This window comes from Ovis aries, chromosome 9 (genome assembly GCF_016772045.2).
Source record: "Ovis aries strain OAR_USU_Benz2616 breed Rambouillet chromosome 9, ARS-UI_Ramb_v3.0, whole genome shotgun sequence".
NCBI lineage: Eukaryota > Metazoa > Chordata > Mammalia > Artiodactyla > Bovidae > Ovis > Ovis aries.
In genome coordinates, this window is record NC_056062.1 from 39,109,346 (window position 1) to 39,253,524 (window position 144,179).

Below are 144,179 nucleotides of genomic sequence, written 5' to 3' on the forward strand. Positions count from 1 at the left end.
TCTGCTGGGCAGGAGTGAGTAAGAGGATCGGTAGGTGAGAGCTGGCCATTCACTGGATGGCAGCCTTTGATGCGAGCGGAGCAGAAAGTTTGGCCGAAACTCAACACCTCTTAGAAGCAGAGATTAGTCAAGAGGAAGAAAGGAGAGCACATTGTGGAAGTTTTCAAGAAGGAGACAAAGATGCCTGTGTTTTGTATCGCTCAGCTGCCTCAAGAAAATGTCCATTTGTTTTCTTTACACTCCTTTTACATTTTAAGTGGAATCTGGTGAATGTGTCTTTTCAGTGTTCCCCGTTTCACCGTTTTCTCTACACCTCATGTTGCCATTTTAATGAAGCATCATTTTTCCAGAGGGTGTGGGAACAAAACTTATTTAATGACCTCTCAGAGCAAACACTGAAGTCTTCGAATATCTCCCTGAATTGAAACCCCCACCCCACACAATTCATTTCCTTTTTAAAATGCCCGTTTGCCAACCACTGCAAACAGATAAACAGGGCTCTCCTTTACTCTCAAGCCACCGGGTTCCTATCAGATCTCAGAGCCTGGGGGATCCCTGAGAAACCCCAGACCCCTGGTGCCCAGGGGTGCACTTGAAGGGCTCAGTGGCACAGCAGTGATCTCCTTGAAAGGATGACACCACGTGTTTTGCACTCCTCCAGCACACAGGTATAGGGGACTCAGCATAGACCTAGAGATCTTGGAGATTATCCAATCCAACTTTTCATTTTATAGATGAGGAAAAGAGGCAGGCGGGAGAGACACACAGAGGCCCACGGGGTGTCACAGGTGTGGGGAGAGCATGGAGGATAGCCAAGGTTGGCCTCCCAAGGTTTCCACACTCCCTGGCTTCAGCATCTCTTAGGGCAGAAGTGCAAAATGCTTGTTTCCAGGGCCCCTTCCCAAAGCTACTGAACTGGAACTTCTGGGGCTGAGGACTAAGAGTTTAGATTGCAACTACCCTACACCTCCACAGTGGTGATATACCCTGACTTTGGGGGAAGCACTTGCAGCGGTAGACAAAAACAAGCTTGGAGTCAGACAGATCTGGTCTGAATTCCATCTCTGCTACTTACTAGCTTCACGCCTTTGTGGAGCTAATGTTTCCGAGCTCTGTGTCCTCATCTGTAACTGGGGAGATGCTGTGAGGGCTGTGATGTATACAGACACACTCGGGCTCCAGAAACTGACACTGGAATTCACTCAGTCAGAGTCACTTGTCAGCTGGAGATGCTGTCTTCAAGCCCCAGAGCTCCTGTTCATGGATCATATGAGGCTTGGCACTCCATTTGTCTCTTTCGAGCTTCAATTTCCATAACTGTATATGGAGATGATAGTATAACCTCCTCCCTAGAATGTTGTAAAGATAAGAGGTAATAATATCATGTTGTAGCTGCATGAACTGGTCATGAAACAAAATAGCTGGGATTCAAGGAGGGAATTTGGTTCCACAGGAGATGGAAGAGCTAAAGAGCCAAATAGAATAAAGAGGTCATCCTGAGACTGGCTGCTGGCAGGTTAAAGGAAGGTAGGGGTTGTACAGGGCCCAGGAGTCAGGGTTATTAATCAGCAGGAGCTAGGGCTGCAGTGGGACAGGAGAACTAACACCACCGAGAAGAACTAGCTTGAGATGGAGACAGTCCACACAAGGAGGCGAGCGGAGAGAAGGCATCCTCCCCCTCCCCTCCGCCGCCTGGAGGAGGGGGAAGTCAGAAGACAGAGGGCCCTGGGAAGGGTGGTTTCTGGAGATAACAAAGCAGAGAACAAGGGTGACACTGGGTCTAAGCAGACCAGGCCTGGCGCACACACATGAAAACACTGACACTGTCTCAGACTGGAGGTGTTCCACTCACACGTGTCGTTGTGATTGTTGACCATGACAGCCCAATAAAAGGCTCTTGGCAAGAAAAGTACGTGTCTGTAAGAAGCCTGCCTTTCATTAGCCACATACAGGCATTGTTTCTCCAGGGCTGGTCACCATGTGGAGGGAAAGCCCTGAAATTAGCATCTTAGATGGGAATCTAATAAAAATAAATTGAAGCTCGACTGCTCCATGTATGGAGATGTAACTAACACACTTATTTCATAAGGTATCATAAGGATATAATGAGATCATAGGTAGGAAAGTACTTCATACACTCAAGTGAAAAGTGTGAAAATGTTAGTTGCTCAGTCATGTTGACTCCCTGCAACCCCATGGACTGTAGCCTGCCAGGCTCCGCTGTCCATGGGATTCTCTAGGCAAGAACACTGGAGTGGGTTCCTATTCCCTTCTCCAGGGGATTTTCCCAACCCAGGGATTAAACCTGAGTCTCCCACATTGCAGGCAGATTCTTTACCATCTGAGCCACCAGGGAAGCCCCTTATACACTCAAAGTCCTATACAAATATAGGATTTGTTTATATTCTCAAAAAAAGGGACATTTTCCAAAAAATGGATGTCAGATTCACCATGACCTACATTCAATCTAATTATTTTTTTCCAACTTATTTTGCAAGTTCATCATTTTCTTTTCAGGAATTCAGATAGAAACCTGATTGGAGCCAATACCATGAAATAGGTCAGTATCACTGGAGTGAGGTTCCAACCAAAAGCTCTCCTGAGAGCCACCAGCTAATGTGATGACACCCTGTTCTACAAGAGAATTCTGGAACTTTCCCGGTGAGCCAGTGGTTAAGACTCTGTGCTTCCAATGCAGGGGGCGTGGGTTCGATCCCTGGTGGAGTAACTAAGATCCCACATGCTGTGCAGTGAGGCCAAAAAAAAAGGGAGAGAGAGACAGAATTCTTATTCATCCTCACAAGCCTTGACCAACCATCCAGTTTTGCTATCTCCACTGATTAGGCTGATGGAATGGTGGATATATGATGATGTAATAAATATATACAAACTGGAATCAAGATTGCCGGGAGAAATATCCATAACCTCAGATATGCAGATGACACCACCCTTATGGCAGAAAGTGAAGAGGAAGTAAAAAGCCTCTTGATGAAAGTGAAAGAGGAGAGTGAAAAAGTTGGCTTAAAGCTCAACATTCAGAAAACGAAGATCATGGTATCTGGTCCCATCACTTCATGGGAAATAGATGGGGAAACAGTGTCAGACTTTATTTGGGGGGGGCTCCAAAATCACTGCAGATGGTGACTGCAGCCATGAAATTAAAAGATGCTTACTCCTTGGAAGAAAAGTTATGACCAACCTAGATAGTATATTCAAAAGCAGAGACATTACTTTGCCAACTAAGGTCCATCTAGTCAAGGCTATGGTTTTTCCAGTGGTCATGTATGGATGTGAGAGTTGGACTGTGAAGAAGGCTGAGTGCCAAAGAATTGATGCTTTTGAACTGTGGTGTTGGAGAAGACTCTTGAGAGTCCCTTGGACTGTAAGGAGATCCAACCAGTCCATTCTGAAGGAGATCAGCCCTGGGATTTCTTTGGAAGGAATGATGCTAAAGCTGAAGCTCCAGTACTTTGGACACTTCATGCGAAGAATTGACTCATTGGAAAAGACTCTGATGCTGGGAGAGATTGGGGGCAGGAGGAAAAGGGGACAACCCAGGATGAGATGGCTGGATGGCATCACAGACTCGATGGACGTAAGTCTGAATGAACTCCGGGAGATGATGATGGACAGGGAGGCCTGGCGTGCTGCGATTCATGGGGTCACAAAGAGTCGGACACGACTGAGCGACTGAACTGAACTGAATAAATATATATGTAATAAAAGCTATTATTTGACTAATCTCTGTGTACTTCATGTGCATTATCACCATTTACTTTATTACATAGTAATAATTCTCATTATTTGTTATTATTATTTCGACATCTCAGCTGGAAAATCATTGATACTCAGAGTGGTGAATTACCTTACTCATGGTCCCTCAACTTGGCACCCGCAAAACCAGGGTTTGATCTCAGGTTGGGCTGAGTTCTAAGCCAATTAATTGCTCACCTCTTCCTCCCCACACACTTGCCTTTGAGGTGCTGATCACTGAAGGAAGTGATTCTGTGTCATCACTTATAACAGAAAGAGCCTTGAACTCAGAACAAGAAGATCTGCATTCTAGATGACCTGGCTCTGGCCCCTGCTGTGTTCTTAACAACAAAATATTAGAATCAGGAGATGAACTTTACAGCTGCAACATCTGATAAGTTTTATAAATTCCTGATTAATTCACAGAGTTCTGATAACAAAAACGCTATTATTTTGGCAGGATGTCTGTGTGTGTGTGTGTGTGTGTGTGTGTGTCAGTTGCATCCCACTCTTTGGGACCCCATGGACTGTAGCCCATCAGGCTCCTCTGTCCACAGGATTCTCCAGGCAAGAACACTGGAGTGGGTTGCCATTTCCTCCTCCAGGGGATCTTCCCAACCCAGGGATCAAACCTGTATCTCCGGTATCTCCTGCATTGCAGGAGGATTCTTTACCTACCGCTGTGCCAGAGGGGAAGCTCAGCATGATGTTTGTGAAGAGTTAACTGCACTTGATATGTCTTTACAGTGAAAAACAATTCACTCCTGCTCTTTTGTTTCTCTATTTATTAGCCCAGGGCACTGTGCCGGGCATTGTAAAATATTGTGAAATGTACTATTCTTAACATACTTTTAAGAACATAGTTAACATACTTTTTTGAACTTTTTTCCCCAAAGTAACTCATTCTCTACTCGGGCACATTTCATTTTGTTGGCTTTAACAAAGACCATCCTGGGATGGGGCCAAACTGCCAGCGTGTCCTTGAGTATCATCCATCAGAGAGCAGCTGGCAGACCTTTTCTGGGGCCGGGGAGCCAGGCATGAGGCCAGGATTCAACCCAGCAAGAGAGCAGGCAGGCAGGGTGGCCCACCGGAGGGGAGCAGCTGGGGACAGGTGAGGGGACAGTCAGGAAATCCCGCTGAGATGGAGCCGCTAGAGGCCCACATAGCCCCACAGGTCAGTCTGGGCCACTCATGTTAGCTCGGGAGGGCTCACCTGGAACTTTTTTTTTTTTTTTTGGCCATGCTGCACAGCATGGAGGATCTTAGTTCCCCAACCAGGGATCAAATTCAAGCTCCCTGGGGTGGAAGCGCAGAGCCCTAACCCCTGAACCACCAGGGAATTCCCTCACGTGTGACTTTTGAGGGACGGAAACCAAGCCCAAAATGTGCACCGCTTGACATTTGCCAAGAAAGGTGAAGGCCAGTTGTCTGAAGGAGGAAAATTCCCAAGAGGGGCAGCAAGAAGATGCCAGGAATTGATGGACAAAGGGACCAAAACTCCTCATTTTCCCTGGACCACAGTGTATAAAGCCGGGTGGACAACACGGAGGGGCCCCCCTCCCAGAGTCCCCGAAGTGCCTTGCTGGCAAGTCTATGTTCCATGTAAGATCATTTGGTTAATCCAAGAGACTGTTGAAATGTGATCAGAAACACCCAAAATGCCAATCCAAGAGGACTCGAGAAGTATCACAGGAGGCCAACTTGGGGTGTGACTGTAATTAGGCAATCAGGAGAATTAGTCAATTATATTGAACCCTATCTGGAGAAATAGTGAGCTTGAAAGCGCAGCCGCCTTCACACACAGAATAAGGAAACGTAAAGATGCACTGGGGGATGGTACTCACACAAACGCTCATGAAGGGAGTGGATAGAGCAACCCACAGACCCCAGCACTACAGCTGGACTTGAAACCCAACGTCACTCCTCTGTCCAGGGGATTTCCCAGGCAAAAATTCAGGAGTGGGTTGCCATTTTCTTCTCCAGAGGATCGAATCTGCGTCTCCTGAGCGTCCTGCATTGGCAGGCAGATTCTTTACCACTGAGCTGCCAGGGAAGCCCACTTTCTAAAGCTACCCAGAGGGGAAGGTCAAGTGAAGAGGTGGAAAGATAAACTCACAAACTTAGAGTGAAGAGTATAATTTTCTATTTACACAAAGAAAGAGGGGGTGTTTTCCTATGTACGTGTGTCTGTTTTTCAGACAATGTTGTAAGACGATCCTGAATGGATACCTCAGGATAAAGGAAGAAGTCCCAGACAAGAAGGAAATCTGCCTGAGGATGGGACACAGGAGGAGAGGGATACAAACATACAACCCCAGGTGTGGACTGAGAGATAACAAACCTGGGCCAACAAGAACCAGAAGTTTAGCAGAAGGGCCTGCCTTTATCTGCAGCCCCAGAGGAGGATGACTCAGACCAGGACAGGACGGAAGCCTTTGCCGGACATTGTCCTGGGCTGTGCACTGAAGACAAACTCGGTCAAAGAGCTAGAGAACACAAGATTCCACAACAAAGTTCAGCTGTGTGAGCTTCCTTCTCCTATCCAGAGGTGGTCTCGATGCTCTTCACCATTGATCCTGCCTGTTAATAAGTACATGCATGTCTGGAAGTCCCTAGCCTTTGCCTCTTGGTCTATAAGTTGTGGATAACATTATTCACCATGGAGAAGCATCATGGGGATTTAACGTCATTGCAGATGTGAAGGACTTAACAGGGGATGTTTCTGACATGAGTCTTTAGGAAACACTTGTTCTTTCCCCAGACCTCCATATTTCTATTCTTTAATATAGATACACTATATTTTTCTCTACTTTTTATTTTGTTTTGGGCATAGCCAATTTACAAAATTGGAGTGTAGCCAACTGATGTTGAAGCTAAAATCTCCAGTACTTTGGCCCCCTGATGCGAAAAACTGACTCGTCGGAAAAGATCCTGATGCTAGGAAAGACTGAAGGCAGGAGAAGGGGACGACAGAGGATGAGATGGATGGCATCACCGACTCGATGGACATGAGTTTGAGCAAGCTCTGGGAGTTGGCGATGGACAGGGAAGCCTGGGGTCCTGCAGTCCATGGGGTCGCAAAGAGTCACGAACACTGAGGGACTGAACTGAACTGATAGCCAATTAACAATGTTGTGATAGTTTCAGGCGAACAGTGAAGGGATTCAGCCAAGCATATACATGCATCAATTCTCTTTCAAGGTCCACTCCCATCCACACCACCACTTGACATTGAGCAGAGTTCCCTGTGTTATCCAGTAGGTCCTTGCTGATTAGATACACTATATTTTTATGAAGAATTTTTGTGGTTAGGAAACTCTCCAGGTATCTAATCCACCAAAAGTGATGTGACAATAGGTTTTATTTAATATGTATATGTATGTACATAATATATAAATGTATATATATTTAATGGGATTTTATTGAGCTGTAATTCATAGAAAATATTATATTAGTTTCAAGTGTACACTACATAGTGATTAGATATTTGTATATACTGCTGAAGGATCACCACAGTAAGTCTAGTTAACATCTATCACCTCACATAGTTACAAATATTTTTTTCTTGTAATGAGAACTTTTAAGATCTTCCCTCTTAGCAACTTTTAAATATAAATATAGTATCATTTACTATTATCATCAAGTTGTACATTAATGTCCTGGACTTATTTATTTTATAACAGGAAGTTTGTACCTTTTGACCACCTTTTCCAGTTTCCCCCACTCCCTACCCCCTGCTTCTATCAACTCCTTATTTCCCTAGACTCCATATTTTTAAACTAACAAAAAGAACATGTCCCCATCTGACAGAAAAGGAACCTGATGCTGGAAAGTTACAAAGCTGGTAGATATTGGAGCCAAAATGCAAACACTAATTTTCTGACTATAAATCTCGCCTTCTTCCCACTAAACCATTAAAATCTTGCATTTCAATTCCATACTTTTAGACATTTAAAAGCAGAGTGCTACAGGAGTGTGTGAAGCATTCTGAATCACAGTTCACAGATAACATTTTGGATAAGTTTAATTGGAGTGATTTCTGAGTTCTCTCTTTAGCGGTAGGAAGGAAAAGAAGTACTTATGCATAAATGTGTACATGTGGTCCCCAAATATAGTGGATTTTGATTGTTTTACTGAGAAGCAAGGAATAAGTAAAAACAGTGATTCTTTAAGTTCACAGACGAACACTCAGTCCATATGTAATTAATCACAAGCATTTTCGTATCCAAATACTTCAATGTGAAATCATATCCATAAGTACAACTGTGAAATCCTTTAGGAAATTGAAACAGAGCACAGTTCAACTGTTGCAAGTGTGCCTTACTCTCTAGCCTTTTTTTTTTTTTTTTTGGCTGTACGAGCAGCCTACGAGAACTTAGTTCCCCAACCAGGGATAGAACCCATGTCCCCTGCCTTGAAAGGGGGAATCTTAACCACTAGACAGCCAGGGAAGTTTCTAGCTATATTTGTATACAATGTTAAACGATTTCTGAGAAGAGAGTTGACTTTTCAAATGTATTTTCGGAGTGATTTTTATTACAGATTTAAAGATATTCTCCCATTTTTTTCAACTACTGCACATACTTTTAGTCACAGACTGTCACAGTATGAATGACACTGTTAACCATCGTCCAAAAAAGGACACGCCTGACCTATTTTATAATGAAAGCCAAGAAGCACAGAACGTGGCTTTGTAACAGTGACTGTCCTACTATAAAGATTCCATGGATGGCTGCAAGAGTGGCTACCGTCATCATTTGCTAGCTAAGTGACCTCAAGTTTCTCAAGCTCCTTTTTTCTAACTGGGGTATAATTGCTTTACACTGTTGTATTAGTTTCTGCTGTACAACAATGTGAATCAGCTATCAGTTCAGTTCAGTTCAGTCGCTCAGTCGTGTCCGACTCTTTGCGACCTCATGAGTCACAGCACGCCAGGCCTCCCTGTCCATCACCAACTCCCGGAGTTCACTCGGACTCACATCCATCCAGTCGGTGATGTCATCCAGCCATCTCTTCCTCTGTTGTCCCCTTCTCCTCCTGCCCCCAGTCCCTCCCAGCATCAGAGTCTTTTCCAATGAGCCAACTGTTTGCATGAGGTGGCCAAAGTAGTGGAGTTTCAGCTTCAGCATCAGTCCTTCCATTGAATACCCAGGACTGATCTCCTTTAGAATGGACTGGTTGGATCTCCTTGTAGTCCAAGGGACCCTCAAGAGTCTTCTCCAACACCACAGTTCAAAAGCATCAACTCTTCGGCACTCAGCTTTCTTCACAGTCCAACTCTCACATCCATACATGACTACTGGAAAAACCATAGCCTTGACTAGATGGACCTTAGTTGGCAAAGTAATGTCTCTGCTTTTCAATATGCTATCTAGGTTGGTCATAACTTTTCTTCCAAGGAGTAAGCGTCTTTTAATTTCATGGTTGCAATCACCATCTGCAGTGATTTTGGAACCCCCCCCCAATAAAGTCTGACACTGTTTCCCCCCCTATTTGCCATGAAGTGATGGGACCAGATGCCATGATCTTTGTTTTCTGAATGTTAAGCTTTAAGCCAATTTTTTCTCTCTCCTCTTTCACTTTCATCAAGAGGCTTTTTAGTTCCTCTTCACTTTCTGCCATAAGGGTGGTGTCATCTGCATATCTGAGGTTATGGATATTTCTCCCGGCAATCTTGATTCCAGCTTGTGCTTCTTCCAGCCCAGCGTTTTTCATGATGTACTCTGCACAGAAGTTAAATAAGCAGGCTGACAATATACAGCCTTGACATACTCCTTTTCCTGTTTGGAACCAGTCTGTTGATCCATGTCCAGTTCTAACTGTTGCTTTCTGACCTGCATATAGGTTTCTCAAGAAGCAGGTCAAGTGGTCTGGTATTCCCATCTCTTTCAGAATTTTCTAGCTTATTGTGGTCCACACAAAGGCTTTGGCATAGTCAATAAAGCAGAAATAGATGTTTTTCTAGAACTCTTGCTTTTTCCATGATCCATCGGATGTTGGCAATTTGATCTCTGGTTCCTCTGCCTTTTCTAAAACCAGCTTGAACATTGGGAAGTTCACGGTTCCTGTACTGCTGAAGCCTTGCTTGGAGAATTTTGAGCATTACTTTACTAGTGTGTGAGATGAGTGCAATTGTGTGGTCGTTTGAGCATTCTTTGGCATTGCCTTTCTTTGGGATTGGCATGAAAACTGACCTTTTCCAGTCCTGTGGCCACTGCTGAGTTTTCCAAATTTGCTGGCATATTGAGTGCAGCACTTTCACAGCATCATCTTTCAGGATTTGAAATAGCTCAACTGGAATTCCATCACTTCCACTAGCTTTGTTCGCAGTGATGCTTTCTAAGGCCCACTTGACTTCACATTCAGGATGTCTGGCTCTAGGTGAGTGATCACACCATCGTGATTATCTTGGTGGTAAAGATCTTTTTTGTTTAGTTCTTCTGTGTATTCTTGCCACCTCTTCCTAATATCTTCTGCTTCTGTTAGGTCCATACCATTTCTGTCCTTTATTGAGCCCACTTTGCATGAAATGTTCCCTTGGTATCTCTAATTTTCTTGAAGAGATCTTTTCCATTCTGTTGATTTCCTCTATCTTTGCGTTGATCTCTGAGGAAGGCTTTCTTATCTCTCCTTGCTACTCTTTGGAACTCTGCATTCAGATGCTTATATCTTTCCTTTTCTCCTTTGCTTTTCGCTTCTCTTCTTTTCACAGCTATTTGTAAGGCCTCCCCAGACAGCCATTTTGCTTTTTTGCATTTCTTTTCCTTGGGGATGGTCTTGATCACTGCCTCCTGTACAATGTCATGAACCTCATTCCATAGTTCATCAGGCACTCTATCTATCAGATCTAGGCCCTTAAATCTATTTCTCACTTCCACTGAATAATCATAAGGGATGTGATTTAGGTCATACCTGAATGGTCTAGTGGTTTTCCCCACTTTCTTCAGTTTAAGTCTGAATTTGGCAATCAGGAGTTCATGATCTGAGCCACAGTCAGCTCGTGGTCTTGTTTTTGCTGACTGTATAGAGCTTCTCCATCTTTGGCTGCAAAGAATATAATCAGTCTGATTTCAGTGTTGACCATCTGGTGATGTCCATGTGTAGAGTCTTCTCTTGTGTTGTTGGAAGAGGGTGTTTGCTTTGACCAGTGTGTTCTCTTGGCAAAACTCTATTAGACTTTGCCCTGCTTCATTCCGTATTCCAAGGCCAAATTTGCCTGTTACTCCAGGTGTTTCTTGACTTCCTACTTTTGCATTCCAGTCCCCTATAATGAAAAGGACATCTTCTTTTGGTGTTAGTTCTAAAAGGTCTTGTAGGTCTTCATAGAACCTTTCAGCTTCAGCTTCTTCAGCGTTACTGGTTGGGGTATAGGCTTGGATTACCGTGTTATCGAATGGTTTGCCTTGGAAACGAACAGAGATCATTCTGTTGTTTTTGAGATTGCATCCAAGTACTGCATTTCGGACTCTTTTGTTGACCATGATGGCTACTCCATTTCTTCTAAGGGACTTCTGCCCACAGTAGTAGATATAATGGTCATCTGAGTTAAATTCACCCATTCCAGTCCATTTTGCTGATTCCTAGAATGTCAACCTTCACTCTTGCCATCTCCTGTTTGACCATTTCCAATTTTCCTTGATTCATGGACCTGGCATTCCAGGTTCCTATGCAATATTGCTCTTTACAGCATGGGACTTTGATTCTATCGCCAGTCACATCCACAACTGGGTGTTGTTTTTGCTTTGGCTCCATCCCTTCATTCTTTCTGGAGTTATTTCTCCACTGATCTCCAGTAGCATATTGGGCACCTACCGACCCGAGGAGTTCCTCTTTCAGTGTCCTATCATTTTACGTTTTCATACTGTTCATGGGGTTCTTAAGGCAAGAAAACGGAAGTGGTTTGCGATTCCTTTCTCCAGAGGACCACATTGTCAGACCTCTCCACCATGACCCACCTGTCTTGGATAGCCCCACAGGGCATGGCTTAGTTTCACTGAGTTAGACCAGGCTGTGGTCCGTGTGATCAGATTGGCTAGTTTTCTGTGATTATGGTTTTAGTGTGTCTGCCCTCTGATGCCCTCTCACAATACCTACCGTCTTACTTGGGTTTCTCTTACCTTGGACATGGGATATCTCTTCACGGCTGCTCTAGCAAAGCGCAGCCACTGTTCCTTACCTTGGACGAGGGGTATCTCCTCACTGCCGCCCCTTCTGATCTTGAACGTGGAGTAGCTCCTCCCGGCCCTCCTGCGCCGGAGGGATCAGCTATAAGTATACACATATCGCCTCCCTGTTGAGCCTCCCTCCCACCCCCTCAGTCCACCTCTCTATGTCATCACAGAGCACTGAGCTGAGCTCCATGTGCTATAGAGCAGCTTCTCACTAGCTAGCTATTTCACACATGGTAGTGTATATAGGTCAATGCTACTCTCTCAATTTATCCCATTTTAAATTTTTTAAATATTTTTTTATTTGACTGCATCTCGTCTTAGTTGAGGGGCACATCCTTAGTTGCCCCACGGCATGTGGGGTTCTACTTCCCTGATCAGGGATTGAACCCACATCCCCTGCATTGAAAGGAGGACTCTTAATCACTGGACCACCAGGGAAGTCCCCACTTAAACTCTTTAAGCCTTCATTTCCTTAACTGTAAAATGGGGATGGGCTTTCCTGGTGGCTCAATTGGTAAAGAATCTGCCTGCATTGAAGGAGACCTGGGTTCGATCCCTGGGTCAGGAAGGTCCCTTGAAGAAGGGAATGGCAACCCACTCCAGTGTTCTTGCCTGGAGAATCCCGTGGACAGAGGAGCCTGGAGGGCTACAGTCCATGGCGTTGCAAAGAGTTGGACATGACTGAAGTGGCTTAGCACAAATCTTTAGAAGAAGAAAGACGTTAAAGAGGGAAGGAGGGAGACAACCACCAAACCATGACACCCTTGTCTTTTTTAAAAATCAGACAAACCAGGCACTTGCCTGGTGGTTCAGTGGTTAAAAAATCTGCCTTCTAACACAGAGAATGTGGATTCAATACCTGGTCAGAGAACTAAGATCCTATGTGCCCATGTGCTATAACAAAGACCAAGTGCAGTCAAAGAAAAAATAATAATAATAATAATTTGAAAAAAAAAAAAAAGACAGCACAGTTAGGTTGACCACAGTAGGGAGGACCCACTACCCGAGTGCTGAGTACAGACTCGGCAAAAATGAAGACAAGGAAGTGTTTCCCCACTGTGTGTTTCCCTCCCCTCACCCCAAGCCTGAGGATGCCCCAAATCTCTTGGGTCATAGGGCTGGAGTGAGATCAGAGATCATGAGGAAAAGGGCAAGACTGGGGCCACAGACACACATGGAAACAATAGCAAGGCCACCATTCACACAGCCAAGAAAGGAGCCCAGAGTTACAGGACACAGAGAATGAATTCTGACTCCAGGGCTAAGTGTTCAGCCCAGAAGACCAGACAGTGAGTGTGAGCAGACTTTTGGGAGGAAGAAGAGAGAACATTATTTAAATATTATTATTTTAAGTCTTTATTGAGTTTGTTACAATGTCGCTTCTGTTGCTTATGTTCTGTTTGGTTTTTGTTTTTTTTTTTACCATGAGGCATGTGGGATCTCAGCTCCCAGACCAGGGATTGAAGCCTCACCCCTTGCATTGGAAGGCAAAGTCTTAGGCACTGGATCATCAAGGAAGTGTCTCTAAATCTTACTGTTGTCACTGTTGTTATTTTTCAGTCAGCAAGTCGTGTCCAACTCTCTGTGACCCCATGGACTGTAGCACGCCAGACTTCCCTGTCCCTCATTATCTTCTGGAGTTTGCTCAAACTCATGTCCATCGAGTCATTGATGCCATCCAACCACCTCATCCTCTTCAGCCTCTTCTCCTCCTGCCCTCAATCTTTTCCAGCATCAGGGTCTTTTCCAATAAGTCAGCTCTTCACATCAGGTGGCCAAAGTGTTGGAGCTTCAGCCTCAGGATCAGTCCTTCCAATGAATATTCAGGGTTTATTTCCTTTAGGATTGACTGGTTTGATCTTTTTGCTGTCCAAGGGACTCTCAAGAGTCTTCTCCAGCACACAGTTCAAAAACATCAATTCTTTGGTGCTCAACCTTCTTTATGGTTCAACTCTCACATCTGTACATGACTCCTGGAAAAAACTATAGCTTTGATTAGATAGGCCTTAAATCTTTTTAAACTGTATTTAATGGTGGATATTGTTATGTTGTTTAGAATATGCAACTGCTTTCACCAGAACCACGTGCATTCTGCTTTGGAAAAGCAGCCCATATGTGCTATGTGGCTAGTCTGTCCAGTTTCCAGGGCTGGGGAGTGGAGTGAATGAATAATCGCTGCTCTTTGTTCAACCCTTCATTCCTGAGACCTGGATAGACTCTTCTGAAGACAGCCTTTGAGGAGCAGGGGATTAGACCCAAGTCTCCCCTGGCAGACACAGGTGATGGAGCTCACAGACTAGGCTGGGGCAACATTCCAGGGCAGATTAAGAAGGAAACTCATCACTCCAGGTGAAAGCCAGGGGCAAGGGAGAGCGTGCCCTGCCCCCATGCTAGGAGACAGACACATAGGATTTCTTCCAGTGTTATTAGCAAATGGAGTCCCCAGAATTTAAAAGAATGATTTAAGGGAGTTGCATTGGAAACAGGAAAGAAAAACAAAACCCAAGAATACTCAGATCTAGGGAAGGACTGCTGCTGAAGCTGAAGCTCCAGTACTTTGGCCACCTGATGGGAAGAGCTGACTCACAGGAAAGGACCCTGTTGCTGGGAAAGATTGAGGGCAGGAAGAGAAGGGGATGACAGAGGATGAGATGGTTGGATGGCATCAGCAATTCAGTGGACATGAGTTGGTGCGAGCTCCGGGAAATGGTGAAGGACAGGGAAGCCTGGCGTGCTGCAGTCCATGGGGTCACAAAGAGTCTGACATGACTGAGGGACTGAACAAAAAAAAAGTGCAAGAGGCCCCACAATTTCTCAGTTTCTAAACCACTCCCAAAGCCCAAGTATTTGCACCGATAGAAAGTGGGCTGCTTTGAACACACACATCATGTGCGTCCACAGTAGGGTTGGAAAGACACTGGACACAGGCACCCAGCAGTCAGGACCTGCTGAGGACCTCCAGATCCACTGAGCAGAGAACTCACAGCACCACCACCAAGGAGGTGGCACTGATGTTCCTGAGACTCTGGGCTCCTGTTATTTAGAGATAGAAGGCACAGGCTCTGGACTCTTCACCAGTGAAGGCTCTTCTTTTTCTGTGTTCTAAGTGGGAGGTTTTTTACTGAGGCTATTCCAATCTTGGGGCTTCCCTCGAGGCATGGTAAAGAATCCGCCAGCCAATGCAGGAAGTGCGGGTTCGATGCCTGAGTCCAGAAGATCCCCTGGAGAAGGAAATGGCAACCCACTCCTGTATTCTTGTCTGGGAAATCCCATGATCAGAGAAGCCTGGCGGGCTATGGTCCACAGGGTCGCAAAGAATCAGATACGACTTAGCAACGAAACAAGAACAAAGTCCCATCTTCCCTCCTCAATTTTGTGCCAGATGTGTGCGCGCTTCAGCCAGGCTCCCTCCTGAATGGAAGAAACAAAACCGGACAATTTGACTGTGGCCATGCCCACACTTCCAATGTGGAGAATGAAAAGCAGCATAAACCAGTCGACAGAGAAAGGGATGAGCAAGAATGTAAACCAGCACGGGTCAGCATAGACTGACCCTCGATGGACTCCATTCTCTCGTACCTACCCAAGTCCTGGGTTGCAGCCCTGCCCTTTGATTTCCCTCACCTGAAAATAAAATCTCCCCTGTTGCTCAGGCTAGCTCTAATCAGTTTTTGTGATTTGCAAGCAAGAGTCCTAAGTAACAAAGATTCATTCCAGAATTTGAGGCGTTCCTTTTTTTGTAGAAACAAGCTCCATTTTGAGACTTTTAAGGCTACAGGAATGATTAGAAGGGCTTCCCTGGTAGCTCAGCGGTTAGGAAAAAAATCCATCTGCAGTGCAGGAGACCTGGGTTCGATCCCTGGAGAAGGAAACGGCAACCCACTCCAGAATTCTTGCTGGGAAAATTCCATGGACAGAGGAACCTGGTGGACTACAGTCCATGGGGTCACAAGGAGTCAGACACGACTGAAGCTGTCAGCATGATTAGAAACACAGACTCACTAGAAAGACAGGCGGAGCATGTTAGATCATTAAGTAGGTCATAGCCTCACTCTGACCATCTTTATCCCAACCTGTTTGTGTCATGGAATTACAAGTTCCTCACTTGGTCATACCTTAAAAGCTGGTCTCAGTTTTCACCATGACTACCCTCCTCAGTGCTGACATGAAGAAAGGGTGGGATTTGGGGGAAGTGGGGGTTGGTGACCAGGAAAAGACAGCGTGGGTCCCACAGAGTCATGAGCCTAGTTCCATTCTTCGTTGATGTCTTGAGCAAGTCTGCCTGCTTCAGAATTGGATTTGAAGAGCTCCACATCTCACAGGAAGAAGCAGTGAGGGAGAGTCATCCTTGAAAGCTGAAGATGTGATCTGTGAGGCAGCCTGGAACACAGGGACCCAAGGCAGTACCTAATGCCCCCAAAGACACGCCAGGCAGAGAGATGCTCTGATTGGAAGGTGTTTGTTTCATTTCTCTGAAGCAAAGGGAGACTTTGAATAGGTGAATTACACGAGGAAGAAGAGTACAATTGCACAGGGCTGAGGAGCAGCCCTACGCACCTCCCTACAGGAAGCATGCTCTCCCTGTATCCCAAGGAGCGTTCAGAGGCGAGTTCATTCATGTGTGTAAAGTGTCCTTCTTTTTTGCATCCTTAGAGCTCAGGGGCCAATTCAAAGGAGAAAAATGTAAGGAATTCCCCTGCCCTAGCTGATAAGGTCAGCATCTGTTTACTGCCTAACTTAGCAGAAAACCCTGCTTGATCTTTATCAAGTGATGAGATAAACATTTGTATAGAATGCATATGTTTCCTCTTTAAACAATTTAAATGTGGTACGTTAAGAACTAGTGAAGCTGACGTCCAGAGGGTCCCTTCACCCCAATAGTCTTGCTTTGGTTATCATGTATCTGGGAAATTGATGGAGTATAAATGTCGAAGTGTCAAGTAATAAACTTTCCTTAGTTCAAAGTAAGAATGAATTAAATAAATAGGAGTCAGAATTCATCGAGGGAATTAAAATTAGATCTGTTTTTAAACAGAATATTATAAAACTGAAATTTAAATATAAGTGTACCCGAACCTTCAAACTTATTACTACCTACCTACCTGATAAATACTGATTCAAGAAACTGCCGTGCTGAATCAAATTGATTCTCTTCAGGTCCTCCAGTGACGGTTTAATTATCTTGGCATAGCTTTGGCTTTTAAGTGCAAACACTCCACTCATTCTCCCCACACATGGTACAAAACGTGACTTACTAGAAAGCTACTTGCAAAGGAGGTCCGTAGAATAAAGATTTCTCAGACGTCTGTGATGACACTTTTGCTCCTGCTGTTAAAACATATTTTTTAGATTTAAAATGTATTCATAGAACCAAAACTTGTGAGTTTTCATCTTCAATGACTGGATTTCTGAGGGTGCCAAGTCTTTTTTCAAGTTGCTCATTTTAGTAAACCTCTTTGTCACCCCTGCGTTCTCCAAGCAATGACACCTGCCCATCTGTTCATCTGTCGTCTGTCTTCTTGGTAAGTCCCCTGCTATGTTGCCAAGGCAACACTACCTGCTACATCACTGCAAGGAATGGCTATCTCTTTGCTGGACTTCTGATATCAAATGTAACACTTGACTTTCAAAACCCTGGCTTTTCATCCTTAGGGTAAAGGTTTCTTCTGTGGGAGGTGAGGCAACAGGCATTCTCAGGGGTTACCTCAACTGTTCTCTTAATCAAGAGCTCCTTCCACAATCAGGAAGCCAAGACCCCTAAGCCCACAGCCTCTTGTCTTTCACCCTACCAGACTCCATCTTCCACAAAGCATCTAGAAGTGCTGGGGATAGGAAATCTCTGGCAGGGAGACTGACAGAAGCAGTTTTCAGTATTCAGCATGACTTAGAATAGACCCTGACTCTTTGGAAAAGATCCTGATGCTAGGAAAATTGGAGGCAGGAAGAGAAGGAGACAGAGGATGAGATGGTTGGATGGCATCACAGATTCAATAGACATGAGTTTAAGCAAGCTCCAGGAGTTGGTGATGGACAGGAGGCCTGGCGTGCTGCAGTCCATGGGGTCACAAAGACTCAGACACGACTGAGCGACTGAATAACGACAGAATAGACCGCAGGTTGCACAGTAACAATACAGCATCTGGGCTCAACCCTTCCTTGCTTCTGACTCAGTAGCTGGGAAGTGGAATCCAAGCCTCTTCCCAACCAGCTCCTGGGCAGATGTACAACAGAGTCTGAGGAAGAGTGACCTAGATTTCCTCATCCGGGGACCAAGTTAGACAGTGTTTTTGTACACAAGGGACCTGGGTTTCCTGCATCAGCTCTGCTGGAATACTGGATTGAAAATACAGATTCCTGGGCCCCATTTCCTGACTCAGAATCTGAGGTGGGATCCTGAGGTCTAAAGTTTAACAAGTATACGGAGGAGGTCATAACGACACTAGAGACCAAACAGACCAGGAACCAAATCTCAGCTCTGTCGCCTAAGCAGCCAAATGTGCACGCTGAGTGGCTCACTCATGTCCAAATCGTTGCAACCCCGTGGACTACAGCCTGCCAATCTCCTCTGTCCATGGGATATGCCAGGCAAGAATAATGGAGTGGGTTGTCATTTCATCCTCCAGGGGGTTATCTGGATCCAGGGACGGAGCCCTCATCTCCTCCACCACAGACAGATTCTTTACTATTAAGCCACCTGGGAAGCTAAGCTATCATAAATATAAAAAGCAGAGACATTACTTTGCCAACAAAAGTCCGTCTAGTCAAGGCTATGGTTTTTCCAGTGGTCATGTATGGATGTGAGAGTTGGACTGTGAAGAAAGCTGAGTGCCGAAGAGTTGATGCTTTTGAACTGTGGTGTTGGAGAAGACTCTTGAGAGTCCCTTGGACTGCAAGGACATCCAGCCAGTCCATCCTAAAGGAGATCAGTCCTGGGTGTTCACTGGAAGGACTGATGATGAAGCTGAAACTCCAATACTTTGGCCACCTCATGCGAAGAGTTGACTCATTGGAAAAGACTCTAATGCTGGGAGGGATTGGGGGCAGGAGGAGAAGGGGATGACAGAGGATGAAATGACTGGATGGCATCACGACTTGATGGACGTGAGTTTGAGTGAAGTCTGGGAGTTGGTGATGGACAGGGAGACCTGGCATGATGTGATTCATGGGGTCGCAAAGAGTCGGACACGACTGAGCGACTGAACTGAACTGAACTGAAACACATTTAAAGACAATTTCTCTGTGTCTGTGTCATCTGTAAAAATGAGAGTGATGCTTATTCACCTCTTGAAGGGATTGTGCTCGTTACATCACAGAATCCACGCATTCGGGGCTGTTTCTAACCCAGCCCTGGTGCTCTCAGTGAGCAGGGAGGGCCTATAGCGTTAAGCAAAGTACATCTAGCCTGGTCATCAATTCTGAGTAATGACGGATTCTTTACAGGACAGATAAACAGGGGATAACTTCTTCCAACCAAAAGTCCAACATGCTTTATTTTATTTTTTGATGTGGACCATTTTTTAAACCTTTATTGAATTTGTTACAATATTGTTTCTGCTTTGTGTTTCCATTTTTAGACCTCAAGGCATGAGGGATCTTAGTTCCCAGACCAGGGATTGAACCCACACCCCCTGCACTGGAAGGGAGATGATTGTTCTTAATCACTGGACCACCAGGAAAGTCCCTCAACACACTTTTGAGAGACAGAGCGAGAAAGCTCCAGAAGTGAAGATACAATTGCAATCATTTCAAAAATCAATCGATCCGTGAAATATTTCTGAATTTCATAAAAAATCTGACACTAGGGAATGCCTTGTATGTATGTAATTCCAGAAGGGAGACAGGTAATAGAACCGCTGCCTTGGAGAATGGTGCTTGGACACCTGGGCCATTCCCCGTGTGGGCTATTTCCTGAACTTAAGAGCGAGGACACTTCTCTCTACCAGACTCTTGTTTCCTGAGCTTGGTCAAGTTAAAACTCTTGCTCCAGCTGTCACTGAACTTCCAGGCTCCCAAGGCACTTCCACAGTGCCTTTCTAGTGATGCATCTGTAATCAGGAGTGAAGTTACTGCTTGTAAATTTGCAATGACCATCTCATAGTTCGGGGTGTGCCATTAAGGTGATGGGCTAGCATGTCTGAAGTTACTGTAGAAGCAAAGCACAACTGTCTGATTCCTCTGTTTGCAATTTCAGCATAGCAGTCAAGGCTGCTGTTCATTTCTAAATGGCCCTCTGAAAGTAAACAACTCACAGGGGGAAAAAAAAAATAGCTCCTCAGAAGTGGCAGGGGTGACCTTCAACACCTATAACCCTTCACACTGATCAGCCCCCCTCCACCTGAGGTGTGCAGAGAACACAAAGCCTGATGTTGAGAGTAACACTAGGAAGACAATTGAATAATTGGAAAATAAAACCTTTGGGGAAGGGCTAAAGGAAATAAGATATTTAGCCTGGAGAAGAGAAGGCTGAGCAATGACCTAATTAGAGGCTTCAAGTACATGAAGAATTAATCTACAGCAGATGGTGACCAGCTGTTTTCAATTCCCATTGAATACAGTACAACAGAAAATTGGCTTAGAGGGTAATATAAAGGATTTGGGATAGATAAAAGAAGGAATTTACTGGTTTTTGAGGGTCACAAAGGTTAAGAGGAGATAGGCCCTATTACTTAGGGAGATGACAGCCACTCTGTCCCCGAGGTTTCCTGGTTTGGATGGGTTTGTTGAAGTGCATTGAGGGGTAAAGAGAGCTTTGTTCTGCTGTGAAGGCCAGCCCCGCTCTGCGGCTGTTCATCACACCTGTGCCCTTGATTCATATAGCTTCTCATGGCTATATTTTTGTTTTCACTAAGTCATCACAATCACACCCAGTGATTTATCAAGTCCCAAGTGTGTGCTGAGCATGGTAAAAGAAAACTCCATAGATTCCACCTTTTACCCTTCAAAGCTTTGCCATTTGACAATTATAAGCATTGATTGGGTACCCCCAAGCGCCAGGCACTGTTTCAGGAATAGGGGCTATTCAGATGCATAAGACATGATTGTTCTCAACAACAGCAGAGTGTGTGTGTGTGTATAACTCTGTGTGTGTGTGTGTGCATAACTCTGTGTGTGTGTGTGTGTATGTGTGCATGCATACCCGTGCCAGTGCTGGGGAAGTAGCAAGAGAAGTATATTATAATCAGGAACTTTACACATATAACAAACAACAAGGTCCTACTGTGTAGCACAGGGAACTATATTCAATATCGTGCGATCAACCGTATGGAAAAGAATATGAAAAAGAATGTATGTATTTGTATAACTGCATCACTTTACTGTGAGCAGAACTCCAGTACTCTTGGCTTGAAAATCCCATGGACTGAGGAGCCTGGTAGGCTACAGTCCATGGGGTCGCAAAGAGTCGGACATGACTAAGCGACTTCACTTTCTTTCACTTTCATATAAAATAAAACAAACACACATACCTACCCCAATCCTCCAGAGACTGATATGCCTTTCAGTTCAGTTAAGTCACTCGGTCGTGTCCAACTCTTTGCGACCCCATAGACTGCAGCACGCCAGGCTTCCCTGTTCATCACCAGTTCCCGGAGATTGCCCAGACTCATGTCTATTGAGTTGGTGATACCATCCAACCATCTCATCCTCTGTCGTCCCCTTCTCCTCCTGCCTTCAATCTTTCCCAGCATCAGGGTTTTTTCTAATGAGTCAGTTCTTCGCATCAGGTGACCAAAGTATTGGAGTTTCAGCATCAGCATCAGTCCTTCCAATGAATATTCAGGACTGATTTCCTTTAGGATTGACTGGTTTGATCTCCTTGCAGTCCAAGGGACTCAATATTTTCCTGATACGATCCATCAAATCATAATCTTCACCTGCAAGTTGAGAACCCCCATTTATTACTGCAAAATATAATAAGAAACACATTATGAATACACTCACACACACACTCAGGTGGCTCAGTGGAAAGAACCCTCCTGCCAATGCAGGAGACCTAAGAGACGTGGGTTTGAACCCGAGTATCCTGCCTTGCACGTGGATTCTTTACCATTGAGCCACCAGGGAAGCCTAGGGCTCTGCCTGGAAGCAATTTTTACGGTGGTGTCCCGTGGGAATTTAGAGTCTGTCATGGATGGCAGCAGTGTGAAACCTGGCGTCCTAATTTCAAGAGGATAAAAATGAGCCACAAATCTCTGAAGCCTGGAGGTGTTGATTCCCAAGGCTGGGAAGTAATAGCTGGTCCTGGGGGGTGACGGGTATAGCCAGTGTTTTTGGATGAATCATCTGCGTCTGGATGGAGGCAGTGTTTAGACAGGGAACGATCTTTCTGTATAACTCACAGAGCTTACGATTTCAACAACAATCGGGCTCTGAAAAGAGTATAGGAGTGAGAGGGGTGAACCAGAAGGCAGTGTTGGAATAGCCACATTAAGGGGAAAATAGGAATGTCTTTCCTGGGACTTCCCTCATGGTCCAGTGACTAAGACTCAGCGCTCTCAATGCAGGGGCTCGGGTTCAATCCCTGGTCAGTAAACTAGATCCCACATGCCTCAACTAATTTCCCACAAGAAAGATGCAGTGCAGTCAAACAAATAAATAAGTAAATGCAAATAAATATTTTGACTGTAGCCTACCAGGCTCCTCTGTCCATGGGGTTCTTCAGGCAAGAATGCTGGACTGGGTTGTCATTTCCTCCTCCAAGGGATCTTCCTGACCCAGGGATTGAAACCATGTCTCCTGCGTCTCCTGCACTGCAGGCAGATTCTTTACCACTGAGCCAGAGGGGAAGCCCACAAATAAATATTAAGGAAAAAAAAGAATGTCTTCAACTTCCAGGCTTATTACCCATGAATCACAGCAGTCGGCAGTGAAAAATTATTAATCACAAAACAATGTTTAAGAGGAGCACTCAGTGGAAGACAGGGCTCAGAAGAAATGAACTTGTATGAGTAGTGAGTGAACAACATTATCACTGGAAATTTAACATATCTGAAGCAATGATTGGTCAGACCCATAAGTGGGGAAAACAGCTGATGAGCAAGTAAGATGTACAGTAAATAATTCTCAAGACTTTCAGAGTTCACGCATTAATCTCTCACTGATAAAGTGTTCGAGAATGGAGTGTACTTCAGAGGGTAAAAATGATTCAACAGATGACTCACAAGTCCATGAACCTGTGGCTTCACCAGTACTGAGAAAGTTTCTATCATAAGAGATCTTTGTTAGTTGATTGGTTAGTTGGTTGTTTGGGGGTTTTTTTGTTTGTTGGTTGGTTTTTGTTGGTGATGGTTTTGGTGTTTTTTGGTTGAATCTTGCGGCATGTGGAAACTTAGTTCCCCAACCCGGGATCAAACCCATGCCACCTACATAGGAAGGCAGAGTTTTATCCATTGAGTTGCTGGGGAGGTCCCACATTTGAGGGGTTTTTTAATCAGAAAAATCCAAACACCCATATCTTCCAGTTGTCATACGTTTTCTTATACATCATGTACATGTCTATGCATGTAACTGCTCAATCAATTCAAAGATGAAATTCAAAGAATATATTGATAGAATCCTCAATATAAATTTTTGAGCATATGCTATGGATTGGGATACTTTCAGAGAAGACTATAGTTAGGAGGAATTTGGAGTCAGATCTGGATTGTTTCTCAGCTCTGCCTCTTAACTCACTGTGTGGCTTCAGGTAGGTTCCTTAATCCATCTGAGCCTATTTATTCATCTATAAAGGGAGGTAACAAGTGACCTTATCACATAGGATTATCACAGATATTAAGTGAGTAATGTGTGCCACATGGTTAGTACCAAGCCTAGAAAACAGTATCTGTCCCCCAAACAGTAGCTGCTACCATTGTTGTGTTGTTGTTGTTGCTAGGTTAACAGCTAATTCTAAACCACCTTTCCCCGCCCCCTCCCAAAGAAAGGGGGACATTCCTACTCATGCTTCAAGTAAAAAGTGTCCTTTAACTTTTTAGGGGAATTGTGCCTGAATCAAGGAAAAGAAATCAAAACAATGATTAGTTGAGAATCCCAGTTCTCCTTTTCATTTGCTTTTCCTCCAGTGGTTGAGCAAAAGGAAGCTTGAACACAGGGTTCTTTTCAAACAATAGATCCACCCTAAACCCGGCATAGAATCAGAAAACCCAACTGCCACCCAGGGTCTCTAATTCATGATCAGTGATGGGCAGTTTGCGGTCATGTGCCCTGCATGGGAGACAAGGGGGAGCCCCTCCCCACAGCTATACCAGTTGCACGTTGTGTGATGCAGAGGCCCCCTCCATCCCTCTGAGGGCTGAGCACCCCCACCTGACTTCTGATTACCCCCAAGTCTCTCCTTTCATACCCTCCGGATTGATCGGAAGGAGATCTGTATTATTTCTGCACCATGAGTCACTCTTGGCCCCAATCCTTTTAGCGCTATAAACCTTATTGACATCACAGAACATGGATTATTGGTACATAAACCAGTACCGATAATAATTTTTAGAGCGGCTCATGACAGTCTCAGCAGGATCACATGCCAATTCTGTCATCGTTTTGCTGTTTTGACTACTTCCTTTCCAGCAAATCACAAAGCTACCTGGAGTGCATGAGAATTAATGACTTGTCCTAGGCAGTAAGTTCATTAGTGTTGAGCGAGGAGTAGACTCATGTAATTGAACTTCTAGAACAATGTTCTTTCTTTTTTTAACTATTCTCCAGTTTTATTGACAAAATTCTAAGATATTTTAAGTGTACATCGAGATTTGATGTATTTACATTGTGAAAAGATTTCTCCCACCTAATTAATGAACATATCGGTCACCTCATATACATACTTATATATATTTTTCTTTTTCTGGAGAGGAGTATGAACATTTAAGATCTACTCTGTAGCAAAGTTCAGTTATACAATATGGTATTATCAACCCTAGTCATGATGGTATATATTAGATCCTCAGACCTTATGTAGAATAATGTACTTTCCACTATGCTTAATTCATATATATTCAACAGGCACACACATAATCTGTACTTTATGTCTGACTCTGTACAGGGTGTCCAGGATATAAAAGTGAACAATTAATTCCCAATCTGATAGGAAATTATTTCTCATTTGTTTCCTGCAACCCATGTAAATCCCATGGACAGAGGAGCCTGGCAGGCTACAGTCCACGGGGTTGCAAAGAGTCAGACACAACTGAGCGACTAAACCACTACCACACCACAAATGTGAATAAATATGTGCAAAAAAGTATTTCAGGTGATATGATCAAAGTAAGACTAGAAATGTTTGATTTTACCTGAAAATATCAGAAAAGGTTTGACGGCAAAGATGATTCGTGAGTCTTGTGAGATGAGTGAAATGTATTTTGCATGAACAGAGAGCACATTCTAGGTAGATGAATCAGGTTAACCAGTATCACAAAAATGCCAAGAACAGCCTCGTGTGTTTTGGTAGCTGCAAACAGCTGGGCATAGCACAAGCCTGAGAGGGAAGGGAGGCATTACTCTAAAGGGGAGCAGGGCTAAACGAAGAGGGCAGATTTTACGTCATCCTGGGAATTGAGGCTTTATCCTGTGAGCTGTAGAAGCAATTAAAGGGTTTAACTGTGATCAGATTTGATTTTAAAAAATGGATCTGGCAAAACAGGGGAGATTGGACTGGGAGGGTAGGGGATGAGTAGGGAGTAGAGTTAATTAAAACTGCCCAGGTTCCAGAGGTTTGGGGGTTCGGACCACGGCAATGGCAGTGGGGTGGAAAGATGAGGAAGATAGAAAAGATACTAAGGAAGTAGAGAAGTAGGAGGAAGGGTTTCAGTAGGACTCCCAGGTTCTTCCTTTAAATGAACAGATACATGTTGGTGTCCTTCACTGAAATAATGTTACAGGGACTTCCCTGGTGGTCCAGTGGCTAAGACTCCATGCTCTCAATGCAGGGGGCCCGTGTTTGATCCTTGATCAGGTAACTAGATCTCACTTGCCACAACAAAGATGGAAGATTGCATGTGTTGCAACTAAGACCCTGTGTGGACAAATACATAAATAAATAAAAATAAATATTAAAAATAAAGTGAATTTGTCAACTGAAAAAATAAAAAGATGTTATAGGGGAAATAGTGAGATTAGTTGCTTAAGGAACAAGTAGCTGAATGTGAAACAGTTATAGAAACTTGGAATCAGGGGAGTTCTGGCCAAGAGAAATAGATCTGAAAGTAATCATCTCATAGACAACATTAGAGACAGGAGAATTGATGAGATCCTCCAGAAAGAGTATGCAGAGCAGTGTTTCTCAAATGTGACTCTCTCTCCCCATGTGTGAGAATCAACTGAGGAGACTGTGAAAATGCACAATTTCAGGCCATCCCAGACTCACTGAAGCCAAACTATGTGAAAGGGACTCACTGTATCTTTGGCATTATGAGAAAGATACCTTGCATGAGTCTAACACACCTGGAATTTGAGATCCCCTGCTGTTGGTTCACCCACTCCAGTGTTCTTGCCTGGGGAATCCCAGGGACGGGGGAGCCTGGTGGGCTGCCATCTATGGGGTCGCACAGAGTCGGACACGACTGAAGCGACTTAGCAGCAGCAGGAGCCGCAGCAGCTGTTGGTTCAGGCGATCCAGAGAAAGGGAAAATCCCCTGGAGAAGGAAATGGAAAGGGGAAGCAGAACCAGTAAGATGCGTGTGTGTGTGTATGTGTGTGTGCGTGCACGCACACGTGTGTGGGTAGATAGATAGATAATCTGCCACCTTCCCTGGTGGCTCAGATGGTAAAGAATCCACCTGCAATGCAGAAGACCTAGGTTTAATCACTGGGTTGGGAAGATCCCCTGGAGAAGGGCATGGCAACCCACTCCAGTATTCTTGCTTGGAAAATTCCATGGACAAAGGAGCCTGGTGGGCTGCAGTCCATGGGGTCATAAAGAGTCGGACATGGCTGAGTGGCTAACCACACATGCATAGACAATCAATAGATATATAGGTAAAACAGAAGTGGGGATGGGAACCGCCTGGTGGTCCAGTGGTTAGAACTCCAGGCTTTCATTGCCAAGGGCTCTGACTCAACCTTTTGTGGGCAAATAAAACCTCCACAAGCCACAGTGTATGCATGCTAAGTCACTTTAGTCGTGTCCAACTCTTTGCGACCCTGTGGACTGTAGCCTGCCAGGCTTCTCTGTCCTTGGGATTCTCCAGGCAGGAATACTGGAGTGGGTTGCCATGCCCTCCTCCAAGGGATCGTCCTGACCCAGGGACTGAACCTACGTCTCTTACATCTCCTGCATTGTCAGGCAGGTTCTTTAACACTCAGGCCACCTGGGAACCCCCAAGCCACCAGCTGAGGCCCCCACTCAGAAATAAAAACACACAAAAAAGCAAGGGATTCCAACACAGAGATTCTAGCCTGTTCTCATGGGCTTGGTTGTTTAGGAGAAAGTTATTAGAAAGAGATTCAGTTCAAGGACAGGGCTTTTTTGGTTTATTTGTTTTGTTTTTTATTTTAAAAGGAGCCTTTGCTGTCAGGAAAGAATGGGAATAAGATGCCCATGCAGTCAAGGGCTGACATGATGCTCCCCAGGAGATAGTCATGGAGTAGGACTGGGAGCAAGCCTCATTTCTGTTCAAAAGCCTCGATGACTCAGCTCTCTCTGAACAATGCTTTCCACGATGCCGTCCCAGATTTCTGTTGAGTTGTTTTGCTTGGTGCCCACCTGCATATGCTCTGTGCTCTAGCCAAGGGTTTCATCATCCCCAACCGCAGCCTGAACTCCTGTTCCATGCCTCACTTGTGTTCCTTCCACCTGGAATCCTCCCCCGATCCCTCTTGCTTCTCAGATGAGAAGCAGCGATTAATTCACTGCATAGGGCAACAATCCTGTATCTCTGTCACCCAGGTCACTGCTCGGTTGTCTGGACTCCTCCCTGCTTCATTCATCTTGACTTTCTCAGCTCTTCAAATGCTACACAGGATGGAACATGGTGCCTTACCGACGTCTGCCAGATTTCACTGAAGATGACCTTAGACGGAGGGTGCCCAATTGTGTCACGTAGCCACTAGATATCCAATGTTTACATTAAATAGAATCATTGGTTTAAAAGAATGGAACCAATAGAAAAGCAAAACCTCTCTATTTTTCTGCTACTTGCAGCCAAAATCATCCTGACACAATGCAATGATGTGACATGTATATGTAATACAATCATACCCACGCATGTATATGTAAATCAAGAATACTTAGACACTACATAACAGGAAAGCACAAGGATATAGAAAATTTGCCAAGAATCAAAATAACATTTATATTTTGGCTTATCAGTGTGATTTCACTTATTTTTATTTTTGCCTGTGCTGGGTCTTCACTGCTGTGCAGGCTTTTCTCTAGCTGTGGTGAGCCTCTCTGTAGCGGCGGTGCATGGGCTTCTCATTGAGGTGGCTTCTCTTGTTGCACAGCATGGGCTCCAGGGTGCGGGCTTCAGTAGTTGGGGAGTATGGGCTTAGTAGCTGCAGTTCCCGGGCTCACTGGTTTTGGCACACAGGCTTAGTTGCCCATCAGCATGTGGGATCTTCCCAGACCAGGGATCAAATCCATGTCTCCTGCACTGGCAGGCAGACTCTCTACCTCTGAGCCACCAGGGAAGCCCCCTTTATGTTTTGTCTTGAATGGTATTAGTAGGATTTCATCAGGCAGAGAAGTCAAGGAAGCATAATGCAAATAATCTAGGCTGTGCAAAAACGGTAATTAGATGAAGAAGATGGGCTGTTTGGGGATCAGTGAAAAGTTGAGTATCATTGAAGCATTGTCCAGAAGCAGGAGCAGTCCAGGATGGGAGGCTGAGAATGGGGCAAGACTGATCAACAGTAGAAGCTTGTAAATATAGTTTCAGAACTGACTCTGATAGGTTTCATGGACCATGATAAGGAATTTAGACTCTCATATAAGTAATGTGTAGGAGTCATAGATTATTTTACTGTTATAAAATATACATAACATGAAAGTGATCATTTTAACCAGCAGTCAGATTTTAAATCACATGCTCAAATCTGATAAAATAGTAAATGAATGTTAAGATAACTTTTGTTAAAACATAAATACTAATAAGGTATAATTTTAAGTCAAATAATAAAAATCCCACAAACAAATAGCTCAGATGTGTGGTAGACATGGAGATGTGCTGCCAAGCGCAGGAAAGACGAGCTGCCAGCTGCGGGGTGTGCAGATAGAGATAACACCACTTGTTGGCCACTTTGGGGCTGGTCTCAGCTGCAGAGAGAACCCTGCCTGAGGACAGATGTTTCCTGGGTGTATTAGAATTCTCTAGAGAAACAGAGTCAATAGGATATAGAGATAGAAAAAGATTGTTGTTCAGTTGCTAAGTTGTGTCTGACTCTTTTGGGACCCTCCTCTGTCCGTGGGGATTCTCCAGGGAAGAATACTAGAGTGGGTTGCCATTTCCTTCTTCAGGGGATCTTTCCAGACCAGGGATCAAACCCGCATCTCCTGCATTGGCAGGCAGATTCTTTACCACTGAGCCACCAGGAAAGCCCTGAAAAAGACTGAAATTACACAGCGAGAGACTGGCTTATTACAAGATATTGGCTCACATGATGAGAACCCCATGATCTGCCATCTGCAAGCAGGAAAAACAGTGGTGTCAATTCCAGTCCAAATCACAAGGCCTGGGAACCAGAGGAAGTGATGATCTAAGTCCCAGTCCAAGTACACAAGACCAACATCCCAGCTTCACCACCAGCAGAGACCTCAAATCCACCCCTCCCCCACACCTTTGCTCTATTTGGGTCCTCAGCTGAGGGGACGATGCCCACCCACATGGGGAAGGCAATCTGCCTTACTTACTCTACCAGTTCAAACGCTAATGTCATCCAGAAACACCCCCACAGACACATCCTGAAATAACATTTAGCCAAGTATGCGAGCTCCCCATGTCCCCATCAAGTTGACAAAATTAACTATTACATGGGGGCAACGTGCATCCTGTGCCTGCATAAGGCAGAGGTATCAGGTCCAGTCTTCCATCCAGAAGGATGACGCACAGTGGACACTACATGTCCCAGAGCTGCTACATGGTTCCTGATGCCTGCACTGCAGCTTCTCCATCTGCCCAACGCTGCTTCCACCCCCTTCTTTTTATAGGCACTGATCCCTAGCAAATATACCCCGAACTTGTTCTCCATGTCAGCCTTTGAAGACATGCGTCAGACCTTCCTGATGACCCAGTGGTGAAGAATCAGCCTGCCAATGCAGGGGACACAGGTCTGGTCCCTGGTCTGGGAAGATCCCACCTGCCTCAGGGCAACTAAGCCCGGAAGCTGCAACTACTGAGCCCACACACGTAAAGCCCATGCTCTGCAACAAGAGAAGCCATCGCAATGAGAAGCCCATGCACCACACCTAGAGAGTAGCCCCTCCTCACCACAACTGGGGAAGACCCAGCACACTGGGTCTTCATTGCTGCACATGGGCTGTCTTCTCTGTGTCTGCCTGAACTGTGACAGTGGGGCGCTGGTGAAAGGACTGGAATTTTGAAGACAGACAGACCTAGGGGCGAAACACAGCTCTGGTATTTATCAGCTATATGATGGTGGCATGTATTTCAATCTCAATTTGCTTTCTCATCTGTAAAACATGAATAAAATCTACATACCTTGCAGGGTTGTCCTACACATTAGGAAAAAATGTATGTGATATCCTGGAAAGAGAGGCCCTTGATAAATGCAGCTAATGTCTTTTGGTAAAAAACAGCATTGGGTGTCTGTCAAGGACATGTACAGATTCCTTTATTCAGAGGGGCTGCCTGGCAAGACAATCCTGAGCCAATCCCCTTGTAGAGTCTGACGCCCACAAACAATCCTGGTGCTTGCAAGCACTGGGATGCTCACAGGAATGGTGCATCAAAATTCAAGGATCACACGTTAAGGTCTCCAAATAAATTTTGAAATCCTCCCGTGGCTTGAGATGAGAGGGAACACAGAATACCTATGATTATCCTCGAAATAGTGTGGTGGTAGGTGATCAGCTAACAGTGGACAGGACCAGTCCCTTTTGTAAGACCTGCACTGTGGCACCTCCTGTTAGTTTCTCAGTCACTTGGACTTCTGCAGGGCTTCCCTGGTGGCTCAGCTATAAAGAATCTGCCTACAGTGCATGAAACACAGCAGACATGAGTTCGATCCCTGGATCTGGAAGATCCCCTGGAGGAGCAAATGGCAACCCACTCCAGTATGCTTGCCTGGAGAGTCCCACGGACAGAGGAGCCTGGTAGGCTAGGCCATAGAGTCAAAAAGAGTGGGACATGACGAAAGTGACTGAGCATCCATGCATGCATGGGCCTCAGCAAATCATTTCAACTGCATTTAAGGTTCTGTTCCACAATAACTGGCATATACATATACACATGATTGCAGACAATGATGAGTCCTACGAAGGAAAGTTTCACTGGATGTGGCAGACTTTGGCCCCCAGTGAACCAAACCTTGTGCAGTCTTCTTCCATGTTGACGTTGGTCTGGCCACATAATTAACTGTGACTGTTGGGACATTATATATATGGAACCAGCAGGGGTTTGATGAGTACTTGCTCAATGAGACTGGGCCTCTTTGAATGCACTTTCTTAGAATCCACTTGCCATTCTGGAAATGGATGGTCCCTATGGAGGATCACCAAGGGCCCTGATCAGCAACTCCAACTGAGCTCCCAGCTGGAGTCCAGTGTGATAGGCCGGCCTCGGGACCTTCCAGCTATCTCTGCACTACAGTCAAAGTGTCACAAAGCAGAAGAACCACCGGATCAACCCAAAGAATCATGGGAAATCATAGCCTGTGAGTATTTAATCCACTGAATGTAGTTGTGGTTTGTAATACATCAGTAGACAACAAAAAATGCGAGGCTATGAGAACAAAACCAGGAGCTCCTACCTAGTCTGGAAAATCGGAAGGACTTTCCAGAGGAATTGATCATTCACGTGGACTCTGAAAGAAAAATAAGAGTTCTCTTCCAGACAAGGAGGGCAGGATGCAGGGTGCACAAAGACCTCTGTTTGAAGGAAAGAAGATGCCTTCAAAACTAGAATGCTCAAGAGGGAGGGGATATATGTATACTTACAGCTGATTCATGTTGTTGTACAGCAGAAACCAGCGTAACATTGTAAAGCAATTATCCTCCAACTAAAAATAAAATGGAACTGAGCTCATTTTCCTATGCATCTTCACCTGATTATGAAACATATAGAGGGAATTCCTTGGTGTTCCAGTAGTTATACTCAGGACTTTCACTGCTGTGGCCTGGCTTCAACCCCTGCTTGGAGAACTAAGATCCCGCAAGCCACATAGCCTGGCCAAAAAATAATAATAATAAAATAATTTAAAATGAAGTATACAGAAAGTCAAACATACGTGTACATATGTATTTTATTTATTTTATACAGTACTAGCACATTTAAGAAGTGGTTGAAAGCCCAGAGCTAAAACTGATACGTGTCTTCTTGCTTATTACTACTGACTTGCTGTTATGAGCCATCTGTGACACTGAACACATTGTGCTGGGACCATCTGTAATGTTCCTAATCTAATGGTTTAAAGACGGCTGGTGCTGTCATTAGAAGATCTTAGCACCTCAAAAACATTTGCTGGAAACAGCAAGGTACTGATCCCTTTGGATCCTATCAGATCCTGGAAATGCAGGCATATAAGAGCAGGAAGAAAGGAAGCTGACACTCTACGGCATCCCTTCCAGGGACCAGGACGTTTGACAGACTTGCATACATTCCCTAATCAATCCTCTCAGAAATCTCAGAGGTGGGTTTTATTATTCCATTTTTACTTATTAAAGAAAATAAGGCTTTTAAACATTAACTAACTTGCTTAAGATCACACAGCACTAGAAAGGAAGAACCAGGATTTAAACCCCAGGCTCTCTGCTTCTGAAATCTATAATATCTGTAGCAGCTGTAGCCGGTTGTCTTCCCCAAACCCATTTACCATTCTTTCCACACTTTTGCTCAGATATCCATCTCACCCCCCGAAAGTGTTCTCCATCACCTCCGAGCAATTCTACAAGGTGCAGTGGATAATCAACTGGATGTTCTACAAATTTAATTCAATTCTGACTCTATCTTGACTGGAAAATTCCATGGACAGAAAAGCCTGGCAGGTTACAGCCCATGGGGTCACAAAGAGTCAGACAAGGCTGAGGGGTAACACTTACACTTCTGATCCTCTCTACTTGATGGACAGGCAAGCCTGGCATTTTGTAGTCTATGGGGTCGAAAAGAATTGGACATGACTGAGCGACTGAACTGAACTGAACTTGGAGAAACCATTACATCCCAAGGTTAACAGCTCAGTCCCACCAGATTCCCCAACTTGAATTACTGCCAATCTCAAGTCCAGGGGCCTCCTGCTGACCCACGAGTAATAAATGAGTTCCCAGAAAGCCAAGAGGTCCTTGGGTCTGATAATTTTTAGAATGACTCACAAAGTTCAGAGAAACATTTGCTTAACATTTACCTGGCTTTTATAAAAGGATACTACTTTAAAAAAAAAAAAGGATACTACTCAGGAACACCCAGATGAAAAAGGGGCACTCTCCCCATCCCCTACCCTCCCAGCATCTCCATGTGTTCACCAACCCAGAAGCTCATCAATGTCTCATTGTTCAAAAGATTGGGATTGACATATATATATACTACTACTACGATATATAAAAATCTTCCCTGGTGGCTCAGCTGGTAAAGAATCTGCCTGCAATGCAGGAGACCTGGGTTTGATCCTCGGGTTGGGAAGATCCCCTGGAGAAGAGAAAGGCTACCCACTCCAGTATTCTGGCCTGGAGAATTCCATGCACTGTATAGTCCATGGAGTCACAAAGAGTCAGACACAACTGAGCAACTGTCACTTCACTTCACTTCATGTATAAAATAGATGACTAATGAGAGTCTACTATATAGCACAGTGATCTCTACTCAATGCTCTGTGGTGGCCTAGCTTCCCAGGTGGCACATTGGTAAAGAATGTACCTGCCAATGCAGGAAATGCAAGAGATATGGGTTCAATCCCTGGGCTGGGAAGATCCCCTGGAGCAGGAAATGGCAACCCACTCCAGTATTCTTGCCTAGGAAATCCCATGGGGGAGCTACAGTCCATGGGTTGCAAAGACTGAGGACTGAGCACATGCTCACATACCTGTATGCATACAGCTGATTCACTTTGCTGCACGGCAGAAACTAATATAACTTTGTAAAGCAATTTCTATTCCAAAGAAAATTAAAAACAACAACAACAAAAATTTACATAGAGCTCAATCTGCAGCACCCTCTCCCTTTCCTAGAGGTTTGTGGGTGGGCCTGAAAGTTCCAACCATTTTAATCACTCAGTCTTTCTGGTGACCATCCCAATCCTGAGGCTATGCAGGGACACAGCTTTAAGTCATCGCATTAGCTTAAAATCCCAGGTGATCAAAAAAGAAGTTCTTTATGGATAACAATGGCTTCCCTGGTGGCTCTGACAGTAAAGAATCTGCCTGCAATGTGGGAGACCTGGGTTCAATCCTTGGGTTGGGAAGATCCCCTGGAGGAGGGCATGGCAACCCACTCCGGTATTCTTGCCTGGAGAATCCCCATGGACAAAGGAGCCTGGCAGTCTACAGTCCATGGGGTAGCAAAGAGTCGCATGGGGTGGCAAAGAGTGTGTGCGTGACTAAGCAAGCACACACACACACACACACGCACACACACACACACAAAACACACACACACACACACACACATGAATAACAAAGGACTCTCTGATCACTCGGGAAATTCCAAGGGTTTTAGGAGCTATGTGCCATGAATGGAGACAAACCAAAAGTATTTCTTATTATACCCCAGCTCTATAAGATGCCAGTGACGTTCAAGGGTGGTATCTACAGCAGTATTTCTTAGCACCAGGCACAATGCTATTTGGGGCTGGGCAACTCTTTGCAGAACTGTCTCAGGCATCTTGGGGTGTTCTGCACCCCTAACTTCCTCTTGTAGTTGTTCTAGCAACCTAAAATGCCCAACACACACTTGAATGCTAAAGCTCTGCTTGAGCAACTGGTCCAGAGGGAGCACGGTGCTTCCTGTGAATGACTGTTCAGGAACTCACCCAGTGGTTGGTAAGCCAATGGAATGGAATTTCTCTGCCACAGGACATGGTCCAGGAATAAGTATGCAGTTTGGGTCAATGAAGTGTAAACGGAGGTCTGCTAGGGAGTTCTCTGGAGAGAGTACATCTGGAAGAAATAGATTTTTTTTACCCTGGAAATTTTCTTGTAAAACTTTTTGCTCCTCTCTGGAGTTTTTCTGTTGAGCGAGGGCTATAAATCACCTGTATTCCTTACATCAATAATAAATCTCAAAATGTTGATTTTCTGTTGTTTACCACAGCAAGTAACCTACCTGATATAATATCTTTCTTAGGCTCTTAGGTCCTGCTGTCTCTCTGTAAAGAACATGCCCCTCGGATGAGGGGATCTTTATTTGTATTAACTCTAGTTGAAATTCAACATTTTATTCAGTTATGATTGTTGCCAACACTATGGTATATTAGCAGTATCTATGGCTTTGTCACTAACAGGAATATGGATATTGTCACCAACAGTACAATCAATACGAATATCTCGTATCATTTACACACATCCCAGCTGCTAAGTTATGGTCATTATTAGATCTCTTCTTAGATCTTGGTTTTTAATATATTTATAAAGAAGTGCACATATTACTCTAACAGGAATTTATTTGGGGAATATTTTAATACAATTCTAATGTAATTTTTTTCCTATAATCCTTATTTTTTATACCTTTTAAAGCATTATTCTGAGCAGTTATCCATGAACTTTACTTGAATACTAATGGGATCTACTGCTAAAAGAAAAATGAAAACACCAAAACACCATGTTTCCTAATTTTAAAAATCTTTCTGATTACTGCTTTTCAGTTCAGTTTCGATGCTCAAGTTACAGAGCCCACTGTACCATTTTTTTCTTAGCATCAGAACTACATATGACAGACATTACAACCATTGGGTTTTACAGCAAGCATTCACCTAAGAACTTAGGTGTAAGTTTGTGCCCTGAGAATTAATGTTAACAATTCAACATGTTAACAATGATGACAACCACGTAGTGATAACACACAGATAGCTTCACATGCCCAAGGTGCTGCACGGTCATCCTATGATTCTGATGCTATTTTTCCCATTCTACAGACTAAGGAACTCAAGTACAGATGGGATCTTTTTCCCATTCTACAGACTAAGGAACTCAAGTACAGATGGGATCGATGTCTTTGGTAGGTCAGATGGCAGGTAATTAATGAGTTGGGGGCTTAATATACTGCAAAATGAAGTTACAGGAGAGACTTAAAAATACAGGTTGAATCCTGGGGACAGAACTTGATGGTAATTTGATTGAATCAGCTAAGTCCTTCAGAAGGAGGATTAGTCAGTCTTAGAGACTCAAAAAATGAAAATCTTGGAGATAAAAATTGATATTCTCTATTGAAATATTATAGATTTCCTGGTGGCTCAGAAGGTAAAGAATCTACCTTTGGTGCAGGAGACCTGGGTTTGATCCCTCGGTTGGGAAGATCCCCTGCAGAAGGGAATGGCAACCCACTCCAGTATTCTCACCTGGAGAATTCCATGGACAGAGGAGCTTGGTGGGCTACAGTCCATGGGGTGGCAAAGAGTCAGACTCGACTGAGCAACTATACTTTCACTTTCACTGAAACGTTACTTAGGGGAGTTTTTGACTCATCCAAGTATTTGGTACTTGAGTAAGGCCATTAGGGTTGAAAAGAGTTGGACACAACTAAGAGACTGAGAGCCCAGGCATAAGGGCATTGGACCAGGTTTACAAATGCTTTTGGAGGCCAAATGGATACAGCTTTCAGATCAGAATGAGACATCAGGGTATAGTCGGGCTGAAGAAATGAGTGAGAGAATGAAAGGCACTAGGAGTCACAGATTCTTGTCCCCAGAAAGGCCATCCCAAACATAAGATGAATGTTTCATGTTCCCTCTGCTTAAAGTCATCAAATATTTCCATACATTTTACTCTTTGTCTAGGATAAGAAAAAATTAGTGGCATTAATTTTATGTATTCCCATCTCCGGGAGAGTGATTTCTCATTGCAATTGACATTCTACTTTTAAAAATCAGATTCATAAACTAGGTTAAAGTGAGCCATTTCTGAAAGATGGATTCACTCTTGATGTGCAGAGAAATCAGGTTTCTAAGCCTGATTTACTATATATACCATCCTGTGAGTTCTCTTGGGACAGTGAATATAACCCTTTTTCATGAACATAAAGCTTTCATCAATTCCTTGTGGAGGACAAATATGTTTTTCTTACGTGTTATATGCTAATGACTTCTAAATTTGTATGCGGAGGTCAGAACTCTCATTAGACCCACACAACCAGCTTCCCCTAGCACTGTCACTTACTAGCTATCATGATATGAGAAATTACTTAATCTCTTTAAGCCTCAGTCCCTTTTTCCATCAAAAAAATTTTTTTCTCTGTATATTTATTTTGTATTTTTTTAGCTATAGTATCAGAACTTGGAAATTTAGGTTAAAGAGTTTGTATGTATTAAAGCATTTTGATACTCATTTCACCATCTTTGTAAAACTCAATTTGCCCTTTCAAGTTTTACAAAAGAATTCTCACTTTCTCACATTTTTTTTCATTTCTGATTATTATTGTTTTTCTTTAAATAAGTATTTAAATAAAAAAATACTATCAGTGGGATTAATATATACATACTACTATGTGTAAAACAGATAACCAACAAGGAACTATACAGAACAGGGAACTATATTAATATTTGTAACAACTTGTAGGGAAAAAGAATCTGAAAAAGAACATATGCATGTATAACTGAACCACTTTGCAGCACACCAAGAAACAACACAACATTGAAAGTCAATTATACTCCAATTTAAAATAAAACTCTCAGGGTAAAATGCAAAAAATAAAAATACGTAAATTAAAGGCTTCCAGGTTTGTTAAGATTAGATGATTTGGGTGGTTTGTTACACATTTTCAATTGTATTAAATGTATGTGAAGTTTAACAATAATTGTCAGATACTTAATAGATACACAGAACATACATATAGTTAACATATAATAGAAGATCTGGTTCTCTTCCAACATCATCATCACCATCCTCGGCAAGAACTAGCTAACTTGGATCTGCCTGGGAGAAACCACCACCATCCACCACCGTGGTGAACTTCACAGTAAACCAGATCCGGGCCATTATGGACAAGAAAGCCAACATCAGGAACACGGGTGTCATCACCCACGTGGATCATGCCAAGTCTACTCTGATGGACTTCCTGATGTGCAAGGCGGGTATCATTGTCTCTGCCCGGTCTGGGGAGACCTGCTTCAGGAACACCCGGAAGGATGAGCAGGAGTGTTCCATCAGCAAGTCAATGGCCATCTCCCTTTTCTACAAGCCTTCAGAGAACAACTTGAATTTCATCAAGCAGAACAGGGATGGCTCTGGCTTCCTCATCAACCTCATCAACTCCCCTGGGCATGTGGACTTCTCCTCAGAGGTGACAGCTGCGCTCCGTGTCACCGACAGCACCTTGGTGATGGTAGACTGTGTCTCGGGCATGTGTGTGCAGACAGAGACGGTTCTGTGCCAGGCTGTCGCCGAGGGCATCAAGCTGGTGCTAATGATGAACAAGATGGACTGGGCCCTGCTCGAACTGCAGCAGGAGCCCAAGGAGCTCTACAAGCCCTTCCAGCACATTGTGGAGAACATCAACGTCATCATCTCCACCTATGGCAAGGGCGAGAGTGGCCCCATGGGCAATATCATAACCAACCCTGTCCTCAGTACTGTTGGCTTCGGGTCTGGCCTCCACAGTTGGGCCTTTACCCTGAAGTAGTTTGCAGAGTTGTATGTGGCCAAGTTTGTTGCCAAAGGTGAAGGCCAGCTGGGGCCTGCTGAGCGGGCCAAGAAGGTGGAGGACATAATGAAAAAGCTGTGGGGAGACTGGTACTTTGATCCACCCACCAGCAAGTTCAGCAAGTCAGCCAACAGCTCAATGATAAGAAGCTGCCGCCAATGTTCTGCCAGCTCATCCTGGACCCCATCTTCAAGGTGCCTGATGCAATCACGAACTTGAGGAGATAGCAAAACTAACTGGAAAACCTAGACATCAAGTTGGACAGCAAAGATAAGGATAATGAGGGCAAATCACTTCTGAAGGCTGTGATGCACTGCTGGCTGCCTGCTGGGGACACCCTGCTACAGATGATCACCATCCATCTGCCCTCCCCTGTGACGGTCCAGAAGTACCATTGTGAGGTCCTGTATGAGGGGCCCCCAGGCGATGAGGCAGCCATGGGCAATAAAAGCTGTGATTCCAAAGGCCCTCTCATGATGTACACTTCCAAAATGGTGCCAACCTCTGACAAAGGTCGGTTCTATGCCTTTGGCCAGGTCTTCTCAGAGGTAGTGTACACTGGCCTGATGGTCTGCATCATGGGGCCCAACTCCGGGGAGAAGGAGGACCTGTACCTGAAGCCAATCCAGAGGACAATCCTGATGATGGGCTGTTATGTGGAGCCCATCGAGGATGTGTCTTGTGGCAACATCATGGGCCTGGTGGGCATGGACCAGTTCCTGGTGGAGACCGACACCATCACCACCTTTGAGCATAGCCACAACACATGGGTGATAAAGTTCAGTGTGAGCCCTGTGGTCAGGGTCATTGTGGAGGCAAAGAACCCAGCCAGCCTGCCCAAGCTGGTGGAGGGCCTGAAGCAGCTGGCCAAGTCGGACCCCATGGTGCAGTGTACCAGCGAGGAGTCCAGGGAGCACATCATCATGGGAGTCTGGGGAATTGCACTTGGAGATATGCCTCAAGGACGTGGAGGACCATGTCTGCATCCCCATCAAGAGAAATCTGACCCAGTTGTCTCATACCAGAAGGCTGTCAGCGAGCAGTCGAACATGCTCTGCCTGTCCAAGTCCCCCATCAAGCACAATAGGTTTTACATGAAGGCATGGCCCTTCCCCAATGGCCTGGCCAAGGACATCGACAAGGGCAAGGTGTCTGTCCGCCAGGAGCTCAAGCAGGGAGCCCACTACCTGGCCGAGAATTATGAGTAGGATGTGGCCAAGGCCCGCAAGATCTGGTGCTTTGGCCCTGACGGCAAGGGCACCAGCATCCTCACGGACATCGCCAAGGGCATGCAATACCTCAGTGAAATCAAGGATAGTGTGGTGGCTGGCTTCCAGTGGGCCACCAAGGAGGGGGTGCTATGCGAGAAGTACATGTGGGGCGTGTGCTTTGGTGTTCACGATCTGACACTGCATACTGATGCCATCCACTGTGGGGGTGGCCAGAACATCCCCATGGCCTGGTGCTGCCTGTACGCCAGTGTGCTGACCGCCCATCCCCGGCTCGAGGAGCCCATCTACCTTGTGGAGATACAGTGTCCAAAACAAGTGGCTGGTGGTATCTATGGTGTCCTGAACAGGAAGCGGGGCCACGTCTTCGAGGAGACCCAGCTGGCTGGCACCCCCATGTTTGCAGTGGAAGGCCTACCTGCCTGTCAATGAGTCCTTTGGCTTTACTACTGACCTGAGGTCCAACACGGGTGGCCAGGCCTTCCCCCAGTGTGTGTTCGACCACAGGCAGATCCTGCCTGGCGACCCCTTCAAAAACACCAACTGCCCAGTCAAGTGGTGGTGGAGACACGCAAGCACAAATGCCTGAAGGAAGGCATCCCAGCCCTGGACAACTTCCCAGACAGGTTGCAGGCAGCCTCCAAGCAGCCAGCCACCTGGTGGCATCGGCGCAGCCCCCGCGCCCAGGGACGGGTAACCACAGCAACAAGCCCCCACATTCTCCACGACACCTTGAGGCTGTCCAGACCTGGTAACACTCTGCATGACAGGTTTCTGGGGCCCACTTCATGCCAACGCTCAACATGAAGACTTGATGCCATTTCTTTTGATATTTATTTCCAGATTTCAGGGGCAACAGAAGTGCCCTTACAGCAGGGACTGATCTGGCTGGTGGGGATGGGGGAGGGGATGGGACAACCAATACATTTTGTTGAGAGGGAAACTTAGTGTCCAAAAAAAAGTTTAAAATAAATGCATTAAGAGGTTTAAAAACAAAACTAAAAGAACCACAAGTCTCTACCAGACACTTGAAAAAAGCATTTGGCCCCAATAACCATAACCAGCTATATGGTATTTCTGCCTGGAGCTCAGACCACTCCCCTAAGCTCCAGACCCAAATGTCCAGCTGTTCATTTGAGCAACTAGGATACAGCAGAAGTGATTTCCAAGGATAGGTCATGAAAGATACTGAGGTTTTGGCTTCCTGCTCACTCTCTCACCTCCCTCCCACTGGGAGAAATCAGCCTCCATGTCACAAAGATAGTAAGCAGTTCTCTGGGAGGTCCACATCGTAAAGAACTAGGGCCTCAGTCATGTGCATGAGCCACCTTGGAAATAAACCATCCAGCCCTAGTCAAGCCTTCAGGTGTCTGTAGGCTACAGATCTGGCTGAGAGATTAACTGAAACCCCGTGAGAAAACTCCAAGCCAGGGCCACTGAGCTAAGCTGCTCCTAGATTTCTGATGTGCAAACTGTGTGTGAGAATAAATGTTTATTGCTGTTTTAAGGTTATACCATAGTTTTTAAAATCTATTTATTTGAAGAAATTGTTGAGAATTGATCCCCAGATTCCTTAAACTGAGAAATTTAAAACAGTAAAAGTGCAGCAATGATTCTTAGGCAAGTCTAAATTAACCTTGCAGATTTTTAAACGTGAGTCTTTAGAGGCAATCTCAATTTTGGAAGAAAAGATTTATTCTTTTAGTAACTTTTTTAAATCAAAAAGCTGGAAGAAATAGACTTCTATTTTCTCCATTTTAGAAGTGAAAATGTGACTCTTTGATATCGTTTTCCTCTCTCACTCCATGTGTTGAATATTCTGATAATGAGATCGCTAGATGCAGAGATAAAGGGTACAGAGGAGGACAGTGTTAGTCACTCAGTCATGTCCGACTCTTTGAGACCCCAAGGACTGCAGCATGCCAGGCTCCTCAGTCCATGGAATTCTCCAGGCAAAATACTGGAGTGGGTTGTCATTCCTTTCTCCAGGGGATCTTCCTGATACAGGAGGAAGGGGAAGTGGAAGAAGGTTGACATGTGATCTCATAGTTCCTGGCACCCATCTCTAACAAAAGATATCAGGGACAGAAGGTTTTCTGTGTCCACATCTCCCATTGGGACATAGCTAGCTTATCATGTCCTCAAAAATGGAGAGAAATGGTTTTCCCTTTATCAAAATTTAAAGACCTTTATGGGTAATGATTAAAATAAATTGAAGTACTCATGGGAGTGATAATTGGTTCTCTCTTCGCACTACATGAGGTATATGTCTCATGTTTCCTCATTCTTATAATGATCCTGACTTTTCCAAAATAAGGGTCCCTACTAATAAACACAGGACATAGAACATAGCAAGGATAAGTGGAGGGAAGGGTTTGAAGTAATTGCATGGTCTAGTCTCTGCTGACAAAACCCACCAATGCAGAGAGTAAAATACCGCTGACATTAATGCGGTTCTGTAAGGGTCAGTCTTCTAATGTACTTAGATACATTTGCAGAAAATCATTCAACTGAGATTTGGTACATAGACTTTCTACCAGGAATAACATACTTTTCAGAGTTCCCTCACATCTACCTCCCAGCAATTCTATTAGCAGCTGGAATTATTATTTCTATTGAGTATATGACAAAAATTCTCAGGGTCAGCTTGTTGGTGGCAAGAAAGACTATAATTTAGACCTCCTGGAATCTAATATAGGGCCTTTCCCCAGGCCACTGTTAAGGACTTAGAAAAGTGGGTAATTTAAGAACACAATTTTGGTTGAGCTTATTATGAGCTTATTATTATTCTAATATTCACTGTTTCTCTCATTCACGCACCTACATAGATCCCGTTCTATCATTAATGTTAAGTCCACTGATTAAAAAAACTAACCTACAAACAAAGTTTGAGCAAGCTCCGGGAGATGGTGAAGGACAGGGAAGCTGGGCATGCTGCAGTACACGGGGTCGCCGAGTCAGATACGGCTGAGCAACTGAACAACATATAAAAGAAAGTTTCTTCACTCACTTGCACACACTTTGATTAAGGATGTGAATTTGCGATCATTCCATTTTGTCTCTTCAAGTAAACCTTTAAAGAAGGAGCAGAATGGAATGGAAGAGAGAAAACGGTCATCTTTGGCTTTGACAAGTGGTCACAAATAGGTCACAAGTACAAAAGTAAGATAGGGAGTACTAAATGTGTTACCCAGCAAGAATAAAAATGGCTGATGCGATGGGTAAGGTGAATGAAGTACAGTGGAGAGGGCTGTTGAAGCATTTGGAATGATTAGGTTTAAAGCAGTAACCATGAAAGATAATGTCCTTTGAGGCTCAGTTTAGATGGCTCTCCTGTAAAATCTACCCTTATTTCCCAGAACAAAATTCTGTCTTCTAAGATAACACTGTACCTCTCCCGTTAGCCTTCATCAAGCCAAAACTACCCAAGACTTAGCACAAAGAGACTCTAATCTTCCTCCAGGCAGTGTCTTAGTTGGGTTTATTTAACTCCTACAGTTCTTAGTGATGAGTTGGAGGTAAAGGACAGGCAGAGGATGAAGGGAAGGCAGAAATGACTTCAGTGTTGAGTTAGCGTCTCCTTCGATCTTGACACTTTGCTAGACATTGCACTTGCGTCATCTCATGAGGAATCTAAGGCTTAGAGAGTTTAGTAATTTATCCAATATCACTCAACTGATAGGAGATAAATTCAGGATTTGAACCTCTTTCTTCCTCCAAAACTGGTACTGAGCTTATTAGTATTTGCAGGAAAATTAGTTCTGGCGTGGTGTTTAGAAATGGCTGAAAGCATTTCACCGTGGTTCTTAATTATTTCTGGGTCATGGACTCATGCAGGGATCTCTCCCATAATATTACATATATGCAAATACACACAGCATTGTGCATACCATTTCACAAGGATCACACGGCTCCCAGAGCGCATCAAGGGCTAGCCAAGGAAACCATGGAAACCAAAGTAAGACCCTATGATGACAGTACTCCAAACCACTCTTCTCCTATCCTATTCCCCCCTACCTCTCTTCCCACAGTCTGAGAGCCATCAAAACCAGAGAAAGTTTAAACACATGAAAAGTTTGATTGGGAAGAGCAAATTCAAAATTCTAATGTAATGCTCTACTTAAAAATGTTGTGGAAAATTTGAACAAGGAGACCTTGGAGAATGTAGACTATCTTTAAATTTCATAGTCATGATCTTCAGATCACATGTGAGGTAAGACTGAGAGATGAGATTATCAGAATTCATCCTCAGGGGAGTGAAATAGCTGAAAATAAACTGAATGGAAAATCCTAGGAAGTATCCTATGAATTAAGGGAAGAACGGTTTATTTCTATCATTTTTGCTAAGAAATTTTTCTTGAAAAATGTCTTTGGATTTTGGGGGCTAAATAAAATATTTGAGATGAAGTTTGTGTGGTTTTTATTTATACTCTGTATTATTTAAAAGAGAATTCAAGATAGCATATAGGCTTAGAGAAAATAAAATAAAATATGAATTACACATAGAAGAAAATAAACGTAGAGACATAAACTAGAGAGACAGGAGTGGAGCTGATTTTATAACATGAATTTATATACTGATAAGGCCTCTACTTCCTCAAGGTAATTTTTAAAAATTATGCAGCACTAAGGGTTTCTCCAGTACTTTGGCTACCTCATGCGAAGAGTTGACTCATTGGAAAAGATTCTGATGCTGGGAGGGATTGGGGACAGGAGGATGAGATGGCTGGATGGCATCACTGACTCGATAGACGTGAGTTTGAGTGAACTCTGGGGGTTGGTGATGGACAGGGAGGCCTGGCGTGCTGCGATTCATGGCATCGCAAAGAGTCAGACATGACTGAGACTGAACTGAACTGAACTGAAGGGTTTCTCATATTAAGTATACATTTTTCAGAATTTACAAAATACCTTCATATACATTATCTCATTTGATCCAAAACTGGAAAGGCAATAATTTTGAGGCAATTATTCTTTACATTGTCCAGAAAAGAAAACCGAGGCTCAGGGAGGGACTTGGAAAATCTAGTCCTTGTGTTTTCAATGCCACTGATTGTTACAATTCCTGCGGACCAGTAACTGATGCCTCTCAGTTCTGTGGAAGAACAACAAACACTTGATTCCTGTGGCCACGACATCTTCATGAGAGGATTACGACCTCTTTACAGGTGCCTTAGATCTGGAGATGGACAGACATAAAACTGAAGGACTTCAGACTTGGAATAGACCTTTCAGGTAACTTGATCACTTCATTGATGAGTGCATCAAAACTCTCTAGGAAGCCAAAAGATTTGCCACAATCATTCTATCTGTTTGTGGTAGGGCCAGGGTCAAAGGCAGGTTTCCTGAATCCTCTTTACACTTCATTGCCTCTATAGCTCCATACATACCCTTTCTATAATTTTTTTTACATATGCAATTCTGACCTTTCTTTCCCCAGTTCCCCTTGTGTTCACTGAGTAAACTGCCGCATGCCAACTACCCGGCTACCAACCCCTGGTAGCCCCCGCATGACCTGACACCAGTGACTTTTCCCATTGCTCACTTCCTGTAACTGCATGGGAATGCTTTTGGTTGTAAGGACGCTAGACCTTTGGGTAACATCCTCACAGAGTGGTCTTGTGCAGACTATGGATAAAGAACATACTTTTGGGAACAGCAGGGAACTGAGTCTCTTCTGGAAGGCGGGGACTTTCTAAGTGTCTGTTGTCAGGAAAGATTTGAGTGAAGGCACTCAGACAGGAGGGACAAAATGACCTTTGAAATTCCAGAGGACTCGAGCAGAGACCGTCTCTTCCACCTCCCAAACCAAAGATAAGTGAACCAGGTTATGAAATGCCTGGTAATTTTTCATGTCAAATTTTTGAGTGCTATCTCTGAAAACCACTTCCAAACACTGAAGAAAAATCCCTCTGAGCTGATGTTTGGAAAGGCCATTCAACCACATACCAGTGAACCACTGCCAGCCCCACATGAAGGTGGCAGTAGAATGACAGATTTCAAAAGGGAGAGGAAAGTATTAGGCAACAGGAACCAGGGCCACTGTCTCCCAGTCACTTCTGCCCTAACAACAACTCTCCTTCCACTGCCAAGGGCAGAAGCCATGGGTTAGCAAATGAGCTCCCTTAGGCAACTTTGAATTCCCTCAACAGATTCAGGACCTCTGCACATTGTTTCTTGCGCCTAAATTTCAGTTCCCTTCCAGACCTTTTGTCCTTTTGACAAACTCTTACTCATCCTTCATATGTCTAGTTCAGAGATGATATACTTTCGATAACCTATTCTGACACTATCCTATTCTCCATCTCCTCTTCCAAAATCTGTGCTCTTTTAGAACAGACTCTGCTTTTAGTTCCAATGCCTAGCAGTGCAGGAAATATAGTATGTACTTGGTGTTAGTTGAATGAATCAAGAAGTCATTGTGTTCTTTTGAGTGCATTTTTCAATAGGTAATTCATGAGCACTGAAAATCCAAACTGCACTCGAAAAACTCAGTGAAAAGTAGAAGTGAGCTCACTTAGTCATGTCCGGCTCTGCGACCCCATGGACTGTAGCCGGCCAGGCTCCTCCATCCATGGGATTCTCCAGGCAAGAACACTGGAGTGGGTTGCCATTTCCTTTTCCAAGGGAACTTCCCGACCCAGGGATCGGATCTCCCCCCAACTATACTCCCTCCGACCCTTGGTCCCAGTTGTGTCCTTTCAGACTATGTACATAAGGGTATTTAAGTGTATTCCTGTCATTTTTCTACACAATAGTAAAAATAAAGTTATATTTGCATAACAATACAGCTTATATACAAATATATATATCACTTATTACATATAATAGCTGTATCTATAAATACATATAGCATGCTGCTGCTGCTAAATCGCTTCAGTGGTGTCCGACTCTGTGCTACCCCATAGATGGCAGCCTACCAGGCTCCTCCTTCCCTGGGATTCTCCAGGCAAGAATACTGGAGTGGGTTGCCATTTCCTTCTCCAATGAATGAAAGTGAAAAGGGAAAGTGAAGTCGCCCAGTCGTACCCGACTCTCAGCGACCCCATGGACTGCAGCTCGCCAGGCTCCTCCGTCCATAGGATTTTCCAGGCAAGAGTACTGGAGTGGGGTGCCATTGCATAAGTATATATTTATAGACTGAGTCCTGTGCCTTATTTTCACTTGGCAGAAGACAGGCTTTTTCTTCCTTTTAATTAAGACAACGCAGTATTCCACCGTAGGGGTACACCAAGGTTCCCCTCACATTCCCTGATTTAGGGTTTCAAATTTACACTTCCATTATTTTCACTGTCAAAACCCCGCCCCCCAGTGCAGAAATACCCTCGCCCTCAAACCCCTCCCCCCCGCCCGCCGTCCCAGCGGCTCCATCATTTTCAAACCCCTGGTCACGAGCCCAGGGCAGGCCCAGCGCCGAAAGCGATCTCCGCCTTCCACCACGTACCCCGCGTCCCCGCCGCAGAGCGGAAGGACGCGGCCCAGCGCGCGTCGCGGCGACGGAGCCACCCGGCCCCTCCCCTCCCCTAGCGTCTCTCGGTCGCCGGCGTCGCCCGCTCAGAAGGGCCGGAAGGACCGGCGCCCGGCCTTGCCCGGTTCGGGGTGGACCAGGAGGATGGGCGCGGCCGGTTAGGCGCGGCGCTGGGAGGAGCTCCTGCGGGGGCGGGGCTCTGGCTGGGCGGGGCTCCAGCAAGCGGGGCGGGGCGCGGTCGGCGTGCAGGGATCCTCCCCTTTCCTCCGGCAGCGCCAGCGGCCGCAGCACTTCCGGGTCGGCGCGGAGGCGGGGCGGAGGAGCCGCGGCGGCTGTTATTGTTCGAGTGTGCTCGGCCGGGCGCTGTCTCCCTCGGCTCGGTCGTTGTCAGTTTGTCCAGCTTCCCCTCGGCCCCTCACTCCCGGCGGCTTACGGCGGCGGTGGCGGCTGCGGAGGGCGGGGCCTGGCTTTTCGAGGCCGAGTGGCGCCGGGGTGAGGGGCGCAGAGGAGGAGGAGCTGCAGCAGCAGGAGGAGGAGCCGTGTGCCCTGGCACCGAGCGGCCGCGGCCATGGCGTACGCCTATCTCTTCAAGTACATCATCATCGGCGACACAGGTGAGGCCCTGGGCGCGGCGGCCGACCGGCCGGGAGGCGGCGGCCCGGGGGCCGGGGCCGAGGGGCAAACGGCGTCGGGCGGCGGCGCAGCCTCGGTCGCCGCCGGGCGCCTCCCCGCCGCTCCATTTCCGCAGTGCTGGAGCTGGTGACGTGGGCACTGCGAGCGGCCGCGGCCTGGCCCGTCGCCCCCGCCCCGGCCCAGGCCGGGCCTGCAACCGGGGGCCGCGGCAGCCGTTTTACCGCCCGGTCTGGGGAGTAGATGATAGGGGAGCTGGCCTGGCTCTGAGGGTTGCACGCCCTGCCCGGAGCCTCTCACCTTGGGCCTCGCCGCCGCCCCCGAGAAAGGAAAAGGGGGGCCCAGGGAGAGCAGAAGGGGATGGAAGGAGGGTCTTGGCTTCCCTGACACATCCCACCTTCTCCGACCCGTTCACATCTGCCACGGCCTGGGCAAAGCGCTCCCCGGCGTGGGACAGCTAGCTGAGAAGGAGACATTAAAAAAAAAAAAAGATGTATATGTGTGTGTATGGATGTATTTTTATCACTGAACTGCCAAGTCAGAGTAAGTAACATCCCATTACTTGACGCCTGGGGAATGCTTTTCGAGGTCATTAAAACACGGAAGAGTTCTGTCTCTGTCGACTTTTGCCACGTGTAAACTCGCGTTATTTGATAGTAATGCAAGGCCGTTCAGTGCTCTCGGATGCGTGCTTGTGCGTGTTGGGGATACTGGCCTTTTTTCCGATACATGAAATCCAGGCCCACAAATGCCAGTTAATCAGGTGACCTAATGTCCATTTGAAGCAGAAAGACATGCAGCTATTTTTCACTTAAAATGACATCCCAGTGTATTTTGCAGACAAAGTAGTCGAACTCATTGAAAATATATTTTTTAATTATGGATTTTTTGGCATTACTGTGAATCTAATAATAAAACTAAGACGTGTTCAGGTGTTACAACTATTAATATACCAGAGTCTGATTTCAGTGATGACTCTTGCACAACTTTGGACCCTTTGCACAACTTTGGAAATGTAAGCAGCAGCTTGTGGTTGTACTAGTGATATGTCAGGTTGAATAAGTAACACAAGAGGCATGTTGATTGCTGCCTAAAAGAAAGATTTTCTGCTGTAAATAGTGTTTCAGCAATGTTTTTTGGCGTGCGCGTGGAAACTTGATGGTTCTCTATGCAGAATCCTGGATAAAGCAATGTTTTGCAGATGTTCAAGTAGCAAATTTATATACTTTTTAAAATGCTGAAGGAAGTGGGGTTTCGAAGCCTACTGGTACATTTTAATTTAGGTTGTATCCGTGAGATTGGAAGAGGAAATTCCCAATAACTGTAATACTAGTGGGTTTGGGAAGTGGAAGGAGTGATTATGGACATCAGCAGTAGTGACCGTTGAAATTAGCCTTTGCAGGTCTCTCTCTTTGAGCATACCTACCAAACATCTACTGTGGGTGAAGAGTTGTGCTGGGAGTAGTGGGGCTGCAAATGTTAGCAAGTTGGTACTGGATTCTTTGGGAATTTGCCCTCATGCCAAAACAGCGTCCAGGCAGTTCAGAGGGAAGACATTCATCCTTGCCGTTGCTGCTGTCGCCACCTGGTTCAGGTACACTTGGCAATAGATTGTCCACTGCGCTGCCTTTCTCCCCCTCCAGGAAGAGCAGACAGGGCTCTTAGGGGCCATCCCTCCCTTTCCATTCGTTTGTTTGACCTTCAGGGACCTCCAGGTCTAAGCATGATTTCCCACGCTGGTCTTCTTTCCCACTGTTACTAGTCCCTGGCTTCCTCCTGCCGGTGAGGCCCTGTGCTTTTACCTGGTCACTGCTGCTCCTGCACTTTGTTTGGGGTGCCTCTGTCGAAATTTGTCTGTCCTCAAAGTTTGACTAGAGTCTTACATAATGATTTCACAGTCAGCATTTATTAAGTTCTTTTGATGTGTTAGGCATTGCTGGTATCCCAACTGGAAGTGACTCCACCTCCTTATCTGGATGTATCCCCCTTTGTATTAATTCCTGACTGTTTTGTAGATACTTGGGTGGGCATTTGTGTTTGATTACATATCTCTTGCAGGCAGAAAAGGTGTTTTTGCATGGTTTTGTATGCCAGGAAGAGCTTAGTAGAAGGTAGGCCCCAGATACTGAATTACATAATTGAAAGAATAGCCAAACAGGCCATAATGTTCCTATTAGTATACATTGATAACTTGACAGAAGAATTTTTTAGCCAAGTTCTGCCACTTTCTATTTATATCAACTTTGACCAGACCCCTTTACCATGTTTTCTTAATTCAAAGTAGACCCACTTAATGTGGCCCCCCACACACAAGAATGATAGTAGATCAATAGTGGGAGAGCCATCCTCATTTTTTTTTCACGTCATAGTGTGGAAAACATGCATTTTTAAAATGAAGAAAATCACTCCTTTTCCTGATTTTCAGTTTTCCTCCCTATTGAAACAGTCATTATTATCATGCCCCCCCCCCAAAGATTAAGTAAGGACAGATATGAAAACACTGCAAATATTGCTGAAATGTTCCTTTTCTTACTATAGGGCCAAGTGCAGTTAAAATACAGCTTTAAAATTTTTCATGGGTAACGCCTTATTCCTGAAAAATCATTTAGGAAAATGTGTCATTTAAACCTAGATATAAAGTGGAAATTGGTTTTTAACAAGCCTGGATTAATATCATAAGCAGATAATTATCAAATGCAGAAGGAGAGAAAAATTATAATAAACCTTTAATTGTTGCTTCTAAATTCTGGCATCTGCCTCCCATTCAATCTCATCACTGCCCTCCTTCTCGTTTCCTGCCTCTCATCTTGGTACACAGAAGCACAAACCTAGTGGTGTTCTATCTGAAATACCCTTTCTTCTGGGCTCCACTCCCCAAAACCCAACTCGAGCCAAACTGAAAGTCAGGTCAGAGTTTTTTATTACCTTAGCAGCTCCTGTTCATTCATTCATTCTTGCAGGGTGATAACAAACCCCACCCTTCCCTAGCTCCCTGTACTAGTTCCCTCCTCTCTTTCTTTATTTAACCACCCCCACAGTTTGGTTTGCCTGTTTTTTGCTTAAAAACTTTTAAGGACAAGTGTTGTATGAGAAGGGATTCTCTCGTAGCTTAGTCATTAAAGAATCTGCCTGCGAAGCAGGAGACCTGGGTTCAGTTCCTGGGTCGGGAAGATCCCCTGGAGAAGGGAATGACAACCTACTCCAGTATTCCTGCCTGGAGAATTCCATGGACAGAGAAGCCTGATGGGTACCGACAGTGGAGTCGAAATAAACAAGACAAGCCTGAACACACCTTATCCTAATAACATCTGAATGTATTTTTAAATTTGAGATATGATTGAGGTATACAGTGTTTTAGTTTCAGGCACACAGCTGTAATGATTTGGTAAGTATGTTGCAAAATGATTACCACAATAAGTTTCATTAACATCCATCACCACACATAGCTAGAAAGTTGTTTTTTCCTTGTGATGAGACCTTTTAAGATATACTCTGGTAACTTTCAGCTGTTCCATACAGTGTTGATGACTGTATTCATCATGCTGTACATTACATCCCCAGGACTTATAGCTAGAAGTTTGTACTTTTTGATCGCCTTTACTGCTACTGCTGCTGCTGCTAAGTCGCTTCAGTCGTGTCCGACTCTGTGCGACCCCATAGACAGTAGCCCACCAGGCTCCCCCGTCCCTGGGATTCTCCAGGCAAGAACACTGGAGTGGGTTGCCATTTCCTTCTCCAGTGCATGAAAGTGAGAAGTGAAAGTGAAGTTGCTAAGTCGTGTCCGACTCTTAGCGACCCCATGGACTGCAGCCCACCAGGTTCCTCTGTCCATGGGATTTTCCAGGCAAGAGTACTGGAGTGGGGTGCCATTGCTACAGCATCTTAAATAATCTATTTGTTTGTTTGGAATGTTTTTGACTTTGTTTTAAAAGTGAGGGTAGGCATTCAGTATCAGACATGTTTAATAGATAAGTGGATGGGCTCTTGGGGGAGGTGCTGCAGGGCTCTGCCTGGAAGATAATACTTGATTTGCCAGGTGGGCAAAGGGGAGATATCTAATAGATAATTGCAAGTACATGTTTGTAGCTCAGTCATTGATGTTTTTAAAACATAGTGATATTTGTTGTCTGACTCTGTGTCTCCATGGACTGCAGCACGCCAGACCTCCCTGTGATACTGGGAAGTTGAGAACAGAGCTGTACCATGGGCCATTTTATTGAAGACTTTGCATGTGAAAGAGAAGGAAAGAGTGAGAAGTTTAGAGTTGATTGAAAGATCAAATTGGCTGGTGTGTGTGTGTTTATTCGGATAGGGGAGACTTGAGGTCAAAAGTTTGAAATTACTAGAGAAAGGGCAGGGGCTAAATCCCAGAGGATTCTGGGAAAGAACAGTATTTGATTCTCTGTAGGTTTGGAACTGTAACATCAGGAAGACGTCTTCCTCTGGGACACTCTAATTTGAGTTTCTTTAAATTCTTATGAGTCACCTGGTGTATTGGTTTTTTGGTGTTTTTTTTTCTTTTAAGGATTCACTGAGGGCCTAACCCTCAGTGATTTTGAGTCACTCTATCTGAAGTGGAGCTTCATGTTGTAAAACCTAAGGCCAGAAACACTAATCGTTTTATATAATTATATGAGCAAGTTTGTTAGACTGTTTCGGAAAATACACAGTAGGAAAACAAACTGGGAAGTTGGGAGGTAGAAAAATTTCATTAACTTTTTAGAAATTATAAGATATATCATACATGTAAAACAAATTCATAGTATATGTTAACACAGTTTAGAGAATAGAGTTGAATCAGATAACCCATGCGAGAGAAATACAGAGCCTCATCACTTGAGTCTCCACAAGGCTTCCTCTCACCTGAATTCTGTATTCCTCCTTCCTTAGCTTTTCTTCGTAGATGTCTCACTTAACACATCCCTAAACTATAGTGCCTAGTTCTGCCCATTTTTGGATGTGTTTAGTTGTTTTATTAATGAGAGCTGCATTCCTGAAACATATCTTCTAATGTCACCCAGAATCTACTGGAGGTTTTTGCATTCTGCATGTTATTTACTGTCCTTCAGGATTTTTGACTCCCCTTTCCCTTTGCTTCCCACAGTGTATTTGCTGCCTGCTTCCCCTAATAGTTACATTGCTCCTGAGACTTCCTTTTGAGCCACAGAGGCCGCGGCCCTGGGTTTCTCATCCCTTGCCCGTTTCTTCCCTGGTGGACCTGCCTCCGCATCTCCGGTCATGCCCCACTCTTCTGTCTAGTGCTCCTGTCCTTTCTGTCCCCACTCCATTGCTGCTCCCACTCCAACGTGAAATTAATTTCCTCCTTTATCTCTCCCCCTGCTCCTCCTCCCCCATGTTATCTCAACAGCTCTCCTCTTAGCCTGTCGTTTTGCTGTTTGACTTGAGCAGATCTTAATTTTGCCAGCTCAGCTGTTTTTCCCTCTCACTCTGGCCCAGCTGTGCTTGCTCCATTTTGTTATTCTGTGCTCATCCTCGGTCTGGGAGGCTGTGTCCTTTGCCACAAAAGATACAACCACGTACTGACTGGCCCCGTCCCTCTCTCTGACTTTTCGTTTTCTGTGACACTTCCCCATTTGTTTTTATCAGTCACGTTCATTTGCAGGTTTTAAAATACTCCACATTCTAGCTGTTATTCCTCTCTTGTAAGTAAAGGACACCCAGCAAAGAGATGCAGAGTTCCCTCTGCTGTCATACACTCATAGTCACCCTTTTTAATGCCTGCTGCTGCTAAGTCGCTTCAGTCGTGTCCAACTCTGTGCGACCCCATAGACGGCAGCCCACCAGGCTCCCGTCCCTGGGGTTCTCCAGGCAAGAACACTGGAGTGGGCTGCCATTTCCTTCTTCAATGCATGAAAGTGAAAAGTGAAAGTGAAGTCGCTCAGTCATGTCCAACTCTTCGAGACCCCATGGACTGCAGCCCCCCCAGGCTCCTCTGTCCATGGGGTTTTCCAGGCAAGAGTACTGAAGTGGGGTGCCATCGCCTTCTCCTCTAGTGCCTGCAGTGTTCCTCAACTCAGACAACTTGGGTCTCGCCCTTGGAGATGCTGTTTTCGTGGCTCTGCAGCGAGTCCTGGACGTCTGTGTTTTTTGAAACCGTCCTTTGCAGTGGTGTGTGGCGCTCCTCTCCTTGCCAATGCTGAGCCTCTCTGCCTGACTTTTTCTAAAATTAATTCCTTCCTACTGTCAGGTGTTCTGCTCTCTGGGATTTCAAGTAATTGCTAAGGCATATTCGGGTCAATCCCTGGGTTGGGAAGATCCCCTGGAGAAGGGGATGGAACCCACTCTCGTATTCTTACCTGGAGCATGGACAGAGGAGCCTGGTGGGCTACAGTCTGTGGGGTCACAGAAAGTCAGACATGACTCAGTGACTAACACTACCACCACTGAGGCATATCCTGGAGAAATCATCATCACATTAGTTTTTGGCACTCTGTCTACCTAGTGGATTCTTAGGAATTCTCTACACTTTTTGTAGTTCATGCGCAGTATCGAAAGCTTTTAATCCTTTAACTGCCTTGTGTGAAGTAACCGTTCCGTAGATGAAGAAACTGAGCTGTGTCCTTTGGGGCAAACTATTTCTTCTCTCCCACAAGCTCCTCTACTTTTCATAGCTATGCTGTACCTCTAAGTTTCTCCAGTTCATTCTTGAGTGTTGCCATTCTTAGGGGTAGCTGACTGTTACTGTGTTTCTGGTCCAATCTGAGGAAATAAAGAAGAAAATGAATGTTGATGGATGATGAGTGAAGTTCTTGAAGGCACAGAGCTAGTGCCTCAAAACACAATGAACGTGTGCTAGGCAGCCTCTGCTGCTTAGGCTGCACACATTGACCAGTTTATTTCTCCTTTCAAAAAGGATTTAAGGGCACTTACATAAGTGCCCTTTCTACAGTTTTAAATGCAAGTAAGAGAGAGGGTATTAGTTTATGTTGCTAACAAACCACCATATTCTTAGCAGCTCCAGCAATGCAAATCTTAGAGTTCTGAAGTTCTGCATAAGTTCATGTACGTGGCAGTACATGTTAGAAGTCTGATGTATGTCTCACTACGCTACCATCAAGTTCTTGGCAGGTTGGGTTCGCTTCTGGAGGGTCCATGCTCATTCAGGTTGTTGGCGGAATTGTTCTGTGCTGAGGTCTCCGTTTTCTTGCTGGTGTCATCAGTTCCTGGCTTCCTGAGTCTACCCACGTAGTCACGTGATTTGGCCCAGAGCCCCCTTCCTTCATCTTCAAAGCAACAGTGGGTCAGGTCCTTCTGTGCCATGTGTTTCTGACTCTTCTTGAGTCATCCAGTCTCTCATTGAAGCCTGGAAAGGTTTTCTGCTTTTAAAGACTTATATAATTAGATTGGGTTTACCTGGATAATCGAGGATAATCTCATCTTGAGGTCTGTAGTCTTAATCACATCTGTATGGGCGCCTTGCCTTGCAGGGTAGCATACCCATAGGTTCTGGGGATTGATTAGAGTGTGTGTATCTTGAAGGGGGGAGTGGGGGGTTTTATCCTCCCTACTACATCAGGCTGAGGAGAAGCAGTAGGTAGAAACAAATTGAAGTCAGAAATAGCATTAATATCCATGCTTTGTACACTTTTTTGATGTGGACACTGTATTTAGCACCACTGCAGAAGGAGACGAGGATGTCAGAGGATGGGATGGTTGGACAGCATCACCGATGTAGTAGACGTGAACTTGGGCAAACTACGGGAGGTGTGAGGGACAGGGAGGCCTGGCGTGCTGCAGTCCATTGGGTCACAGAATTGGACACAACTCGGGGGCTAAAGTGAACTGCACTGCAGAGAACTCTCTCTCATCTACTTACTTATAGTAATCATCAATTTTTAAAAGTATATGTACTCATATACTTAGTCCTTAATTGAGTCTTGAAAGACATTTTCTTCTGGTTCTCTTAAAAAGAATACAGTATGGTGAAAAATGTAGATATACAAGTAGTATATTTGAACATGAGCTTCCCAGGTGGCACTAAGGCTAAAGAACTGCCTCCCAATGCAAGAGACATAAGAGATGCTGGATGGATCCTTGGGTTGGGAATATCCCCTGGAGGAGGGCATGGGACCCACCCCAGTATTCCTGCTTGGAGAATCCCCATGAACACAGGAGCCTGGCGGGCTACCGTCCATGGTATCTCCAGAGTCAGACACGACTGAAGTGACTTATCATGCACACTCGCATATTTGAACATATGGGGCCTTTTCTAGGGGTGCAACTCATTGAATCTGAACAGTTATATCCATGAGGAAGGCTCTACTTTACAGTGAAGAAAGGTGGACTGATTGTCATATCACACAGCTAGTTAACTGACCAAGCTGGAATTTGAGCCCAGATCTTTCTGACTCCAAAGGCCATGCTGTCTCTCCCATGTCATACATATTTCTTAATTCCCACATATGCCATATCATATCTCTTCTGTTGGCTTATCAGCTGCTTGGTCTGTTGAGTTGATGTGGAAGTACACAGTCCCTCAGTTCGCTTTTATACTAAAACAGAAACTACCTCCACTCTGCAAAACTGAGCAGAAATATTCTATCAATAAAACAAGGATAGTCTGTTTACTGCTCCTCAGCAACTCTGTGAGCTTGGGCAGCCTCTTCAGTCTCTGAATCTCAGTGTCTTCATCTATAAAATGAAATGACTAAATGAGATTTTGTGTGTGACCCTGACTAAATAAATGGTTAATAGTTCATCTTCATTTTTTATCTTTTTTGTCATTTTTATACTTCTTTGAATGTCTTCAAGAATTTCCCCATATGCATTTGAAAAACCAAACTTGACCAATGCTATATAGTGTTTGAATAATGCTGTTCATAGCAAAAATCATTTCTTTCACCCTCCGTGTGAACTAATATGTTCACATAATAGTTACTATGTTGACTTTTTTTTTTTCCACTTCCTTGCGTAGCTTGCTCATTTGTGGCCAGCTGATAACTTGAAAGAGTCTGCCATCTTTGACTCTCATTTCTCCAGAGTGTTTATCTGGCAACTCTCATCTTTGTTTCAGCCCTACTATTTCACTTTTTTTTAAGTCTATTTTTTGTGTAGCCCAGTACTCTTATTTTTTTAAAAAATTCAGTCTGAGAGGTTGTCTTTTACCAGGAGAATGTAATCATTAGTGAATTTGAATTTTTTCCTGCCATCCGGCACCAGCCTATTTCAGTCACGAGCAGGGGTCACGGCCTAGGTCCCACATTGCCCCTTTGCTGTGGACTTCCTGGGGAGACACACTTGTCCCACACAGGAAACAGTATGGTAGACAGACCTCCCAGGCTTGTGTAGTGTCCTTGTAGGACAATCTGGGTAGAGGATACCTGCCCACAACTTATTTGTGCAAATGAACAATTCATTTAAATTCCTGAGTTTTCTCTTTGTAAAACGTGGGTAGTACTACTGGCTTAGTGTACTCTATAGAGTTGTCCACCAGTGTTCTAAGTTTTTGGGTTTTTTCCCTCTAACTTTGTAGCTGTCTTTGAAACTCAAGTGTCAGTAGTTTGTTTCCCTTCATTTATTTACAGTTGATAAAACCAGTGTAAGTGGTGCATTTATGTCTGCTCTGCAGCCTCTGACATTATTAACATTGATGGATAGCTCCCCGTTAACATTTGTCCACCTTTAGCAGTAACTACTTGGAGAAGGCAATGGCACCCCACTCCAGTACTCTTGCCTGGAAAATCCCATGGACAGAGGAGCCTGGTAGGCTGCAGTCCAGGGGGTCGCTGAGAGTCGGACACGACTGAGCGACTTCACTTTCACTTTTCACTTTCATGCATTGGAGAAGGGAATGGCAATCCTCTCCAGTATTCTTGCCTGGAGAATCCCAGGGACGGCGGAGCCTAGTGGGCTGCCATCTATGGGGTCGCACAGTCGAACACGACTGAAGCAACTTAGCAGCAGCAACAGTAACTACTATGCATCTAGGAGGCAAATAATACGTTATTCTAAGTCCTCTTGGGTATTTTAGCTTAGACTGCACTCTTAAAAATTTCTTAAGTGCCTGCTGTTTGTGATTAGAAAAATATCTGGATTGGCATGGTGGCTCCTGCTTACTCATTGCTTTGGTAAAGTTCAGGCATCTTTAGCTTCAGTTTTCTCATGTAGAAAATGTCAGTAGTACTGTCTAAGTTACCTACCTCACAGGATTTTTGTTAGCTTGAAATAAACCTTGTACACAGATGCTTTGAAGCTGCAGGGTGCTTTATTAATGGTAGTATTTTAGAGATAATTTTCCTTATATGTTGAGTATCCTAAAATTAAGTTGTGTGTTTGAGGGGATGTCTTGCTTATGGAAAAAGGTATTCACTATGCTGACTTTACGGAGAAGGCAATGGCAACCCACTCCAGTACTCTTGCCTGGGTAATCCCATGGATGGAAGAGCCTGGTAGGCTAAGTCCATGAGGTCTCGAAGAGTCGGACACGACTGAGCAACTTCCCTTTCACTTTTCACTTTCATGCACTGGAGAAGGAAATGGCAACCCACTCCATTATTCTTGCCTGAAGAATCCCAGGGATGGGAGCCTGGTGGGCCGCCATCTATGGGGTCGCACAGAGTCGGACACGACTGATGTGACTTGGCAGCATGTTGACTTTAAAGTATAATTACTTGAGTTGAAAGAAGCAAAACAACATGTTAACCTGCAAAATGGCAGTTCTTTGATCTTGAAATTCTCTCTGGACTCTATAAAAGAAAAAGTCTTTTCCAAACTTGGATGAGAAGAATATTGGGTAGGAGGTGCTCTTTTTCACTGGTCTCCAGAAAAGAGGTTGTAAGACGGAGAGTTGTTTCCTGTACTCACTCATGGTGTCTTGAGGTTGCTTGATAAGGTTTCTCTTAATTTTGAACCCCTTTCGAAAGAGGCAGTTCTATAGATCTGCAGGAATCTTCAGTATAAATGAATCTATTGATCAAAAGTTATCTTCTCTGTTTGGCCCAAGTATTGTTGGTTCAGTTTTAACCATTTCAAAGGGCAAAGTAAAAGTACATTTGTCCACAATCACTTATGTTAAAAGCTTTACTTGATACAGATATTAATAAATAGGGAAATTAGTTACTAGGTTATAAACTGAAGCAGTAGTAGTTGTTTGCCTGGTGAGATAATTGACCAATCCTTTAAGAAAAATATTTGTTACACTTTTCCAGGATGACCTTTGGTATGGGGTGAAGAATTTCTTCTGGTTTTGCAGCTAAGTGGAATTTTAACTGGTTGAATAACTATCCTTAAGTACTGTCCATCTAGTCCACCTGGAGAGGGAATGCTGCTATATTCAATCCTAGATTTTTACATTTTATATTGGCAACAACTTGGATAAACTCCACTTTGGTTGAAAGAGCTAATGTGTAGATTACACCAGACAGAATCCAGAATGGCTGACTAAATTTAGCAAAGTGGAGTTTAATAAAAATGAAGTGAAAGCCCTGTGCACTTTTTTCTTAAAAAAAAAAAAAAAATATATATATATATATAAAAGATGGAGGTAGCTGGTTAAATAGCAACACATGTCTAAAAACTTAGAAGTTTTACATAACTAAGTCCAGTAGGAGTCCACAAAGGAAGAAGTGTGGTTCTCGGGAAAAGTGTAATGTACAAACAAGGCAGGTAGTAGTTGTGCTCAGTCAGGACTCAACTGCAGTTCAGTTATGGAAACTTGTTTCAGAGGAACATCTGCTTATTGGAGTCTGTGCTCAGAGACCAGTCAGGGTGGGACAAAGGTGTGTCAACCATATTTCCCAACATATTTAGGAAAGGAAGAATAACTGAAACATTTTAACAAAAAAAGAGTTAAAGGAGAATATAACAATGACCTCAAATACTTAGGTGACTGTCATATTAAAAAGGGGCTTCAACTTACCCTTTGTGGCTTTTTGCAGACAGAATCAGGACTACAAGTAGACGACTCGCTGTGAAATGGAAAGAGTGTTAAGTGGTGAGTAGGTCGGTTACTGGGGCTGTTCAGGCAGAGGTTTGATTGACACATTAGGGCATGGAAGATGAAATTTATGCAACCAGTAGGGGATTGGATTCAAATATATGTTTTTTCTTTTTAAAGAAAGTTAAGGTATTATGTGGGCATTCCTGGTGCTGGAGTTAAGAAAAAGGAGCAGGACTGCCCTACCCTAAGAGGGAGACAAGTTTGCCACAATGACAAGATGGTGTAATAGAGACTTGTCTATGCAGAGTACTGACGGAGCATGGAGAAGACTCATTCATTCTCCCTGGAGTGAACAGCTCATGACATTCAGGTTTTCAGTAAACATTTATTGAGGACCCACTGCATGCTGAGAACTGTGCTGTAGCTTCCATACATTGCTTGCAGTAATGCTAGATAGCTCTTGACCCCATTTTACAAATGGTCAAATGTGACACAGACGCTTTGAGAACTTCCCTACCTGATAATCCTGTAGAATCAGTTTGTGCTTTTGCCTCCGTTTATGTATTTGTTGTGTATGGAGAACAGAGAATGGAACTGAGCTCCTCAGTCTTCTGTTTTGCCAGGAAGGTGGGATGACTCTATACCAGGAATGTTCTGCAGAGTGTGGTCCTATGGAGCTTTTTGTTGGAATTTGTGGAGGCTCAGAAATACAGGAATCTTGGGACCACACTGTGAAGAGCATTGTGTGGTATAAAGAGTTGGTTTCATATGCTCTGGGTACAGCTTCATAAAAGAAGCTTTATTCTCCATCTCTGAATGGGATAACTAACTCTTCACTCAGACTTCTGACAGGAGTTATTGAGGCCTTTCCACCATCTAACCTTTTTTTTTTCTTGATTTCCCCCCCCCCCCACCCCTCCCCCCATCCATTTTGGCTTACAGTTTCCTTTCTTGGAGAATTTACCCAAGAAATGGAAAAATCATATTGGATTTGAATGTGAATGTGTGAATGTTGAGCCTTAGCCATAAAAGTACTACTGATTAGTTATTCCTTAGTGGCTTTTAGGAGTTAAAAAAGGAAATCAAAATCTTCAGTTTCACAACGCATTATTTTACTTTCAGGCTTCTAATTTTCTTAGCAGACCAGTATTTAATGTGACTATTTATGGTCACACTAGACGTTGTGCTAGTTATTTAAATGCCACATCACATTGGAGGTTGTTGGATGGGGCTAGTGAAAGTATTGCTTATATAGTATTTGATGCTAAAATAGATCCTTTGAAAAACTCAGATTTTTTTTTATAAAAACGATGAATGTTTATGGTGAAAAATGAAAATTTAAATACTCCACCATTTTACATAGAATAGTAATGATTTGTGTATCCTTCTAGAAATTTTCTGTGCATCTTTAAACATGTCTGTGTGTGTGTTTGTGTGTGTGTGTCCATCCGTCCCAGTCCCACCAATATGATTATATAAATGGTGCTGTTCTTCACCTTTTTTTTGCTTAAGGGTAAATCTTGGGTGTCTTAACATATCACGAATTAATCTATCTCATTCTTTTTAAAAACCTGTATAGCTGAATCATTATTACCTCAGTCAGTCCTCAGTTTTCTTAGTCCAGGTCTGTGCTAGCAGACAGCAGAAACCTGCTGTGGTCAGCTTAAGCAGAGCAGCATTTTATTGGAAAGATAGGATGCTCCATAGAATTGATAGGAAGGCAGTATAATCAAGCTTGAAAATGGCACAACCAGGGAAGGCAAGACACAGCCAGACTCCTGCTGGCAGTACAACCTGCTGAAGCAGGTGCTGGTGCTTGCCAGCCGTCCGGCACCTCCTCTGTAGCCGCTGTGGATCCTTTCTTTCTGGTTCCGGATACTGACGCATTCTTTCAAGATTCCAAATTCTGAACAGGTGCATCTGATTGGCTCAGCCGAGGTCAAATGTGACCACAACGGAAGGTCATAAATCATCTTCCATTAAGAATAGGAATTTAGAAAGAATATTAGTATTTAATTGTGAATTTAAGTATTCACGTATCAATACTTAAATTCAACAGGCTAGCCTCAACATTGTCTGTGTCGACTGATACCAAGTCTGCAGGGATTTAAGGAGCTTGATTTAGTTACTGTTATCATGTACTTCTTATTAACCTAGCACTGCAAGAAATGGATCGTTCTGCTTACAGTCTTTGATTTTGATACTCATTTACATCATAACATACTACTTAGACATCATGTGCAGTAAACTTACTGTATGGTGATTATATTGTACGTTTACATCCAGACATCTTCTTCCTTTCATAGCATCATGAGAAAGTATCCTCTTCAAGCTCCTTCACTGAAATTTATTTGTGAGATCTTTACTTTATGAAACAGTCAGGAAAATGGTCAGGTTAAAATACGTTGACACACCTGATCTATTACTTTTTTAAAACCTTCCTTTGTTAAATTTCTGCTCTGTCAGAGTCTTTAAGCGTATAGAATATTTCCTTTCTTTATCTTACTATTGATGCTAATACATGGTGAGGGAGATAGCTTCTTTTTAGTTAGAGGAGGTATTGTTTGCAAGTAGTAATATGTATCAGAGAAGAACAAACTCAGGAGGTTGGGTGGTACAGTGGAAAAATATGACTTATATTGTAAATTTTAAAACCTTATTTTGAGTTTCAGTTTTGCTTCTTACTGTGCTTTAACTTGAGGCATGTCATTTAAGCCTCTGTTCCTTCATCTTTAAAATAAGGTTATCAGGAATTCCCTGGCAGGCCGTGATTAGGACTCAGCACTTTCACTGCCATGGCCTGGTTTCAATCCCTTGTTGGGGAACTAAGATCCCACAAGCTGTGTGGTGTGGCAAAAAAAAAAAGAGAGAGAGAGGGATTATCATTCCTGCTTTACTGATGTCATAGGCTTACTGTTATGGTCAAATAAGATTGTGTGTGAAGAGAGAGCGTGTTTTCACCTTGAAAATCTCAAAAGTCATGCATATATTTTACATAAGACAAGAGTGTGTTAGCTTGAACTCAATTATAGAAGTCCATCGCTGCAGTAAAAACTGCTTGTTCATATTGAAGTGGGTCCTTTGGGAATTAGGCAGGTATCAGGTAGTCTCACTATTCTAAGCTCAGTGATCGCCAGAGATTCTAAGTGGAAACCAGGGTAACCCTGTTTTGAACTTAACCTGTACCGGGGTACAGCATCATATCTTCACTATTTTTTGTTACTTATCTGTTATACCAAGCAGGTAATGGCGTCATATTAGTTGTAGCTGGAAAACTAAAGAGGATTGGACACTAAGACCAGTATTTTAGTCGACTATAGCTAGGCCCGTGATTCTCAGACTTCAGGGCACATCAGGATCACCTGAAGAGCTTGGTGAAACACTGATTTAACGACTCCACCCCAGAGTTTCTGACTCATTAAGTGGGGTGGAGCTGATAATTTGCATTCTAAAAGTTTCCAGGTACTGCTGATGTTGCTGTTCTGGGGAAGCGCACTTTAGGGAATCAGCGCTTTAGTGAAGGCATGTAATTCATCATCTAGGCTGATCCCTAATTCATCAGGACACCAGGGGTAACTAAGCCTGTCCCTGGCAAACAAGGAAACAGTGTCATCATCATTTTACCTGTTTGAAAAATCTTTACAAAGAGGGTTATACAATAGAATTGTCACCTAGTAGATGACTTATGGTACCCAAGGTTGGTTGGTTGGTTGTTTGGCTGGCTGGCTGGTTGGTTGGTTGGCTGGCTGATTGGTTGGGTGGTTGGTTGGTTGGTTGATTGGTTTATGTTAAATTCCCAGCTGTGATGATTTAGTCTTGTTTTTTCCTTGATCCCTGTCCTTGTAAATATTCATTAAAAGAGAACAGAAGTGTTCTAGATTCTTCAGCTGCTTTGTTTGCTGTGAATCCTAGCATAAATGTTGTGGATGGGTTCTTTGCCTGGGTGTGTGATTGGATGAGATGCTGGAGAATAATTTCCAAATTTGTGTCTTATCAGCACAATAAGAGGTACATCTTACGTTGCAGCCCAGGGTTTAAATATGTATGTAAGTGCATATGTGTGTGTGTGTGTGTATGGCAGTAGCTTGCATATAGCACTTGTCCTATCTTTATTGAGTCCCTGCAGTCTAGTATTTGCTATTTTGTTCTAGTTCATTTTTTAAATGCTAGTTGTAATCCAGTAAATTGATTTCACTGGTTACAACCTACTATTTAGAGAACATTGCACAGAGGGCCCCTTTGCTTCCAACATACTGTGACTTTCTAAGATTCTGAGAGGTATACTTCAGTTTCCTTCATTCTGATTCTTCTCACTCTAAGCCATTTTCCACCATTAAAACAAACTAGTTCGAGAAAATCCCAAGAGTGGGAGGAGAAAAAGGAAAGGGATGCTATTTTTAACCACATTTCTGCTCTGTTACTTGCTATTAAATTTAATATTCTGTCATTTATTCTCTATGTAAATTAGCTAGTGCTCCATTTTATTTTTTAAGTTTTAAAAAGTTATAAATTGCACCTAGCTTTGTTTTCATGAAAATATTGCACAAGCTAGGTCTTTCTTAAGAATATCTAAACTCAGCTTATATTAAAAAACCCTCAGCTTCACCAAATTAAAATTTTCTTCTGATGAAGGATGTATTAATCATACTAATTCTAAGAGTCTGAAGGAGATGGAAATTACAAACAGAATTTTGAACAGGGGAAGTCTGGTATAAAGAACCACTGACTTTAATGTGGGGTTAGAGTAATGGGGAAGTGGACTAAGAGAATTCTAAAGAATACAGAACAGCAGGTGGAGGGCCCAGCCACTGTCCCTAAGACAGAGGCAGAGTGTGGGAGGAAGGAACACTCCCTGGAGACCTCACATTTTCAGAGGGAAATTACACTTAAATCAGGGGTGGATAGTGTCAGAGACACAGTTCTTAATGTCACGTGGTCATGATTTCATTCTCCAACATCATTTTTCTACCTGAAAAAGCCACTGTTGGGAATAAAAATTTTTTTGAGAAATTGACTTCTTAAAATGTAGACTTGTTTGTCATTATATAGAAAATGCGAGTATGTCACTGTTTGATCTTTTCAGCGCGCATTCAGGACATAAATTCTGCATTCACTGAGCATCTATTAATTCTAAGCCAGGCCACAGAGCAGAGTGGTTTTCTAAATGCAGAATGTTATTGCTCCTAAGGGAGGCAGGTAGATGTGTGAATTGATAATAGAAGTATGATACAAGAGGTGCTTAATGAAGTGTGTAGAGAGCACTATGGCCGCAGCGTGCAATGAAGTGTTAGTCTGAATTTGTGCCAGGAAAGGGAAGGAAGCATAGATGTGTTTGTTACCTTTATTCTTTACGTGCCATTTCTTTTATTCCTTGCAGTAGCTTTCTGAGTAAAGTGAATGTATGATTACCGTGATATGATAAGCAAACAAGGCCTTGAGACCTGAAATAAGTTTTTCTACCGTTGTCGCATGTGGGATCCAAATATAGTCCAGTGTTTCTCTCTTAAATTGGTGGTGTACATTGAAATACAGGAGGCTGCAATGGTAAAAGTTTACCAAATGTAAAGCACATTTCTGAGAAGAATTTCAAAAGTGAATTAGATGTGTTCCTGTCCTTAGGGGTTGCTGGTCTGGCAGTACTGGTAGAGTCCATCAGAGCTCTGGAGATGGAGATGGCTTGGCCATTTCATAGAAGGGTCCAGAGTGTCTTCCTCCCTGCCCCCTTAGCCTTCACTGAGAGGTTTCTCAAATAAATGCTCTGTCTTTCCTGTTGCCTCTTCCCTTATTTTAATATTTCTGGTGTTTGAGTCTCTTTATTTTTTACTGACCACAGTAGGAATCATTGGAGATGGAGTCAACAAGACTGAGAGACCAAGGAGTCCAAGGAGGGGGAGGAAGGAAAAATTGCTCCTCACGAGTGCATTTTTATAGGGTTTCTTGCGCTACTTAAGCATTTTAAGAAACTTGTCTCAGAGCTCAAAACAACAAAAACCTATTCCCTCACAGTTCTGGAGGCCAGCAGTCCAAAATCTAGGGGTGGGCAGGGCTGTGCTCCCTCTGAAGGCGCCAAGGAAAATCCTTGCTGCTCTTCCAGCTTCTGGTGGCTCCAGGGGCTCCTGGGTTTGTGGCAGCACAAATCCAGTCTCCTCCTTTGTCTTCAGACAACCTTCTCCCCTGCGTATCCATTTATCACTGGAATTAGGCCCAACCTGAATGCAGGCTGATCACATCTCAGAATCCTTAATTATACCTGAACAGATCTTTTTCCAAGTTAGGTCACATTCAGAAGTTCCAGCAGTTGGGACTTAGACATGTCTCTTTAACCCACTCCAGTCAGCATCAGATCAGTATCTAATAGCAGTAAATGAAAGGATTGCTGTCTCAGATGTGAGGGGGATGATGTGTGGGAAACCAGCAGCATGAAAACAACTCTGAAGTCATTTTATTTAAAAGATAATTATAGATTGTGAATATTTTCTTCAGTTGTAGAAACTAGATATTTAAAAATGTGAACTCAAGGTCAGATCAGTTTGGTTGGAGATTTTGCTTCTCAACTGTATTCATCTTGAAGAATCCTCTACTGTTTTCATTAAAAATTTTGAATATGAAGAACTCAAAATTTTGGAATTTGAACCTTATGATAGTCCTTTGAAGTAGAAATGCCATGTTTTTCTTTTTCCCATTTTACAAATGTAGAAATGGAGCTTAGTTTCTATAATGAATTTTGTCTGAGGTTACAAGTTATGAAATAATGCAGATGAACCCTGGTGTCCCAACTATAAAGCTTATGTTCTTTTTAATGTGTCTTGCTGAGTTTATTAATTTTCTGTTTAAAAGAGCAGACCTCATTGTTCTGTCATGTTTCACGGGTTTCTTGGTTTGGAATGTTAACATGAAGAATAAAATTTTCTCTTTGCAAAATAAGCCACAAATATTTACACCAGATTGCCACCTCTCTGCATAGTCTGTGTTTGAGGTCTGTCAGTTCTTTGGTATGACTTTAAAACATAGAGTTCTTCAATGCATTACTTTTAGTCATGAAGACAGGTCATTCATTTGTAGAACATCTGGTTCGTTCTGCTTTTGGGAACCCAACATCATAGATGACAGTGTGTAGCTATGATTTCAGGATAAAAGTTGATGAAACTTTAGATCTTTGCTTCCCCCACATATTTTAAATTAAACTGTCTTATGATTTTTAAAATGGAGCAATCATCAATCTTTAAAAATTATCTTGAAATTGGTAGAAGTTGGTTTAGGACTAGAAAAATAAACTTCAGTAGAATACCTAGTACTTTTACCAGTCCTCCTTGTGGAGAAGGCTCCATTGCCTAAAAACATCGCTGGTGGTTTATTAATTAGATTCTTGGGTCTAACCAAAGACTGAATCAGAATCTCTGGGGCGAGGCTTTAGGAATCTACAATTTTAATGAGTGTTACTTAAAATTGTTTGGCATTGATGTGGTAATCAGGTAGTCAGTTCTCACCACAACACTGAGGCCTACTGAGAACAGTGTATTGGACCCTGAGTAAAGGAAGAAGGTCAGAGAAGGCAATGGCACCCCACTCCAGTGCTCTTGCCTGGAAAATTCCATGGACGGAGGAGCCTGGTGGGCTGCAGTCCATGAAGTCGCTAAGAGTCAGACATGACTGAGCGACTTCACTTTCTTTTTTCACTTTCATGCATTGGAGAAGGTAATGGCAACCCACTCCAGCGCTCTTGCCTGGAGAATCCCAGGGACGGCAGAGCCTGGTGGGCTGCCGTCTGTGGGTTCGCGCAGAGTCGGACACAACTGAAGCGACTTAGCAGCAGCAAAGGAAGAAGGTAAGGTGACTTCACAGTAGAAACTCTAACAGCTGTTAAGTGCAGCAGTTTCTATTAAAGAGTGGTTGAGTAGCTAAAGCAGTTTTTAGAAAGAAGAACAAATCTGGAGGCACCATGCTCCCTGAGTTTAAGCTATATTAGAAAGCTGTTGTACTCAAAACAGTATGGTATTAGTATCGGCACAGACATAGATCGATGGTACAGAATAAAGAACCCAGAGGTAAACCCATTCATATGTGGTCAATTAATTTGACAAAGGAGCCCAGAATATACAGTGGGGAAAGGACAGTCTTCATTAAATGATGTTGGGAAGACTGGGCAGCCACATACAAAAGAATGAAACTTAGACCTTATGAAACTGAGGGTGGACTTACATCTTACCAAATGCCTTCACGGCAGCACCCAGTAATTGGAAGGCCTAGTCAAGCTGATGCATCAGAAAGATCATCACAGTGTTTTCATTTTTATTAAAGTATATTGTGCTTATAGAAAAAGGCACATGTCCTAAATACATAGCTCAGAGAAGGTTTGTAAACTGGACACAGGTAACTCTTACTGTACAGGAGCCCTCTTAAATTTATTTCATCTGATTCTTGCAACAATGCACCAAAGAAAGTATAGGAATTTCCCCAATTTTATAGATAGAATTTTGAAGCTCAGAAGGTCAATTTCCTTGCCCCGTGTTACAGCTAGTAAGTGACAGAGCTAGGATTCTTACCAGGATTTTGAGGCATAAAGGAAATACTATGGAAACCCAAGGAACTAATCCCCATATTAGCTCTGCATGGGAATTGATAGCATCTTTGGAACAGGAATGCTTTAGTGAAGAAAGCATTGGAATCTCTAAGCATGAGTTTAGAGTTGCCAAGGAGTGACAAGTTCCTGGGTAAGAGATGCCAGAGGAAGAATGTAGTGTCATTTCAGAGGACAGAAGGTGATGTGTTGTGCTTAACCACAGGCTGTAGACCATGGTGTGATAATATGATCTGTTGGGATAAAAATTTCTCAAAGAACATCATTTACTGTTTTGGAGGGCTTATATTTTATATATGTGCATTTTAGCAAAAATTTTCAGAGGTTTATACAAATAGATTTGAGGCAGAGGTTGAAGGTGGAAAGTTAGTTAAGTCGCTCAGTCGTGTCCAGCTCTTTGCGACCCCGTGGACTGTAGCCCACCAGGCTCCTCCATCCATGGGATTCTCTAGGCAAGAATACTGGAGGGGGTTGCCATTTCCTTCTCCAGGGGGTCTTCCTGACCCAGGGATTGAACCCAGGTCTCCCACATTAGAGGCAGACGCTTTAACCTCTGAGCCACCAGGGAAGCCAAGACCATGTCTTATTGAGAGCCAGAAATGGAGCACTGAGGATTAAGAGGGGAAAGCATGGAATTTAAGGTATTTCTGAAGAAACTGATGAGATTGGTGAGCCATTAGCTGTAGGAAGAAAAGGAATTAAGAGATTTTCTTGTTGATGTGATCCATTGGGAACCAACTCCAGAGATAAAGAAATACTGAAGGTGACTCTTGAGTTGTTGGAAGAATGGTAGGCAGGAACATGAAACAGAATGGATTAGGTTTTACAAGTTTGCATTCCCAACCTGAAAGAGTTAAAGTGGACATGTTCAGAAGGCAGTTGGATATAATGAGAATGAAATTAATTAAGATGGTGGCTAGAGAGATGTGTTCGCCAATCACTAATTTATAGATATATGTTGGGGCTATAGGCCTGGGTTAGTTCTGTCAGCTGAAGAGAAAAGATAACCAAAGATGAAATGGTGGTGAAACCTCCAGTATTTAAGAAAAGGAGCAGTTGTCACAGAATTAAGGGACCAAGGAGATGATTACAGCCTGAAAAAGCCAGAAGTGGTAATTTTTAAGGAGATTGTAGGTAGATAAATTTTACAGAAATATTTTATGGCACAAATAGATCATGTTTCTGGGTCAAATAAATTGAGGACTGAGAAAAAGCCTAGCTAATTCAATTTGGCAATTTGGAAAAGTGTTCGTGATTGTGACCCAGAACCCCCAAGTATTTTATCCAGAATTAAAATAGTAGAAGTCAACATATATTGAATAAGACAAGCTATCTGGAAACTTAACTGGTCCTGACAAATGATCAGTAGGTGGGTGACTAAGGAGGCCTGGGAAACACCATAGTGGCCCTTGGATATAGTCTCTGCTTTGAAAGATACTTTGATTCCCTGAAGAAAGGATGTGGTATCTTGAAAGTGAGGTCAGTACTTGGCCAGAGTAAGTGGTATTGCTATTAGCAGAGCAATCCATACTCTGTTGTGAGATGATAAGAGGGTTTCAGGTTCTTGTATCCCTAGAGTAATTACCAGACTGTGAGATGATTCTTGAGGTCCCTCAGTAATAAAATCTGTGATTTCTAATTATAACTTTTTTCTCTACCATATGGGGAAATTTTGAATGCTAAAAATAGAAATGAAGAAAAAAGAGGAATCTTAAGTGCATATTGCTAAATGAAAGAAGCCAGTCTGGAAAAGCTACATACCGTATGATTCCAGCTATGTGACAGTCAGAGAGAGGCCGGACTACGGAGCAGGAAGATGAGTGGTGAGGGGGCAGGACTGAGAGAGCACTGGGGATGTTTAGGGCAGTGAAAGTTCTGTGTGACACTGTAACTGGATACATGATAATTTGTCAAAATCCATAGGGTGGAGAACACCGAGAAAGAACCCAGATGTGAAGTGCGGACTTTGAGTGATGGTATGTCAAGGCAGGTTCATCAGTTGGGACAGGTGTTACAGCTCTGGTGCAGGAGGCTGGTAGTGAAGGGGGCTGTGCTCCCGTGGGGAGGAAGGCTGTGGGATCTTGCTGTACTTCCCGCTTAGTTTCGCTATGAACCTAAAACTGCTCCCAAAAATAAAGTCTCTTTTTAAAAGCAGAACGGAAGATTCATATCTCAGTTGCTCACCTATTTTGTACCTTAACACTTAATAATTTTCCTTTCTCTCCTAGACCTGCAAGGCTGTTGAAGGGGTATTAGAAATCTAATGGGTTTGTGCCTTTTGTAGTGTAAAAGAGAAATTGTGAATACAAGAGAAAAAAAGTCAAATGTTTTGAAATTCCATCTTTTTTTCAGTTAACTAGAATCTTAAAACATTCAAAAAACTTGAAGCAAATAAAATACTTCCTAAAACACAGCCATATGGGGGGCTTCTCTGGTGGTCCAGCGGTTAAGAATCCATGCTTCCACCGCAAGGGGAACTGAGATCTCATGTGCTGCCCCTTAAGGCCAAAACATTTTTTAAAAGAAAAGTTTAAAAAAAAAAAAAGCACTATATATAGATACACACACACAGAGAGAACTTATATAACTTACACACACACAGAATTTATCTTTGATTTGTTATTGTTCATTTTGACACTTCAGCAAAATTGAGTGACTTCTCTCTGCCTTAAGCCAGGTAGCAAGTGACAAGGTATTCATTGTCCTTCTCTCATTGAGTGAATAACCTAGAAGACATTGAACCGTTCAGTTTGTGTCACTTAAGACCTTCTTCAGCCCTTCAGTCTAAATGAAGTCTTTTCTGTTACTCTTCTCATAGTACTTTATTTTCTTCTTTCAGATGGCAGTTATTATAATTATTTTAAGTTCCAGTTCATACAGATTATTCGGGCATTTGTTCTGCTCAATGTCTCTCCCTCTGCTAGGCTGTAAGGAAGCAAGCGAATCAGTTTTCCATGTGCATGGTTAGCATTCACCAGAGACTATTTGAATAAGTGAATGGATGAATGAATGGTGACTGCCTTTGTGTTTCATAAGTGCACGATGCTACCAAGTAAGCAGATTTGGTCTCCTGTAAGGTTATGAGCCTGAAAATGAGTAGGAAGTGGTATGAATATTCAGTTCTTCTCAGAGGGCAAGTAGGATATATATAGAAATTTTGCCTTTAATTTGAATATTGGGAAGTTATTCAAGACTTCAATGATAAGAGTAAAGGAATACCATTCAGATTAAAGTCGATTCCAAAGTGAATCAGTGCTTCCCTAGTGGCTCAGCTGGTAAAGAATCTATCCACCTGTAATGCTGGAGACCTGGGTTGGGAAGATCCCCTGGAGAAGGGAAAGGCCACTCACTCCAGTATTCTGGCCTGGAGAATTCCATGGAATGTGTAGTCTGTGGGGTTGCAAAGAGTTGGACCCGACTGAGCGACTTTCACTTTCAAAGTGAATCAGCCAGAAGGTAGAACAAGCAGCTTTTCCCACTAAAGCAGATCCCAGACACTTGCTTCTTGTTTCTTTGTTTTCTGAGACCAAGGTAAAATGAACTGTAAAAAGAGGAAAGTGCTGTTTTTAAAATGTTTTCACTACTAAAGAAAAAGCAAGAGTGCAGGAACACTTCCCTGCATGAATCCTGGGGTAGAGGCTGCTTGGTTGTCTTCCGGGAGTTCCTGCCACTCCCATCTTTCAGGTTGAAATGCTGAATGAACATGAAGGATGCAAAGGCTGTTTTGGGTTGGTCACCACCTTCCGCTCAGATCAGTGGTAGAGCACTGAGAAAGCGTGGCACGTTGCTCTCAGAGCACTGGGAACCCTGAATGTCTCTCTTCCAAGTGCTTTTATGAAGTATTTCTTAATTTCTGTGAATTTTTCTCTTACTTATTTATTTTTTTTAATTTTCAGGTGTTGGTAAATCATGCTTATTGCTACAGTTTACAGACAAGAGGTTTCAGCCAGTGCATGACCTTACTATTGGTAAGTGTTGTAAAGAGATGAGACGCATTCACAAATTTGGGATAGTGGACATGGAATATGCTAGAGAGCTCATTGCATTAATAAGGAGTCAGAAATCAGTGAAACTGGATCTGTTGCTGTACCAGAGTTTAGTCTCCATCACTGGGTTTAAAATAACTATCTATAGTAAAAATAATATTACACAACTCTGTAAGAGTGGTTGGAATGCAGCAGACAATCATACTTGATCTTGATTGTGTTTAACGATGGAACAGAAGATTGGGAGACAGTGTATCTCAAGACGGCTGGGTAACAGCAGAGACTGTGGACCGGTTTGTTGGAGTTCGGATCAGGGCTTTGCCACTAGCTGGACACACCCCTTCCCCACTCCATGCCTCAGTTTCTTTGTCTGTAAAATGAGAAAAGTAGTAGGACCATCTCACAAAATCGTTGTGAACAGTAAATGAGTTAATAAATGTGATGCATTGAAGCAGTGCCTAGCAGTGTGGTAAGTGCTCCAGGCCTGCCTGTAATTATTAATCCAGAAAAACTACCATCAAGCATTTTTTGGTTTCCTCAATTGTGAAGAATAAATGAGAGTTCCTGGTAAGAGATGGTCAACAAATTTTAGCTATTATTACTGTTAGCTCTACTGGTTGTTTTTAGTGATGTTATTCATTAATATGCAAAAGTATAAAATTAAGTGAAAAACAAAAAACTTGAAGTAAGTGTGCTCTTTCAGGGTTCTTAATCTGTTTTAAAAAATGACACCCCGAAAGCTAAAGAATCCAGATTTCTTCTTCTGTGGCTGCAATAGAGATTAGTCAGCCATGTATAAATAAGGTAATTGGAAATCTAGTTAAAGTTTGCAGCTGATAGCTTAGTGTGTGTTTTCAGCCAGCGTCTGCTTGTTTTCTATAGGTATCATTAACTCACTAGTCATAATAAGTTGATTCTCATGTCCTGTGTATTTTTAAAGTACCAAGTCGAAGATACAGTTTATAAATCAGATTATTTGATCAGTTGATGGTATTCACCCAAGCCTAATGTACTTTGTGCATATATTAAACATCTTTCCTTACTGGCTACTTATAGTAAGAACATGCAGATTCCATTTTCATCTTGGCAGTTTTAATTATATCTGCTAATGATGGGTAAGACAGGTGTTGCTCTTTCATGCTGGTTCTCATGATGCGTTTTAACTTGGGTGAGCTCCTTTTTTGTAGGATCTGTTCTTTAATAGGTCTGCACCTTGAGACCACCTCTTAGGCATGACTAGGTCCTGAGACAGCTAGCCAGTTGTTTTTTTTATAGGGTGCTGTCAAAAGTGTCTTCCTTTTCACTGAAGCGCACCCTGTAGGGAGGATAGGCCTGAGCCTCGCTGCTGGCAGAGGATAGGCTCTGCTGTGGAGAGAGATAGGGAAGTAGGTCGGGAGGCGTTCTCAGCAAACCGTAACTCATGTGACTGCACTGGCCGGCTTCCCTCTGGGCTCGCTGATGGGAGGCCCTGGGAATTCAGAGGAGAAAGGCAAAAAAAGCTGAGGGTCTTCTCCCCTCTCTGCCAGGGTTTACTGTGTGTCCTCCATGGCTTCAGTACAAGCCCCTGCCTGTCAGAGTCACTGGCTGTCTGGTTCCTGGGCTCAGGAAATCCTGGTTTCTCTTTCTGCCCCCACCCTCCAGCCCCCCGGCTTGGGGACAGCAGCAACTTCCGGCTGTTACTGATCTCTGGGTTGCGTTACCTTCTGCTCCTTGGGTTTCTCAGCCCTTCCTTCAATGTAACCAATTCCGTACTTTAAATCCCCTCTGTTTTAAATGCTTAAGTATGGTTTCTATTTTTCTGGTTGGACGCCAACTACTATATTCATGACACCCATCACTAGAATTTCTTTTTCTGACACAGAAATCATTTAGAAGGTCCTTAGTACATACTTTTTCGAGGAGTGTAGAATGATTGGTAAAGTAGGCATGAGGCAGTGTCTTGATCCTGCTGCATACTTGCCTTTTGCTTGATGAATAGAGGAAGGTGACAAGGTTAAGGTTGGGTTGTGATGAAGAATTATTAACTGATAGCAAAGAGGAAATAAAAGGCAAGGGAAGACTATATAAAATGTTCCTTACCCTTTGACTGCTATCTCAGTGAGAACTGTGCCGGAATCAAAGAGCCATCTATAATAGCTTCCTGGGCACAGTTTCACTGAGGATCCAGACTCCAGCCTTGCCATCCAGAGGATGGCTTAGGGGCTGTTTCTGTAGACCAGCAGGATCAGCATTGTGTGGGAGTTGTTACAGAATCTACGGGCTCCCATTTTGCAGCTCAACAGGGTCTCCAGGTGATTCACATGAACGTTAAAGGCTGAGAATCACTGGATCAGTGGCTTTTGTGAGTATGTGTGTGGATTCCCCAGGTGGAAATAGGCTTCATATTGTTGACCCTGTGCACACGCCCACACACATCCTGGCCCCTGGCTTCCTTTATTTGCGCTTCTTCTGAGATCCTGCTTCCACTGAGCTCCTCATCTGCACAGTCCTGCCCAGGACCTTTCTGTCACCAGAGTCTAGAACTACTCTGGATTGGATTCATGTGACTGGCTATCTGACCACCCCTGCCATCCTTTCAGCTCACACACCTGGTTCCTAACACTAAAAGTTTATTTACCCCATCAGATGTAAAATCCATTGATTCTGCCATCTTTGTACTCTCACCTCTCTTGCTTTCTTACTTCTCCCCTTACCCAGCTTTAATTCTAAGCCTTATAGTTACATCATTATAATTACCCCTGTGTACACCCTCAGCTGCCTTGTCCTCCCTCTTAGTTATAGCCCACTCATTCCCACTATGTTTATTTTACTTCTTTGTAGTGGACAGTTTGACAAATCCTGATCCAGAAGCTAGGCCATTTATATGTTCATTACACCTTGCTTCCTCTCTCCCCCGCTTTAAACCATCAGCTTCTAAGAAGTGACTGCTGAAAGTGAAAGTATACTCTTGGGGAAAAGGTGGTATTGTTTCCCATATCAGGTGCCCCACAAGAGATCAATTAAAAGTATTCTTCATTTATTTGGAATTCAGTTTTCTGATAAAGTTATTTAGAATGTCATTGCCGAGAACTAGGAAGATAGCTTAAAAAACCTTCTGAGCATCCAGTTCAGATCTCACAAAGACCATTTTCCTGATCCTAGAACATAAGGATACTTTCCTGACGGGTTGTGATTGTTATGCTGCTGTTGCTAAGTTGCGTCAGTCATGTTCGACTCTGTGCAACCCCGTAGACGGCTGCCTACCAGGCTCCTCCGTCCCTGGGATTCTCCAGGCAAGAACACTGGAATGGGTTGCCATTGCCTTCTCCGTGTGATTGTTATGAAAACACTGTAAAAATCCAAAGAAAGTTAAATTCCCCATGTAAACTTGCCTTTGGCCCTCCAGCAACCACTGTGAAGAATTTGGTATGTGTATCACCTTGTTGAGTTTTTAAATATATTATAAACACACATACAGAGCTGTTCTCATTTTTGCTTTTCCTCCGCGGATGTCCTAAAGTACCTGTTCTTACCTTTGCCTTGACTGCAGCTTGTGAATGACGTTAATATTTGTGAACTGGAGGAAGAAAAGTCGCTATTTGACTTTTCAACTCTTTAGTTTTTAGTGCGGCTGAACTTTTTAAAATATGTTTAAGAAACACTTCTGTGTCTTTTCTTTGAATTATGTGGTTTTATCTTTGCCCTCTCTTCTACTAGTTTTCTTTAGTCAAATTCATTGATGCTTTTTGTTTTGACTTTCAAGCCTTACTAAGGAAGGGATCCCCTTTCGTGTGTATGCATTATATACATATTCTTTAAAATATTCTTCTCATACTATAAATTTATACTTCATCTGGTATATGGTCATGTAGATTATTTTCTTTAATCCCTACATAACTTGTGGCCCCACATCATTAATTAAATAAGCCATTCTTTCTTTCTTATTTGATTTAGCCTTTGTTATGTGCTAAATCTCTATATATATCAGCCTGTTTGGGGACTCTCTCTTTTTTTTTTTTTTCCTATTTCATGAGGCAATATCATACTGGCATTTACAGTCACTTTCTAGTTACTTAATGTGTGATTGACGGTTTTCCTTTTCTAAAAATTTTCTAAATTTCTAAAAAATTTTCTGAATTTTCTTATTTTTGTATATTTGTTCTCCAGTTGAACTTTAGTCTGTTTGCCAAATTGCAAAAAATTTAGTGAGGCTTTTAAAATTTGGTAGGAAATATATTAAATTTATGGACTAGTTTGGAGACAGTTTATGCTTTTACTGTATTAAGATTAGCAGTTTATACACATAAGATGTTTTCTTTTATTCCAGCTTTTAAAATGCTTTTAAGTAAAGTTTTATATAAGGTCTTGTGCTTTGACATTATTTTTGTATTTTATGGATTTTGTTGCTATTGTAAACAGGTTTTTCCCACCATTATTACTGTTTAATTATTTTGCATGTTCTAGGTAGACATTTTGGCCTTATCTGTAAGTCAGTTTTTTCCTAGCTAATATCTATACCTTTTGTTTCTGCTAGTATCTATAGTTTTGTTTCTAGGAGTATCAGCCTTCTTTGACACCAGTCTCTGTTTTGAACTTCTGCAGTTTCTAAGTTCCAGGAGTACATCCTTTTTCTTTCTCAAGACGGTCTAAGGAAGGCTCCTTATGGCTGTTAACTTGATACCAGCCCTGCTGTCTGCTTTGGCAGTGCCATCTGCGGGGAGGAGCCTCACCCTGCCTCTGCACCTCCACGTGCCCTGGCTCTGGCAGGGGGCCGTTTCTCACTGGGGCTGTCAGCAGCAGTCACCTCATGAGGTTGTGTCATCATTAGTTAGAAATCTTGGAGTATAGTATGAAATAATAATGCATCCATGCAAAATACTTACTGTGTGCCAGGCAGTAAGTATATGGTAACTAAGGCATGTGGTAACTTTATTTTAAATTGAAGTATAACTAATTTACAATGTTAAGTTAGTTTCAAGTGTACCGCAAAGTGAATCAGTCATACATATATACATATATGTGTTCTTTTTCAGATTCTTTTCCATTATAGGTCGTTACAAGATCTTGAGTACTGTGCTATATAGTAGGTCTCTGTTGTTTACCTATTTTAATGTAGTAGTGTGTATGTGTTTATCCCAGACTCCTAATTTATGTCTGCCCCCCATCCCCTTTGATAACCATAAGTTTGTTTTCTGTGTCTGTAGTGCATTTGTATCATTTCTTAGATTCTACATATGTAATAACTCTTAATCTTGAAGAAATTTTTAGATGGGTATCGTTAATATGATTTACACATAAGAAAAACTAAAACAGAAGAGATATAGTAACTTGCTCAGGGTCACACAATTAGTTGGTATTGATTGTTAAATACTAAATAAATGTTTACTATGCAAGGATGCAAGCACTTACTCTACAAGGATGATCACGATCCAGAGGTAATTTAGAAAGTGTGTATTTACGCTCAGAGTGTTTTGTCCTGGAAGGTTGGAAGTGAGTAAGTAACATCTGAAAAAATAAGCATCACTCCCTGACAGTGTCAGGTAAATGAGGCCTGGCCTTTGGCTCCACAGATAATTTCTCTGGCAGCCAGAATTGGCTGTTAATTGAAAATGTATCTGGGAAGAGAGGCTCAAGGGCGTAGGGGATGATGGTTTATCTCATTAAGAAAAAAAGAAAACTTTCTAAATAAGCTTCTTAAGCATACACACACACACACACACACACACAAATATATACTTAACTAAAACGATCTAAAATTTTTTCAGTCCAGAGATGTGTAAGGTTTGGGGTTTTTGTTTGTTTCTAAAATTTCTAGGACACTTCAGCTTTCAGCATTTTCTTTTGCCGTATAGAATACAAAGGTAAAGCCAGCACTGGATGAACCCAGTTATGAGAAGGTAGATTGGAAAGAGTTATGTTTTTGAAGCTAAACTTGAATTCTTTGTTTCTGTTTCACTTGATAGGAAAACAGAAATCATAGTTTTTCAGTAATCAACTGTGCTTGTCAAGTTTTTTCTTATCTCATTCCTGGATAATATAGTAGTAGCCTTTTAAAACTAGTTTCTTGGCTTCTTGTTTTTGTTCTCTGTCTGTTTTGTTACTAATAGGATCAGTAAGTGAAGTTAAAATGGCAATCTTTCTGTATTTTCCTGCTTTAGAAACAGTCTTGATTTTCATATAACGTGGTTTTAAAATTAGGTGTGTTTTTAGAGGCAAAATCTTTGAAGACTTTTTAAGCATCAGTAGTCTCTGTATGTACTTTGAATAAAGGGCTAAATATGCCAAAACTCAACTGTGGGTTAAGTTAAGCAAAGGGATTATTAGAGTATCTAGATTATTAGGGATATTAAAGTGTCTGGAGTTTAATGTAGAATTCACAGGAGGTTGGGAACATGGACTTGGAAATGGGCAGGAGTGAAGCATCCTAAGAGGCTGGAAAGCAGAAACCATAACAGCCATCCTCCCGTCAAAGGACCAGTCAGTTTTGCCAGTCAGTTTGAGTACCTTCATCCCTCTGCTCAGGGTGCTGGTCCTTGCTTGCCTTTGCCTACCCATCCATGGTGTCAGTCAAGGGTCTGTTTCTAATTTGCCGTTGTTTTTCATCAAATTTGACGTTACATATTGGATTTAAGAAATCTTGAATCCCACTGAGCAGTGCAGATGTTTTTGGATAGTGGTTAAAAGCCTTCCCATGGCAGTGGGAGGAAAACTGAGATTTCTCTCTGTGGCTACAATAGATTCATGAAAAGGCTTCCATTTTCTCAATTGTCTTGCTGATCTGTAGAATTTTGTACTTTAGGACATTCCTTTTAAATAGTGGGCATTTCAAAGAGCACCTGTACCGTCCTTAGCTGCCGCTAGTTTCTTTCCTCAGCCACTCATTTTCGTGTCACTGAGTAAGCTGGTGGATTGTTGTTTTGGGTATCCTCCCACCCTGTGGCATAGACGGTATATGACTATATGCATATAGATAGGTAGATGTGTAAACACTGTAGTGGTTTTATATGAGGTTAATTGTATAGTTTTGCATTTTTCTTTCTAGTACATCCTGACTCCTAGGTCTTTTCTCTGTGCTTTTCCTGTATTTCTGAGTCTGAGAAACATACCATTAGTTTCTTTGTATTGACTTTGCCCCTAGTATGGAAAAAATAATAAAATACAGAATAAAAACTCAATCAAGTTACATATCCTGAAAGGGTAAATCACCTTTCTATCTCACCTTCCTGATCACAGTTGGGGGAATTATAGGAGATGCTGAAATGAAATTCTGGCACTGGGCAGTATGCCCTTCCCTGGGCAACTAAAAGCTGTTTTTCTGCCAGGATGACATCTGGTTTCTGGGGACCATGTGTGTCTCCCCGTCACCCTGACTCTGATCTAAATACTGAAAGAACACACTCCAAGCAGTAATGATTTGGTGTAATGTAAGTGATAGACTTCTTGCAGAGTCTCCTTCACAGCTGTTTGCTCTTCTGAAATTATCCCCTCTTTTTCTCCTCCTCCTATTTTGATGATTGAATGAGTATTTTCAAAGATGGTAAATTCAAGGAAAAAAGCCAGAGTAGTAAGCTGATAAGTGTAAAGTTTGTATTCCCTTAACCTGCAATCCTGTCTCCTGTAATTTGCCAAAAATCATAATCATAAGTTGAAAAATATATGCAGAAAATTCATTTCAGCATTAACTACTTAGTGAAGATTTGAAAACAACCAAAACTTGTAGCAATAGAGTACCAACTTAATAAAATGCATGTATATCTAAAGATACATAACACACAGGACTATTATGTGGCCATTAAAAATAATGGTATAGTTTTATATAATTTTTTAATTGAAAAAGTACTCTGTGGTATGGAATAATGTTTATGACATAGTGACTGAAAAGCAAATTGCAGGACAGCATTTATGTATTCCCATTTATATAAAACTGTATGCTTCTATGTGTATTTATTCATGCTGAGATGTCTGAAAATATGTTTAAACAGTGGTCATCTCTAGTGAATGAACTTGCAGATTTCTTTCCTAGTTGATAACCCATGATGGAACTAAGACTATGATGTTGAAATTCATCTGTCCATTTTAGTGATTGTTAAACCACATTAATAATTTTTAAGAAATTGGTTCTTGAATCTCATTTCTAGTTATTTTTAATATTATTGAGCCTGCAAAACATGAAGGCCACAGTTGATGTCTACACAAGACTCAGATATCTTAGTGTTAAATTATATTCTTAGCCTATGTCTTATGAATACCTCTGCCTTAACTTATACATTTTCTAAGGATGGGAGTTGTATTTGTTAATCTGTGTATTATTTTGCATAGCATGTCCTAGAAATACCCTTTTTAAAAAAAATCCTTAAATGTGAAATATATTTCCACTAATTTGCCTAACAAAACACTTTCTGTTCTATTCAGGTGTTGAGTTTGGTGCTCGAATGATAACTATTGATGGAAAACAGATAAAACTTCAGATATGGGATACGGTAAGTATAGCGAAAATACCTTGTATGACCTCAGTAAAGTCATTTTGTAAAAGTACATTGTTGTGTATTTGTTCAGTTTTAATGTTATCTTATGACTGTTATGGTTTGTTAGACACCAGTGTTCCTGCAACCATGACATAAAATGTGGTAACAGAAAAGATTCATTTTTATCATGCAATATTTTCAACAGAGGTATGCTGGGTGTCAGGTATAGGGGAACATATTTGAGCAAATTCTCAGGCTATGGGATATAAATAGAAGTGCTCCAGAAACTATGTTTTTAAGAAAAACAAGCAGCATGTCTAAAGTATACATGTGAATTAAAATATATGAATGTCAGCACCATAGAGTCACTTGATCTGATAGTTTATTAGTTTATTCTAAAAGTGTGATCTAGTCCTGAGCACTTGATGCTGCTTTGCTCCCAGCCCTGTCGTTTGCATTCATTGAACACCAGTTCAGCATCCTGTCACATAGTTTTTAACGGCAGTTTCTCATCTGAACCACGGAAAGTTATTTGCATGACTATTTTCTTTATTTTCCCATCTCTGCATAAAAGAGAAGTACTTTATTGTATACATTTGATATGTAGAGACCTCAAAGAGCCTTTGCTTATGTAGCTTATAACTATCACTGTCACTAGAGATTAAAGCTGAGAAACATATTAAACAGTTCATTATTAATTGATTATAGAATAACCCTGAAACAATGCAATTTTTATGGAAGTTGACCATTTTCCCAAGACAAAAAGCTATTTTCCAGTGTGAAGAGTGTCATTTTGTTACATTTTGAAAATTGTCTTTACACTCTGCTTAGTAGAAGACAGCTGGATTCTTGTGTCGCCCTCTGCATCAAGTCTTTTGTGTGTTGTTTTCTTGAAGTCTATGAAGAGAATGGCTCCGCCCATCAGAACAAGATGCAGTTTCCCCCTCAGTCTCTCTCCTCAGGAAGCTTCCATAAGCCTCTTAACCTTCTCCATCAGAGGGCAGACAGACTGAAAACCACAGTCACAGAAAACTAACCAATCTAATCACATGGACCACAGCCTTGTATAACTCAGTGAAACTATGAGCCATGCCATGTAGGGCCACCCAAGACAGATGGGTCATGGTAGAGAGGTCTGACAAAATGTGGTCCACTGGAGAAGGAAATGGAAGCCACTTCAGTATTCTTGCCTTGAGAACCCCATGAACAGTATGAAAAGGCAAAAAGATAAGACACTGAAATATGAACTCCCCAGGTCGGTAGGTGCCCAGTATGCTACTGGATGGCATCACCAACTCAATGGACATGAGCTTGAATAAACTCCGGGAGTTGGTGAGGGTGGACAGGGAGGCCTGGCATGCTGCAGTCCATGGAGTCGCAAAGAGTCGGACACAGCTGAGCAACTGAACTGAACTGAACTGATGAAGAGAATACAGCCTCACACAAATAGGTAGTTGGGGAATGGGGGGCCTCATGGGCCCTTCAGGAGTCTCAGGGACTCCCAGGGGTCCAAGTATCCCACTGTAAGCACCACTACCTTAGGGCAATTAGGACTTAATTCTTCACTGAACCCTAGTTGAGAAAACCCAAAAGGTTTAAGATGACAAACAGCGTGTCTCTAAACTAGTAAATGAAATGGAAAATACAGGGAATTTTACTGCCGCATGCCCCTGGTCTTTTTTTTTCTTCCTAATCTTGCAGTCTTAGTGTCTCACCTGTCACCTTTAATAGCCGTTACTGAAGGAAGGTACCTTGAAGAATATTCAGTCTCTCAGACTGGATTCTCAAGAACGCCGAGCGAATTTCTGAAGGCTGTCACGAGACCTAGGTTTCCTTATCTTTCCTGTGTACCACACAGTCATCCCAAAATGCGAAACCCTAAATCTCTGCCTTGCTCTGTTCCAGAATCATATATGGGACTCTGTTTTTATGCTTCCTTGTTTCCTCTTTCTGCAGTGCAGATTTATGCATACACCATTTCTTAGTGTTTCCCCCACCTCCAACTTGTAGCATCTCGTAACTTTCAGGATTTATGTTCTCTCAAGCAACGAGACTTCAAAACTGCGTAGAAAAGAGAAAAGTAAAATATGCAAACTCCCTTGTTTCCTAGAGATTTTAATTAATGATCTCTAACCAAAAGGATGATGCTGTGAAAGTGCTGCACTCAATATGCCAGCAAATTTGGAAAACTCAGCAGTGGCCACAGGACTGGAAAAGGTCAGTTTTCATTCCAATCCCAAAGAAAGGCAATGCCAAAGAATGCTCAAACTACCGCTCAATTGCACTCATCTCACGCTAGTAAAGTAATGCTCAAAATTCTCCAAGCCAGGCTTCAGCACTACGTGAACTGTGAAATTCCAGATGTTCAAGCTGGTTTTAGAAAAGGCAGAGGAACCAGAGATCAAATTGCCAACATCTGCTGGATCATGGAAAAAGCAAGAGAGTTCCAGAAAAACATCTATTTCTGCTTTATTGACTGTGCCAAAGCCTTAGACTGTGTGGATCACAATAAACTGGAAAATTCTGAAAGAGATGGGAATACAGACCACCTGACCTGCCTCTTGAGAAATCTATATGCAGGTCAGGAAGCAACAGTTAAAACTGGACATGAAACAACAGACTGGTTCCAAATAGGAAAAGGAGTACGTCAAGGCTGTATATTGTCAGCCTGCTTATTGAGCTTCTATGCAGAGTACATCATGAGAAACGCTGGGCTGGAAGAAGCACAAGCTGGAATCAAAATTGTTGGGAGAAATATCCATAACCTCAGATATGCAGATGACACCACCCTTATGGCAGAAAGTGAAGAGGAACTAAAAAGCCCCTTGATGAAAGTGAAAGAGGAGAGTGAAAAAGTTGGCTTAAAGCTCAACATTCAGAAAACGAAGATCATGGCATCTGGTCCCTTCACTTCATGGGAAATAGATGGGGAAACAGTAGAAACAGTGTCAGACTTTTTTGGGGGGCTCCAAAATTACTGCAGATGGTGACTGCAGCCATGAAATTAAAAGACGCTTACTCCTTGGAAGAAAAGTTATGACCAACCTAGACAGCGTATTGAAAAGCAGAGACATTACTTTGCCAACAAAGGTCCGTCTAGTCAAGGCTATGGTTTTTCATGTGGTCATGTATGGATGTGAGAGTTGGACTGTGAAGAAAGCTGAACGCCAAAGAATTGATGCTTTTGAACTGGTGTTGGAGAAGATTCTTGAGGGTCCCTTGGACTGCAAGGAGATCCAACCAGTCCATTCTGAAGGAGATCAGCCCTGGGATTTCTTTGGAGGGAATGATGCTGAAGCTGAAACTCCAGTACTTTGGCCACCTCATTCGAAGAGTTGACTCACTGGAAAAGATTCTGATTCTGGGAGGGATTAGAGGCGGGAGGAGAAGGGGACGACAGAGGATGAGATGGCTGGATGGCATCACTGACTTGATGGACGTGAGTCTGAGTGAACTCCCTGGTGTGCTGCGATTCATGGGGTCGCAAAAAGTCAGACATGACTGAGCGACTGAACTGAACTGAACTGAACCAAAAGGAAATTATTGTCTACTTCTGTATTGATAGTTTTTCTTCTTTTCCAGAAGTGATTGTTTTACAGAAACCAGTTTCCTTCCTTAGCTAATAAAACATTCTTGTGCAACCCAAATCCTTTACTGTAGTGTGAACTAAACTACTTATTTATTCTTTAATGTGTTTTTCATATATTGTGCCTCGAATAAATGCTTTGCTTGAAGTCACTCTACATTAATGTCTACCTCCCACCTGTGGTCTCCTGTTTTTCTTACATGATAATGTTAAAAGAATCTGAAGTCAGCAGTTACATCCTCTTAAGTCTTTTTTCAAAGTAAATATTCTTAAATTTGTCAAACCATTCAACATCTCTTCTTTCCTAGATCTTTGCAACCTTTATTTTTCTTCTCAGAATTTTCTTAAGTTTCTATATGAAATTCCCTTTAAAAACCTAGAATTAAATAGTCCCGGTTGACTTTTTCTCCATCCTTGCTGTTGACACTGCTGCTGCTGCTGCTAAGTCATTTCAGTTGTGTTCGACTATGCGACCGCATAGACGGCAGCCCACCAGGCTCCCCCGTCCCTGGGATTCTCCAGGTGAGAACACCGGAGTGGGTTGCCATTTCCTTCAATGCATGAAACTGAAGAGTGTAAGTGAAGTCGCTCAGTCGTGTCCGACTCTTAGCGACCCCATGGACTGCAGACCACCAGGCTCCTCCGTCCATGGAATTTTCCAAGCAAGAGTACTGGAGTGGGGTGCCATTGGCTGTTGAGACTAAGACAGCCTAAAAATTACTGTTATTCTTGTTAATCTTGCTGTCATCCAAACCAGAAGTCTTACTCTTGCATGTAAACTTCAGAATCTTTTTCCTTGATAACAGCAGTCCTTGATCACAGGTCTAGATTTTTAAGTTGAGTAAAGTACCTGAGATTCCATGTTTGGGCCCTGGACAGCTCAGTTGGCTACTTAGAAATCCTTTTTTCTCTTTTGGCTGTCAGCTGTGTTCCATGTAGCTAGAGTTGTTAGATAAATGACTAACAATGAAACTAAAAGGTAAGACTGTAGTATTGATTCTCACAAATGTTAATTTTCTAACTTTATTGGCTGTTTGGTATCATTCAAGATGACACATTTGAGTGTCTGCTATAAATAAACTTCACGATTCTGAACTGGGCTATCCGACAAGGAGATCTAAAGGAAAAAAGATAAGCATGTGAATAGTGTGTTCATTTTATCTAATCAATAGTATTAGACCCAAATGATCACATGAAGTTGTTTTTGGATTTGTGAAGGGGAAAGGCTAAGTATAGGCTCTGGTGGACAAGCTTCCTAGCTTTGTGAGAAGATTATGGAGCTTGGACTGGTCCTCAGAGGGAATAGATAGTGGGGAAGTAGAAGAGAAAAATTTTCAGACAAAGAGTTAAAACAGAGGCACAGAAGCAGGAATATTCAGAATATGGATAGAATACCAGTAGGGAAAAAATGGCTGTATGAATAAGACTTTTATTGAAAAATAATGTAAAATTCTAGAGAAACAAATAGAAATCAGATGCCCAAGAGGTTAGGATTTACATTCAGGGTAAGGATTTTTGAACGCTAGCTTGATGCATGTAGAGTTGTATATTAATGGAGGTAACAGAAGAGGAGGAGCAGTTAAATTACCAAACGGGTTACTACAAAAATTGTTATCAACAGAAAGGCACATAGAGAAACCAATTTGGGGGAATCTTTATATCCTTGGTTGCTTTTAGGAGTCCCTTTCTGCAAATAATGCTGTAACTTGTTAAGTTTCAAACTTCTAAAATCTCTTTAAGCCACCATCTTAGAGTGAAGAGGATGAAAAACATCTATATATCATAAATTGATTTTCTTTTCACTTAAAACAGTATCAGTTGATCACAGTTTAGACAGGTTTATATTAAAGTGTTTTTTTAAGACTAGATTACTTTGCCTTAATATGATCAAGATAATTAACCATTGGGCTAGCTTTCTGCAGTTAGTTGTTTAGTAGGCCAGAGTATGGAATATTGTTCCTACAAATCAGGTCTCAAGAAACTTGTGAATACTGATCTTTGCTTATTACAGAGTAACCATAGATTTTAAGATGCATAGCTGCGTTCATAACAATCACTTGGAATGTTGTCATTTTTTGCTTGAATTTTTGTTTGATTTTGTAATTATGGCAAGATCCAGATCCAGTGGATTTAGTATAAAGTGATGCATAATATACATTATTTCCATATTGCAACATGTTTGTTCTTTGTAAAACAATTTAGGAGGAATGGGAATGATATACAGATATGTGCTGATCTCATAAGAGTTATTCTATATGACCTGTAGCAATGTACGGTTAACCCTTGAACAGTGTGGGGTTAGGGTTGCCAACCCTCCGTAGTCAAAAATCTGGATATATAGTTGGCCCTTCTTCTCCATGGTTCTTCCTATCCCTGGTTCTTTCACGTCCGTGGATTCAACCAACCTCAGACTATTTTCCATTGAAAAAGTTCCGCATATAAGTGGACCCACAGAGTTCAAAACCATGTTGTTCAAAGGTCAACTATATTCATTTTAATTCATCCCACAGAAGATCCCACCAAGATCGATTTAAAGAACATTTACGTTTGCTCTTTGTATAGACTTGGGAGATAGAAGAGCTCTAAACGTGATTTTCGTCTTGAACACATAAAATACTTACCTTTTTTGTATTGTTTACCACGTAATCCTTCCTTGGTATATATCATTCACAGTGAAGTAAATCTGTTAAAAATCTAGTCCTTAGTTTTCCCATGCTCAGCAGTTAAAGAGCAAATTCCCATAAGACTGGCCTTTTGAACTTGGATTTGAGAGAATTTTTTTTAAGCTGTATCCCAATAAATTTTATAAAAATAATTGTAAGGAGTTTCATACTTCCAGCTAGTATCTAGTGTTTTAACCTCAAACTCTGTGAAATGAGTTGGCTCTTTTTACAGCCCTTTTATGTGATGGCTTTCTCAGTATCTAATTTATCACAAGACATAGTGCCAGAATTACTTTTAAGTTACCAAAAGAAGGTCTCATTCTTTAGTTTCCACTGGGAGCAGTTCTTTTTTACTGAATCTTAGTATGTTAGGACCTACTGATGTCCACTCATTTAGGTGGACATCAGTATGGATGTGACATCAGGATGGAGTGATAATCGTGTGGTGCATTTGCCTGAGACATTAGAATTCATTCTTTCACTCAGCAGGCTTTCTCTGCATGTCTGGTGTGTGCCGGACCCAGTGCTAGGCCCTGGGAGGATAGTAAGAACCACAGTAACAGCACCTGAGTATTACTACTAAAACAGGGCAGAACCTGAGCTGTCCGTGTGCATTCTGAGGGTGGGATGGACTGAATATTTACGCTGGAAGATCAGAACTCAGAATGCAAGGAGTTACTAGATTTTTAATTAAAAAATTGTGAAAACAGGCTTTGTTGTGTACTTAATTTACATGCCATTTTTTTCTCAAAGTTTGAAATGATTAAAAATGAAGTTACTTTCGATAAGAACTGCCTCAATTTTAAACTCAGAGGCAAAAGGCATATCCCACACCAGCCTTTCTTAAAAAGCAGAACACTAGTGCCACTAGTAGAAGAGAGAAATTAACTAGTATCTCTGAAGTCTGTTTTCACAAGTGGGTATTAAGATGACTTTTATGCCCTCCTGCCTTTTGACAAGCATTATATATCAAATACAGAGAAAATTGATTAAGTGTAGAGAAAAGAATTTCATAAATTCAGAACCGTTTTCTGTTTTTCATAATAAAATGATTGCTCAAAGAATTCCATCTGATCGCTGTTGAAAGCTCACTGCAGTTTATGATATAACTGATAAAATCTGCATCCTTGGCCTTCCAACAACCTTTATACCAGCAGATGGTGGGCGTAAAGATGTCATTCATCATTTATTTACAATGGACTTTATTTATTCTAGTGTCAACAGCTGCCCCAGGGAGTGGGTTATTGAATTCAAATGTGAGGCTCTGGGTTATTTGCTTCCTTTCAAATTTGTCTTCAGAGCTTAGTTGCTAGGAGTCCATTCTGTGTTCTAATAATGATTCATGTATTGTGAAGCCATTCAGTAAATTGGGTTGTCAGGGATTGCCAAAAAAGGTTTCGAGGTCTTGTTTTGGGGGGTGGGGGGTGTGGATTGCATGTGCATCTCGTTGACTTGAGCAGTAGTGGTATGATGTGACTTTTTCCTAAGACCGGTGAAGTTAGGATTTCTTCTTTTCCTTTATGTACTCTCTCCCTGTCCATATATTCCACATTTGAATAATAAGAAATCGTAGAGGACTGCTTATTAAAGGCAATTCTCAACCTTTTCTTCTCTCCTCACAGGCGGGGCAAGAGTCCTTCCGTTCCATCACAAGGTCATATTACAGAGGAGCAGCAGGGGCTTTGCTAGTGTATGATATTACAAGGTGAGAACTTGCAGATTGTTTCGCTCAGTGGTCAATGCAGAGAATTTTTCTAAGTATCAGTAGTAAAAGTATAACTTTGCCTTTTTGTCCTGACTGCTTGACTTTAAAACCTGTGTATCTTGAACTAAATTTAAATTTCCTACAGAAATCTGTAACTTAGTTTCTCTCTTATATAAATAAGCATTCCAAGTTGATCAGTTTGGTAATGATATTTATACATTGGAATTTCCTGAAGTGAGGTTACATTTAATTCCTAAACTGAACTAAAGTCGTTGAGCCATGACTCCAGATACTGTACTTAAAATCTGTTTCTTGTTTCATCATTGCATATGGCTAAAAATAATCTTTAATGGAATGTATACTGTTCACTGTATAGCACTAGGGAAAATACTTTGAAAATAGTCATCAGATTATCATTTATGTTTAGGAGAGACACATTCAACCACTTGACAACCTGGTTAGAAGATGCCCGCCAGCATTCCAATTCCAACATGGTCATTATGCTTATTGGAAATAAAAGGTAAAAAGACTATATCTTTAAATCTTTATTGCATAATGGTGAAGATGGATAGCTGTTTATGTGGTAACTGTTAAAGTGCCTGTCTTGTACATTGTCCAAAATATAAGTAATTGATTTCTTAAATGATGAAATTTTTAGAATATAAGAGGTTTCTTTTTGTTTTTAAAATACAGATCATAAGCTTTATTGGAATTTATTATTATTTGAAATAGTTTTTGTTGGAAGGTGTATTTTAAAGAATATTTTTGTGGAGTTTTATCTGATTGAAAGTGAAAGTGAATTCACTCAGTCGTACCCGACTCTGCAACACCATGGACTGTAGCCTTCTAGGCTCCTCCGTCCATGGGATTTTCAGACAAGAATACTGGAGTAGGTTGCCATTTCCTTCTCCAGGAGATCTTCCAGACCCAGGAATTGAACCCTGGTCTCCTGCATTGTAGGCAGATGCTTTACTATCTGAGCCACCAGATCTGATAAGTAATTTAAAATCAAACCCACTGATTTGTTTGGTGGCTAAGTTCAGTATTATCCAGAATACTTGGCAATAGAAATAAGGATCTGTGTAGAACTCAGAAAAACATTTTTTCCCTTTTTCAATGATTTAATAATATGTATTATATGAGTTAATGCAATACATGGATTAATCAGGTGTATTTCTACTTGAAGGCCGAAGCACTTCTATTAATAATATTGCTTAATAGATACCATGTTTAGTACTTTTAAGCCTACCTCTAGGACTTACATATTAGTGTCATCTTAATATTGTTTTTATAATCTTATTTTACTTTATATCTCTAGGTATTGTTAATTACAATGAATATCCTTGTGTTTATGTTTTTAATGATAGTATAATACATCAGAAAACAGTTTCTTGACCATAGTTTCTATAAACTTTAAAGAGTGTAGGAAATTTTTCACTAATTTAGTAGAAAATTACAGTGGTAACAATTAAAACTAGTATTTTAAAATTGCTAGATACAGAATTCATTCATTCTTCAGGTTTATAAAATAGTATTAAAAGATAATATTTTTAGAAATGTAAAAGCATGACTGTTACATGGTAATGAACCCAACAAAGCTTTTATTTATTTTATCCATTAATGAGGGAACCAGTAAGATAATACAGTTGGTTCAAAAGAGAACTCAAAATATCACACGTTGATAATCAGATAAGGAATGCTGAAGTGAATTTACAGATGGATACAAAACTGAACAAAATTGACAGACTGATAGCTGTATTCCACCAGGGCTCAGCGTGCATTTCCATGGGCAAGAATTACTTGCATTAGTGTCTGTTTTTCATAGGTTAGTTTCTCTTTAGTATATCTACAATCCTTGAGAACTTGAAGGTTGCAGTTAAAGCAGTGCTTAGAGGGAGATTATAACACAAAACACTTTCATTAGGGAAGAATTTCAAATCAGTAACCTAAACTTTACATTAAGATTAAAACTAGAAAGGTAAGAGCAATTTAAACCTAAGGTAAACAAAAATAAATAAGGAGGTTAATAAAAAGAAAACCAGTAAAACTAAAAGCTAGCTCTTGAGAAGACTGAGAAAAGAAGACATACAGTATCAATATTGGGAATAAAAGAGTATCATCACCACAGATCCTTTAGATATTAAAGGGATAGTAAGAGAGTAGTATAAACAAATGGATTGGGGAGATGTTGGTTAAAGGAGTGCAGACTTGTAGTTAGAAGATGAGTAAGTTCTGGGTGCCTCATGGACAGCACTGTGATTATAGTTAACAGTACTGCACTGTGTACCAGGTGCTGTGAAAGGATCTTAACCATTGTTACCATAAAATAAAATGACACATGATGTGATGGAAGTGTTAGCTGATGCTACAGTGGTAGTCATATTGTGTTATATAAATGCTTCAAGTCAACACATTGTATCCCTTAAACTTACAGTGTTATATGTCAATTGTGTCTCAAAAAATAAGTAATCCCTAAACAATTTTAAAAATATATATTTTTCACAGCTGTTTGATTCCCCAATTCTAAACTGTAGTTACCATAGTCTTTGTAAACTTCCTCTATTAGATGACTGCTTTCTTATCTGTAGAATCTTTTAGTCCAAAAAATAAATAAATGGAGAGAGATACCATGTTCATGGATTGGAAAATAAATATTTTTAAGATGTCAGCTTTTCCCAAATTGATCTGCAGATTCATTGTAATCCCAATCAAAATGCTTCAGCCTTTTTTAAGCAGGTAGAAATTGACAAGCTGATTTTAAAATTTTTTTAAAAATGTGAAGGTCATAGAATAGCTAATATTGGAGGATTTGCTGGTTTCAGTAAAGTGACTTCAAGATTTATTGTAAAACTACTGTAATTCTGATATTGGCATAGATAGACATAGATGAGTGAAACAGAGTGAGAAATCAGAAGTCAATCTATACATATATAGTTTGTTTTTTGATAAAGATGCCATGGTTCAGTAGGAGAAGAGGTAATCTTTTCTTCAAATGGAGCTGGAACAATTGAATAGCCATGTGCAAAAGATTAACCTTGATCCTTACCTCACACCATATACAAAAATTAACTGGAAATTGATTATAGACCTCAATGTAAGAGCTAAAGATATTTTAAAAAAAAACTCTAGAAGAAAGCATATTAAATTTTAGGGATTCTGATTTTGTCAAACATTACTTACATAGAGAATGATCAACTTAACAAGTATTGGCAAGGATTTAGAGGAAATTGAAACTCTCATCTGCTGGTGGGGATATAAAATCATGCAATGATTTTGCAAAACAATTTAGGAGTTTCTTTAGAAAATAAACACACATTTGCTATACCACTTAGCCATTTCACTCCTAAGTATTTACCCGAGAAAAAAGAGGATAAAGGAGACATGTTTTGTTGTTCCATTTATGTAAAACCCTAGCAAATGCAGACTGTTCTTTAATAGCAGAAAGCGGATCATTAGTTGCCTAGGGCACAGGGGAAGGAACAGGTGAATTACAGTGGGGAATGGTGGCTTCACAGGGTATACACATATCAAACTCATCAAGTTTTCTATTAAATGTATTTTTTTAATGTTATATTGCTATAAAGCTGTTTTTAAAAAAGTAATATAACAAGTAAATATTATACTGAGTAGATTAAATTTTTTTAGTGTTATTTTAATTGAGGTTTGCTGTTAGGAGAACATACAATTGTCCCTCCATATCCATGGGGGATTGATTCTGTCATTCCCCTCAGATATCAAAATTCTTTTAAGATTAAGGCTATTGGAGGGAAGCTTTGGTCTTTGTATTCAGTAATATGGAAGTATTCATACTACCATATGTGTGAAATAATAAGAGGAGAATATTTGAGGAATAAAGAAAATTTTCACACTTTTATCTTACCAGTGTTTTCCTTGTGTCTAAAACGAGACTGGGAAAAAAAAAAAAAAAAAACGAGACTGGGGCAGCTTGTTGTTCAGTCACTAAGTCATGTCTGACTCTTTTGCGACCCCATGGACTATAGCCCACCAGGCTCCTCTGTCCATGGGATTTGCCAGGCAAGAATACTGGAGTGGGTTGCTCTTTCCTTCTCCAGGGGATCTTCCCAACCCAGGGAGCGAACCCTGCATTGGCAGGCCAGCTTTTTACCACTGAGCCACTGGGGAAGCCACTTAGGTGGCTTAAATTTGGTTGCTGCCTATAAGTTCAGTTGTGAAAAGAAAGAGCAAAATATAGTGTATACCAAACATGTTTCTAATGATTGTAGAAGGGTAGTTCTTTAGGATACACTAGCTATGGAAAGACATTTTAGGGAAGAAACTAAGAAAAAAAGGAAATGTATGACATTCAAAGAGTGAATGGCAATGGACAGAGATAAATGGGATTATCATCAGATAAGGGGAATTGGGGTAAACCTGGAGACAGAGACTAAGCCGTTTTTGAGTTAGGTGAATTAAGCTGTAGGGAGCCAGTGGAACCATTTGAGAAAGGTAGTGACCTAGTCAGAATGACAGATGACATAGATATTTCTTAACTGTGGCATTGGGAATTGATTATACAGGAAATTAGAAAGCAGAGTCTACAAAGATGAAAGTTTTTAATAGTTAAAGGATTAGAATACCCTAAACAAGAAAGCATAAGTTAAGAAAATGTTTTAGGAAAGAAAGATATTTAAGTAGTAAAAGTGATTTGAGTGGGATTAATGGGGTGAAAGCTCAAAGACAATAATATGATTTTATGCCTGGAAAACTGAAGAAATGCATGCTAAAACAGAAGAACTGAACACTGAAGTGCCACTTTGTTTTGTTCAAACAACCCCTTATATGTACACATCCTTAACCCTCTGCTAATATAACATTTGCAAATGTAGACATCATCAGAGATACTGGTAGGGAAAACTTGTGAGTAACTTGAAATATCCCCAAATAAGGGATTATTTAAATAAAACATGGCATACACAAACATTCAGAAACGTAAGATCATGGCATCTGGTCCCATCACTTCATGGAAAATAGATGGGGAAACAGTGGCTGACTATTTTTCTGGGCTCCAAAATCACTGCAGATAGTGACTTCAGCCATGAAATTAAAAGACGCTTACTCCTTGGAAGAAAAGGTATGATCAACCTAGACAGCATATTAAAAAACAGAGACATTACTTTGTCAACAAAGGTCCATCTAGTCAAGGCTATGGTTTTTCCAATGGTCATGTATGGATGTCAGAGTTGGACTATAAAGAAAGCTGAGTGCTAAAGAATTGATGCTTTTGAACTGTGGTGTTGGAAAAGACTCTTGAAAGTCCCTTGGACTACAAGGAGATCCAACCAGTCCATCCTAAAGGAGATCAGTCCTGGGTGTTCATTGGAAGGACTGATGTTGAAGGTGAAACTCCAGTACTTTGGCCACCTGATGCTAAGAGCTGACTCATTGGAAAAGACCCTGATGCTGGGAAAGATCGAGGGTAGGAGAAGGGGACGACAGAGGCTGAGATGGTTGGATGGCATCACCGACTTAATGGACATGGGTGTGGGTGGACTCCGGGAGTTGGTGATGGACAAGGAGGCCTGGCATGCTGCGGTTCGTGGGATTGCAAAGAGTCGGACACGACTGAGCAACTGAACTGAACTGATACACATAAAATGGGATGAAGGGCAGTTAAGGGAAAGTATTTTCTTGAAGATTTTGTGTAACTTAAGGCTAATTTCAGATAACAAAAGTCTTAAGAATGATTGTCAGAAAAGGGAGCTGACAGTAGCACACTGCCATATCATTGTTGAGGGTATACCCCAACCGTTATTTTTTATTCCTGCTAGAATATAAGCTCCATGAGGTGGCCGGGGTGGGTGGGGGCGAGGTGTTTAATGTCTGATTTGATGAGTGGTCTGTCCCCAGATCCTGTTGGATAGATTATCTTCATCCAGTTATGCAGACTGAGTTTAATTTTTTTTTAACAATAAAACATACTTGAAGAAGAGACAGCTACTTTTTACCCCTACCTTAACTAATATAATTCCAGTATGATAAAAATGAATACTGTACTTCTGTCCAAACTTTCTAAATTAGACTTCTATTTTTCTCTCTCTCTTCTTTCATTAACAGTTTTATTGGGAATTAAACCAACTAGGATGAATAATAATGTTTCAGTAGTACTTTGAATTTTATCAGTCAACTTCCTGTAGTCTCTGAGGATTGTGTGACTTATTTTTAATCATGTTCAGACTCTGAGTCTGGCTGCAGGATGAGGAGCCTAGTGAACTATGTTGAGTAAGATAGTTCCTTCTTTCGGAACCTGCTGTACTCAAAGGTGGGATTTGAGGCTTGATGTTCACTTTGAGTTTCTCTGGGTTTAGCATCTAGGACTCTAACTTAGAATCTTTCTTTGCTTGGATTGTTAGTTCTTTGAAGCTCAGCTGTGTGCACTTCGACTCTCGTAATACGCAGGATAATGCAGTTGATGATTATGTGTGAAAAATTAATTGGAAGAATGGTCAGCACAACTTTGAATCTAATTGTACTGTGTTGGTTGATAACTGAGCCCTTTCTTTCCCATGTTCAGTGATTTAGAATCTAGAAGAGAAGTTAAAAAGGAAGAAGGTGAAGCTTTTGCACGAGAACACGGACTTATCTTCATGGAAACTTCTGCTAAGACTGCTTCTAATGTAGAAGAGGTAAATAAAAGGCCTTTTAAAAATGCATATCATTCTGCATGATAGCAATCATTTGTTAATCATTTGTTGGTTATACCCCATAAGCTTTTTAGACACAGATAGTTGTTGAAAGTAGAAAATTTCTTTCCTTTGAAATACCTTGTAACATTCATGTTATATTAGATTCTTAAATTATATTCTGATGCTTCTCTTGAAGTCAGAATGATTTAACGGATCTTTGTATATACTTTCCCTAAAATCTTTTTTAATGTGGCTGAAGAGGGAAAAAAAAGAACAGTAATGAAATTTGGAAGTGTTTCAAGACACTAAACATTTGTAGCTGTTTGCATCCACTTCTGCTTAAATAGAGGAAGTATTATTGCTATGTAACATTATACACAACATGGCCATATTTAATAAATAAGATTTGTGGTATCTCAATTATTTCTGTTGTCAACCTGAACTGTGGAAGTTTTCTGAACACACCATATTTTCCTGTGCTTTGTGTATGTGGGATATGGTATTTATTTACTGCACATGCAGAAGTAGGCAGTTAATCCTCTCTAAAAGGAGAAATGAGACCTAAGAAAATATGTAGTTTGCACAGTGTAATGCTGCAGTTTCTGCCTTCTGGGTAAGAATTTTAAAAGCAGCTGCAGAAAGGGATTCTGCAATGATTGGAGAAGCACGTCCTTTAAGGATAGGGGTCCTAGGCCACAGCTAGCCCTGTGCCTTCCACATAGTAAACAGTGAATACATATTTATTAAGAATAATACTCGTCTAATTACCTGTTGAACCCAGAAGTTGACTATAGTAGTTCAGCAGCATTGGTATTTTTACTGAAGGATTCTTAGGTAAGATATCCTGCTCATCTCCACTTAATGAGGTGCTCTGTGATTGTCCTTAATATGTTTGTTACAGGCTCCAACTAATGCTTTACCTGTGTTACCAATTAATTGCAACTTGAAGACATATGAAAATGTTTTACTTTACACAGCAAACCCAGAGAGAAATCCATTCTGTCTTCTTGTTTAACTTAAAATAGAAAGCTGCCTGTTTCAGTGATACATTTCTTTTCTTAGAGGTGTTGGATTTGAAACTGGAGGGGCTAGTGTGTTGTGGTGGTTTTAAGACATATGAAACATATCCTTATTGATTATAAACAGGATTTTCTTGTTGATTTTGAGAACCTTAAAACCAGAACTATCTATATTTTATGAAGGAGCTGTCCTATGAAGTCAAATGACAAGACTGCCACTACCGGAAAGTAATTCTGAATTTCTAGTTTTAACTCTGAAGCCTTTGTGTTCATTTTCTTATTTTTAACAAGTCACAATAGGTATTTATTTATAAGTAGAAAATTACTATTGTCATTTGACTGAACATTTAAATGAAGTATATTTCATTAATGTTTTGGCAGCACTATTACAAAAATTCTGTATCTGCAGTTAATAATGAAAATAATTGTTTAAATTTGATCAGGGCAGGAATTTTCCACAGTCTTGAGAGAACAGCACTTTTCTTAATCATGTAAATTAATTTGCCTCTCAGAAGCCAAGGATATTAAGAGATAATCTTTTTAAATTCCATTTTTAAAGGATTCATAGATAAGCATTGCATAATATAACATGTGAGATCTTACCTAAAAGCTAAAAATGTTTCATGATAAAATAAGAAGATGGAAGTCCATTCTGTGATCCAGAGGAAATCATTTGAACATGAAAATAATAACCAAAGGACTCCTGCATCTGGGAACATGGAGTAGACTGACTTTCCACCTACTTTTCCTGCTGAGTACAACTAAAACTCTGAGCATTATATGTAAAACAGTTATAAGAAGACAGAAAGGTGGCAGGAAGGCGGCCAACCAGCTAGAGACCCTGGGATCTGAGGATGATGCATCAGGGGCTCCCTTGGTTTATTTTTGCCTCATACACCTCAGGTTGGGTCACGAGGAAGCGGCAATCCAGAAAGTTGTGGTGTTCTTCTGTTTTGTTCCTTCCAGAAGATATAAGTGCATGGCATAAAGGCATGAGGATAAAGGCATGCAGCTCAAAAAGGAAGGAATAAGTTGTTCATGTTTGTGGATGATATGATTATCTCTGTAGAAATCCCAAGAATAATTTGTTGTTCAGTCTCTCAGTCGTGTCCGATTCTTTGTGACCCCCTGGACTGCAGCACGCCAGGCTCCCTTGTCCTGCAGCACGCCAGGCTCCCTTGTCCTTCACTATCTCCCTGAATTTGCTCAAACTCGTGTCTGTTGATTCATTGATGCCATCCAACTATCTCATCCTTATCCCCTTCTCCTGCCTTCAGTCTTTCTCAGCCTCAGGGTCTTTTCCAATGAGTTGACTCTTCGCATCAAGTGGCAAAAGTATTGGAGCTTCAGCTTCAGCATCAGTCCTTCCAATGAAAATTCAAGGTTGATTTCCTTTAGGATTGACTGGTTTGATCTCTTTGCTGTCCAAGGGACTCTCAACAGTCTTCTCCAGCACAACAGTTCAAAATCATCAATTCTTTGGCACTCAGCATTCTTTATGGTCCAGTTCTTCCATAGTGCATAACTACTGGGAAAACTATAGCTTCACTATACAAACCTTTGTTGGCAGAATGTTGTCCCTGCTTTTTAATGTGCTGTCTGGGTTTATCATAGCTTTTCTCCCAAAAAGCAAGCATCTTTTAATTTTATAGCTGCAGTCACCATCCACAGTGATTTTAGAGCCCAAGAAAATAAAGTCCATCATTGTTTCCCCATCTGTTTGCCATGAAGTGATGGGACCTGATGCCATGATCTTTGTTTTTTGAATGTTGCATTTTAAGCCAGCTTTTTCACTTTCCTCTTTCACCTTCCTCAAGAGGCTCTTTGGTTCCTCTTTGCTTTCTGCCATTAGAGTGGTATCATCTGTATATCTGAGGTGGTTGATATTTCTCCTGGCAGCCTTGATTCTAGCTTGTGATTCATCCAGCCTGGCATTTTGCATGATGTACTCTGCATGTAAGTTAAATAAGCAGAGTGACAGTGTGCAACCTTGATATATTCCTTTCCCAATTTTAAACCTGTCCATTGTTCCATGTCTGGTTCTAACTGTTGTTTCTTGACCTGCATACAGGTTTCTCAGGAAGCAGGTAAGGTGGTCTGGTATTCCTATCTCTTTACAAGTTTTCCACAGTCCGAGGCTTTAGAATAGTCAGTGAAGCAGAAGTACATGTTTGTCTGCAATTCCTTGCTTTCTCTGATCCAACAGATGTTGGCAATTTGATCTCTGGTAGCTCTGGTTCCTCTGCTTTTTCTAAATCCAGCTTGTACATCTGGAAGTTCTCGGCTCATGTACTGTTGAAGTCTAGCTTGAAGGATTGTTAGCATTACCTTGCTAGCATGTGAAATGAATACACTTGTGTGGTAGTTTGAACATTCTTTGACATTGCCCTTCTTTGGGATTGGAATGAAAACTAACCTTTTCCAGTCCTCTGGCCAAGGGATGTACAAAATAAACTAGAGCTAATAAGTTAGTGCAGCAAGTTCATAGTATACAAGGCATATTTTAAAATCTACTGTATTTCTATATATCTACAGTGGACACCAAAATTTAAAATACAGTGTCATCTATAATCACACAAAAAGGGGACTTCATGGAAACACAATGGATAAGAATCCACCTGCCAATGCAGGGGACACGGGTTTGATCCCTGGTCTGGGAAGATTGCATGTGCCATGGGGCAGTTAAGTCTGTGTACTGAGCCTGTGTTCCAGAGCCCGAGAGCTGCAGCTGCCGAAGCCCTGGGCCTAGACTCTGAGCTCCGCTGCGCGGGAAGCCACTGCAGGGAGCAGCCTGCGCACCGCACTCCGTTTCCTCATTGTTTTCCAGAACTAGCTTCCCAGTCTGACTTCAGCCACACAGCCGGGGTCTTGCTGGACCTCCTAGTTGCCTCACCTAACAAAACTTCTATCTTCTTAACGTTAACAATCCCTGGGGGGTATGTGATACTTCCGACCACTCATTCTTCTATAACCTGTCTTTTCTCTTAGCTTGTGATATCATAATCTTTTTATCTGTGCCTTCCAGACTCCTTTACTGTCTTACATTTCCATGTTGAAATTATCACCTGAACCCAGGAATACCCTTCTTGGACTGTGTGTCCAGCTCCACTGCTGCTGCCCCTCCTCTCCTCTAGTCTGTGAAGTCCCCTTTCCTGTGTCCCAGAGCACCCCCTTCCCTGCCTCTTCACACTCAGTTACTATGTGTTGCTCTCCACATGTGTATCACTATTTCTGCCTATTAATCTGAGTATCTCTCCACACTCTCCTCTTCTGTGTTTGCTTCCTAACTGGACTCCCCATCTTCATTTTTCAGTCCTCCACACTCTTGCCTATAACACCTTTCTAAAAAAGGAAAATTGAATGTCACTCTCCAGCTTTATTAAAACCCTCCAGTGGTTCCCCACCACTTCAGAATCAAACTCCTTGGCTTGGAAGACAGGCCCTTCATTTGCCAGTCCTCCCCTCCTCGCTCTTCTTATTAAACTGGGAGTGCATTCACAGAAAGTTTTCTTGGCACTTGAAATCCCCCCTTTCCAACCTGAGCCTCCAAGGATGTCATCGAGTCTCCTTCCTCCTCATGGAATGCCGTGACACGGGACAGGCACAAACAGCCCCCTCCACCGTCACCCGCCATCCACAGTCCCCTGATGTGCTTGCTTCTCGGTGCTTACTCATTCCTGCGTCCTTCTGGCCATGGCTTCATCTTCACACTCTCAGGACTCCGTCACGACTCTTGTTTTTCACGTTGGCTCAACTAAGGACAGAAGTCCTTGAAAACCTAGACCATCTTTGTATCTTGGCATCTCCAAATATCTAGCACCATTTTTTCCCCACACAGTAGGTAAATGTGTGGATGGTTAAGTATTTCCTTAATTTCTTTAGCCCTTCTCCCCTCGATGCAGTCTTTAGTCAACTTCTGCTTTGGTCCCGCTTGTTAACCTGTAGGTGGAATTCTGTCCAAAACCTTCTTTGCCCTAAGTGTTCTAAAACCTGTGAGATTCTTGAAAACACTGATGAATAGACTGGCTTCTCCTTTGATGGGGAGCTCCCTCTGGTAGCTTCCTGGAGTCTTTGTGGTTTGAAAGGGTTTTTCAGACCCAGGAATAACTGCCTCAAAGATTACGGCAGGCGAGAGAAAATACCCCTTCCCAGAAGCAGCAGGCCAACTTTCTGAAGATGTCCAAATGCTCTAGAAGTGATATATTTGCTTCTATAATTCCTACCTTGTTTTTTTCTTTGTATTTCCTCTCTACATTAAAATTTCTTTTTCTCAGAGTTGTAATTACCAAAACTTGACATTATTGCCTTCCCTCTAGGGCCCAAAGGTGACTGTGATGTCAGTGAAATATTATTTGTCAAACTGTTGTCACTGTGTCAGATATTCTTCCCAGTCTCTTAGCCATTTGATGGGTGATTTTCCCCTATATTCATCAGTTTTGCTTAAAGTTAAGATTGGAAATTTGTGGGAAACCAGGAAAAATACATAAATGTGAAAAAAATTGCGGCAAAAGTTTAGTAATTAAAAATATCTTAAACTATTGAAAAATCAGGGCTGAAAATTCCTGATTTAGCTGCTAAAGTACTAAAGATAAGAGCCAAGATGATAACTGAAAATACAGCATGCTAACCCAGAGACAGGTTGTAGTAATCTGCCAGGCCATCTAACCTGAAGGATCAGTGGATTTCTGTGTCTTGGGGGGAAGCGCGTGACAGTAAGACCTCAGTAACCAAGAAGACCAGTTTCAAGGCCTCTTGTTAATACTGGTGTCCGCTCCTGGTCCTTGGAGATCTGCAGACTGAATTCCAAATGAGATGACACCTTCCTTGCTTTGGGCTGTGTTATAAGTGGTAGAACAGGTGTTTCGTAGAGCTGGAATGTGGGTGTAAACTGAGGGGTTTGCTGACCCCTTAGCCCTGTACTCAGTGTCGTGAATTCCACAGGGCCGTTCAGTTCACTTCAGTCGCTCAGTCATGTTCGACTATTTTCAGCCCCATGGACTGCAGCACACCAGGCTTCCCTGTCCATCACCAACTCCCAGAGCTTACTCAAACTCATGTCCATTGAGTCAGTGATGCCATCTGACCATCTCATCCTCTCTTGTCCCCTTCTCCTCCTGCCTTCAGTCTTTCCCAATATCCGGGTCTTTTCCAGTGAGTCAGTTATTCATATCAGGTGGCCAAAGTATTGGAGTTTCAGCTTCAGCGTCAGTCCTTCCAGTGAATATTCAGGACTGATTTCCTTTAGGATTGACTGGTTTGATCTCCTTGCTGTCCAAGGGACTCTCAAGAGTCTTCTCCAACACCACAGTTCAAAAGCATCAATTCTTTGGTGCTCAGCTTTCTTTATGATCCAACTCTCACATCCATACATGACTACGGGAAAAACCATAGCTTTGACTAGATGGACCTTTGTTGGCAAAATAGTGTCTTTGCTTTTTCATATGCTGTCTAGGTTGGTCATAGCTTTTCTTCCAAGGAGCAAATGTCTTTTAATTTCATGGCTGCAATCACCATCTGCAGTGATTTTGGAGCCCCCAAAATAAAGTCTGTCACTGTTCCCATTGTTTCTGCATCTATTTGCCATGATGTGATGGGACCAGATGCCATGATCTTAGTTTTCTGAACGTTGAGCTTTAAGCCAACTTTTCCACTCTCCTCTTTCATTTTCATCAAGAGGCTCTTTAGTTCTTCTCCACTTCTGCCATAAGGATGGTGTCATCTGCATATCTGAGGTTATTGATAATTCTCCCAGCAGTCTTGATTCCAGCTTGTGCTTCATCCAGCCTGGCATTTCGAATGATGTGCTCTCCACAGGGCTTTTCACTGTAAATCTGACCTGACCTTAGCAAGTTTCCAGTATCCCTCTAGGGGGATTTAATGTAATAAATGTTTAGTGCTCCCTTCCAAAAATTAGAAGGTTTCTCCTCTTTCCCCCACCCCCACCGCTACTCCACTCCCCACCCCCTGTTTGGCCATCATCCTAGGGAACTTCAGGAATGATCAGAACCAGACTAACTTTTCAAAGTTAAATCCATTTTCTCTGCTTCTAAACCAGGGAAGCTAGACATTTCTGAAGACAGTCATGCTGCTGTGTGCATGTCACACACTTAAACACTCACATGACTCTATAGATCACCAGCTCTCAAGGCTTCCCCATCAGCGGCAGAGTTCCATGTGTCTGAAATAAACTTTACATTCCTTCCTTAAAACCTGAATCACGACATACCCTTCCATCTCAGTCACTTAAGCCAAAAATGGAGTCATCCTTAAACCTTATCATCTTATCCCCGTTCTTTATCAAGTCCTGTTAATTTCTCCAGAGGAGATACTAAGTTTGTTCTTTGCTTTCTATTCTGGGGCCGCTGTTACAATTTGTCAGGCCTTCACCTCTTACCTTGATTACTGTCCTAAACTCCTTACTGGCCTTCCTGTCACCAGCCTTGCCTCCTCTTAACTCCTCCTCTAAGCTACCCTCTGATTTTGTCCCCAGACTTCATCCCTTTTCAGAGTTCCCTGGGCACCTCTTTATCCTCATCTCCCATGGCTCACTACCCAGCTTCCACGTTAACTAAGCTTAAAACCTGCCCCTCTGTCCAGGGTGCTCTTTCCTCCCCTGATTTTTCTAATACATGAGTGGGAGCTTACTTATCCTTCAGGCCTTCGTTCACAGGGCTTTCTCTGGACAGGTTTTTTTTTTTTTTTTTTTTTTTTTTTTTTACCAGTAGAAGCAGTCATGCCACATTACCCTTCTAAACAACTGCTTTGGAAGTTTCTGGGCTGTGTTCCAGTCTTGGGTTCACATCTGTCCCGTGTTGCCACATCCTTGAGATCAAAACATGCATGTATCTGAGGATGGGACGGCATGCTCAGTGCCGGGTATCAATCAGGTGTTCAGCGCGCTTGTTGAATGGAAGAACTAAATTAACCACAGGGTATATCTCTGTGTTATAAGTAACACGGAAGCAAACTTAGCCATCTAAAACAGCTTCTAGCTAGCTAGAAGTTTTTTTTTTAAAGGATATGAGAAGTGTGTGCTTTTTATGTTCAGTTGTAATGGCCACATAAGCAAAATAAATAAAAATTCCTTTGAGTTGTATTGAAGATAAAAAATCCTAATAAAAAGAGGATAAATGTGGGCAGGATCTTCATCCTGCTTCTGCTCCAGTGTTGCCTGCCTATTCTTGGGCAAGTCATTTCTCCTTTTGCAGCTCAGTCGGTGGTGTTTGTACAGTGAGAATTATTACAGGTCAGTAGATTCAGCAGCTGTTCTCTCTTCTAATAGAACACAGGAAGCTAGATGAAAGAAGAAAAAGCAGAATGGCTCTACTGTGGAGTAGGGGCTGTGCCCTGGTTCTCCTGCCAGTGGCCGCTTCCTTCCTCACTCATCCCCCCAGGGGTGGCCCCTGCGGAGGGTGTCCGTGAAACACGTTAGGAGTTTCTGTGTGTGGGAGGCCTCTCCCCTTGAAGCTAAAGCAGATAGAATCAGTCACAGAATTTGAAGAAGCTTCATGTATAAACTGCCCCATCTTAAATTCTGGTCTGATATCCTTTTCACAAGACTGTCCTATCTCTGCATAATATCAAAGTCTTATCTCAGTGCACTTTCTTCTGGAGGGCTCACTGTGTACACATTATGTGTTGCTAGTTTACCTTTTGATACTTAGTTTTATTTAATCAGGATGTTTTAATTCACTGGGGGTTCTGCTCTTATGTAGCTGCTGCTCTTGTGGTTCCCATAGCTATCCTTTGCCCTCATATCCTTGTGGTGGTGGGAGCTGCGCCAAGGTCTACCTACAAGCCAAGCACTGGTCTCAGTGCTTAACCTTCTTCCTCCAACAAGTCTGTGGTGTAGGCATCATTGTGGCCCCCATTTTACAGAGAGGTTGCATGTGGTAAGAGGCGACACTGGCCTTTGACCCCCCAACCCCAAGCCTGGTTCAGAGCCCCACCTTCTGTTCTGCTGACAAGCTTACAGGTACAGATTCAACCCACAAAATTAACTTCCTCATTTTAATACATACTTTGAACTTCTTTTCAGAAATAATGAGAACCTGTGTAAATCACTTAGCATAGTAACCGGCCCATACAGTAAATACTTGGTAAATATGGGTTAATAGAAGCTTTGGCAAGTCAACACCAGTATTGTCCATGGCATTGATTAAGCAATGGAGGTGAGAATTCAGCAACACTCTAGTTCCTTTTCCCAGTTCTCAGGGAGAACCAAAGAGTCGCTTATTTTACAGGACACTTTGCTCTTTACATCTATTCTAGATGTCTAAGTAAAACTGAGGTACTTCTATTTATTATGAATTCTCACCTAACAGATACTGTAACTTTTATCTAGCCACCAGGTGGCAGCATGTTACACAAGGAAGTAATTTAAATGTTACTCTGTTGTAGACAATTTATTTTCAATATTTTGCCTTAAAAACTGTAAAACCCCTAATAAAAACAAACCATGATTCCATGTTCCCCTTTGTGCTCCCTGTTGTTGGCTGAGAAGGCACTCTGGGCGCACTGTCCACAGCCAGCCCTACCCCCATCCTGCCCTGCACACACCCTCCCTCTGTCAGTCAGGGCAGAGGGTTTACGTTTCCTGCATCTACAGCTGAAATATAAGCACTCATGCTGAGATCCTTTTGACTAAACTGGTTCAGTTCAGCAGCAGTAGGATCTATCTACATCGTCCTTATCCCCGAACCTTTCATCCATACCCCGAGAAGTACCAGCTCAGTCAACAATGGAGTAGGTACCCTTAGATAAAGTCCAGGTGGTAGGTGGGATATACGCTTTATTTCTTGTGGTTATGTGTATTTTAATTTGTGCTATAGAAGTCCCTGAAAACTTAACCTCAGTAAGGCAAGGTATTATCAAGCATCACTCAGGTAACTACTGCCAGGGGTTGAAAGATTAGTGTCTGAAGTGGAAGGCAGTTAATGGCTAATAAAGGTAAGGAACTGGACATGGCAATTAATTAAGGAGAGCAGAGTGGAGAGCTAATGGGAAACGGAGAGAGTTGGGCTTCAGGTGCCAGCGTAGGCCCTGCATGGGAGGCCAGACCTCTCCAGGGTAGGTTGGCTGCGAGGAAATCTGTTTATACTTCTTAACCATGGATGTGCCTGGGTTGTCTCACAGGCCTAATGAAATCCTTTCACATCAGTTTCTCAGCAGGGTTTTTTTTCCTGTCCTGTAACCTATTTATTCAGATTTGACTATTTGAAACATGGAATAGAGATGAATGTAACATTTGTGGTTCTGACTTAATGTGTTGCAGAAAGCTGCAGTGATCTTTAGGATGTCATGTTTTCAAAGTATTATGTTAATTAACTAGTGCTGAAAATTTTCTGGAGTTCTGCCATCATCTTGCTTCATTTTTCTGAGAGTAAGGAAATAACTATTCCAGATAAGTTAATTGTTACACAGTCTTTCCCAGGTAACGTTGAAATCTGTAAGAATGATGAAGGCATTTCAAAAATGTGTTTTGTTTTACGTTAAACAGCAAATCCTGAGCCTCTTTCTCCTTGATGACTTGGGCTATCTTGGTCAACAGGTGCCCTCTCCTCTCAGGAGTGGTGAGCCCGGTCTGCACAGGCCCACGGCTCCGCAGCCAATCCAGAGCCTGGCTCAGTCCCCGATGCTGTGCGTGCACATCCCCACCGGCCACTCAAGATACACGCTTCTCACTCGTTCGCTTTCCCGGTCTTCTTTCCCCTCCTTTTCATAATTTGCTTCGGTAGCCTGGGGAGTAGAAAAAGTAAAACTAGTTAAAATGATGTCTAAAATTGGAAGGAATTTCAATTTAAGACTGTCCTATTAAAGCATAAGCTTTAGGGAATTCCCTGGTGGACCTGTGGTTAGGACTTGGCCCGTTCACTGCCAGGGCCCCGGGTTCAATCCCTGGTCAGGAAACTAAGATCATGCATGCAATGCAGTGCAACCAAAAAAATAAAAATAAAAAAGCAAAACATGAGCCTGGTATAAAGGCTTTGTAATGATTTAATTTTAATTACTTCGATTTTTTCTATGTTCTAGAGGTATTTCACACTATTACATCTGTTCCTTAAAAAAATATATATGAAGGGGTGGGATAGGGGATGGAGGGAGGTTCAAGAGGGAGAAGATATGTGTATACATACAGCTGATTCACACTGCTGTACAGCAGGAGCAGTGTAAAGCAATTATCCTCCAGCAAAAAAAGGAAAATATTTATGGAGATTGATTTTTAGTGACTAGAGTGAAATGAGCAATGAAAGAAAATTCTAGTCAATTATTATAACAGATAATGTATCTGTTGTCTTTCTGAGTTTTGAAATGCTTTGCAGCTTTAGTGGACAGTTACTATCTGTGACAGGCAAGGCTCTTCTCTTAAAAGTTTTATCGCTACTAAACCTTAACAGTATTTTGTTAATGTGTCATTATATTTGGAAACTCATTTCAGTGCATAAAAGAGGTATACTACTGCCTACATCTGTTACATTGATTCTAAACTCTTGAGGTATCATTAAAATTAATCACTTAGTAATATATATTAACTATTAATCATTGGTATGGTGTAAATGAACCGATCCATTTATATAGTATCCTCTCTATAATGTGCTGGAAGAAGTGGGAAATATTTTTATTTCAGTGTCTTTAATATGTAATCAGAGTTGGATGACAAGTAAATGTAGTATTGTCCAAATAGCATTTCATTGAGATGATAGGAATTATAAAAGATGACTGTTATATTTAATTATAATTGAGTTAATTGCATATCTTTCAGATATAAAATACATCCTACGTCCATTGGGTACAACTATTCTTGAAGGTGCTTGCTTAATGTACTGTTTAAATGATAAAATTAATAGTGATTTAGAAAATTTAGCATAAATAAAAATGTAGCTTTCTTAAGCCAGTTTTTTAAGTAAATTCATCAACAGATTGGCAAAAAAGTCAATTTATTTACATCCATCAGCACATGTAGTGATCTTCATAATAAAAATCCTTGTTTATATGAAGTTATAGCTCATTTATGCGACCTTGTAGTTCTGTCTGATGTTCTAATGAAACGTACACAGTGTGGGTGCCCCTGAAAAGGATTATAACCCTGTGAATTTATGAATCTGTTGACTTTTAATGTTTAGTTAGCCCGGCCATCACTGTAATTGACATGTTATTGGAAATAGAGTTAGGTTTTCCCTTACTTACAAGGATAACCTCCATTTTGAGGAATGTGAATCAATTCATAGTTGGCTGGAAGCCAATTGCTCCTTCACTTTAACTCCAGTGTGCACACATGAAAAGCACATTGGCTTCCTGAGTGCCTTGTGAATCTGCAGTGATTAATTCTTCTCATTATTTTGCTGCAAGTTCTCATGACCCTCTCTGATGATTCGATCAGCCACTTAGAGCTGATGCATATTCATACCTCTGTGCCTCCGCCACTGTCGCGCACGTCCCGACACCGACTGGTGTGTTCTTGGTGCAGTAATTGAGCTGCAGGAGATTGATTACTCTGGGGAGCTGTAAGGCCTTTAAAGGTGAAAACATATCAGTCCTGTTAATTAGGAAACAAAAGCTCTGGTGGCAAGTTCAGCAGTCAGTTGTTGCCAGTGTAGAAAAGACGGAAGGTATGATGTGTTCTGCTCCATGGACCTGTTTACTTTTTAAATTTTGAATTGTCTGTATCAGTAGTAGTGGAGAACAACCTTCTTTTATGAATTTTCATAGAATGCTAATTGAATATAATAACACTATTACCTCTCAAATCTGGTGGTTTAAAAGCTGAGTTTGTATACATCTTCTGTAGCACTGGGAATAATGTGTAAAATATCTTATTATCTTAACATAAATGTAAGCTGTTTCTGAATTAATTTAGTAGTATGCTGTGTGGGAAAAGGATGAAACTTGATTCAACATGACATAGAAGTTGAACTGCCTTTATCTCTTTATAATAAGCACCCTTTGATCCTTTCCCCCCTGAACTGTATGTTAAGTAACACATTGTCAGGCAAACAGGATCCTATGTGGAACAGTGACCTCCAAGAATAAGCTGGTTACATCATGGGTGTCTGTGCAGCTTATCTGGTTGATGTGTTTTTCACATGTGTGCTGTTCTTACGTTTTGGTCTCCCCTTTCCCCAGCTATGATTTTTTTTTCTTTTGAAATATAATTCACATATCATAAAATTCACCCTTTTTTAAAGGGTATGATTCAATGGATTTTAGTATGTTCAGAGTCATGCAACCATCTCCACTGTCTTCCAGAATATTTTCATCACTCCATTCCTCCCTCCCCATAATCCCTGGCAGCCAATAATTATTTTCCTTTTGTGGATTGACCTCTTCTGCACGTTTCACGTAAATGGAATCGTATTATGTGACCTCTCATATTGGGCTTACTTTACTTCACAAAGTTCATCCACCTTGTCTCATGAATCAGTGCTTTATATTTTTAGGGCTGAATATTATTCCATTGTATGAGTTGCACCACATTTTGGTTTTCATTCACCAGCTGGTGAACAGGTGTGTTGTTTCTACTTTATGACTGATTGTGTTAGTTCCCACACATCTTCATCTTGTTCTGAATCTTAGGCAAGGCTTTCACACGTCACCATTGGGTCTGATACTGGCTCTGGGTTTTCTTAGATATGGCTTATCGGGTTGAGGAAGTCCCCTTCAATATCTAGTTTGTTGAATGCTTTTATTGTGAAAAGGTGTTGGATTTTGTCAAATGCTTTTTTTGCATCTATTAAAACAACCATATGATTTTTATCCTTTATTAATATGATGTGTTACATTGGTTGATTTTCTTATGTTGAACATTATGATATTTTATAGACCTTTTTATATAATGTTCTTTTACTATGTGGTTTTAAATAAATTAACTTCTCTATCTTATATTTCAGGCATTTATTAATACAGCAAAAGAAATTTATGAAAAAATCCAAGAAGGAGTCTTTGACATTAATAATGAGGTATAAACATATAATTGGCTAATAATCTATAATTGAATTTTAATTACTTGGAGTCAAGAATTTATATTTTTAAAAATTCCTAAAATGGATCTATGCTGTCAGTTAAACATTAGTTTATAATCATGTAATTGAAAGTTTGTTATGTGTTGTTTAATAGCTGAATCTTTATGTTTTGTAAAGCATCAGTTTATCTATGAAAACAGATTAAAGTAAGTGACCCTATCCATTTATTGCAAGCAGTGCAAAATAATAGAAATCCTCCAAAGAGAAGAAAATCCACTTTGATCCACACATCCATATGGTGTCGCCTGCCTTGGGGAATAATTTCCTAGTGTGTAAGTGTGCATGTGCAGTGTTCCTAGTGCAGGATGCTCCCCCTGTTGTCTGGTGCGGAAGAGGGAAATGCCCAATTTGGAAATTACTCCCAGTTCAGCATAGCGTGTTTTCAGGAGACCAAGTTAATACATGTAATTGGCAGTTGGTGCTGGTTGTTTCGTTTTTGTGGGTAGCTTTTCTTTTCTCTCTTTTTGTAAAATTATTCTGAGCCAGATTTGATCAAGATGATTAGGATAAAATATTAAAAGTTTGAAGCAAATAATTCAGAGTGTTTACCAAAAGCCATTATTTTGACCTAAATCCCCACTATGCATTTATCCTTGTTTTAGAATTTTTATGTGAACAGGGTATATTATTTACTTTTACATAAATGTTTTTGCCAGTCCATGTTAGGTTTTCTTGTTTCCGAGAGAAAACCCTTTCTACCTCCCCCAGGTGCAGTGAGGAAGGCCCTGTGTTGGGAGGACATTATATGTGTGTCTCTCTTGGCCAGGACGCAAGAGGCTCTTTTTATTTGCCTCAGTGTTCTTTGCTAACACAAGCAACAGTTCACCCAAGGTTTCCAAAAAGTACTTGATTTTTCGATTTCTTTTAATCTGTAGTGATAAAGTTTAATCTGTAGTGATAAAGTTTCTATGGCAGTAGATCTTGAGTTAATTTCGCGGTGACACCATTCAGAGACTAATGCCGTATAAATTGAACAGTAATTGGACCTCTATGCAAAAGGGCACGTTCATTGTGTCTGTCTGGTTTCATATAGTAGCTGACTGCTTTACTGTGCCTGGTGCGGCTTTGATTGTAACGTGCTGTCAGGAGCCAGCAGGCCGTGCGATTTATCTGGCCTACTGCCAAGTCTGACTCCTTGATTCCTCAAGAAGTTGCTACCAGCCCAGAGGGGGCAAAACCAATGAGCCATAGGGCATGCTTTTTATTAAAGAGGAGTCAAAAGAGCGAAAAGAAACCACATCAGCTGCTGTCAATACTGAGCCAGTGCCAGAAACCCCAAGGCTACTACTGTTGCAGAACAACTGCCAAGCACTATAAATCTGAGATTTACTGTGACGTCAAGTTTCCTTAAGAGCTTAATTTCTGAAGCTACTGTATTACTTTTCTCCGTGCGTTGTATTTTTAGGTAAAATCCACTTGAGGGAGTGAGGGTTAAGACATAAGTGTGAGTTTGATGAATGAAAGAACCACTCTGTGTGTGGGTTCCTGGCAAGCTGCCATGTCTTTGGGGATCATAGAAATTATTGATGACACAGAACACTCATATGCCCTTAGCCTGTACAGCTGATTCAACATGGAGCAGAAACGCTGTCTAGAGGAAAGGTTGTCCGCTGTGTGGGAGCGGCCTAAGATTTGCACATTTTCCTCCTTTAATGCTTTTGTTTTAAACAGCCTCTCCATTGTGCGAATTCCCTTAAAAGCAGCACTCCGGTTTCTGTTAACCTAGTACCTGACCGTGATAAGGAATAGTCTTCAGGAATATTTCCACAGTATTACTTTAAAAGAAAGAAACATTCCCTAAGAGATACTGTCTTAATTGTTGCCAAAAATTTGCTTAATAGATGTGTTTTAAAAATATATTTTAGTTGTTGGTAATATTGTACAATTAAGAAACCAAAGGATTTCTTAAACTTGACCTGTATATTATCCTTTTCTCTTTTATTGCAGGCAAATGGCATTAAAATTGGCCCTCAGCATGCTGCTACCAATGCCACACACGCAGGCAGTCAGGGAGGACAGCAGGCCGGCGGAGGCTGCTGTTGAGTCTGTTTGTACGGTCTTGCTGCCCAAAAGGGGCTGCTCACCTATCCTTTCACCCTCTCCTCCTGCTCAGCTGAGACATGAAACTGTTTGAAATGGCTTTATGTCACAGAAGACTTTAATCCTTCAGATTCTTGTATAACTTTGAATAAATGGTTAATGTTCACTTAAAAAAGACAGATTTTGGAGATTGTATTCATATCTATTTGCATTTGATTTCTAGGTCAATTGATGTGATTATTTTTGTTAAATGTTGTCTCGTGCCCCTACCTACAAACTGAATTGTATGAAACACTACAGAGTCATCCTGAGTATTTTAAATCAGTTTGTGGAGTTAGGTTTCCCCACACGCGTGGTTACCTAATGTTTAATATTATAGAACTGTCCTCAAAAGTTTGTCAATTTTCAAGGCTCTAAGGAAAACAGAAGGACTCTTTTAATTCTGTATTTATCATTTACTTTCTGTATATATAGTTTAATAACCTGCTTGGGTGTAATTTGCCAAGCTTGAATTCTTTAATGCATTTGCATAAATTCTATACTGTTTAGAGCTTAAAGCTACAGAAGCATCGTTAGGAATTGCTTGGACACCGAATTTTAAAACTTTTTGACATTGTTAACAAGCATGTTCATTTTTCCTTGTCACTAGTCCAAGAGAAATATGCTTAAATGTACATTATTACTAAAGGCTGTGTATGTGTTAACCTGTTTTAATGCCAAAAGTTTGCTATTTGTCCACAGTTTCTGTAAGACCTCTTCAGAGAAGGATTTGTTTGCCTTAATGCACCCCATTGGGTAGGAACACAGCATGACGAGAGAGCTGCGCAGAAGCAAGGGCTCCTCCCTGAGCGGCTGCAGGAGGAACGAGTGTCCGTGTGCAGGTGGCACGCTGCGAGGGCTTTACCCTTTCTTTCAACAATAATGTTTTCTTTCCCTTTTATTCACATGATTTCTAAGTATATTTTTCATGCAGGACAGTTTTTCAACCTTGATGTACAGTGAAATGTGTAAAATTTTTCTTTCAGTGGCAACCTATAATCTTTAAAATATGGTAAGCATCTTGTCTGTTTTGAAGGGGATATGACAATAAATCTACCGGATGGAAAATCCTGTTAAATGTAGAAAAGCTTTAGTAATTTACTCAGTGTGGTGGTTTTACCCTTTTTCTTTTATCTCCCTTGGTCTATAATGAAATTGTTATAGCAGTGCAAAATAAAATCCTATGTATAAAAATGTTCTTTTTTTTTTTATTATGACCACATCCTTTTTTAGAAGTTAATTTTTTAGTCCATCCACAGCTTTGATGTGTATTTAAGCATATTTTTTTAAAGGGTCAGAATGTTTTAACACTACCCTTTTTAAAAATTTTGCTAGAATGTGATAAAAATCTTTTCAACAGTATTAAAATTCTTTGTTATTGATGACATATATAAGCAAGTATTTTTAAGAATGAAAGCAGCTATTTTCAATCTACTCACTGACTTTAGCTTTCTGCCCGTCTTTCCGGAAGATTCAGCAATGCTCTGTCAAAGCTTTGACAGTGCTCTTGGGAGAAGTCACCTAATGCCATCTTAGTTTTAACGAGCTCCTCGAGGGCAGAGGGAAAGGTGAGGGGAAATCGAGGTTCCTGAGTATTTTTATGATACTTGTTTTTCCCTGAAAGTGGTGTTACCAAATTCCCAGTCTTCCCATTCACTCATCGGTGGTGGGCAGGACAAGTTGAAACAACGGCGACTTGTTCCACTCAACCAGGAAGAGGATGATTCTTCAACTGCCATTAATTTTTCCAGAAGCTTAACATATTCCTTTCCCACGCTGTCTCCTCTAATTCTTCTATAAATCAAGTATAAAAACAGAAAGTAATGGTTAAAAAACAACAAAGCACATGTATTTTAATAATCTAAGAGGATCATGCATATGTGCTTAGTCACAGCCGACATTTGCGACCCTGTGGACCAGCCCCCCAGGCTCCTCTGTTCATGGGATTCTCCAGGCAAGAGTACTGGAGTGGATTGCCATTCCCTTCTCCAGGGGATCTTCCCGACCCAGGGATCAAACCCAAGTCTGCTGCATCACACTTGAGTTCTTTACCATCTGAGCCCCAGGAAAGCCCTAAGAAGAGCTGGAGCCCTCAAATGCAACCCCTATAACAGCCTTCCCTGCCTCGGGACTTGGGCAGCGGGGGCATGTAGGGGCCTCTCTGTAGTTAACACCGCTTATGCACACCTCACCTGCCAGTAAGAAACGTGTGGTGAATCCTTTACTTCAGTCAACAAAGCAGCATTACTGTCTAGCTTCTGCTCTCCTGTTTCACAGATAATGTAATGGTGATGCCTGGAACCGAACCTTTTAAAACTTTGAGTCTTCAGATGATCTTTGATCAATTTTTGTAGCATCCATGGACATGTTTTAAGAGCTAGAAAATCAGTCACTAAAAAATACAACTTTTAATATCTCAACATGTAACATTACAAAGTGGTAATCTTCATAAAGACAGCATTATAATTTGCCTTCTGGATTTAACAAAACTGAATTAAGACCAAATTTTTGAAAGAGTAGCATATAATTAGATATACAATTCAAACAATACGTGAAAGCAAAACTGTATCTTCATACACTTACTAATTTTTTATTGATGTATAGTTGATTTAGGTACTGTTTAGTTTCAGGTGTGCAGCAAAATGATTTGGTTACACATACGTGTGTATATATGCTTTTTAAAAGTAGCCTTGTCACAGGAAAATAGTCCATAATTTTCTTCTAATAGGAAAGTAGGAATTTATATGATACTAAAATGTCTAATCACTCCAAAAATTCTGTTTGGCTTTGGAAAACATTAAACATTTATTTTCTCGTAGCTAGTGAAGCACAGTACTAAAGTTGGCAGCCCAAGGTTTGACTGTGAGTTAAAAAATAATACAAAAAGGAAACCATAATAATGGAAAAAGATGACCCTCTTCCATGATATGTAATTGACTATATACCTCCCTGTGTTTTTTAGAGTTCACACGTGCTTTGGTATTCAAATGAGAATAGAGCCTAACCCCAGAAGTAGAGTTTCTCGTGTCGTGTTGGTATATACTAGACAACAGGGCTCACTTGCTTGGAGTCAGGATAGGAAATAAGGTGCCAGTGTATATACTTGGTGTTCATCCATTAGCTTTGGAAAATCATCAGGTCAGCTCTTAAAAACTGAAAGACAAGAGGCAAAAACCTGCTAGGAAAAAGTTCACCAAAGAAAGATAAACAGAAGTGCCCCTAAAATGTATTTCAAAATTCAAACGAAACTTATAACTTCCTTGGTGGTCGCTGGTTAAGACTCTGCTCCCAACACAGGGGGCCCGGGTTTGATCCCTGGTCAGGGAACTACATCCCACATGCCTCAGTGAAGACCCATTGTGTCAAAGCGTCATAGCCAAATTTAAAAAAGACCATGCTTCCAATGTAGGGGACACAGGCTTGACCCTTGGCCAGAGAACTAAGGTCCCACATGCTGCACGGTGCTGCCAAAAAATAAACTTCAAACAATTAGAGAAATGCAAATTAAAACATAACATCTCTCTCCTATGAGATTGGAAGACGTTTAATACACAAGTATGACAACACATTCTGTCGGTGAAATGTCTTGTGTTCCTGGTTAAAGTGCAGACTTAACGTTCCCCTTCTGGAGAGGAACTCGTAATCCCTATGGAACTAGGAGACACTTAGCTGTTGACCTGGCCTTCCCACTTCTAGGAAGATACCGGATGATACCTTCCAGCAGTGTGAAAGCCCACGTGCACAAGGTTGCTCAGTGCAGCATTGGCTGTGATGACATCATTGAAACTGACCTAAATGTCTACACATAGTGATTCAGTGACCTGGAACATCACAGGATACAGTCCACAGCTGTATAAAGTGTGTGGGAGAGCTCTATGCGCTCATGTCGTCATTCCCAGGATATATTGTTCAGTGAGAAAAGCGACATGTAAGCATGTCTGCAGTTTGCCATCCTTTAATAAGAAAGGCAGTAGAAGAAAATATGTATGTACCTGCTCATCTGTGCAGAGGAAATACAAGGATAAACTAAAAACTAAAGAGACTGGTTACCTACAGAGAATGGTCAGAGTAGCAAGTAAAGAGGAACTGGAATGGGGTATTTGGGACAAGTAGCACCTTTCAATATACATTTTTGTTTGACTCAAAACTATAGTAATATTTTACATACTCTGAAAATAACCAAAGTCAAGCATAATGTACCAGGAACTCGAAATAAAAACTAATGATTGGACCTCTATAGGATGGAAAAGTGACATGACCACACGGCACAATGCTGTGAAATTCTTGCCCAAAATGTATAACCTCAGCCATAGGGAAACCTCAGACAAACCCAAACAGGAAAATCTTACAAGGTAAGTGGCCGGTACGCTTCGAAACTATCAAGGCTGTGGACTTCCCTTGTGGTCCAATGATTTACAAAACTCCATACTTGTGCTGCAGGGGGTGCAGGTTTGATCCCTGATCTGGGAACGTCCCACATGCCATGTGGCATAGCCAAATAAAAAATTCAAGGCTGTGAAAGATAAGGAACAGCCGCAGATTGGAAGAGACGAACATGACAACTAGATGCAATGTGGGGTGCTGGATGAGTCCTAGATGGGGTGTTGATGGAGGCGTGTGTGGGGCATCTCTGGTGTAGCAGTGTTCTGTTTCTTGGCCTGAAAGGGAGTTACAGGGGTACTTGCCGTATAATTCTTTGTACCTGTGTGCAGTATGGCTAACCTGGTTCCTCAGTGATAAAGAATCCACCTGCAATGCAGGAGACACAGTTTCGATCCCTGGGTCAGAAAGACCCCCTGGAAAAGGAAATGGCAACCCACTCCAGTAGTCTTGCCTGGAGAATCCCATGGACAGAGGAGCCTGGTGGGCTGCAGTCCATGGGGTTGTAAAGAGTCAGACACGACTTAGCGACTAAGCAATGTGCAGTATGCACTTTCTTGTAAATAAGAATTTGTATCCATCAAACAAAAATGCTGCCTCATGAGTTGCCCTCAAAAGTTACATATGTGAAGTTTACCCTATCCCCTTTCAGTGGGTTGAATCGTGCTCCCTATCCCTGCCCCCATAATAAACTGAAGTTCTAGCCCCTAGTGCCTCAGAATTTGTCTTTTTCTGGAAATAGGATGGCTGCAGATCTGATGAGTTAACATGAAGTCATACGAAAGCAGGACTGTGGCCATGTGAAGACACAGGGAGAAGGCTGTGTGATGAGACAGCCTCAAACCCAGGAGCCCGAGAGATGGCTACCAAACCACTGGCAGCCCAGATGAGTCCCCTGTGGCTTCAGAGAGGTTACAGCCCTGCCGATTCCAGACTTCAGCGGTTGAGCCTCCACAGTTGTGAAGGAGTAAGTTCCTGCTATTTCAAGTCACTCAGCGGCACTCTGCTACAGCTGCCCTAGGAAATTAATACATCCCTTATATCTGATGAATCAAGACATTTTTTGACGGCTTGTCTGTGTCCCTTCAGTGAAAGGTCATGTTGAAATTTGGAGTCATGGAAATGTACCACCTGCTTCACTGTGTGGCACACGTAAAAGTCATCCTGAGAGAAGCAGAATATTATTTTTACATTTTCCTGCTTTGGAATACGCATTCGGCTGCTATTCAAAATATGAAACATTTGTACATAGAGATTGCATGAAAAATCAGATACAATGCAGGACTTCCTTGATACGATATTAAAGATACAGTTTTTAATGTTACTTAAGCCCAGAATTCAGTTTAAAATTGAAGTAGTTGTCAAATGTGTATAAGAGTGATCTTATGATTGTGGAAGTGGAGATAAAGCAAGTTCAGCAATGACATCCTGTTGTGAAAATAAGGGAGAACAAATTAAAAGGAGGGTTCAAGCCAATCAAGAGGGGTTGTTTGGGATCCTGAGATCATTTTTGATCATTTGAATATTGCCAACAAGGTACAGAGCATCCAGAACAAGAGTGAAAACAACTAGCTGGAGGGTGAGGTGGTCACTAGGGAGAAGACCGCTGCAGTCTTATGTTTGACAATCAATTTTGCATTCAAATTGCCACATTCTAGTCCCCAGGAGCCGCTATACTGAATTCACATAAGAACGTGGAAACAGGCCGCAGAGTGAGCCCTTGGCTGTGTCTTTTCATGCACCTGTGTGTGTGTTGGGAGTGGCCAATACAAATATACATACCACGTGTCATATCTGGCTTTCAAGCTGGTGCTGATTTATGTTAAAGCACTAAAATTCAGCATCCTCTTTGCAGTCAGAATTATGAAAGCCTTTGCTAAGGACTGCAGTCAGAGACGGTTCTGTCAGGGGCTTTGGCCACAAAACTACCTGTTCATGGAACCTGTCCACTGGAAACTTACTGTCTCAGGGGACCACGAGTTTATTCCATGCAACCAGCCATTACACGATAGGTGATGTGTTTATGCAACTAATGTGCCTTTTAAGGTAAAAAGGATTATTATACAATGTTTTGTTAGTTTGCTAGGGCTGCCATAACAAAGTATTGTAAACTGGGGGGCTTAAATGACAGAAATGTATCATCTCACAGTTCTGGAGGCTTAAAAATTCAAGGTCAAGGTCTCAGCAGAGCTAATCCCCTTTGCGGATTGTAAGGGAAGGCTGTGCTAGGCCTCTCTCCTTGGATTGTAGATGGCCTTGTCATCCCTATATCTCTTCGCATCATCATTGCTTTGTGTTTGTCTTCGAATCCAAACTTCCTCCTTGCACAAGGACACCAGTCTTATAGATTGAGGCCCGCCCTAATGACCTCATTGTAACTGGATGGCTTCTGTAAAGATTGTATCTCCAAATGAGGTCACACTCAATCTTAAAACACTGGGGTTTAAGATTTCAACACGAATTTGGGAGGGGAGCTACGCAATTAAGTCCATAACCAATGTGGTTTTGGATTGTGGATTTTAGACAGTAAGAAAGGGAGCCAATTGGCCCTTTAATCAGCCTCGCCTGTGTTTATGATGAAGCTAGGCTTTGGCGGTCACATGGGGCGTGAACAGGCCAGTACGATCCCCAAAGGATACCCTATACCTATTCATCTGTTATTCTCCCTTACCTCTCCACCCTCCCCTGGTGACCGTTTAATCTGTGTCCTATAGCTGTGAATCTACCTATTCTGGACATTTCGTATAAATGGAATCATGATATGTGCCCATCTGTGTCCGATTTTTTCATTAAGTGTGTTTTTGAGGTCCACACATGTTGTAATATGCATCAGTACTTCATTCCTGGTTGTGATTGAATACTGTTCCATCGAGTGCATCAACCACAGTTTGCTTGTCCATTCAGTCACTGGTGGGCATTTGGCCAGTTTCCACCATGTGGCTATTGTGACGACATCTACGATGGACAAGTGTGTGTGAATCAGTCTGATGATCTGATAGTACTTGGCGCCAACCTAGTTCTGATTTTCCTGCATTTAAATAACAAAAACATGGCTTCAACATTTTATTAAGTATTAAAATGATGCTTGCACATAGATTTTTTAAAAGATGAATAGTCAGACTACCCTGGTGGCTCAGTGGATAAGAATCTGCCTGCCAATTCAGGGGGCATGGGTTTGATCCCTGGTCCAGGAAGATTCCATATGCTGCAGAGCAACTAAGCCCATGAACCACAGCTACTGAGTCTGTGCTCTAGAGCCAGCAAGCCACAACTACTGAGCACACGTGCCACAGCTGCCAAAGCCCCCGTGCCTAGGACTTGTGCTCTGCAAAAAGAGAAGCCACTGCAATGAGAAGCCTGAGCACTGCAGCTAGAGCAGCCCCCACTTGCTGCAGCTAGAGAAAAGCCCGTGCGGCAGTGAAGACCCAGCACCACCAAAAATAAATACATAATGAAAAAGGAAGACGAACAGTATTAGAAGGCATAGGTAAAAACAACCATCCTCCATCCCACCCGTCCCCTTCTGATAACCCCCTCCCTGGAGCTCTCAGCCCTGCTCCTCGCCTGCCCTGTGGTGCCTGGCATCCCTGTCCATCTCCAGGCCCTGTGCTCAGAGGGATGGAGATGGGCACCCCGGCTCAGCATCAGTGGGAGATGATGGGAGCCAGCCTCGTGCCTCCAGCTCCCCTTCCTCAGTGACTGGCTCCATGCTCACAGACCTTCCCTCTACTCAGTCAGAGTACTGTGGACATTTCTTGTACACGGCCAATTTCCTTTCCTTTCCTCTTTGCCCTGTGTGCTTGTCCATTTATCTTTAATGCCATTTGCTGAGACCTTGGGGAGGAGGTAAGTCTTCCCTGGTGGCTCAGAGGTTAAAGTGTCTGCCTGCAAGGCAGGAGACCTGGGTTCGATCCCTGGGTCGGGAAAATCTCCTGGAGAAGGAAATGGCAACCCACTCTAGTATTCTTGCCTGGAGAATCCCATGGACAGAGAAGCCTAGTGGGCTACAGTCCACAGGGGCGCACAGAGTCAGACACAACTGAGCAACATAACTAACTGGGGAGGAGGTAAATTTAAGATTTTTTTTTTTTTGATGTGGACCAAGTCTTTATTGAATATGTTACAGGTTGTGTTTTGGCTTTTTGACCTCCAGGTATGTGGGATCTCAGTTTCCCAACTAAGGATCAAACCCATACCCCCTGCATTAGAAGGTGAAGTCCTTAAACCCTGGACCACCAGGGAAGTCCCCAGGGAATTCCTTTTTTCAAAAAACTTTGCCTTCCTTTATAACTTGTTAAAGTGCAATCTATTTGCTGCAGAAAATGTAAACAAAAGAAAATTGTGAAACTATTCTCCAAGTTTGGATACCCCACAAAGAAGAGATTTGGTTACAAGAGAGTTTTAAGGAAGAGGATGTCGGGGGTACAGTGAAGACCTGCAGAATCAAAGGGGAGAGGACACCATGCCTACGATGGGCAGCGTTATCAGAGGTATTGCTGCTGCAGGTGCCCGAGGCTCATTGCCCACCGGGGACTCTCTGAGAAACAGAAGGACACGCCCCAGCCAAGGGCCCCTCCTTCACAGGGGAGCACTGCTGCCAGGACCTCAGCTCCCAGGCCTGCCCCAGACGAGGCACACTTGCCCTTAGGCAGAAATTCTTGTTCAGTCGCTCAGTCGTGTCCAACTGTTTTGTGACCCCATGGACTGCAGCACACCAGGCTTCCTTGTCCTTCACTGTCTCCAGGAGTTTGCTCAAATTCATGCCCATTGACTCAACAATAATATAGATTTTGTTAAAGCTTTTCTATAAATAATTTCCCTCCAGAAATGTACCAATTTGTATTCCCACCAGACCATGAGAGCTCCCTGTTTCCTGTATTCAGTTACTGGCAGTGGGAATTTTCATTAAAAAAATACACTTTTGGCAACTTGAAAATCTCTAGTTTCAATGTCATATATTAAGTAGTTCTTCTTTCTCTCATTCCATTTAACTGCTTTGACTTCAGACAAAAGTTTTTATGTGTGTATTTGACTTGTTTCTGACATTTTTATCATGTCATAGATGACTACATTTCTGTGTTGGCACCATCTCTCAAAACCTCCCAAAATTCTATGGGGAATTTTTAAAAATTTTTAGAGTGTTTTAAATGTACCGTTTAATTTGGTACAGAAATCCACATTTTTATGAGATTAAATGCTGTCATCCAGGAATAAGATATGTCTATCTATGCAGCAAGGACTTTTATGATAACGACATTCATTCCAGAAACAGAAGTTTAAGGAGCTCAGTTTGTTTTCAAAAATCTAAAATTAATCTGACTTTTGCATTTTTAAATTCAGTGCATTTTAGGGAGGAAATTTCTGCTCATTTTGCTTTTTATTTGATCAAATCTTAGGCATTTTATGATTTCCATTTATTTTAATCATTTCTCATTTATGTTTATTTTTCAACTATTTGTTTTCTCTTCTATACTTCTTTTGGTTCATGATCCTAAAATACAGCCTTTCATTTTTTTTGCTATGAAATGTCATCCAGGAATAAACAGCAGATACTCACTCAGTGTGCACCTGATTCAATTCAGTGTAAATGAACATGCAGCAAATACTGCATTTTTGCCAAGTAGAGTGAATCATATGAATACACTACTAGATAATATAATGAGATATTGTTTCATATTTAGCCTCCAAATCATTGAAAAGTAATGACTATGGGAGTCCTTGCTTATGGCCTAATTGAGTTTTCCACATGGTGTCCTGCCCAGCAGGTGGGCTCTTTTAGTTCTGTCACCAGGACAAATTGCGCTGATTGGCTCCCTGGCCCATCCTTCCACCTTAGAGACAATGTAAAGATGGGTTCTCTGGGGACTTCCCTGGCAGTCCAGTGGTTAAGACTCCACGCTCCCACTGGCACAGGTTCGATCCCTAGTCAGGGAACTAAGATCCTGAATGATGCACGGTGCTGCAGAAATTAAATACAAATACTTAGTAACATCTCAGATTAAAGGTTTACTTGTTCATAAAATGATGAAGGGGGACATTTTATTTCTAGCTCTATGTTTGATATCAAATACTGACACACTCATATCAAGGAAGAGATTGCATGCAACATAATATTTTAAGATAAAAATATGATGCTGCTTTTTTGGGGCATTAGAAATTTTATATAAAAGAAAGAATTTCTTGAAAGAAAAGCATAACGGTGAGACATAACCTGATCATATGATCCTGCAATAACTCTCCTTAGTGTTCACCCATATAAGTTGAAAACTTACGTTCATACGGATATGCTACACACAAATATTCATAGCAGCTTTATTCATTAATGTACGAACTTAGAGGGCTTCCCTGGTGGCTCAGACGGTAAAGCGTCTGCCTGCGATGAGGAAGATCCGGGTTCGATTCCTGGGTCGGGAAGATCCCCTGGAGAAGGAAATGGCAAGCCACTCCAGCACTCTTGCCTGGAAAATCCCATGGACGGAGGAGCCTGATAGGCTACAGTCTATGGGGTCGCAAAGAGTCTGACACGACTGAGAGACTTCACTTCATTCACTTTTATGAACTTAGAAGCAACCAGGCTTCCCTGGTGGCTCAGACAAAAAGAATCTGCCTGCGAAGCAGGAAACCTGGGTTCGATCCCTGGGTTTGGGAAGATCCCCTGGAGAAGGAAATAGCAACCCACTCCAGTATTCTTGCCTGGGAAATCCCCTGGACAGAGGAGCCTGGTGAACCACAGTCCATGGGGTCGCAAAGGGTTGGATACAGCTGAGTGACCTACACACACACACACACACACACACACACAGAAGCAACCAACATGTCCTTTAATAGATTAATGGAAATGCAAACTGTGAGACATCCAGACAATGAAAGAGTATTCAATGCTAAAAAGAAATGAGCTGTTAAGCATGGAAAAACATTGGAAGAATTTTCAATGTGTATTGCTAAGTGAAAGAAGACAATCTGAAAAGCCACATATCTGAATGGTCCCAACGATAAGACATTATGGAAAAAGCAAAAACTACAGAGCCAGATCATTGATTGCCAGAGGTTTGGGGAGGGAAGGATGGAGCACAGGGGACTTTTAGGGCAGGGAAATTATTCTGTATGACACTACTATGTTGAATACATGTCATTACACATTCATCAGAACCCATAGAATGTACAATACAAAGAGTGAACCCTGATGTAATCCATTGACTTTGAAGTAGCAGTAGTTGCTCTGTCATGTCCAGTTCTTTTTGACCCCATGGACCTAGCCTGCCAGACTCCTCTGTCTATGGAATTCTCCAGGCAAGAATACTGAAATGGGTTGCCATTCCCTTCTCCAGGGGATCTCCCCAACCCAGGGATCGAACCCAGGTCTCTCGCATTGCAAGCGGACTCTTTACTATCTGAGCCACCAGGGAAGCCCCCAATATACTGACTTTAGTTAATGATAAATATATCAGTATGCGTTTATCCATTGTAACAACTTATCACACTAACTCAAGATGCTAATAGGGGATATGGGGATGGCTGAGGAAGTACATGGAAACTTCTCTATAAACCTAAACTTTCTACTTAAAAAAAAAGTCTATTTCCTTAAAAAACTGGAAATAGAACTGCCATAGTACCCAGCAATCCCGCTGCTGGGCATACACACCAAGGAAACCAGAACTGAAAGAGACACGTGTACCCCAATGTTCACTGCAGCACTGTTTACAATAGCCAGGACATGGAAGCAACCTAGATGTCCATTGGCAGACAAATGGATTGGAAAGCTGTGGTACATATACACAGTGGAATATTAATCAGCTATTTAAAAGAGTGCATTTGAATCAGTTCTAATGAGGTGGATGAAACTGGAGCCTATTATACAGAGCGAAGTAAGCCAGAAAGAAAAACACCAGTATAGTATATTAACACACACATATGGAATTTAGAAAGATGGTAACAATGACCCTATATGCGAGACAGCAAAAGAGACACAGATGTAAAGAACAGACTTTAGGACTCTGTGGGAGAAGGCAAGGATGGGATGATTTGAGAGAATAGCATTGAAACATCTATACTATCATATGTGAAACAGATCGCCAGTCCAGGTTTGATGCATGAGACAGGGTGCTCAGGGCTGGTGCACTGGGATGACCCTGAGGGATGGGATGGGGAGGGAGGTGGGAGGGAGGTTCAGGATGGGGAACACATGTACATCCATGGCTGATTCATGTCAATATATGGCAAAAACCACTGTAACATTGTAAAATAATTAGCCTCCAATTAAAACATATATTTTTTAAGTCTATTAATTTTTTTAAAATGGGAAGGGTGAGGTGCATGCTTCTCACCAGATCTCCTGATGGGCGAATCACAGGCAGAGCCTAGTAATCATCACAGTTTAACTGCTCCCTAGGTTAGAGCCCCACCCAGATGCTTGAAGAAGGAAGAAGGAAGCATGCAAATGGCAGACAGATTTAGCTGGTTTCTTTGCATGAGCAGAAACCCCATCAAAACATTAAACATCACTTTCTTCCCGGCCCCATAACATCACTCCAACCCCCGCCTCCGACACCCATTTCCTGCATCTTCACTCACACCTGGACCAATTGTCAGACGCTGTTTCTTGAGTCTGTTCAGCACCACACGTGAAGATTCTCAGCTGGCCCGCCTGGCCCGGCTCTGACGAGTCCTGGGGCAGGCAGGGAGGCAACTTCTAAACTCACACCATCGTCATGTCACGTGGGCCCGCAGGCAACCAGGTGGCTCTTGGCCAGAGACATGCTCTTCTTATAGCCTCATCTACCTGAACTCCTGTGTCTCAATTTCAGATTCAGTTTTCACCAAAACATAAAGTCCAAGGGGGCAGAGAATGCTATTTTAACTGTTTTGATCTCTGATGTATCTCCTGCATCTAAAACAATGCCTCATTCATAAGAGGAGTATAAAAAATATTTGTAGAAAAAAAATGGATAAAGAAAAAAAATATATGTATACATATACATATTGTAAAAATATGTATTGAAATATATATTTTGTATATATACAAGTATATTGTAAAAACAAATATATATTAAAAAATATATTTTCCCTTTTTTATTCACCCGCTTATATTTTCATTCATCCATATATTTTTTCCAACTGTTTCCTTTTTTGAAAAATCTCTTTTTCTCTAAGAATATTTTCTTCCCATGTCTTTGCTGTTGAAATGGCTTTTTTCAAGAAATAGTGTTTGCCCCTGTGCGAGATACATTTATTTTTCATGATCATCCTTAGTATTTTTTTCCTATCACCTGTTCAAAGAAATGCAAATTTTAAATAAAAATAAAGTAATTGAAGTCCTTGCTTTTATGATGGCAATTTTTAAATATAATTGGCAAAATTTTAAAAACTTATTTGCAACCTTGGATTAATTTCCCAATTTTATTTAATTTGATGTTTGTTTTTAATAGCAAAACCCTCAAATCCTGCAGCACTGAATACAAGGCTTTGCACCAACTCTGCATCAAATATTTGATGAGTGTGGGAATTCCCCCGCAGTCCAGTGCAATCTCAATGCAGGGTCACAGGTTCCATCTCTCGTCAGGGAAATACATCCCACTTGTGGCATGGCGAGGCCAAGAAAAAGAAAAAAAACATTTGATGAGTCAGTGAACAGCCTCTAGCCTGAAACTACTGAGGTTGGTGTAGGGACCTCAGAACAATAAAAGTGTGCGTCGGGATGCGGTTAAGCGACCTTGTCGCTGTCGCTATACTCTAATGATTCCCCACGAGGCCTGTACCCTTGGGGTCTCCCCAGCTGGGGGGCAGTGCGGGCTGGCAAGGTAGGCCCCCCCACCAGGATCCTGGAGCCCATGGCGCTGGGTGGCAAGTGAGGCTTTGTCTGCGTCAGGGTCGCTTGGGGCTTGTTCCAGGGCCACAGGATTGAAATGGGGGCGGTCACAGAGTCCGGCTGGAAAGACATCCTGCAAGACTTTCAGGCTGCTCGGCCCTCTCCCCCACATCCCTCTCCCCTGTATTCTCACCTACGCATCCCCGAGGCTGGCAGAGGGTGACCTTATTTAAAAATGACATATTTTCATGTGAGTCACACTAGGGTTGGAGGATCGGGAGGGGAGCTTAATCCAACACGACTGTATTTTTCCAGAGGATGAAAAGAGCCTGTGAAGAAGCACACCCCCAGGAGAGGCTACGTGCCACCCAGGACAAAGCGGTGAGTGCTGGGGCAGCGAGCCAAGGACCGCAGGTACCAGCCAATGTGCTCGACCAGGCCGCGCGCATGCGCCCAGGGCCCAGGGCGGAGCGGCCCCGCCCACCAGCGCCCTGGCTTCAAAAAAGAAGCTGGGCTTGCAGAGTCAACCAGTTCTTTGCTAAAACAGCAACCCTAAGAAATGGGTGCAGGTTTGAAATGTTAGATTTCTCCACTAGCTGACAAGCGCGCCTGCCATTTCTTTGTTTTGTCTTGTTTTTGACCTTGCGAGTGATGATATAATTTGAACTCCATGTATTGATGGGGCGCTATGAGGTAAGTACCTCTTTATTATTCCCCCTCAAATCTCCCACTCCTGGGCCACGGCTGCTCACATGACGCCCACAGGATCCAAGGCGGGGAGCGGAGAGGGGGTGGTTCCCAATTCACGAGCTTTTGCTTGGTCTTCAACTGGGAGGTTGGGGTGGGGGGTACCCCGCGGACCAGGTTCAGATGCAGGCTCAGATTCCGCAGGTCGGGGTTCACCCGAGCCTCTGCATTTCCAGTGATCACCCCGATGCTGTACTGTTGGTCACTCCCAACAGGCTTGGAGTACCAGCGGGCTTTTAGTTCACGGCGCATTGGGGTCAGATAGAAAACTTTGGGCTCTTCGAGAGAACAGCCAGGCTGGATGGGGGAATGTATGAACGGGCTTCCCTGACATGCATTGAGTCAGGGCGTACAGAACCCTGCCAGCTCCGGGACGCTCCCTGCTGCAGTGACAGAGGACAACATCCCTTCTCCAGGGTTATTTATTTTTATTGCCAAAGTCTTATCTTTTAGATTCCAGTTTACTAATGAAGACAGGGTTAGAATGCCTTGCATGAGATCGAGATTTTGTTATCAGCGCCACAGTTTCCAGCTTGTCAGTACCTCTGATTCCTCTCTGGGGTTTCAAAGCCCTTCCTAAATCCAGCTCCTTGGGCACTTAAAATAAAGATGCTTTAATAATAACACAACTTGTAATATTTCAATCAAATCATAATTGAAAAAGAAATCTATACTGTTTTCACCTGTCCAACATCTACTTGTTTTAGGGACTTTTGAACCCCCTTCTTAGGAGTGATGGTGGGTGGGATCAAATAGAAGACAGCATTGCTTTTTTATGTTAACATTTGACAGTGTGAGAAATGGACTTTGTCAAATTAAGGACTGCCTTACCAATGCATCAGAAGCATGCATCTCAAACAAGTTTTAGTTCCTTCTGATGACACAGCATTAAACTGAACCATAACCCCACTTCATCATTACGAAGAAGGGTGGAACAGTGAGAGGCCCTTCTGTCCCGGACGGCCTCTGTGCAGACAGCCCTCGGATGGCATTTGTTTCGGGGCTTTTGTTACTGTGAAGGAAGACTTTTTACTTCTGTCGCATGATTTGACACTGAAAATTATTGAAAAGAACAAAACCAAAGCCATGATAAAAAAAAAGAAAGAAAACAGCCCAACGTGTTGTGTATGTGTATCATTTGTATGGCTGGGACCGGTTTTATTGTCTTTGGAACTATTACAAGACTTCTGTTAAACATGTTAAATGTTAAGAGGAAACAGACTCTTGGCAAATGTGGAAAACCAATTACAGAAAATGTCTCTGCTGGAGATGGAGAAGCACAGGGAGGGACAGAGGAACACGTGCCCCCGCCCTTCTCCAACTGCTCAGCACACAGAGATGATGCGCTGTCTTGAGAGAAAATACAACTGTTACGTCGTTACCTTTACTTTTATATTTACAGTAAAATGACACTTCTCAGTTCAATCTACTTGTAGTTTGTAGAGTACAACATAGTTACTTTTCTTAAGGTAAATCTGATGTAAGAGAAGTAGTATTTCCAAAATAAATAACCTAGAGTATGACTATTTGCTCTACAAAAGAAAAATAAAAAGCCTCACCACTAATAAATCAAATTATCTTAAATTTTAAACATTTGAATTAGAAATATTAATCTACTCAAGCTTTGAGAGCATGTCTGTTGTGTACAGTGTGAGCATGCTATCATGTGAATATTAATTGTAAGATATAATTGGGCTTCCCAGGTGGCGCTAGTGGTAAAGAACCCACCTGCCAGTGTAGGAGACAAAAGAGATGCAGGATCAATCCCTGGGTGGGGAAGATCCCCTGGAGGAGGGCGTGGCAACCCACTCTAGTATTCTTGCCTGGAGAATCTCATGGACAGAGGAATCTGGCATCCCGTAGGGTCACACAGAGTCAGACACGACTGAAGCGACTTATTACACATGCACACATACTTATACTTGAAATAAATGACTCTTCAATTTTGAATTGATTAAAATTTGAAGAGCTAGAAAGCTGATATCCCGAATGGATCAATCAAGGAGACAAAACCTTTTCAGCTGGGGTCTAGCAGTGGTTTCTTGATGTTCTTGATGCGTTCCACACTGTGCTAAGCTCCAAGGTACACAGGTGAATAAAACGTGGTCTCTTGATTTCAGGGAACCTCCATCTGGGAATGGTAGGACATTAATTCAAACGTGATGTGGTCAGTGAACAGGAGAGACAGCCCATGTGGAAGGCGCCCAGGTTGTGTTCATAGTGTCTTTGGGACAGAAAGAGCAGTGGACTCGAGGGTCCAAGTATGTGGGGAAGAGGAGGAGGAGGAGTTTACTATAGGAGAGAAAGGATACAGAAAGGGCCAGGTACAGGCTACACTGGAGGAATGGGTTGGGGCCAGGTCCTGATGGATGTGGGAGGTGGGAGAGAATGGAGCAAAGAAGAGGCACACTCATTTGGGCTTTTGGGAAAGACTTTTAAGAAGTCTGGGCACGGGGCTTCCCTGGTGGTCCAACAGTTAAGAAGCACCTTGCAATGCAAGGGACATGGGTTTGATCCCTGGTCTGGGAAGACCCTTCATGCCACAGAGCAACTAAGCCTGTGCACCACAACTGTTACGCCCACACTGTCTAGACCCCACACTCTGCAACAAGAGAAGTCACCACAATGAGAAGCCCGTGTACCACAACTGGAGAGTAGCCTCCCCTCACTCCAACTAGAGGAAGTCTGAATGCAAGAATGAAGACCCAGCACAACCAAAAATAAATAAATAAACAAATAAAAAGAAGTGTGGGCAGACTGAAAGGACTCACCGACAAGGAAAGGCACCCGGGGACCAGCATGCCCGCGTAGGCTGCGGATCACAGAAAGAAGGCCGCATTTCCAGAATCTGGCTGTGTGCTGAAGCCCAGGAAGAGACGGTGGCCATATGTGGAATGCTAAGAAGTACTAGGACAGGAAGAAATGAGAGAGCAGGTAGGGCTTCCCTGGTAGCTCAGCTGGTAAAGAATCCTGCTGCAATGAAGGAAAGCCCAGTTCGATTCCTGGGTCAGGAAGTTCCCCCGTAGGGAACTTCCTTCTATCCCTGTAGAAGGGATAGGCTACCTACTCCAGTATTCTTGGGCTTCCTTGGCAGCTCAGACGGTAAAGAATCTGCCTGCAATGCAGGAGACCTGGGTTGGATCCCTGGGTTGGGAAGATCCCCTGGAGGAGGGCATGGCAACCCACTCCAGTATTCTTGCCTGGGGAATCCCCATGGACAAAGGAGCCTGACAGTCTGCGGTCAGTGGGGTTGCAAAGAGTCAGACACGGCTAAGCACAGCACAGGGACTTGTTAGTCACCTAACAATAATTGTAATGTGTAAAATATTTTTCTTAATACTTGGATTTGAGAAATATCAGACGATAATAGCTTAATTATGGACGTTTGTTTAAAAAAAAAACAAAACACGTAAATAAAAAGACAACCGCTGGTTAATTAGAAGCCAGATGATTCTCTGTGGGGCCCGCAGAGGGTCTCCCCTGCCTGTCTGGGCACCTGAGCTGGTGAGACACTGATGGTGGCCGTGCTTGTCACCCGCTGGTGGCTTGCCTGGCACTGTGCCGCCCTGCATGCTGCTCACTTGGGGGGCTTCCCTGCCAGCATTTCGCTGGAGACGAAGGAGGCCTGGTGACCAAGGACGAAGAGTGGGGAGTGCTGCCACGGGTGCTCGGGGGAGTGGAGGACAGCTGAACGCAATCTTTTTATGCTGCTCAGCCCCCAGGTACATCAAATCCTAACACTGATCCTTCATCACAAAAGTTAAACAGACTTGGTCAACTCAATTTCCTGTGATAATGAGCATCAGAAATCACATGGATTAATGAACCACGAATGATCCCCTCCAGAATAATTTTATTTCTAATTTCTTAACCCTCCTGGTACAAGCCCTTGGAATGAGTGATGGCCAGAACTGAGGCAGGCTGCCCACTCTCCCCGTCCTGGGCAGAGCTACAGCTGAAGATAACAATGGCCACTAAGCATGGAACCAGCGCCTCCACAGAGCAAGGTAAATGTGAGGACATTTGATTGTCTTCTGCATCCTTGACTGTCATTAAGGATGTGCCACTTCTCAGCTAAAGGTACAGACTGAAGAAAAAAGGCAGGGGGAAAAAGTCTTAAAGGTTCAGCCCTTTGCTTCAGCTTTATGCTACTGAATGTCCCACATTCCTGTCTTATGTTCGTTTTATTTATTTAAAATATGCTTCCACTCCTTATTTTTGGCCGCATCAAGTCTAAGTTGCAGCACTCAAGCTCTTTATCACAGAACGGGGGCTTAGTTGTCCTGTGGCATGTGGCTCTCAGTTCCCCGACCAGGAATCGAACCTGCATCCCCTGCGTCAGAAGATGGACTCTTCACCGCTGGACCACTAGGGAAGTCCCTGTGTTGCATTCTTGATTCCTCCTCCCTTCTCTGCCTTCTGAAGGACTGGCTGATTTGTAAGCATTCGGACACTAACTGAATAACTGAACACCCTAGATCTATTCTCAGACTGACACCAGTCTGAGATGTAGCTAACCAGCCAATAGGTATTAAGGGGATCCTCAAAGAATTCGCCTGCCAGTGCAGGAGATACAGGAGATGCCGGGTTGGGAGGATCCACTGGAGGAGAAAATGGCAACCCACTCCAGTATTCTTGCCTGGAGAATCCAATGGACAGAGGAACCTGGTGGGCTATAGTCCAGGGGGTTGCAGAGAGTCAGACATGACTGAAGAGATTTAGCACACAGCATGAGAAGCAGTATGTCCGAAAGAAGAAAAAGACAAAAGAGAGAAAAGCAGAGGGTGAGGGGGCTTGCTCATGTGCTACTGTCCATGTCCATGTCTGTATGTTAGAGAACAGGAGACGGAAATCTGAGTGGAGTTTTCTCTTTAAAAATGACAGGGATGCTTGACTTTCAGTAGCAAAGTAAATACAGGTGGCAATTTTGTATCTACATAGTCACCCAAAAGATGAATGAAAGGGCTAATAAAAAAGTATTTAAATGTATAACTGTCAAAAAGAACTATAAAAATGAATAATCATATTCATAGAAATAATTAAGTCTATCTAGTGAGTGACAGAGCCAGCAGCTTTGAGCAGACTCAGGATTTTAGGCCTGAGTCCCAGCTCTACACCCACCAACTACCTGACTTTGGACAAGCTACCCTACCTCTAGAGCTTCAGTTTCCAAATCTTTAAAATGGGGGTAATTATACCTGCTCCCAAGGTTTTTGTGAGGATGAAAGAAGATACTTAGGACAGGGTTTGGCATAGACCAAGTGTTCCATAAACCTTACTGCTCTATACAGACAAGCCTATAGTTACACATCAAATACCAAAGCAAAACTCTGAAGGAAGAAACTTGCTGGAAGAGTCTAAAACTTCTTTGGTAAGACATTTCATGCCTTATAGACTGTATCATATTATTTGCTGCTTGTGTTGATTGTAAACAACCTATTGCACTCATGTTAACCTTTAAATTTTAATAACGTTTTAAAATTAATTATTATTGGAGTATAGTTGCTTTATAATCTGTTAGTTTCTGTGGTGCACCAAAATAAATCAACTATGCATATATATATATATATATATATATATATATATATATATATCTCCCCTCTTTTTGAGATTTCCTTCCCATTTAATCCACCAAAGAGCAGAGGTCCCTGTGCTATACCATGTGTTCTCATTGGTTATGTTTTATTCCTAGTATCAATAGTGTATGTCAATCCCAGCTCCCCAGTTCTTCCAGCCGCCTCTTCCCCCTTGGTATCCATACATTTGTTCTCTCCATGCCTGTGTCTCTGAGTCTGCTTTGCAAATAAGATCATCTATACCATTTTTCTAGATTCCACATGTATGCATTAATATATATTTGTTTTCCTCTTTTCTAACTTACTACAATGTTTGACAATCTCTAGTAAAATTTAGTAACTTTTAAGTAAAATTCATTTAATTTAAAAAATCAACAATTTAAATGCTAGAAGTTTAAATTATCAAACGTACATTTGCTTCACTGACAGACATCCACACAGTTATTCATGTTTCACTTCTGGAGACAGCTAGAGTCTTTATACTGATGATTTTTGCTTTTTCATTTCTTTATTACTATGGGTGAGGGTGAGGAGCCTGCAATAGCTGTCATTTGAGAAAGCTACAATGTTTAAATATCTTGCTTTTATTTCTTCTTTTCTCAGTATTTCTTCCCTTTTCCATACCGAAAGGGGGGGGGGCACTATCAAATTAATATAATTTTGAGGAAAGTCTGTAAACTAAATTTATTTAACATCAAATCTGGTTTAGTGGAAATCCCTCTATTAAAGAATGAGGTCATGTCTCTTGCAATGAATCATGCCCATTAAATTTATCTTCTTTTCTGGATACTTTCCTTCCTTCATTTTGTCATTTCCAAGTCTCTAATTCTTGTTGATTGCTCAATTAAATGGAAGCACTGATTTTTTTTTTTTTAAGTTTTGAAAAAGGCATGAAACTCAAGCTACAAAATATTATTTGTATCAACATATCTGCTTTTAACTCTGCAATAATTTTTCCTATCCAGTATTTTTTAAAGCAAATACTGATTTAATTTTATTAAAAACTCTCCAAACATCTTCTCTTCTGATCGATTTTTTCATGTGTGTCTTCTCTTTTGCCATCTTCTGACTGCTTCGATACTGAAAACAAAATAGGAAAGACGGTTGTTCCCTACTATAATATTCTATTACCCAGAAAACTTACGGAGAACGAAAGTAAACCCTGCTCTTCAAGTTGGCTAATAACTGATTCATCTCCATACATTTCTCTACTGCTCATTTTCCTTGATGCCAAAATTACACACTAAAAGATTACAGCTCCACTTAAATAACTCCCACTTATTTTCATAGACAGTCCGAGGAGAACTATAATCTTCTCAAGGATTCTTCTAAAGGTCTCATCTATTCCCAGGCCTTGAGATATGATCCAGTACATAGGATGTATCAGGATTTTACGCCTGGATTCAGTTAACAATGGAAGCAAATTTGGAAATCTACCAGCCCCGTATCCTTTTTTAACGTGTAAGGAAACTAAGACCCAGAGAAGTTGTACTGTATAGAAAATAATTATTTCACAAATATATATGTATATATCATCTATACTGCTTACATTTTTATAGAGAATATCACATGAATCGTCATAGATACTAATTAAGGGGATCTTGAAGACAAAACTAAGCGGTTTTTATAACAATTGGCCCTTTTCAATTAATATTTTTAATCTTAAAGGAAATCTTTATGGCAACACAAATGATTTTATTTCCTAGTGGATATGATTTTGTGTTTTGAAACAGCGCCTTTATTCCAGGTTCAGATGCCGTGACCTTGTATAAGTTCGGTTTCCCACCCGGGTTCCCCCCGGGGCAGGGACTGAGGGCCGCCCAGGCCCGGCTCGCACCCATCTTGCCCAGTGCCCGGGCGGCGGCGGGGACAGCGACGGCCGCGACCAGACAATGTCCTGCATTCACGGAGGCCTCGGCCAATCACAGGCCGCCGCCTCCCGGCCCCGCGCGGCGCCACCGGCCACGCTCGGGCCGGAGGAGAACCTGGCCTCCAGGCGGCCATCTACGGCCATCCTAGGGCCGGACGCCGTGCCCCGCCTGCGCCCCGGCCCGGAGCAGCGGACCCGGAGCGGCGGACCCCGGGGCAGGGGTCGCACTCGGAGCGCTGGACGCGCCGCCCCCTCCGGCTCGAAGGCGGCGCTGTCCCTTTAAGACGAGCCTCCTCCCGGGCCGAGGAGCGCGTCGGCGGCCCCGCCGCGGGGGGCAGCGACATCCGGGCTACCGGGCTGGCGACGACGACGGCCCCTCGGGCAGCTCCCAGCCTCTGTGGGACGCCCGGCTTGCAGCGGTTGGCGCGGGGGAACCGCTGCCGGGGAGGGAGGGGCGGGCTTCATCGCCACGTAAGCCCCCGGCCCCGGTGAGCCTCGCCGCCGCCCGCCCCCACCTCGCGGTCGCCGGAGCTTGGACGCCGAGGCTCGGCACGCGGGTCACGGACGCTTCGCCCTCGGGGCCGCGCTTCGCGCGCCCGCGTCGGACCCGCCCCACCTCCTGCGCGTGCACGGGGGGCGGGGCGCCGAGAAGTCAGCCAATCAGCGGCGGCCGACCCGGGACCGCCCCTGGAGTCCTCGCGGGGGGCGGCGCGGGAGGCAGAACTTCGTGGGGGGCGCGGCGCGGGGCGGCTGGCGGGCTACCAGGGAGTGCGAACCGGCGAGGGAGCCGGACACCGAGCCTACCGGCTCCGACTTGGCAGCTCCGCGGAAGTGAAAGGGAGGGAGCGGCGGGGAGGGGCGCGGGCGGCGCGTGAGAACCGGCGCGGGAGGGGGGAGGGAGGCGGCGCCGGGAGCAGGTGGTGCAGCCGGAGGCGGGGGAGGAGAGGGCGGGGGCGGGGGAGAGCAGGCAAGTCCCGGAGATAGAGAACTAGGGATGGAGGTACCGAGTTAATGAGCGTGAAGCCAGAATCTGTCAGGGCTTATTTATGCAGCACGGAGAACTTGAAGAAGTTGTGCACTCACTGGTGAGATGCGTCCTAAGATTTTCCTCTGTCCGCGTTTTTCTAGAGTGGGTACAGATTTTTGGTATCTGGCAAAGTTTATTGAAATTGAAAGTTGATCACAATATTTTATCATGGGAGTTGGGGGCGGGGAAAAGAAACAAAAGGCATTTAAAAACTAATTTCTGCAATCTCTTCTACCGAAAATTTGAGAAAGACTGTATGTTTCTGCAGTCAAGACACACTGAGTTAGTTTTTAGGGTAGAATAGGGGGTGTATGCCGACATGAACAAACCCGCACCTCGAAGTCTCATTTTCCTCGCCTGCAAAATGAAAGCCATGACCTCTACCTAATCTCGTAGATGTTTTGTCGTTCGATGCGATCAAGAAAAAGTGGAATATAAGTTTTGTCCGGTCGCACTGGATTGACCCCCCTGGGCAGCTGTCCCAGGCCACCTTCTCCCCCCCCCCCATGGTCTCGTCTCGTCCCCTCGCACAGCGTCGTCCTACTCCAGCCCACCTCGTCCTGAGGTCCAGGTGTGGGTAATCTGGGAGCCTCAGAAACGTCATCTGGGTGTCCTACACAGAGCTCGGCACCTCCCCTCCAAACCTGCCGCGTCTCCCATCTCAGCAGGTGAATCGCATTAGCTCGGTCATCAGCGCCTCACCCCATCGTCGAGTCATTAAACCCCTAGGTCCGCTTTACTTCCGTACTTCTTGACGCCTGTTTGTCGCTGCTGCCCTGCTCTGGCTTCCTCCGCGCAGGCCACCGGCGTCTCCCACCTGGGTTACCGTAGTTACCTGCTCACTCGTCTTCCTGTCGGGGGTTTTTGCCCCACCTACATCTCGATATTGCAGGCACGTAGATGTTTTATTGTACAGTGCCGCGTGTAATCTCTTAGGGGATGTTTGTCACCCTCGGGATAAAGCCCTATCCCCTTAACTTCTCTTTATAAGGCCCTCCTAATCCTGTCTCCTGCTAGATCTCTCACCACTGGTCACTCTTCCCACCCGTCCCCAGTCCCAGCCTACCTGAACTGCTTTCAAATTCTCTAAATGTGCCCAGTCCGCTCTGGCTTCTGCAGCCTTCCTTAGTCTCCTTCTTTTCTGAGAGCTGGCTTCCTACCTTTCCCTCACCTCCTTCCCCAAAGTGCGAAAGAATTAGGGGCACCCACTGCACCCCTACCTCTGCAACAAACCATAGCCCTTTCCTGTGGTGGCTTGTCGTCCTGCCCTTCAGAGCAGGGGCTGTGTGCTGCTCAACATTGTTCCCAGTTCCTAGGAAGATCCTGGCAGTAGTCGTCGGAGCCAGGTGACCCTTTTAGAATACACAGTGAGGGGCACAGGAAACCGATAGCCTTAGGTGTCTGCTGGCTGGTTCATTTTATATTGCTGAGTTTTTCAGTTTTGAATTCCTCTTCTCTTAGTTACAGGTTTCTTTATAAGAGTAACATTTAAAAAAAAAACAATAGATTTTACTTAAACCAACTGTGATTTTTTTTGTCACAACAATAAATCTCTTTCAGCAGAAATAGTGTGTGTGGTTTATGAAATGAAATTCATGGCCAGTGGCTGCCGTTCAATGCAAATAGGCAGAAATGGGTTAAATGGACTCATTTTACACTCAGAGTCTGAATCTAAGCTGAAAGTAATGCCCCAGTGATGACTGAGGGAAGGCATGGAAAGAAAGAGTATTAAGCTGAGAGTTTTGGTTCCTTGTTTATTATTATCATTTTTTAGATTACCATTAGCCATATGTTAAGAAATTACTGATAATGACTTTAAAAAAACAACTCCCGATACACCTAATATTTTTCTTTTGCTTACAAGAAATGTCCGCATAACAAACTGAAATTCTCATTTCCTTGTGCTTGAAGCTCAAAACACTAACATATTTAGATATGTAGTATTTCTAAACACCGCCCTGCCACACACTTTCCAATAAAGTTCAACAAGAATTCTTTGTTGAGAGATGTAATATTTGGAGGGGAGGATAGGGGAATAAATCTCAACTACTGCAAATTGTTTCCCTGCAGCCTTACTCTGAAGGAGATCCTTGTTGGCTTTCTCATTACTGTACAACTACTCTGTTGATTCTGTTACACCTTGGTGGAAGGGAGGGGAGTTCAGTAAGAAATAAACATTTTTAAAAAGAAGGGAGGGTAAGCTTATTTCTTTAGTAAAATAACAACAAAAAATGAAATTATATAAAAGTAAAAGCAAGTAATGTATTTAAGGTATTTAAAGGAGAAAAAACATGCATTATAATGATTTACTATTTCTATACAAAAGTATTCTCTCAGCATGTATCATATCTGTTTATGGGACTCACCAAATGATTATTATAAACAAATGGTAAGGGTTTAAAAAATGTGAGAGAAATGGCTTCTTTTGCATATGTCAGCTCGGGTAATTTTGAGTTTAGAAAACATTTTATGTACTGTGATTTAGTAAAAATCCTATATTTTACTTACATTTTAGCTAGTCCTGTTTTTCAGTTTTTAAACCTTAAAAAAAATCTTATTTCCAAACTATAGAGTGGTAAAAGATTATTTTAAAAAACTGTTTATAGTGAAACATTTTTTACAAATAGCTACTTTTAAGAGGGGATTCCCTGCAGTGGTCCAGTGGTTAAAGGTTCTGCATTTGCACTGCTGAGGGTGAGGGTTCAATCCCTGGTTGGGGAACTAAGATCCTGAAACCTGTACTGCATGACCTAACAAAAGTAAATAAATATAAAGAGCATCTCTACAACAACATAAATTTCAGCCTTATTTAAAAATGTCAAACCTGATTAAGTGACACCTTGAGAGAATCACACATTGAGGCTGAGATCTAAGATTGCCATTTGCTACATTTGTTGGTTTTAGCAGAGATTTCAAGCTGATTGGGCAGTCAGCTCAGCAGAGATATGCAGTGATGACCAACAGGTAGCAGAGTGGAGAGAGGGTGGGTTTTGGAATTAAAAGACTCAGGTCTAAATCAGATAGCCTTGTACCTTCTGCAAGTTAAGTCTGAAACCAAGGGTCCACATTTATAAATTAAGCAACTATTTGTTATCTTGACCACTGTGTCTGTGAGGATCATGTGAGGATAATGTATCCTGCCAGCCTTGAAATACTAGATAACTCATAGTTCCTGCTACTGTCCTACACATTCTGCTTTGTCATTGGAGACATTTGATTTTCACAGAAATAATAAAATTATATATGAATTATATATGTGTGCGTATGAAAGAGAAAATGTTAGTCCATGGAATGACCTCATGGATTGTAGCCCACCAGGCTCCTCTGTCCATTGGATTCTCCAGGCAAGAATGCTGGAGTGGGTTGCCATTTCCTCCTCCAGGGGATCTTTCCAACCCAGGGACTGAACCCAGGTCTCCCACAATGCAGGAAGATTTTTTACCATCTGAACCACCAGGGAAGCCCATATATATATATATATATATATACACACACACACACATATATATATATATGTATATATATGTTGCATGTTAAGTTACTCCAGTCGTGTCTGACTCTTTGTGACAGTGGACACATGTGGGTTGCCATGCCCTCCTCCAGGGGATCTTCCCGACCCAAGGACTGAACCCATATCTCTTATGGCTCTTACATTGGCAGGCAGGTTCTTTACTGCTAGTGCTACCTGGGAAGCCCCCCTCTCTCTGTCTCTCTCTCTCTCTATATATATAAAATGCATGTATATACATATGTATACATATATATGTATGTATATACATATAAAGGAAATAAGTTACTTTTTCATAAACTATGACTCCTCAAGGAGAATTTATATATGCTTGCATTTATCAGTGGGTAATAGCTGATATTAGAGACAATTGGGGCACCCTGTATAAAACACAATCCTTGTAGTAAGGGTACAGAGGATGCTGGTATGTCTAGAATTTGTGGTACTCTATGTAGAATGCAGGAGCAAGGTGATATGTGTGTGTGTGAAACTAATAAAAATGGATAAATGAAGATAAGGCAGATAGTTAATAAAGTTCAGTTCAGTTCAGTTCCTCAGTCTTGTCCGACTTTCTGTGACCCCATGGACTGCAGCATGCCAGGCTTCCCTGTCCTTCACCAGCTCCCGGAGCTTGCCCAAACTCATGTTCATCGAATTAGTGGTGCCATCCAGCCATCTCATTCTCTGTCGTCCCCTTCTCCTCCTGCCTTCACTCTTTCCCAGCATCAGGGTCTTTTCTAATGAATCAGTTCTTCACATCAGGTGGCCAAAATATCAGAGCTTCAGCTTCAGCATCAGTCCTTCTAATGAATATTCAGGACTGATTTCATCTCTCTCTCTCTCTCTCTTTTTTTTTTTTCTTTTGGAAAAAAAAAAAAAAGTATTTATTTGGCTGCACTGGGTCTTAGTTGTCTCATGTGAGTCCTAGTTCCCTGACCAGGGATTGAACCCAGGGTCGCTGCACTGGAAGCATGAAGTCTTAACCGCTGGACAACCAGGGAAGCCCCAGTGAAGTATATCTTGTCTGGTGTTCACTGTCGAAGGCTAAAGAAGGAAGATATTCTTCAATGACAGTATTTTTTTATTATTATTTACCCATGATAAACCTGGAGAATAAAGTAGCAAAATGGCAACCAAAACACTTCTATATCCTTGATTTCCTTCACCCAAGTTTGAAATATTTGGCCAGTGGTTAATTATCCTAGGTTTGACTGAAAACTTTCATGCAGAAAGCTATAATGCACATGATATGGATGGTTAAATAAACACAAGATGTATTTTCTCTCAAGGAAGAATTCTGAGAAAGAAAAGAAACAGAGCCCTAAGATGTCTGTGAATGAGCCTGCACTCTGCCTGGGAAGGAGGCAGGATGGGCAACTTCCCGCTGCTTCTTACGGACCTCCCCCGACCAAGCAGAGGAGGCATCTCCTACATGAATACCATACACTCGCCCTGTACTCTTCCACCCTCAGCATCTCTTTCTCTTGGGTCCTAACACTATCCATTTTCTGAAGTTGCCTGTTAAAATATAAATCTCCCTGAGAGGGGTGTCACTGGAATGGGGCGCTAACACCTACATAATCTTTTACCAGCTCAGCAGAGATGGTTCTTATCCTGCTGAGAGCAAGGAAGGGAAGAAGATGGACACATAAGAGCATGTGAACAGCCAAGTGGAGAGGAAGGTCCCACAGAGAGGAGACCGAAGCATGCTGACAGTTTTGCTGGAACAGTCCCTCCAGCTCTGTTTCTGTGCAGGTGTGACATCCTGCCGTGGGGTTTCGACCTCTGCCCTCAGGCTTTCAGATCTCTGCATCTGGCAGTACCCATAGCTCTCGACTGTCGTGAGGTTCAGCTGGATTCAGACTAGCTTTGTGGTAAAGATGGCACTAGAAGAAAAAGCACTCTGAAGGTCAGAAGACCCCAGTTCTTTGGGACTTTGTGCTATTCAGACTTCAGTTGCCACATTTGCAAAAGAGAAGGAATGGCTTCTGTTCCGATTCTGCTCTGCGTTTCATCCTCTCCCTGCAGACTTCTCTCCCAAATCTTTTTACTGTAATTAAGCCTCCACCTTGTGGTAGCTCCTAAAAGGTGGAAACAACCCATATGTCCGTAGATGTGTGGATGAACAAATGTGGTCTATACATACAATGGAATATTACTCAGCCTTAAAGAAGAAGGAAATTCTGACCCGTGCTACGGCATAGATAAAACCTGAAGACATTGTGCTCAGTAATGTCTCATTCCATTTCACTGGAGGCCTCTGCTAATGCATGTTTTGGAGCTCTGTTTTGTCATGTCTCAGCCTTGTTCTGAACAAACCTCATTTTTAACTGCTCTTTTTGCAGCCCTCCAAAAGTGCTGTACTCTCTTGAGTCCAAATGTTTGCACAAGCAGATCTTGCTGCCTGGCACCCTACTTCTTCCCTCTTCTTTATCTAACAGATCCTACATGTTCCTAAGGGCTCACCTCTGAGAAAGCCGGTGCTAGCCCCTCCCTCAGGCTGTAGGAGGAGCCTATGGGCCCACGGCACCCCTTGCTTATTCCTCCCATCATTTGTGTATTACGACTTTCCCACGAAAGGGCAGGGATTTTGGCGTCTTTATGGCATGCTCCCAATCTGATGCAGGCCTGACACAATAAACCGGTTGAATAAGTCACTGAATATACTTTTAAAAAATGCTTCAGTTCAGTTGCTCAGTCATGTCCAACTCTTTGCTACCCCATGGATTGTAGCACACCAGGCTTGCCTGTCCATCACCAACTCCCAGAGCTTACTCAGACTCATGTCCGTTGAGTCGGTGATGCCATCCAACCATCTCATCCTTATTTTTGATTTATTCCTTTATTTGGCTGCGCCAGGTCTTTGTTTCGGCATGCAGGATCCTTAGCTGTGGCATGTGGCTTCGAGTTTCCTGATCAGGGATCGAACCTGGGCCCCCTGCATGGAGAGAGCGGAGTCTTAGCCACTGGACCAGAAGGGAAGTCTCTCCCTGAATATTCTTAAGAACACATTGTTTAAAAAAAAAGAAAAGTACACATTGTTATAGGTTGGTCTAATCAATGATAATTTGGCTTATAGATTTTATTTCTGTAATTTTATCATCTTCTTATAAGTATCATGTCTTTATCTTTTACGTTATCTTTTTTTTTACCTACTAGTTAATTTTAATACTTGACATGTCAATAGAATCAGGTTTGGCAGCACATAACAAAAAATTCTCAGATAACATTAGCATAAACAAAATAGAAGTTTGATCCCATTTCTGCAGAAGTTCAAGTACAGACAGTGTTGGGCTGATACCCATTTCCCTCCAAATCTTCAGGGATTAATTCTCTTTCAGCTTCACTTGGCCATCCTGAGGCTGTCTTTGTGCTCCAAGATGGAGGCCAGGCTAGAATTCCAGGAAGGATCAAGAAACGGTGTAGGGTGTATAGCAGCTGTCTTTCTGGAAGCTCCTCAGATGCTCACATACAGCATTCTTGCTCACATACTGTTGGGCAGCTTAATCATACGTAGCTGCAAGGGAGGCTGAGATACCGTCTGTATTCTGAGCAGACATGTCTCCAGCTAAAATCCCACTGGTGTGGAAGAGGAGCAATGAATATTGGGGGACAGAAAGAAGGGGAGGCCAGACGAGTATAAAAAAGATACAAACGTGTCAATACCATAATCCAGTTGAATCTAGATTTCTAGATGTATTCTTCCCAGCTCCTAATCTCCTTTGTTGAAAGGTCATGGCATTTAGACTCAGGAGTTTGCACACTAAGCAAAGCTCTAAATTTCCAGGTTTTCTCCTTTTACCAGATAATCAAAGAAGTAAGTGCTGTCCCCTTGTCCTTCGTATGGGGCTCAGAGAGGGGGCAGAGGGCAGTAGAGCTGAGGACTGTCAGTGGAGAAAGGGCGCAGTAGTAACAAAGGCAGGATGTCACGTTTCAACACGTCTCATCTGGCCCCTGCGTCTCCCGGGCCGGCTTGGCTTTGTCCTGTTTTTCCCTGGCTTGGCTCTCTGGGGCGTGTTCCCAGCAATTCCCAACCTCTAGCACCTGCAGTTCCACCCCGGGAAGCTGGAGGTCTCTGCTCCTCCACAGGCCACTGTGGATGCTCCAGTCACCCTAGAGGAGTCATCGGAGGCCACGGTCTCTGCCACCAGGCCAGGTACAGATGTTGCCTGCAGAGGACCCCAGTCTGTACCACAAACCTGCTCTCACTTGTCACCAGCCTCAGAGCCTTAGCCACCAGCCCTGATGGCATGCCCTCATTCCCTGTTCTCACTGTTACTCTCCAAGCGTCTCCTGAGCTTTTCCCTTCCATTATTTTTCCTCCTTCCCAGTGCCTTCCGGGGTCCTCAGAAACCCTGATTGCTCTCATGGCTTTATCCAGCTTTCACTCTCCACCTAACTCACTGGCAATCTCCTCCCCTGAATCTCTAACCTCCATCTCTTCTCTGTAGCTGAGGACTCTGCTCCAGGCTCAGCATCCTCCTCCCTCCTTCTCCGCAGGCTTCTTCCTCTCCCCCAGAGCCCCTTTTACTGTGAGAAAAGCCCTCCCTTTTTTTGCTGCTCCATCCGTTTTCTTTCTTTCATCGCCAAATAAGGAAAAACACTTCGCTTAGCCATTGCTCCCAGTGATTCATCACCACTCCTAACCCCGTTCCCTGTCATCAGGTGGCACACGCCACCTCTTTGTGGTCCCCGGTGAGCTCCAAATTACATCATCCAATGAAAGCAACAGATTCCTTGATTGTAACATGACACTAACATCACTGCCCTTTCATTACAATTTTCTCTTGCCTTCCATCACCCTACATGCTTTGGTTGTTTTCTCACTTTTCATGACCACTCTGATCAGCGGTAAACCATCACTGCTTCCTCGGTGGCTTGGAAGGTAAAGAATCTGCATGCAATGTGGGAGACCTGGGTTTGATCCCTGGGTCAGGATGATCCCCTGGAGGAGGGCATGACAACCCACTTCAGTATTCTTGCCTGGAGAATCCCCATGGACAGAGGAGCCAGGTGGGCTACAGTCCCTGGGGTGGCAAGGAGTCGGACATGACTGAGTAACACTTCCAGTTTTCTGACCACACTGATCAGTGATAAAACATCAGTGCTAATAACTAATGTTTAATGAGCACTTATTTTGTGTCAGGCAGGTCAAATGGTTTATACACATCATTTCCTTTAACGCTTGTAGTAACTCTGTGGAGGAGATGCAGTTATTACCCCCACTTTACAGATAAGGAAACAGGCTCGTAAGCCTACAAAGGTCAATGATGTGCTCACAATGACAAAGCTAGTAAGAGTTAGAGCTAAACTCAAACCCTAGTTTGCTGAATTCCAAACCAGGAGGACCCTCTGGTTCTGTGCCACCTGTTGTCCCTCATTTCCTGACTTCACCTTAAATATGAGACTTTCCCAGGCTTTTCTGTTCTGGGTTACCTGCTC

General features: G+C 42.5%; 1 protein-coding gene, 1 long non-coding RNA gene and 1 pseudogene across 5 annotated transcripts; 2 read left to right on the forward strand and 1 right to left on the reverse strand.

Moving 5' to 3' along the window:
• The first annotated feature begins 27,883 nt into the window (after window positions 1-27,883).
• LOC101110603 (elongation factor 2-like) lies at window positions 27,884-47,734 on the forward strand (annotated as a pseudogene).
• Window positions 47,735-47,875: 141 nt separating this feature from the next.
• Window positions 47,876-113,018, forward strand: RAB2A (RAB2A, member RAS oncogene family). Of its 4 annotated transcripts, none has more exons than XM_027972978.3 (9): window positions 47,876-48,186; window positions 60,100-60,155; window positions 72,576-72,647; window positions 81,057-81,124; window positions 88,981-89,063; window positions 89,491-89,583; window positions 95,596-95,707; window positions 109,614-109,682; window positions 111,693-113,018. In XM_027972978.3, the coding sequence occupies exons 2-9, from the start codon at window positions 60,137-60,139 to the stop codon at window positions 111,786-111,788; spliced, it is 612 nt and encodes a 203-aa protein (XP_027828779.1). In that variant the 5' UTR covers window positions 47,876-48,186; window positions 60,100-60,136; the 3' UTR covers window positions 111,789-113,018. The 4 variants fall into 4 exon arrangements, with proteins under 4 accessions (XP_027828779.1, XP_027828778.1, XP_027828780.1 ...); XM_027972979.3 differs by lacking the exon at window positions 47,876-48,186 and adding an exon at window positions 48,325-48,745; XM_027972977.3 differs by lacking the exon at window positions 60,100-60,155.
• Window positions 105,900-114,293, reverse strand: LOC132657172 (uncharacterized). The gene is made up of 4 exons (XR_009594947.1): window positions 114,017-114,293; window positions 113,264-113,618; window positions 108,134-108,237; window positions 105,900-106,464 (listed from the first exon to the last, which is right to left on the reverse strand). It is a non-coding gene; the product is annotated as an uncharacterized LOC132657172 (long non-coding RNA).
• Between the last annotated feature and the right edge of the window lie 29,886 nt (window positions 114,294-144,179).

What these genes read in the sequence shown, in the direction of transcription:
- RAB2A (XM_012183740.5), top strand. Translation starts at nt 48,694, where the DNA reads ATGTATATGTGTGTGTATGGATGTATTTTTATCACTGAACTGCCAAGT. An exon ending in CACTGAACTGCCAAGTCAGA is followed by an intron (nt 48,746 to 72,575) that starts GTAAGTAACATC and finishes TTTAATTTTCAG; the next exon opens with GTGTTGGTAAATCATGCTTA. An exon ending in AACTTCAGATATGGGATACG is followed by an intron (nt 81,125 to 88,980) that starts GTAAGTATAGCG and finishes CTCTCCTCACAG; the next exon opens with GCGGGGCAAGAGTCCTTCCG.